This window comes from Salvia miltiorrhiza, chromosome 7, assembly GCF_028751815.1.
Source record: "Salvia miltiorrhiza cultivar Shanhuang (shh) chromosome 7, IMPLAD_Smil_shh, whole genome shotgun sequence".
Classification (NCBI taxonomy): domain Eukaryota; kingdom Viridiplantae; phylum Streptophyta; class Magnoliopsida; order Lamiales; family Lamiaceae; genus Salvia; species Salvia miltiorrhiza.
In genome coordinates, this window is record NC_080393.1 from 18533850 (window position 1) to 18678028 (window position 144179).

Below are 144179 nucleotides of genomic sequence, written 5' to 3' on the forward strand. Positions count from 1 at the left end.
ATATACTCCCTCCGTCCCATAATAAGTGGCCACATTCTTTTCGGCACGGAGATTAAGAAATGGAGTGTTATGTTTTAATTGAATGGGGCCCATCAAAATTATTGAGTTAATTAAAATAGTAATTTCTTCCTGTTTTCACTCTCTCCCTCCCTCGTTCTTCCTGCCGCCGCCACTGGACGGCCGAGCCGTCGCCGGAGGCCGGCGGCTCTGCCTCCCCTCTCTCCTTTCACCTTGGACCTCTTCCTCCCTCATCTCTCGTTCCCCGTCGACCTCTCTCCCTCTCCCTTATCTCTCGCCTCTCCTCGCCGCGCCAAGCCGCGGCCGCGCCCCCTTCTCTGGCGACCCCTGCCGCCACCTATTCATGCCCGGCGTCGCCCTCACCTCCCTTCTCTCTCCTGGCCGACAGCAGCACCACCACCACCGCCAACAACAACCAGATCTTGCCCCCAACCACCACCACCAGAAATCAAAACCTCGTCTCACTCCCAATCTGCCAACAACCACCACCACCGTCTCCAACAACCACCACCGCCGCCAACAATCACCACCACCACCACCGCCACTCAAAAACCAGAAATCAAAACCAGATCTTGCCCCCAAACCAGATCTGAAAGAGAATAGAGGGAGAGAGGGAGGACGACGACCTCAAATCGGCACACAGGGAGAGAGGGAGGACGACGACCTCAAATCGGCGCAGGCGAGCTCTAGCCCCCAAATCGGTGCACGACCTCACGCATTTGGGCGGCGAGCTTCGAATCCCCCAAATCGCCCAAGGATGCAACGGTGAGAGGGAGGGAGAAAGGCGGCGACGGGATCTGTAACGAGAGAGAGAGAGGGAGAGAGGCGGCGACGGCGATATGGGCGAAAGGCGGCGACGGCCGGAGAGGCGGCGGCGGCGGCGATGGGGGTGGCATCCCGCCGGAGAAGAAGATAGAGGGGCTGTTGCTCTCTCTATATGTGTGTATAGGGTGTGGAGTATATGTTTATTTTAAACATAATTTAGGGTTTAGTTAGTAACTTAATTAATGATCTTAATTAAGTTAAATTATTTCCATTTTTAGAAAGCAGCCACTTATAGTGGGACAGACGAAAAAGGAAATGTTGCCAGTTATTATGGGACGGAGGGAGTATATGATTGACCATAACACGAGTTTTAATAAAAAAAATTATTTAAAATATTGATAGTGAAAAAATGGTTCTACATACATCGAGGGTATTGTTGAGTAGATTATGATTAAATAGTGTAATTTAGAACGGTAAAATTTTAAAAATAATGGGTAATGTCCAAAAATAAAGTATACTTCAATTTATGGAAACGTACCAAAAAAAATATGAATAAATATGGGGGATGGGGAGAGTATTTATTTTATTCTATAAACTTACGTTACATATCATCTTTGCAAGTGGTTCTTTTTTACTTAACACTTTAAAATATTTTTAAAAAAAAATTTGTGTCCAGACAAAATTAGGGGTGGATCGGTACGGTATACCGAAAAATTTTCGTCATACCGTATACCATACCGTAAATTGCGGTATGAGAATTTTCATACCGTTGCCGTACTGTACTTTTCGGTATACCGAAGATCGGCATACCGAAAATTTCGGTATGAGAATTTTCATACCGTTGTCGTACCGATAGTGCGGTATACCATACCGAAGTCGGTATACCATACCTTACGGTATTACCGAAATTATTGTTATATCGTTTCATGCCTAAATTGCCAAACCATTAAGATATACCGTATATTTGTACATATTGAAATTTCATTAAACAAATACAAATAACTTTCTAACAATTAAACTCCACATCTTCAACAAAGCAAAAAAATAATTTACCACTAATATATATATATATATATATATATATATATATAGGAAGAGGTTCTAATAAAAACCTCTGTTAAAATGAGAACAAGGAACCTAATCTTGACCTTTTAAATATTAGATCAAATGGTTAGGATTTAGTCAACAAAAGAAACTGTGCATCTATTATATTTTACTGTGCAATTAAAAAATATGCAATTTATGCAATTGAATCCAACAATGCAAAATACTGAAGCAAATCGAAATTGTGCATCTATGCAATTGAAACTGTGCATCTATGCAATCGAAATTGTGCATCTGTAGTTTAATCTCAGTCATCTATTTTATTTAAATCAATGGTTTTAAATTGGTTCCTAGTTTTCATCTTAAGAGGGGTTTTTATATTAACCCTACCCTATATATATATATATATACATATATATATAATTGATTCCGACGGCATACAGATTTTTTCGGTATATACCGGTGGTATATACCTAAACAACGGTATATACCGATTTTTCGGCATATACCGCGATATCGGTATATATCGGTATACCGCGGTATGAGGAAAATGATACCGTTGTCGTACCGAAAATCTTCAGTACGGTACAATACCGTACCGAAATTTTCGGTATACCGAAATTTCGGTATTTTCAGTATTTTTTCGGTACGGTAAGTGCGGTATACCGATTTTTCGGTATTTTGCTCCACCCCTAGACAAAATGAATCATCATCAATAAAATTAAGCGAGTACTTATTACTATTTCGATTTAAAAATTGTCCGTTTGGTAAGAAAAAACGAAATTTGAATATTTTGTTTTCCGATAAATAGATAGTTAATTGAGTAAAATGATAGTCAAAATGTCAAATCTGTGCAGGGACAGGCAGTCAACATCTTAACCAACACACTACCACCCATCATATCATTTTTCCTTTCAATCTTCACGAATCATTGTGATGTAAATTCAATATTATGATTCCCCCTCACTGCTATTCAATCCATCTTCTTTCAACTTCCAATAACAAGGCTTAATCGCATAAATGTAAATGTTTAGTTTGTTGTTAGAGAAGGAAATTATAATTTCACTTTTCAAAAATGTCTTAATATTTACTTGTATAATTTAATATTCAATAAATTGATACGTACAGTTCAGCTTCAAATTAAACAGAAACGAAGCATCTCTTGAATCCGGAAAACAATTTTTTAATATTTTCCAGCAGATTTATGAGATTACGATCCGCTGCCATGACAAAATTATGAACATCTATAATTATTTGATTTTTATTTTCTCTTATTTTAAAGATCGTGCGAGAATAAATTTGAATTTATAACCGTCACACCACTAGTAAACCAACGCATGCACCCACCAATTTTGCATTGATCATGCATACCAAAAAAAGAGCCAAATCCAAACTTAGAAACTAAATCAATTTATTCAACACTACTATGCCAATATCGATAGTATGGGATATTTTTTCAAAAGCCGCGCATAATTTAGTTTGGATGTAAACTGTAATTCTCCTAAAAAAAAGGTAAACAAGTAATATTAAGATATGTTAAAAGAGTGGTGAAAATGGTGTGATTCCACAGTAACAGAGCAAACAAAATCATCCCCACCACCATGACCAAATGCTCTCCATCACATCAATTTCTTCACCTCCACAGCATCACTTCGTCAAGCCGTAAAACTCGCGACCCGGAGGGGAAGGCGGAGCTCAGTGGTTGCTCCCACGGCAAACCTATGCACGCCCTCGTGCTGTGGAAGCCGTGGGAACAACCAAAAGCTCCTTTGTCTCGACCTGCTTCAGAAACTATTCAACTGAGTCAGCATAGAGACGAGCTCATCGGTTGAGGGGCGATCAGCAGGCAAGTCCGATAGGCACACAACCGCGATTCTGACAGCCATCAGCATCTCCTCCTCTTCCACTTCCTCTCCTAGAATGCTCTTGTCTAGCGCCTCCCGGCCCTCGCCGGCTTGCTGCAGCTGCCGCAGCCACTGCCCTAAGCTTCCCCCGCTCGTTGCTTCGCCAAACAACGGGTCCAGCGGGTCCCTACCGGTTAATAGAACACCTAATATGACCCCAAAGCTGAACACATCACTTTTATCCGTATACCTAGAATTAGTGCCAAATAAGTTATACATCTCCACAAATAAAGGTAGCATACATGAAGCAATGGATTAGTCTTGGCTCTTGGTCTCGTTGAGTTTCTAGATTCTACCAAAGTGAATATCAACTTTATATGATGATCAACACAAAATATACTTTGATTTTATGCTTTACACAGCTTTTGCATAAAGCTTAAAGCACTTTCAGTTGTCTGCAGATTCTAAAACTTTTTCACACGAGCAAAGGAGATAAGTATACTTCATTGTTTGGATGCATAACGTAATCATCAACTAAGCACAACAGATGATTGATCAAACATGTGATTTTGAATGAATTTATACTAGTAGAAAGTGCAGGGCAAGCAAGTATTACCTACAATTCTGAAAACACTCGGGTGCGTTGTAGCCGGATGCTGCTCGTCTGAAATGAGGAAGGATGGCCGCCAATCCACAATCGGCCAACCTAGGGTCGAAGTGTGAGTTCAAGATGACATTGGAAGGCTTCAAGTTGTAGTGCAACCTTCTGGGATCACAGGTGAAATGCAGATAATACAAGCCTTTAACTATACCAACAGCAACCCGAAGTCGAGACTCCCACTTGAGCTCCAACTGATTCTCCCTCACTCTCCTCATTGCATCTTCAAGGCTCCCAGTTGGGGCAAAATCGTACACCAACGAGTATCCACTAGATTCACACACATAAGCCCTTAAACTCATCAAATTCCTATGCCTCAAGCTAGCAAGAACCACCAGCTCCTTCTGCATCTTCTTCTTCAACGCCTTGCCCCGAGCCCCGGCCCCACAATCGGGCTCCAGCCTCTTGACTGCCACTACAAGGCCGTTGTCGAGCACAGCCTTGTAGTATTTCCCGGTGGGGCTCGAGCTCAGTAGCTCCGAGCTATTCGAGAGGGCTGATCTAAGAGTCCTAACAGATATTCTAGGAGAAAACAGCACAGGCCCTTTCAGAATTGGAGCTCTATTCACATATTTCACAAAGTGCCTAAACAGCAAAGCTAAGAGAAGGGCACAAATTAATCCTGTCACAATCCCTAATGCTATGCTCAAGAAAATCCTCCTCAGCCTACTCCTGAGGCTGGACGGCCCCAGCGCCGGCGGAGCCTCGCCGGAGAAGTTCTTGCTCAGCCTATCTACGCATTCAGCAGAAACTATATTCACACAAAAAGCTACCAACACAACCATCTCCAATGCCTTGCTTGCACCAACTTCCTCCATAGAAACACAGTTATGAGCTAAAAGATGAAAGCAAAACCTCTCATGAAATAAAGAATCCCAGATAACCATGAGCTCCCACCATGTCTCAAACACAATATTCCACTAAAATAGAGAGATAGTATATATTTGAAGGGGTAGAGAGAGAAATGGAAAAGCAAACCACATTTCCCCAATAAAAGGTGAAGAAAGTCACATCATTGAAGAAGGCCACCAATTCTCAGCAGTTTCTGGAGGAATCTTGGAGCCCCAGATGGCAAAAGACTGAAACTTTTGCACCAAATTGCGAAATGGGATAAAATCATAGCTGTTGAGAGGGAAAATCTTGAGAATGAAGGAGGAGGGGAATCATTACATCACAGATTCCATCCTTTTTGCACCCACCTTGAGCTCTATCTTGTCTGTTTTCTACCTTCAAATTCAAACTGAGGGGAAGTCGAGTCGAGTGTGTTAAAACTGCGAAAAAGAAAACCCATATTTCAAGTAAATATCCTCAAAGAACCAAAGCGCTAACAAACAAACAACATTTCAAACCAAACCAACCACATTCATACAGGGATTGTTTCTAAATACCTGATGTTGGGCCTCTTTTTTGCCAACTACAAGCAAAAGATTATACTACATTTAATGACACCCACACGAAAACGGGGAGAAAATTACTCTGTTTTGCTGTGCCTTGGCCTCTTGACGCTTCCTAAACCTTAACCATAACCACTTTACACTTTTTGAAATTTGAATTTTTCACATAACCATTATTTATAATAAAATTTGTATAAAGTGTTACCATAAAAGTTATTCTTCTCATATGAACAAGATACTAGTATTTTTGTGTTTAGCTTGCATGAGATGCATATTGAATTCAAAACAGAGGTGCGAACTGCATATCTGATTAATTAGTGTAGAAACCATCGTCGTATTACTTTAGTTCAATTGTATTTTTGTATGCATATTTATTTATATTTATATACGATGAGAATCAATTATTGTTTCTAAGAGTATCAAAGATTACTTCAACCGACATATAGTGCGGTTTTTTGGCCACACCAGAAATTTGAGTTTTCAAATTATAATTCCGGAAAAGTTTAGGTTTTAAATTATTACCAAAAAAGAAGATGGCTTAAAAGTGTAAAAATTATGGGTTACCATTGATACAATTGTGATTAAGCTTCATTAATATGCAAAATAAGCAAAATTGTACCAAATAAAACAAGTGTATCATAGACTTTATATGTTAGTATTAGTAAAATTTGAGTTTATCCGTTCAATCATTACACGAAAATGCAAATAATGTTGGCATCATTTAAGCAAACAAGAAAATTTATGGATAATGTCATTTGTATTCAATTGTTCCACTAAAATAGTAAAAGTAACTTTGTCTATATATTTGCCTACAATTTTAAAATAAAGAAATGCATTTGGCCTAATGTATAACATTGAATCCCCTTCTAAAGGAAAAGGGGAATGTTAAAACTATTATTATTCGATGCAAATTTTCGTCAAGTATATAGTAGTACAACTTTTTGAACCATGATTCTTTTAGAAAATTACTACCAACTGCATGCATAAATGTCAAAATTGTTATTTTAAGCTTTCATCAAAAAAATTATTCTTTGAACAACGAACTTGGAGGTTGATATAAAACCTAACCAAAATTGATGAATAAATAAATAGACAGTAATTACACTTTCTATATTTTTTAGTTAGAACCACCACTTGCTTTTGCAACAAATGATAATATAATTTTTTTATTAATTAAAGTCGAGCTCTCCATTTTATGAACTCGTTTCAGGATAAATAATTATTGGAATAAACGATTAAATATTTATAGGTAGTGGATGATGTAAAAATATATAGGAATTAGGAATTAATTTGAAGTATTGGTATGTTGACCTATGAATGTTAGAAAAGATTGTAATATATAAAAAGCAGTACCATATAGAAGTACTAGTGTATATGTATATGTATATATATATATATATATATATATATATATATATATATATTATTATTTTGGTTGGCTTTCCAATCTTGTTTTCACAAGGAGATCGCGTTTTAAAATATTTTGAAAATTAAAATGACTTCAAGTACAATAACCTTATCTCCATATATTACTTACTTACCAACATAAAATAAAAATACAAACAACCTCTAATTTATATAAGTATATTTACAGGCCTTGAAAAGTAAGGTTATAAATTCACCATTGTCTAAGGCCCAAGAAAATAATTATCTACATATAATTAGTGGTAAGTAATCACTAAACACCACTTGATTTCCACATTATATAATTCTACATTGATTTTTTGCCTAATAAAAGGGACCACAACATTAATATTTCATCTGTACTTAAAAATATTTAAAGATTTTTATTTTTATAATTAGATAAATATAATTTTTAAAATTCATGTTACGATGAACTTCAATTCAAGATATTTGACCTAATACGTTAACCATTTTATTATTAGACCAACACATATATATATACATACATTTAAAAAAATTCTTCAAATATTACATGAATGACCAAAGATTAATTTATAGTGTTATTGGACAAAAATGTCAATATTTATAACTTCTACTCCCTCCGTCCACGAAAAAGTGCCCCATTTGGGTGCTGGCACGGGTTTTAAGAAAGCTGAAAAAGGTGGTGTAAAGGTGGTGTAAAAGACTAAAAGGGTAGTGTTAATGTATTGTGGTTACTTTTACTAATCTTGCACTAACTAAATAAATGAACTTGAAATGCAGAAAATAAATAAATACATAAAAAAATGGAAAATAAATAAATTGGAAATAAAATTTTCAGAAAATAAATAAATTGAAAATTCGAAAATAAATAAATAAATAAACTGAAAATTGAGAAAATAAATAAATAAATAAGTAAATAAACTGGAAAATAAATAAACTGAAAATTCAAAAATAAATAAATAACTAAACTTGAAATTCAGAAAATAAATAAATAAAATGGAAATAAATAAATAAATAAATAAACTGGAAATAAATTAACTGAAAATTCAGAAAATAAATAAATAAATAAATGGAAAATAAATAAACTGGAAATTCGAAAATAAATAAATAAATAATAAACTGAAAATTCAAAAAAAAATAAACTTGAAATTCAGAAAATAAATAAATAAATAAATTGAAAATTGAGAAAATAAATAAATAAACTGGAAATAAATAAATAAATAAGTAAATAAACTGGAAAATAAATAAACTGAAAATTCAAAAATAAATAAATAACTAAACTTGAAATTCAGAAAATAAATAAATAAAATGGAAATAAATAAATAAACTGGAAATAAATTAACTGAAAATTCAGAAAAAAAATAAATAAATAAATTGAAAATAAATAAACTGGAAATTCGAAAATAATTAAATAAATAAATAAACTGAAAATTCAAAAATAAATAAACTTGAAATTCAGAAAATAAATAAATAAATAAACTGAAAATTCAGAAAATAAATAAATAAATAAACTGGAAAATAAATAAACTGGAAATAAATAAATAAATAAATAAGTAAATAAACTGGAAAATAAATAAACTGGAAATAAATAAATAAATAAGTAAATAAACTGGAAATAAATAAACTGAAAATTCAAAATTAAATAAATAAATAAACTTGAAATTCAGAAAATAAATAAATAAATAAACTGAAAATTCAGAAAATAAATATATAAATAAAATGGAAAATAAATAAACTGGAAATAAATAAATAAATAAATAAACTGAAAATTCAAAAAATAAATAAATAAACTGTAAATAAATAAATAAATAAATAAACTGGAAATAAATAAACTTGAAATTCAGAAAATAAATAAATAAATAAACTGAAATTTAAGAAAATAAATAAATAAACTGAAAATTAAGAAAATAAATAAATAAATGGGATTAATTGTGTGGGTTAATTGCATAGATTAAATAAAAGTGTGGATTTATTAATGACATAAGTTGTAAATAAATTGAAAAGTAAAGGGTATGAATGTACAAAAAGGTAAACAGAGCACTTTTTCGTGGACAAAAAAAAAGGGGTAAGTAGGACACTTTTTCGTGGACAGAGGGAGTACTAATTAAAAATGTTCATTTTTACATAAAAAAAACTTGATCATATGCTCAAAGTGAAGAGTCGAAATTGTCCTTGGATATTGATGGGTTTGCATCATTTTTTTGTGTGAAGTCTTACACTTTTCTGACATAATTATAAATGCATAAGAAAAATTTAAGAAAAAATCGGAAAAGTAGGTTGTCGACCGAGCGGCAACCTCCTTTTTCGGTCGACAAGCTATTTGTCGAACGGACGACAACCTGCTTTTCCGACGGCAGAATATTTTTATCTTGCAAGTACATTGATTGAGACATTAATGGTAATTTAGTTATTTTGAATATAAACACAATAGCTTTATAAAGTTGGACATTTTTCATTACAACTTAATAAAAGTGGGCATTTTAAATTTTCACTCTAATTTATATTCCCTCCGTCGACCAAAAGTATAGCACTTTCGGTGGACACAAGTTTTAATAAACTTCTTAATGATTTTTCCTATAAAAAAATTGATGATGATTTTTATATAATTTATACTCCCTCTGTACACCAATCGTATAACACTTTTCGGTGGGCACATGTTTTAATAAAAATGATGATGATTTTTATATAGTCGAAAGTGTTAATAGACAACCCCACATCCTTAAGTTCGAAAGTAAAAATGCCCTAAGTTATAAAACAAAGCATTTTATCCCCTAATTATGTGAAGTACGTATTTTACCCTTTGATGTTAATGGGTTTGCTTGATTTTTTATGAAAGTCTAATACATTTGACCGATTTGACAGCCATCAATTATAAAAGTCAACGATTTGACAGCTATCAGTCAAGATTACATATGACTGGTGGGTGGCTAGATAATGTGTCCGCCTGGTGAAATTATGTGTCCGCAGTGATCTAGCCACCCACCGATCATATGTATTCTTGACTGATAGTTGTCAAATCATTGACTTTTATGACTGATAGCTGTCAAATCGATCAAATGTATAAGACTTTCACAAAAGATCAAGCAAACTCATCAAATCAAATGATATTTAAAGAATATGGCATAGAATACTTATGTTTAAAAAATAGGGCATTTTTACTATAGAACTTAAGGAATAGAGCATTTTAAATTTTCACTATAATGGAAAAAAGGTTCCACCAATTTATGAGATATATGATTGAGATTGAATTTGAAGTTTTTTTTTTTATAAATTAATAATATTAAATAAAGAAATTTATATACCGCCTCACATGGAACTCGAACCCAAGACCTTTGATCTTAGGCATTAATGCATTACCGTTTGACCAGCACACGCACATTGAGGTGATTTTTTTGTAAATAAGAAGTATTTGTAAGAATAAAATTTAAGAAAAAAATGTGGGATCATGTTCTATAAAAATGTCATATTTTTTATGGATGCCAAAAATGACAAAATTATTTCGTGGACAAAGAGAATATCTAAAAATACTTGAAATATTTATTTAAAAATACTATTCTTTTCTTTTTCTTCAAGAATCTTATCCGTTCTAAAAAGAAATTGTTAAATGTTTGTGATTCGTTTTAGAATAAGGAGTATTTTGATTTTGATTTGCATTGATAATTGATAGGTTGAGATGAGATGAGATGTTTCCCGCGCAGAGGAGAATGGGTCCCACCCAGGAACACGTAGGCAAAATGAAAAGATAGATTAGCTGCTCTGTCACTGGCCGAAAGCATAACATCATCGAACCTTGTGCTCCATCTCTGCCGCCCATTTCCTGCACATCCATTCTCCGCCGTTGATCTCCTTACACGGGAATTTATGCACATATCACTTTTCTCAATATTATATTAAATTAAAACAAAGATACGAGAATTGGTGAAGCGTGTTAGGCTGGACCTCTCCTCATTTTCTCGAATAATTTGCTTTTCCTCTGCCAATTAATTATTATTATTATTATTTTACCCACGCAATCATTTTCTTTCTTATCACTTCTCTTCTTTATCAACATATTCGTACCATTTCAATGATAATGTTTTTCTTGGGTTCGAACCACATATAATATTAAATTAAAATGTTTCATTAAACGTTTTTTCTCGCATATTCTTTCATTAATATATCATCAAATAACCATTTGCATGCCCATTTCTCTTTTTTTCATCTATTTTTTTTAAAAATACTGTATTCATTTTCTCGCTATTAAAATCTTCAAGACCCTCCTTGGTTTCATTCTTCTCTTTATTTAATTATCGTCTCCGTTCCTCCATTATATCACCCCCAAATACAAATAAAAGAAAATAATAATAATAAAAAAATAGGGAGCATGAAAGTTGCACGCATCACCTAATACAAATAGTAAAAACAAGAGAGATTGAAAAGGCAAAACTCGTGTTCAAATTCATGGCAAAGTACTCAACAAAAAGCTCACCATCCTAAACTAGCATGTACAACACACACCAACACACCAAAATCCCCCTCAACCAATCCACCATTAAAATTGAAATTAAAATAAAATAATAACACAATCAACATTATATATTACACCAGTCTCATTACACCTAAATCTCTTCCACCCCTTCTTACCATCACCACCATTAACCATAATGGCAACATCAAGATCAATGTACAAGCATACGCCACGTAGCAGAAACCCGGGATTCACCAATGGCGTTCTCCATCGGAGAGCAAGCGATGATACATAATTACAGTAGACTTACTCCCAACGCCCCCAATCACCGCCTTTCCTGCTTCTGTCTTTACAGATCTCTTGCTTATTTCCTTGATTGAACTCCTCATCCATGTGATTCCGACAGTATTGCCAGGACCTCATTGTCATCAAAACTAGATTCTACCGCTAGCTGAAGTGCGGATTTTCCTTGGTCGTCAACAGCTCGTGGATCAGCTCCTCTGAAGGGAACAGAGTAGTGTGATGAGATCATACAAGTAGTATGGTGTCAATGAAAAAACAATCTATCTATATGCAAAAACTTATGTGAATCCATCCTAATTAAATCTAATCCCAATTAGGGTTAGTTGATTCCGATAAGGATTTTTAAATAGGCAGATGCACCGTGCATCCGGATGTACAAGAGTGTTATCTGTCATGGCAATTAACATATGAGATTATTTACCACACTCATTTATTACCTCGTTAGGAGAAGCTTCGCTAACGCAGCTTTGCCTTTAATGATACACCGATGAAGGGGTGTGTGTGACCGGGAATCAGTAGCATTTATGTTTGCACCATATTGCAAAAGAAGCTCTATCATTCCTATATCTGAAGTTTCACAAGCGAGGTGAAGCAAGGAGCACCCGTCGAGATCCTCAATACAACTGTTGTCTTCGCTTTTACATGCCGGGTTTATGGAGCTTGGAAACGTGTCGTGCAACACCTCAGCTTCCAAGCAATCGGAGTAGGGATCATTGGCAGTCTGCTCTTGCAACAGCATCACTTTGGCAAGGGTGAGTGACGAGCTACTAGCTCCTTGCCCGTAAATAGCATTTATATCTAGTTCTGAGTTGACAATGAGCCCGTAGACGGCTTTCTTGTCGTTGGCACGGACAGCATCCCACATCTGCTGTGCTAGAGGCTGATGGTCCATGGGCTTCCGGACAAAAATTTTATCCGCATACTGTGCCAGTGGAAACAGCATATGTATAAGATGAAAATAAACGAGATGCCCAATGACAAGAATGAGAGGATGATAAGAAATTACCTTGGCATGAATAAATTTCTCCTTCGTAGAAATTGAATCTGCAGGACTGGGCTTGCTGAAGTAAAGCATTTGTGGCTTATTAGTCCGGTACAACCTTCAGAAGAAAGGGGTCAATAAGCGACGTACAGAAAATTTACACCAAAACCAGCTAGTGCGAGCACACAGCTTATTGTGTCAAAATGAGCTTTACCCTGTGGGACCAAGATCAACTTGGAAGACACCCTTCGACTGCAGTAATTCCTCCCATACTGAATTTGCGAAGGTGTTTCCCAGAGACTGAAATAGATTTAAAACAGATGGCTCCCAGACCTTAACATCAAGAGTTAGTGACCTAACCTGCAAGAATGGACTTGCATGTTAACTTCAAGATTTGAATTCCCGATACTATTGTCCAGCAAGTATAGGATAGTGGTGTGCCACCCAGCCATAAAGATTGGATAAGGTCTCGTTAGAAAAAGTTGCCTATACCTTAGATATGTGCACACCAAGATTACGGTGAACGCCAGAGCATTCTATGCATACAAGAACGCCCAGATTCAAGGATGCCCAATCAGGTTCAGAAGCACCGCAATCAGCACATTTGTCATTACCGCAAACTTTCCGCAGTACATCGATTGGCTTCTCGGTTTTTACACCAGTTCTTTGCTGTTGTGAGTTTCTCACAGGACGGTCTATCTGTAATGAGTTAAATCTCTCTGATGTGTACTCTTCAATTGCTCCATGATCAAAGTCGGCGCTTTCAAATGAACTACTCTCACTGGTGGACCGATGATGACCGCTTCCCATTGGACTAGCAGGTAAACACTGAATAAACAGGAAACTGTCAGAAATTAAAAAATTACAGATGATTAGTGTATAACAACTCAGGAAAGTTACCCTATCAGGAGTCTGAGAACTCAACAATGACGCTATCACCCCTGTGATTTTCTCAATCCAATCCATTTGATCCAGGGCACTCTCTGCCTGCACTGACAAGCAAAAGAAATCATTTATATAGATACCAAAATCAAATATTGAAATAATAACATACTTGAGAAGTAAAGAGGCATACAAACTATAAAACTATAGGAAAAACAGACCTGCAGCGTGTAGTTCTTTGTTGGGGATATTATACGGAAGCAGAATCTTAAATCTGATTGGTCGGCATCAACTTTTATAGTTGAAGTCAACAAGTTGACTGTATGATGAGCAACAGATTTCTCATCATGTACCCCACCATGATAATGAGAAGACAACCAGCGACTTAGCAATCCAGAACCCAATTCAGAACTATTCCTTTGATTAGAAAGTTGAGTGCCTGAGCCCTGCAGTCAATGACATCTCGTGGAATTAAGAGGACTGCATTTCTGGAGAAAAATACCATCTCCTCTTTATAAAAGTGTACGGTTCAAGTATCCACTCACAGAAGGTTTGCTGCTTCTTTTACGATAATAGTACAGCATTCCTCGGCTATCAAGGACAAAGAACCTTCTTTTCCAATCACCCCTAAGGTTCGAGGATCGCTTTGAAAGGTAACCCTGTCTAATTGTTTGGACCTGAATGAAATTCCAAGCTTCAGCGAGGCATACAAATAAGAAAATGGGTAGAAAACAATAAGCTAGAGAAAGAAAATTGACTGGTCATTTTATCGTCAAAGCTCTTTAACCTTTCCTCTTGCAGCAGATTGCATGACAGCCTCTATCATCTTATGCGAACTCCTCCCAATGGCTTGGATTCCATCTCCATTTGGAGATCCTTTAGAACCATTTGATGACCACCGGCTCTCTCTATCAATCTGTCTTTTATATTCTTGCATCCTCTCATTAAGAGCTGCTTGCTCATAGTTGGATCTCTCTTTTGATTGTTTCGCATAAGTTGAGACCTGCACCAAATATTAATAATCTATATAATATACCTTTGAGTCATAATATTATAGAACTCATAGTGTGTCCAAAATGCTAATGAGCTAATTAGCACAAAAACAGAATGTTGCTGCATATTATTATCAAAGCTTTATAAAATGAAGAGTCAGGAATCACAAATAATCATCATACTCATATACTCAACTAGTTAAACAACCAAAAGAAAGCAAAAGTAAGACAAACCTGGTTAATATATGGTTCCATCTGATGCAACAGCTCATATCCCTACACAAACCAATAAATAAAGGAGTTGGAAAGGACAGAAACACTAGATTAAGCAATTCGATCACTTCACTATTAAGTTCTACCTGTTTGAAATAGCGGAGATGAGAAGCCATTGTTTCACTAACTGCTTCTAAGAATTCAAACCTTTTCTTTGCTTCAACATTAGAAAGAGCAGTAACCTGGACGCAGAATTCAAATTAAGCATGTGGAGAAATTTGTGCAACAGAGCCGTAATTCGACTTTGAAATAATCAAAAGATACTCCCTCCGTCCCCAAAATAAGTTCCTCTTTGGGGACGGCACGGGTTTTAAGGAAAAATGGTAAAGTGTATTGATAGTGGAGAAAAATATGTTATAATTAGTATTGGGAGTGATGAAAAGGTGAAAAAGTGTTATAATTAGTATTGAGAGTGGTGAAAAAGTGAAAAGTAAGAATAAATAAAGTATTATTAGTGGTGGGGTAGTTGTCCAAAAATGGAAAGAAAGAAAGAGGAACTTATTTGGGGGACGTCCCAAAAAGGAAAAAGAGGAACTTATTTCAGGGACGGAGGGAGTATATAGTAAGTAGAAAATCACTAACCAGACTAAATCGCGCCTGCTCAAAAGTTGACCGAGCATGATGGAGCTCCTGGATACATCCAAGAGACAATGTCATAACATGCGTATAAGGGAATTATATGGACTTTATGATTTAGCTTCATGACGACAAGTTTGATGCTTTACCTCCTCCAGAACAGTTGCCACATCACTTCTTGTACCTTTTCGTAATGACAAAAACTTCTCACGAGCCTGTAGAACTATAATAGATTTACTAACAAAACTTAACCCAAGTTGACAAAGAAGTCAATCATAATGAACACCCCACTCATATTATGAACTTATTAAAGTCTCTTGGCCCAGCGGATTGGCTAATTTGATGCTAAAAAGGAGAATCAAATCCCATTTAGTCCACTCACGGAAAAAAAATATTGCTACATGAGGTTTCTTAGAGACAAAACTGACAACCCTGATGAACTGCTAGCAATGGTTATGGTGTTTTTATGGTGTTTTAGCAATTGATTTAGTTTTACTCATCCCAAGCTCATAACAATGACTCTATCTGGCACATTGTGAAAATTTTCAAGGACCTTCATGGCTGGACTTCAGGAGGAAGGTCTGAAATGTGTAGACAAATTACAAGTTTACTACTGCTATGTTCCCTCGCTGTTATATTGCAGCAATCCTAATGTTCAAATTTCAAACTACTCAATTCCAACTCTTCAACCCAACAAGGTGCCTGGACAGAAGGTTCTGGACGCTACATGCAAAAGCAAGAATAGAGAATCAGTATGGAACATTACCTGGTCATAGAGAAGACTAGCCTTGTCAAAGCGCTTGCGTGCCTCCTGCGTGCTAAAATCCATTAGTGAAATGATAAAAAACAATAGACAGCAGAACATATGGATAAAGATGACTAACAAACATTTGCAGGGGAGACATGTCAATTACAGAGTGAGATATGAGTGGAACAAATAATGGAGGTAGCTCAATAAGATAATAATAAAATAAGTCTGGACCCCAAACATGGATTGGATGCCTAGAATACTGAATCTAAGATGTGGAAGGCAGTTGGGAGATTTTGGGCCTAATGAAGAATACTAGAACTCAGTCAACTAACATTCCATCAAGGGATAGGCTAATTAGAAAGAAAGATGTTTAAGTGAATCACACGGATAAAAAAATCTCTGAGGCGACAAATAACATGCCAACAAATTTTGATGTACTGATTAGCAATTAAGACAGCCTTTATGCCCTACAAGGAAATATTAAATTTTGTAGTTTTCTGTCAATTTTGCACCAGAAGACGACTTTGAATTTAAACAAGTCAAAACGCAAAGGGTTACCTTGACATCATGCAAATCTAAATTTACGAACTGCAGCAGTCGATCATTTAGCAAGTGTTCAACCTGTACAAGCAACACGCTAACAGTTAAATACATGTTTGCATGATAACTTGTCAAACATCTTAGTTTCACAATCAAATACAATATCGTTGTTAAGGAAATATTTTTAAAAGTTGATACAAAGATGTATGTCAAAGTTACAGCTGAAGTACAGCATAATTTCCCAAACGAGTTTCAAGAGACTGATACCTCACTTTTTCCCTCACCGGCCTCAGCTGTAAACAAAGTCTAGATACAGACCAAATTCATAAGTGCATACCTGAGATCTAAGAACTTCTTTGTATGTCCCAATTTCCCTCAAAGCAATAGTGAATTTTGTCATAACAGGACCTACAAGTACAAGAATTTTAAAATAATAGTATTAATTTTAATCAATTTACTGATAGAAGCTCAGTGCCATAAATAAATTAAATACGAGATTTTATCAATAAGAGAACCAAAAAATACTGCAGAACAAGATCAAACAAAATCGAAAAGCACTTGGTCCGTAAAGATCAAGAAAAGATATGATACGCCAAGAACCATAAGACAGTATACTCTTTAGGTAAATAGCATGTGGTACGATGTTGAGTCATCTATATGAATATATTAACATCCGCATCAACAGTCAGTGTCATAAATATCACTAGACAAACCAAAAGGGATACGAAACTGTCAGACTCAACCATTATGCACCACAGTAAACTCAAGATCCCAAAGTCCTTTAATATCAACTATCAAGGTGGGGTTCTTTCCAACAGTTTTCTGCAGATGTCTAAGTTCTAAACCACGGAGTACAACTATTGTACCTACTTCTAGTGCTTTAAAAAAAGTTTAAGGAAAAATAGGGAGCGATCATTCATTTAGAGAAAAGTTACAGGTCTAGATACCATCTAATTAGATCAGCTAAACAAATATTAGAATGACTAAGCTTTTCAAGATCGTGCAGTTAGAAAAAAAGGTAACTCTCATACGTGTGCATTCCAATGGATTGATATTTGACTCTTGTGAATCCATATATGTTAGTCAGCGCAGAGGACAAGAGAAACAAATTTTCATGGCTGTTCATGAACATAAATACATATGCATGACATGTAACTAGATTGCAAAAGGTGAATACTTAGAACATTCATATATACCTCCAAAGGCAACACTAATAGGGTCATTATGGCCTCCACCAAAAGTTTCCAGTGCACTAGCAAAAGCTATGTCTCCATCATATCCCTCACCGAGTCCTTCACTGCAAGCAGAAAAAGATACATAAAACTTTAGACTCCACATTATCAAATAGAAAAATAGAGAAGAACAGGTTTGTGTAGTTTTCTAGCAACAGAAGGAATATATCAATGGTGCAGTTCAGTAGAACTTTGGAGCACCTTGCTCCAAATTAATAAGCTAGCTCTTATTTTTTAAAAAGAAGATTTACTACTACATCGAGTGGAATGGCTGTCCTGCACTAAGAAAGACTACAGATGACTTGTATGTTTTCAACTAATGGCAACAAAAAAATTGTGGGAAATAATGGAGAATCTTCCGGAACAAGAGGGCATAGCCTGATAATAAAAGCTAACTATTTTTTGTTCATATCGTAGATGATATCTGAGCAGAACCTACATTGTCTGTGGTTATTCTATGGAGTGAATTAAACCATTTCACTACAACTAATTTATATCAGCACAAATTAGGCAATGTCTTATAACAGATTGGCTTGAGCTTTAGGCACCACTTACATTGATGCATACCACAAAAATAAGACGAGAAAAAATATTCATTTATAGTCCATACCTAACTTTGAGTCAAAACCAAATAGTGCTAACACATAGTGTACCATAGAAACCATGAAATGTTGTGTGTGTGGGGGGGGGGGGGGGGGAACATCATGACCACAGAAAATGAAGCATAACAATATTGGTCTAACGTGTATCTTCGACATCCTTTGCAGAACTTCAAACATCTTTCCCCCAAGGAGTCAGCACTTTCCTCCAAGGTCTGTATCTGTTCACCGAGAAAGCAGAGTTACAGAACTACCATTGAAATCAAATTAATACAACTGTGGATGAACATGTCTGAGAAGTAAGTCCAACTCATAAATTTATAACAGAATGATCTCAAATCTACTGAAACACATAAGTTCTCAGAGACTAGCAAAATCTTAAACTAGGATCGTCTTTGCTTTCTTAGAAATGTGTATACCAGAAAAATATTTCTAGTATAATCTTTCAATGTGAAGAGTTAAAAGTAGTTCAAATTCTAATGGAAGTCCCATTATTTCATTCAACATCAGGGACAACGTGACTCTTGGCATCATCACAAAAAAACACTCTTCAAGAACACAATTTGTTGGGCATCAAGAATGATAAGGGAAACAATAAAACATCACAGTTCCAGGACTTCCTTCCTTTCCCCAGAAGGAGGACGAATAGAAATCGAAGCCCAAAAGGCGAAGGACGAAAGGAAAGGAGTACATGATTTGATGCTTGTATAATTGGACAAGTTTTACCAATGTTCGAGAAAATTGTGTGTCTTTTTTACTGTCACTTTATGATGTCATGCACTGAGGGGAAAAATAAATCCCCAAAAAAATCCCAACATATCTTCAATTTTTGAGTCATGAGCTAAACCTAAACTTTTACACCGAAAATTCTGTTAAATTCAGAGGACCAGAGCTTGCAAAGATTGGATTAATCAGTTCAAAGTTAATAAACAATCACAAACAACTAGAATCACACAGCTCAATGGGACAGTGGTCTATTATCAGAAAAGCAGGAAATCCAGGGCAAATGAACCATGATTTCAGTGTTGAGCAGCCAGAACAAGAGGAAAACAACTAAACCAATCATCATCAAGCAAAAAAGAAAAAAAGGTTTAGTAACAGTCTCAGAAAATACTAACTCAATCCGGTTAAGTTGCAGCAAATAGATAAAAGAAAATTATAAAATGGGTTTGAAAAGAAAAGAAAAAAAAAACACCAACCTGCTTACGGAACATAGGAGAGTCATCAAGCTTAGCAAAATGCATGTTTGCAGACCCAATTCTTCTGCTATTTCTCACCTTCTTTGGTTCTAGATAAAAAATAATTTCACCAGACTTCCATTGACTGTTAACAACAGGATCTTTGCCTCTCCTTAAGCTTAAAGCATCACTACAATAACTATCATTTCTGCCGATCCCAGAACTTCACTGATCCAACTCTACCTCCAAATCTCAGCTCTAAGAAAATAAAAGAGGAAATGGGTTTATTCTAAATTTACTTTTCCTTGAAAAACAAAATGCGGGTATTTTTTCTTTCCCAATTTAACACTTTTCCATTGGAGACTAAAAAATTAAAATTATGTTGGTACAAAACCCTAGAAGAGGAAGAGAGGAGCAAGGGAGGAACCCAAACCCTAGGGGAAAGGAAAGTGAAGAAGAGTGAGAGTGGAGACCAAGTGAGATAGAGAGATTATCTGTGTCTGTTAATGGAGAAATCTTGGGAATTGATGAATGTTTTGTTGAAGAATCAAGAAAAGGTGTCAATTTTATGGGGTGGCCTTTTTCTCAAGTATAATAATTAGTTGGGTTAATTTCAATTTTCCTGCAGTAGTATTTGATTTTGGAGGATGGTATTCTTAGTATAGGAGTATTTTTTGTATGGTTATAAATTAGGAGTAAAGTTTAGAAAGTGGGGAGCTGAAAATTGTTGTTTTCTGAGATAAAAAAGACAGTGTGTGTTTTAAGAAAGAGAAACAAAGGACAATGCTCACATACTTTTGATATCATATAGGCCCTGGGGTATGCACTCAGACAGCTTCTGAAAATTTTACATTTTTTCTTTTTTTCTTTTTTTTACTATAATTATTTATTTATTTACATCTGTTTGTAAATATTCAATCTTTTTGGAGGAGTATTTCATTTCTTCTCTTTCTATATAAAAAGTAGTAATATTCGGATTTCAGTCTCGAGCATATCAAGAATTTCTCTCTCGCAGTCTTGCCTTATGTTTTTGGTGGTGGCCCACTATTCATTTTATTAAATGTTCCATGATGAGAAATTATATTCGGTATATTCAATATTTAATACTTTTTCCTAAATTTAAAGTAATTTGACGAATGTAAAAGAGTAGAGCTTTCGCTTTTAAGGTATAGTTTCCTGAATTTCTTTAGCAAATTTTTAAAGTTTTATATGACTAATTAATTAGGGGTGGCAATTGATTGGGCTTCTTGTGGATATCTGTCTTTATCACAAAGCCTTACAAAATGAGTTTGAGTCAATATTAAATGGATTTGAAATGAATTTGAGTGAGTAATTAACATTTACTACTATTATATAGTTTTGAAATGAGTATGATTGCTAAAATTACATTTTAATAGGTAGAGTATATAATTTCTAAACGAATTTAAATTAAAAAAATACTACTTATTAGGTGGGACCTGACCCATTATCATCCCAATAACTAATTCTAATAAAAAGATATGAATCTTAGGAGCTTCTATAAATCATTCGTCTGAATCATGAGAAATGAAAGGTCCATTAATTTATATAATATTGTTTTTTGTTTGGATTTTTGCAATCGTTTGGTTGTAGTTATTTCTCTTGCAATGTTAAGGTTGTGGTGGAATGAGACATTAATGTTAGGGTAACAACACTCATTCTTATTGTCTTTGATGACAAAGTCATTGTCTTTCATTAATATGTGACTTTAATCTGACTCTTTCTTCACATTATTGGATCGCAAGAGCCAACATTTATCTCCACCACACTTAACAAAAACAACAAATCTATTTTCCCTCATTTAGTCTCATTGTAGGTATTATTAAGCAGTAAAAAAATAATTATTTTTTTACTCCTTCTCTTCGACTTATTTGGTTAAGTAATTATTGTCGTAAAAAAATAATTATTGATATGAAAAAAATGTAATGTTTTAAAATTATTACTCTCTCTATCCCATAAAAACATATATAGTTTTTCTTTTTTGCTCGTCCCATAAAAACATGCATAACCCATTTATAGTAATAATTCTCTCACTAAACATCAGAATCAATATCAAAATCAATGTGAGACCATTTCTCCACTCAAACTAAACATTACATGATATTTTAAAACATGTGATGTCTCATACTATACATATTTTTATGGGACGAAGGGAGTACATTTTTTCACTATAAGACCTTTCTCTTTTAGTTATTTGGTTAAGTAATTATTTTCGTAAGAAAAAGTAACCATTGATATGAAGAAGTGTAATACTATCTCCGTCCATAAAAAATAGTCATAATAAGAGACAACACATGTTTTAATAAAACTAGTTATTATATTGTGAATAGAGAATAGGTCTCCCATAAAGAATAGTATTTATAATGATAATTAATTGTATTGTGAGTGGATAATAGAGTCCACCATGTGATTGATAGCTTACAAAAATAGAAATGATTTAATTTTTGTGGACATCCCAAAATGACAAAAAAATTGACTCTTTTTTTTGTGGACGGAGGGAGTATTTTTTAAAAAGTGAAAATAAATTAAAAAAATTTAAAAATTTAAAAAAATGCTAGAAAAAGAAAAAACAGAAAAAAAATTAAAGAAAACGCTGAAAGAAAATGAAAATATGGAAAAGAAAAAAATAGAAAAAAAATATATAGAAAAATAGAAAAACACAAAAAAAAAAAAATCTGAAAAGAAAAAGTTACAAGATGATGCTTTTAGTGGGTTCCAAACCTTGGTCATATGTAAGTTCAAAGTACTAATGCAGTAATGCTTAAACATCGTACAGTTTGCATAATAGTCTCCTTTTTGAATTGAATCGCCACGTCATCACCACGTCACACACACACACACTCCACTCTCTCTCTCTCACACCCCACTCTCTCTCTCCTTCCACACGTCAGCTCCCCCCTCCCCCCAGCCACCCCGGTCGGACCCTCCTCCTCCCCACACCACCGCCGTCGAGCCCCCAACCGTAAACCCTCCCTCCCGCCGTCGAGCCCCCAGCCGCAAACCCTCACTCTCTCTCACCTTCCCCAAACACCTTACACCACCTCCCAAACTCATATGGCGCCTCCCCTCAGATCCAGACGGCGGAGGGCACTCGGCGGTGGGAGATCCCCTCAAATCCAGAGCTAGGGTTTTTGTCTCGCCAAGCTGCCACTGCAGCGCCGTCGCCTCCTCTCTGGTCAAGGGCGTGTCATCATTGCACGAACACCAGAAAACTCAGATCGAATTTTCCCCGCGAATGAGAAGTCCCGTCCCCGCCTCCTTTCCTGCCCCGCCGAATCGCGCCACCACTGAACGAATTCACGCCACCATCAAACGACGGGCCTCTGCCACCATGGTGAAAATCGAGGGTGAACCTTAACCCGCGGCGCCTCGACTCCAAAAATCGGAGGAGACGTCAAAGGGCGGCGCTGTTGCTGCTCTTCGAGCTTTGGTAGAGAGAGAGAGAGAGAGAGAACATAGAGACAAGGGTGACGACGGCGGGAGGGAGGGTTTACGGTTGAGGGCTCGACGGCGGTGGTGTGGGGAGGAGGAGGGTCCGACCGGGGTGGCTGGGGGGAGGGGGGAGCTGACGTGTGGAAGGAGAGAGAGAGTGGGGTGTGAGAGAGAGAGAGTGGAGTGTGTGTGTGTGTGTGACGTGGTGATGACGTGGAGATTCCGGCTGCCACGTCAATATCCCGGTCGCCGGAATTCAAAATTGTGTCAAAATTGAACAACTTCTTAAATTGGTGTATTAAAATGTAAAATCCTAACTTCGCGTCAAATATGGATTTTCGACAAAGTTTGTGTATTTAGGTGCAATTTTCCCTTGAATTTATTTAGGAAAATAATTACTCTATTCGTCCATGATATGGTTTCCAATTTGTAGATGACACGGATCTTAAGAAAATAATGAATAATAGTAGTTGATAATAATAGTATTATTGTGTTCCTAAAAAAAATATAGTATTATTGTGAGTGGAGTTTGAGTTTCACTATCATTGTGAGTGGAGTTTGTGGACCTTACAAAGATAAATGAAAGTGAAAATGATATCATGGATAAATCACAATGGCAAAAGAGAAAATGATATCATAAACCGAGAAAGTATTATATATTGTTGATCTGCACCCAGTCTACAAGACTCATCTCATCCACAAACTCAATCTCACCTAAATTTTTGCCATAAAATAATAAGAGATGGAATGCGTATCATATTCCTCTTGTAAAAATGTATGATATTCTTCTTGTAAAAATGAAAGATATGGGCTTGTATGGCAAACCCTCATCCCCAATTTAAAAAGGAAATTTGTTTTAGAATAAATTATACTCTTATATACTCTAACGAATCATATAGCTTAAATAAATATATAATCTTGAAATAATAGAATATCGATGTTTTATTAGTGTGTTGGATAGATAACTGATGATGAATTCCCTAAAAAGGTAGAATGGGTGCAGTGCAGAGACACCCCAATGAGTTGGAGTGAGAAAGGCTTCACTTGCATCATGTATGATACATGCTATGTGTGGTACAATACAAATTATGTAAGTGATGATTTTTATTTACTATTACAAAAATATGTAATTGCAGGATTAAGGATCAAATTATTATTTTTTAAATTAATTGCAGGATTAAGGATCAAATTAATTAGTAGTTAATTAGATTAGTGGACAAGCACTGGAGGCAGAGGAAGCATATCTAGCTTTACAAATATATTGTGCAGTTTTGTCAAAGAGATTGGAGGGGGTGGCATTTTCACTTTTATTACATTATAGTATTGTATCATTTTTATTATAAAATATTAATGAAGCAAGAATTCTCAAATCTCAGATCAAATGAAAAAGTGAAAACAATGGTGGTGAAGATGGCTACTTTAACGCAGCAACTATGGCCTAGCCTTGTTTACTTTTTGACTACTTGCAATTTCCTTTTTTTGCCTTTTTCATATATTCTCATATTTAATTTACTAATTTATTTTGCGGTAAAAAATACATCTCTTCGTAATCGTATAGATTCCATTCGATCTCATTACTAAAATTTCAAGTTGTAATCTGTGTTTTGCTTCACTAGTTCAAATTGTAGTATATGAGAATTTTTCTCAACAAACTAATTGGAACTACGATCAAGATTTGAAAAAAACTTGAATTGCAAACAATCCATGACACACAACATAAAAAAAAATTGCGTGGTTTGACAATTGTGCTTATGTCCACGAAAATCACCAAGATCTTTATTTATTTTTATTTTTTATTCGGTAAATAAAAACTTTCAATCACACACGAGGGGTGCAACCCAAAAAAAAAATACAAAGTTCAACGATTATAAAAATAAAACTCACAATTCAAGGCAACAAGACGGATTACACATCCAATCACTCAAACTAAAACAAGCGATGCCAGGACATAAATTTGACATACAAAAGCAAAACCTCACTTTGATCATTTCGACGAGGTCCTCACAACAACTCGACAAATTCTTGAAAATCACCTCATTTCTATGGTTCCATAAGTTCCAAACAACACAAATTCACAGAGAGTTCCACCATTCTATAGAGCTCTTCCTCCTAGCATTTCCCAAATATTGTTGAAAGTGGCATAATGGGCTATCGTATCCAACGTAATTAATTCCAAACTAGTTGTAGCAACTACTCCAGACGCTATAAGTCTATAAGAAAACGAGCAAGAGAAAAAAAATGCTCAACAGATCCACGTTGTAACAAACAGAAAAGGCACATGTCCTCATCAAGCTCGCGTAGCACTCTTCTTTTTGAAAGATTTTGACGAGTCGGTACTCTGTTTTGCAAAAGTTTCCACCCGAAAGATGTTGCTTTACTTGGAGCTAGTTTACACCAGATATTCTTCAAACTTTCATGCGCCAAAATTCCTTGATTTATTTTTTGCTCAATCTTCTTGTAAGCCTATTTCGATGAGTGAAATCCTGAGCTCTCTGCCAACCACTTCCATCCGTCCACCAAGATCTTTATTTATTGAACTACTTTTACACACCATATAACAAAGAATTGAAGGTTATCTGAAAAATGAACTCTAAAGCTACCATATTTACATATTCACATTTTGTCATTTTCTCTATATTCAATCGTATCTCTCTCGTGTCAAAAAAAGTCCTTAATTTCTAACTACGCTAACACTTCTATTTATACAAAAAAATGTAACCAATTCCCAACGGTCATATTCACAACGCACATTGTTGCACTAGTTATACGCGTAAGTTAAATGTCCCATCGGTTTTCCCAAGATTGTTTCGTCTTAACAGTAATCAAGATGGGTCGATCTCGAGCATGAGAGAGTGGAGGGACGGAGAGTGGGTGTGGAGGCTTCAATGGAACAGGGAACTGATGGATAGGGAGAAAGTTCAGGAGCAGCGGATACTTAACCTCATCAGCCAAGTCCGAATTTCAGAAACAAAACCAGATAAATGGATTTGGAAAGCCTCAAAAGACAAAGCCTTTTCGGTTAAGACAGCATACAAGATCATTAGTACCGACGGCAGAATTGTTCTCAACAGGAGAAAGGAGAGTGAATTTTATTCCTTATGGAAAGCCCCAACTCCACCCAAAGTGATTACAACATCGTGGAAAGTTTTCAAAGGCAAAATGGCTACATGTGATAATCTCTTGAAACGAAAGGTGGCTATTCAACAATAGGAGGCTCTCTGCGTTTTCTGTAAGTCGACGATTGAGACGGTAGATCATATTTTCTTTGGCTGTCAAAAGACCTTGGAGCTGTGGAATGCGACGCTATCATGGATTGGCAAACAAACGGCAATGCATTGCAAGGTGATTGAACATTTTAATGCTTTTATTAACCTTGGAAACAAGAAAGATAAACGGTTTTTGATTGGTGTTTGGTCGGGACTGATTTGGTGTATTTGGAAGATGAGAAACGAATGCAAATTTCAGCAAGGAGTCTGGAATGTTAAAAGAACTGAAGCGGAACTTAAATCGAGATTGTGGAGCTGTATGACGATTTACAATGTGCAGAAAGTAACTGAGGACTTCAGGAGATGGTTCGAAGCTGCGCTGTGAGGAAGTCCGGATGGTTCCTTTTGTGAAGTGCTCGGTGGTTTGTGACGTTTCTGTTTTTTCGGTTCTTTTTGTTTTCTCCTCTCTCTGTTTCCCCATCTTTGGTACCGCTGGTACCGTTCTTCAATGAAATTTTCACTCTTTTCTGCTAAAAAAAAAAGATCCCTAGTTATGTCTCATCTGTCAGATTCCTATTACTTGACAATTCCACTTAACTTCAGCCGACTCTCCTATTAAACATCAAATGTCATATCCACTATTCATCATACGACACTTCTAATTAACATCTCACAACAGTTTTATTCAAACATCAACAGACACTTTTGCTCAGCATGAGCTTCATCAAAATTCAAAATTAAGTCTTTCGCAACTATCACATTTGATAAAATATTTATGAACTTACACATTTGTACATAGCTTTTTGAGAGAGAAAAAATGAGAATTATATTAAATCACGCTAAACAATATTTGTGAGTCAGGACGGGAAGTCCGACTTCCAGATCATAACATCATCAGATCAAGCGGCGAAATTCGCCAAACAATGGGCAGCCCAATTGGCCTCTCTACGAGCGTGACAAAACTCTAAAACGATAACATCTTTAGCGTGCATAAACGTAGCATAAAGTTCATCGCAAAGGGAATCCATTCCCCACCGTTGGTCTTCAACAACATGCACCGCTAACAAGGAATCTGTAAATACCACAATCGGACCCAAATCCTGCACTAAACAAAAGCCAATCTCCAAAAGCATAAGGAGTTATCCTATCAAAGTGGTCTCTGTGCGTCCAATACGCCGCACAACAACAGCGACGATGGAACCTGCATGATCTCTGACAATAAACCCGGCACCAACAACAGCTCCATCGTCATGTATAGAAACATCAACATCGAGCCGGAGGATGCCAAGGCGTGGAAGTCATTGTGATATCATTTAATACAATTATATTTCATTTTTTTTTTTGCATATAATATCATTTGATGATACTGAAACACGATAAGTAGCATGAAGTATAAAAAAGCCTCCTATTCGTAAAACTATAACTTCTATGATTTAAATTAAATTTCACGAAATTTAACCTAATTTTTTTTCTTTTTTTTTGGCTTGGGGGAGTTGGGGAGCGGGAGCAGTGGGGTTTGAACCCGGAACCTCGCTATTCACACATAGGAGGTCGCACCGCTTGGTGTCCCTTTGGGACACCTAACTTTTTTTTTTTTTTTTTTGAGACGAAAACGAAATCTTATATTAAATCACGGTGAACAATATCTGTGAGCCAGGAAGGGAAATCTTGCTTCCAGATCATTACACCATCCGACCAAGCAGCAAAATTTGCTAAACAATGCGCGGCTCTGTTCGCCTCACGACGAACATGCCTAAAATCTAAAACAATACGTTGATGAGCCGTCAAAAAAGCTTCAAAAAGCTCATCAGTCAAAGAATCCATTCCTTTGTAATCTTCATGCACTACGTGAACCGCCAACAAAGAATCTGAATAAACCAACAACGGACCAATATCGCTCTCCAAACAGAAGCCGATACCCAACAACATAGCGTGTAACTCTCCTAAAAGAATCGTCGCCGTTCGACCCACTCGATGTGCAGCAGCAGCGACCACTTCACCACGCCAATTTCGGACCAGAAAACCCACCCCAGCTGTACTAGAAGTTTCATGAAACGAGAAATCAACATCGAGGCGGTAAACCCCTTGTCGAGGCGCAATCCATCTCCTTTCTCCTTCCCTCGGAAGCAACCTATGAAGACCATGAATTTTCATCTTTGCACCTTGAAAAGCATCAAGAAACAGCTCACCATTTGAGAGATTCACCAAAGAGGCCAAATTTGACTTTGCATGCTTAAAGTCACACAACCATTTCCACGCCACCCACAACCCCATGCAAAAAAGTTCAAAACTTTCCAAACTTGTTTTCTCCAAAACCAATCTACAAATCTGCTCCAAAGAGAAACCACGACAGTCCTTAAGAAAGACCCACCACACCGAGCTCTTCCACGCCTTAACTACCCGGTCACAGAAAATAAGGCAGTGTTCAGACGTTCCCCAATCTTTATCACACCAGAAGCAAATGCCGTTGACAGGGAGATGATGTCGAGCTAAGTTAGCTTGAGTCGCAATCAAGTTCTTTACAGCGCGCCACATAAAAATTCTGACTTTAGGAGGTATATTAGCTCCCCAGATAACACTCCACCATTTCTTAGAATCGTCCGTCGTGGTATGAGGGTTCTGCATATAATAGCCAGTGGTACATAAATACCCCGACTTCACCGAGAAGCAACCCTTCTCATCAAAGATCCAGAACCAATCGTCCACCTCACCCAATCTATCCAACTTAATAGAAGAGATGGCCTGCACCTCGTAAGGAAGAAAAGATTCAGCCAGCTTCGGCAGATTCCACTCCCCATTCTCGATAAAGTCCTTAACCACAGCATTCTCCCTGTCAGCCTCCCTACAAACTGCAAAACCTCGTCCTTCTCCCGGCATCCACGGGTCCTTAAAAGCTCGGATCTTAGCGCCGTTTCCCACACGCCATTTCAGTCCTTCTCTCAGCAAATCGCGACCCCAAATAATCGAACGCCAAGAGTAAGAAGCATTAGGAGAAGCTTTAGCATTAATGAAATCCCCATCCTTAAAATATCTAGCCCTCAACACCCTCGCTACAAGAGAATTTGGGAATTTTAGCAATCTCCACGCTTGTTTAGCAAGAAGCGCCTTATTAAAGGCGTTCAATTTCCGAAACCCCAATCCACCTTTCGATTTTTGGATGCACAGCTTATCCCAGGACGCCCAATGCATGCTCTTTCCCGTCGCTGTATCGCCCCACCAAAAATTTGCACAAGCCCTCTCAATATCCTCACAAATAGCCATCGGAATTTTAAAACAGCTCATCGAATAAGTCGGAATAGCTTGGATAATGGACTTAATCAAGACTTCTTTACCACCAGCAGAAAAAAACTTATTTTTCCACGAATTAAACTTCTTACAAACTCTCTCCCTCAAGTAATCAAACTGCACCCGCTTCTGTCTAATAATAAACGTAGGGAGACCAAGATATAAAGAGTGACCTGCTGTTTCCTTAATACCCAGAGTACTGATAACATCATCAACCTCCTGTCTTGAAGTACCTGGGCTGAAAGAAATAGCAGACTTCTCAAAGTTCACCTGCTGACCCGAAGCATTCGAGTAAGAATCAATAATATCCTTCACACAACGCACCCCCCGAGCCGACGTTTTGAAGAAGAGCAGACTGTCATCTGCAAAAAACAAATGAGAGACCACCGGGCTGCCTCTCGAGATACGAATCCCCTCAAAAAGCTTTCTACTTTCATAATAATGTAGAGCCACCGACAAGCCCTGAGCACAAATCACAAAAAGAAACGGGGATAACGGACAGCCTTGCCTTAGTCCTCGGGAAGGAAAGAGAGACCCATAAACCTTTCTATTAATACAGAAAGAAAATTCCACAGAAGACACACAATCCATAATAACCTCCACCATACGCAAAGGGAAGCCAAGGCGGATAAGCATGGCCCGAAGAAAAGGCCACTCCACCCTATCATATGCCTTTCTCATATCCAGCTTAGCAGCAGCAAAACCCTTCTTACCTTGTTTCTGATTTCGCAGCCAATGCATACATTCATATCCCACAAGGATATTGTCAGAAATCATCCTTCCCGGCACAAACGCACTTTGAGAGTCACTAATTACCCTTCCCATAACACTTCGGATACGGTTAACCAACGCCTTAGTCACAATCTTGTACAGTGTGTTACACAAACTAATCGGGCGAAAATCTCCCACATGTTTAGGGGCTTTAATCTTTGGAATAAGAACTATGATAGTTTTATTCCAATCTTTCACTCCATTACTCCCATTCAAAACTTGGAGGACTTCTCGCGTAATAGCATCTCCAAACTCACCCCAATACTTTTGAAAAAAGATGGGGGGGAAACCGTCTGGTCCCGGGGCCTTATGCGGATGCATCTGGAAAACAGCACGCCGCACTTCCTCCTTCGAAAAAGGTTCCTCCAGCCAGCTAACATCACTGCTCTCAAAACGTTGTGAAACAAGATCTGTGATTTTATCAATATTGCTAACCTGAGGAGCTTCAGTCTTAAAAAGGTTCTCAAAAAACCGTTGCACAATAGCCGCTTTATCCCGATCATCTTTCTTAAGAACCCCATAATGATCAAAAAGAGCATCTATGGAATTCTTTTTCTTTCTTTCTGAAGCAACAGAGTGAAAGTATTTAGTGTTCCTGTCTCCGAAACTCAACCAATTCGACCTCGACCTCTGTTTCCAATGTAATTCCTCTGCCTCCAATGCGCATTCAATCTCAGCATCAATCTTTCTCAACTCAGCCTCATTACTTTTATCTGAAGCCGCCTTTAAAAGTCGCACCCTCTTCTTTCTAAGGTCTTCAATCTTCTTAGTAGGATCATTAAAGTCTGAATTTTTCCACTTTGATAAATAAGACTGACAATGTTCTAGCCGTTTATGAATAGGCAACCCACCACACAGTCGCCACTCCATAAGAAGGTCCGCTGAAAAGTTTTCCGCCACCATCCACTTTTGCTCAAAGTAAAAACGTTTATAGCCACCAGCCGCAGAACCTGCTTTCTCCACAAACAGAATGAGTTTCACAGCTCGATGATCCGAACCATAGTAATCAAGCACTTGAGCACCCGAGTTCCCAAAGTGATGACTGCCTGGCTCATTAATGAAGAACCTATCAAGACACTCAAAAATCGCTGCATCCCCTTCCTTTTTGTTATACCACGTAAATTCACTATCATTTTTAACATCCTTCAGACCGCATGCATAAGTCGCATCCCTGAAATTATCCATACAAGCCCATGATTTGCGCTTACCGCCTCTTTTCTCATGCTGGAATAAGATCTCATTAAAATCCCCGCCTATAATCCACGGCAAAGAGTTAAAAGATTCTCCCAGCCGTTTCAAAAGCTCCCAAGAATGATGCCGTTTAGCTGCTTCTGGATTTCCATAAAAACCAGTAAAACGCCAGACCGAACCATCATTATTCACTCGGCAATCAATGTGGCCCGAGGAATAACTAGAAATAACCACATCTAACGGATGTCTCCAAAATAACATCAATCCTCCACTTGCTCCTCGAGGATCGACAACAAAGTGCCCCTCATAACCTAAAATAAATTTCCAACGATCACACTTTCCCGCAAAAGTCTTCGTTTCTGAAATAAAAAGAAGACTAGGCCTAACACCGGTCACCAACCGGCGTAGCTCATGGAATGCTCGAGGATTGCCCAGACCCCGAGCATTCCATACGACGCAATTCATAATGCTCGGCGGGGCTGCGCCGCAGCCTCCGCCGTTGAAGATATCTCAAGATCCTCATTTAAACGGGCTAACTTTTTCTTAGGAGCTCCCACCTCCGTTTCAGCTGGAGAGCTCCCCTCTTTACGCTTATACCTCCGAGACTGTCCAGAACCATCTTGTTTCAGCCTTTCCAAAACAACCCTCTCACTCTCTTCCTCCAGTCCCTCCTTATCCGCCCTCTCACCCTCCGAGCCCATCACCACTTCCTGAACCCCCAAACCTCTGCCACCCCTCCCTCCTCGACCTCGTCCAGCTCCTGTACGCCCTCCAAAAGACACTACCCGCGCCCTTCTCTTCCAACTAGGGACCCGTTGCTTCACCTTTTTAACACCCTCAGATCCCTCACTCACACCCAGCTTCTCTTTCTCTTTCAAAACCCTCTCCCTATCCACCTCATCTCCCGTCTCCGTCCGCTCCACCACCATGTCCTCCTCCACAACCCCCTCCCCATCCCCTTCCAAAACCTTAGAAACACCAGGAGAAAAAAAGCTATTCTTCTCGTGGATATACTCTGGAGCAGTATTGAGCCCTGTAATACCAAGGGCTGGTGTTACAGATTCTGGCTCCCTATCCTCAGTAGAAGACCTAGAATGCCCTGAAATATCACTTGCAGCGTATCCACCCCCACCCTTCTTCCTAACTTCAAAGCCCTTTGGCGCCATAATCCACGTTCCATAATTAATAGAACCCGCCGCCTTCACTGGATCTTCGCAAAATCTCGTGATATGACCCAATCTTCCACACTTAAAGCAAAAATTTGGTAACTTCTCATACTGAAGGATAATAATAGCCTCCTCTATTTCTCCATCTGGCTTGAGTCTAACACACTTAAGTAAAGGTTTAGAAATAGGCCAGGAAACCCGAACACGTGCAAATCTACCCACACATGATCCGCCGTTTCTCATATCAATATCCATAACAGTGCCAACTTGTTGTCCAATACTTTTAATAACCTCCGAGTGCATGCACGCCAAGGGGAGATTATGGCACTGAATCCAACCTGTAAAATTCTTAAACTTGACGTCCGAGGGTTTTTGAAAACCCTCAATCTCCGAAAACAATAATAGATCTTGGAAAAAATGCCACGGCCCTCCACGTAGGGCTTGAAGTTTATCCCCCGTTGATCGAAACGTAACCAGAAAAATATTTGCCCCCACAACTTCAACATCAATGCGATATTTCGGTTGTAAAATATTCGGTAACTGAGCGAGAAGAAGTTCTCGGTTCACTTGGCGGCTAGCGAAGACCTTGCCAGCCAAACACAGCTTCGAGTTCTCCCGTAGAGTCTCGGTTAAAACCGGATTTAACTCTACCGAGGCACCATCCACATCCCCTGACAACTTCAACTGATCAACCAATCTCTGTAACTCATCTGGATCCATCGAACCAAACCAACAACAATCCCTAGCAAGAGGGAAGAACACGCCACGAGGCGACGGCTATTCTCACAAACCCTAGAAAAACCCTAGGAGCTTTGGAGAAAAAATAATAGAAAAAAAAAAACCCAATCTACTATAGCCGCCTAATTCACACTAACTTTTTCAACCGCCAAATATAAAACTTGATTATCAACCAACCAAATATAGTTAGAGGAATATATTCGACTTGAATTGATTTAATTAACTCTAAAACAGCAACAATCAAAATGGGAATATCTATCAAAAATCAATAAAATAGCGCAAGTCAGTCTATAAAAACAATTGAGCGGGCACCGGGCTTTAAATTAAGAGTAGCGCTATTTGGACAAAATTTGTCCGGACAAAAATAAGGTTAAATTTTTTAAAAATTAATTTATTTTTAAATTTGGATTCAAATTCAGAAGGATTTAGAAGAATTTAGTTAGTTTTATTGTTTTCTCCATATTGTAGTTTTTTCGTAATTTTTTTAACAATTTTTTTTTATTTTTTGTTATTTTATTTGTAGTTTGTGTACTTTAAAAATAATAATAATTAAAAAGGTTATTAAAAAATTACAAAAAAATTACAATATAAAGAAAAAAATAAACCTAGCTAAATTCTATTTTATTTTGAATCATTTTATTTTATAAAGTATTTTATCATATTTTGTCCCAACAAATTTTGTCCAAATAGCATTATTGTTAAATTAATTCACAAATCTGTGCGTGTACTTGTATGCACGCACATGTAAATAAATTGCACCAACTTTGTTTTTTATCCCTTCTTTTTTTTGGGGTTTTTCTGCCTTCCCAATCTTATACTCTTTTAATGTGAGTTGGAAAAAAACAAAAAATAAAATTATTATTCGGATAACGAGGAAGATACTTCTCAGTATTCCTTTCCTGAAATAAATAAAATAAAGAATTACTATTGTATAAAAACTTAAATCACACGCACACGCTACACCCACCCAAATTTGTAGATGCACAGTGAATGAATAAATAGTTTTTCTTTTTCCAAATAAGGGCGGGTTTGGTGCGAAAAGACAAAAAAGGACTTGATAAAAAGAAGGAAATCGAGCTTAGCATGCCATCTCCCCATCAATTTTCAAGGATTTTGCGCCAATAATTTTTTAGATTATTCTTTTCACACAATACTAACTCGAAAAAGGACAAGTTAAATTTCAAAAGGTCCCCTTAATTCTATTTGAAAAAAAAAAACATAATAAATTTCTCGAATTTCCAAAAAAGCATTGACACAAAAGTCGTACTCATTATACACCCTACTATTGCATTCGGCCCCACGCCTTAATATTTTGGTTTGAATACTAAAGAAGTATTTATGATCTTATTCATACTATTAAGGCCAATAATGTCATTTGCCAACTTAATCCGAAAATATAATTCAATAATTTTATGGATAATATATGTTGAAATTGGCGAAATGATGATGACCTAGGAGATTGCAAAACAAGGAACAATCCGCCACGTGAGATGCATCCATTGCCAACGGGGAAACCCAAATAAAAACAATAATGAAAAAGGAAAAATTAAATAAGAAATTGAGAGAGAGAAAAGAAAAGACTTGCAAAGTGAGGTGGGGGCCAAAAAAAGAGGTGTCTCATTTAATTAAAAATTAAGGAGGTACAGAAAAAGAATATGGAATTCTGAAATTAAAAATAAATAAAAGAAAAGAAAAATAGAAAGAAAAAGCAAAAAGAGAGACAGATGGGGACACTTCACAACTACGAGACACCGAAGCCCAGACAATTCCATGCTTTTCCAATTCCCTTTTTATATTTGTTTACCTTATAATATGATAATTTTGTAACAAAAAATTCTATCTAGATATTAGTGTTATATCTTTTCACCAAGTTTTCATACATTACTTTTTTTTTTTTTTGATAAGGAAAGAGTTTTCATACATTACTACATGATTTCATGCTATATATTCGCAAGTAAGTCTTAAATAATACTCCCTCCGTCCCACCATTTTAGTCCCTTATTCCATTTTGAGATGTCCCAAAAAGATAGTCCACTTTTCTAATTAATACTATATAAAAATATTGTTTTTACTAAATTAACCTTATTTAATGCTTCACTTAAATGTGAAAAGGATGTGTGAAAATAATAAATAAGGGTATAAAAGATAAAAATAAAAAAATTAAATGCATTTTCTTAATATGTGTGAAAAATGGGAGGGGACTAAAATGGTGGGACGGAGGGAGTATAATTTATGTTGCTCAGAGATAAAGAAGAGATAATTATGTTTTAGGTACAACGACAATTGATGTAAATAATGAATAATATGAGGATATTTGTTATATATTGACTTTTCATTTTAGAAATAACCAATTGAAATGAGGCGTCCGAATAAGGTAACATGGCCTACTGAATTGAGACGTCCAAATAAGGTAACATGACCTATTGAATTGGGACGGAGGGAGTATTAAATCAAGAGTGAAAAATTAAAATGCCGACATCCACTAAATCTATATGAAAAATGACTAATTTTATAAAGGGCGAAGGTGCAGATTGGTCCCTGAACTCGACCCTCCTAGAGCGTTGAGCCCCCATATTCGGTCAAGGCGCGTTGACCTCCCTGAACTCCCGAGAAAAAGGTGCAACTAAACCCACGAGTTTAACTGCAGTTTAACGCAGTTAAACGTTTATTTTTATTTTTATTTTATGGTCATCTTCTCCGGCTAGAGCACCGCCGCCGCCGCTCGCCTCCCCCCCATCCATCTCTCGCGTTTCCGGCAACGGATCTGTTCTCTCCCTCATCCCTTTCTCGCATTTCCAGCAACGAATATGTCCTCCCTTTCTCTCTCGCATCTCCGACAGCGCCGGACGGCCAAGGATGGAGCGCCGCCGCCGCTCGCCTCCCCTCATCCCTCTCTCGTGTTTTCGGCAACATATATGTTCTCTATCTCTCTCTCTCTCGCATCTCCGACAGCGGACGATCAAGGATGGAGCGCCGCCACCGCCGCTCGCCTCATTCCTCTCTCGCGTTTCCGACAGCGGACGGCCAAGGAGGAGCCGCCGCTGCAGATCTGCTCCGGTTACACCTTGCATTTGGTTGGGGTGGGGCACTCGTCGTAGAAGAAGTGGCGCCGGCAAGATTTCCCCTTACGACAGATGAATGTCGCTGAAAAATTGAAGGAATCCAGCCGGAGAAGATGACAAAAAAAATCGTTTAACGGCGTTAAACTCGTGGGTTTAGTTGCACCTTTTTCTCGAGAGTTCAACGCGCCTTGACCGAGTATGGGGGGGCTCAACGCTCTGGGGGGTCGAGTTCAGGGACCAATCTGCACCTTTACCTTTTTATAAATATATGTATTTTATGTTTAAATGTCGACATCCACTAAATCTATATGAAAATTATTATTATATTTGGGAGACAACATCTTACACATTCTTGACACGTTTTGAAAAAAAATAACGATTGGACAACTATCAGTTAAAATTTATCTAATCGGGTGACCAAATAAGTTAGTTGGGTGGCTAGATGATCCATATGAAAATTATTACTCACACCGTCCCACTGTATCTGAGACTCTTTCTATTTTGGGCGTCCCACTCTTACACATTCTTGACACGTTTTGAAAAAAAGAATGATTGAACAACTATCAGTTAAAAATCATCTAATCCATTACTAGATTATCTAACCGCCCGGGTAACCAAATAATTTAGTTGGGTGGCTGGATGATCTAGTCTCCAACTACATGGCCAAATGATATAGTCGACAACTACATCATGTAATCACCCGACCAAATGATCTGGTCGCCCAGACATCTAGATGATCTAGTTACCAGCTAGAAGAACTTTTGACTGATAATTGTTAAATTGTTTTCTTTTTCAATTTTTTCGTACACATTTCTGACTCAATTATACTTGTGTATTGTGTCAAAAATGCGTAAGACTTTTTCATAAAAAAAACAAAGTATCACTATCTAAGGACAATTAAGTACGTTCACTTAATTTGGGCATACAATGTCTATATTTATATAAAAAAATGACATTTTTCATATACAACTTAATCATTAGAGTTTTTTTTTGTTTTTTTATTGACACTAAAATAAGTAAATCCTATGTGCCTAAGGGCATGGCTGGTACGCAGGAATAGAATGGTGATTCATGCGCCCATTGCTAATCCTATGACTGGTACGGTTTTTGTAATGGGAATCGTCATTCCCGATGGAATGCCTATTCACATGGATATGAGATTACTCTATATTAAAAGTTTATTTTTTTTAATTTAATAATAATAATAATAATAGTAAAATAATTTAATATTATTAATATAATAAATAATAATAATTTTAAAATAATAAAATAATTTTAATAATAATATAATATAATATAATATAATATAATAAATAATAATAATAATAATAATAATAAATAAATAATACTCCCTCCGTCCATCAAAAATGGGACACTTTAGCTGGGCACGGAATTTAATAAAATTGGTGATGATTTTGATGTAGTGGATAAATGGTCCACTACTATATGAGATGTGTGGTTGAAATCCTTTGAGTGTTTATAAGGTTAAAAGATTAAAGTGGATGATGGGGACCATTTCTTTAAAAGGAAAGTGGTACACTCTTTGCGGACGCCCGATATAGTAATTGTGCCCCACTTTTGGCGGATGGAGGGAGTAATAGTAAAAATAATAAAAATAAATAAATAATATTAATAGTAATAATAATAATAAATAATATCAAAATAATTTAATATTATTAATATAATAAATAATAATAATTGTAAAAATAATAAAACAATTTTAATAATAACAATAAATAAATAGTATTGGTAAAATTATAAAATAATTTTATAATAGTAAAAAATAAATTAATTAATAGTAAAATAATAAATGATAATAATAGTAAAACAATGATAATAAATAATAAAAAATTAATAATAATAAAATAATAATAATTATAATAATAATAATAATAATAATAATAATAAATTATTATTATTATTATTACTACTTTCATTTATTGTTATTATTATTATTATTATTATTATTATTATTATTGTGTTAATTTTATTTCACTCCTATCAATTCATTTCTTGTAAATACCAACCATAGGAATCCTATATTTCATTCCATTCCATTCCCTTTTAATTTTATTCCTACATACCAGCCATCACCTAAAAATTTAGAGAGTTGGCAAAAGTATTAGGCTAATGTCACTTTTTAGCCTAACATATTCATGTTTTTTATGTTCGTCTCTTAACGTACGAGTCATTAATATTGGGATCCTAATGAGTTTATATTAATATCCCGAGTCCATGACGATAGGATTTGTGCCCATCTAGCTTACATGACAGCCAAAAATCCACGTGCGCTGAAAAAATGGTAATCGAAATTACATAATTGATATTTTTAAAAGGGTAAATACCACTAAATGGCCCAATGTATAGTCATTTTTATTTATATGCTATATTTTGTTTTTATTTTATTTTTTCAACATATTTGATCGAAATAAACTTAATTACACATTTAATTATTAAAAGAATTTCATTCTAATAACAACGAAGTGGTCTCCGGCCGCCGCCTGCTTTATGCCACCATTTCCCACGTCTCTCCATCTCAATTACTGTGAGTGCTTCAACTCCAACCTCTTTTTCGTAATCAAAACATAATCGCCGTTACAACCTCAAAGTCCAAAACCTCATCGTTGATCTTCATCGTCGCTACAAGAACACAAATGCTTGGATCAAGCATCAAATCGATTAACTTAACTCATTAGGCTAAAAAGTGATGGTATAAATTCTAGAATTAACTCATAAATTTATTTTGAAAATTTTACTTGATTTTAAAGATAAAATTGCATCATACATTTGTTGACTCCAAGTCGATAAAACAATTTTGTCACCCCTAATCCCTTCAAAAATCCCACTTTGTAGTAAAAAAAATTGTGGCAGAGTAATGTCCAAAAGTGAAAAATGTATATATTTTTGTAGGACATGTTGACATATGAGAGTCAATATCCAAATTGAAGCCATTGGAATGACAAGTCCGCCAATTATTGTGAATTAGACAGAATAGAAGGTATGGATGACTAGATTCTAACAATGATGAACACCATTTAGGTGGCATTAATTCAGCCACATATATGCATCAACAACGATTCATTGAAGCAGAAGAGAATCAATATTGCGTTTTCCTTCTGGCCCCTTCGTGTACCACCACGAAACGTACTCCCCATACATCACTGGGCAATATTTACGAGGCTCCAGAGCTGGAGATACCGTCTTCGTTTTCCCCGGGTCGTGAAACGTCGCAACAGAAAGTCTTGCTCTCTTCCCATTAGTGATAGCCCGATGCACGCAACTCATATACTCTCCGTTTGTTATCACCTGAAAGTAAAGACGTCGTCACCAATAGTTTTTGTTCAAGTTCCTTTGCAGGTCTGTAAATATAGTAAGCATCATTGACAATCAAACAAATTAAACCCTAAATTCACAAGCATTCATCTTAAATTTTACTAAATCAATTAAACATTTGATTGCATTTCCCAGAATAGGCTCCTTCAGTATCAAACATTTGAAAATGCGTACGAAACTGATTCATATGAACGCAAACATCTCAAACTGCCTAATCGCCTAGGGCAGGTATCTTGAGACAGAATGTTATAGAGGAATCATAAATCTTCATGAGAACTGCATACTTGCATTTGCTATGAATATGAGATATAAAGATCCAAATTATCCAAGATTGTTGGCATTGAGTAAGCTATTATATAAATTATCCAAGATTGTTGGCATCGAGTAAGCTATTATATATCCAAGATTGAACGGTTTATATTTTATCATATACTAGAAACAATTTCAAGTTCACCAATTCATCCTCATAATCACTTATCATAGAATCTTGCATAAAATCCGCAGAATATCAGGATAAACAAAAATGGTACCTCAGTTTGGTCGGCCAAAATCACGAGTATGGCATCACATAATGGATTTACCAACACCCATTTTCCATCCTTGAAGACCTCAAGCCCCCCCACATCATCTTGGATGAGAAGTGTGATGCCACCCATATCAGAATGTGATTGCAAACCGAGAGTAAGCTCAGGCTGCGGGCAAGGAGGGTAATAGCTCGCAGTGATGTTCTGATAAAATTCACCAATAGCATCTTTGATGCAAGAAGACGGCAGTCCTAAGCTCTCGGAGATCAAGCACAGTAACTTTTCAGCAAGGGCATTCATTTGATCACTATAATCTGCTATAACTTTTCTGCCAAACAACTTCTTTCAGTTAATTACTCGACCATCAACATAATGAACCTATGCAACTCAAAGTAATAAAAAGGCACAATTACTAGTAAACACCGTAAAAGAGGAGCATTCACCGGTAATTGGGAGAAAAGTGGGGCCACTTAGATGGATTCCGGCGTGATAGAGGCAAAGTGTGATGATCATAATAATCTCTCCAATCTAAAACTGTATCATTAGATGCTACCAGCATCCGGCTTCCATACCCCTCCGAAGCAGGGGAATTGGGGTCACACGCGTAACTTAGCTTCTGATCCATTGAGCAGTCCTCAAAGAAGGAGCGGCTCAATCTCCTAATATCTTCCAACAATTCAACGGGAACACCATGGTTGATCACATGGAACGCTCCCCAATCTCTGCAGGCGCGCCCCAGTTGCTCATGAACCGAGTTGCCATCACTAAGGTCAATAACAGGCGGGGATGGCTCATCAATATCATTTCTATATCCAACAACACGTTGAGTTCTACTCTCGAGTGGCTGCACATATTCAGGCGGCACTGCCTTTTCACCAACCAAGGACTGCACTCTGATTTGAGTACCCACAACTTCCATAACTGTCTTAATTATATATTAAGACAAAATCAATCTCACATTCAATATAAACACATTTTTCTCAAAACTCAATAATTCAATTCTCAATCAATCAATCAATCAGCCTAATTTTTTCATGTAATTCATAACAATTAAGTAGGAATAACAGAGTGCTTGCTAGTATTTCAACCAAGAGGAGGAAGACGAGATAACTAACTTAAAGTAATCAGCCTAAAACATGAGAAAATCGATTAGTAGAAAACAATGGCAAAAAACAGTATAAATTGGACAAAAATCGAACATAGAAAAGGGATTGAAATCCAATACGACAGGAAGATGCAGAAAAAGGCATTGCCATCATACTGAAAATTCCAGAAAGACGCGAACTTTGTAGAGCCCAGTTGAAAATTCAAGAATCACGCCGAATACAAAACCATTACAGATATTCTACTATAATCAGAGCATATATCCAAAGATTATACCATGAGAAAAGGTCCAACAAAAATAGTATTTTGGATGCTATATTGAAATGCGAACCTAATTACTGTTCCAATAGGTGGTGAGATTTGGAGACAAGACGATACAATGAAGCAAGGGGAAACCGAAATCAGCGAAAATGCGACCTTCTCAAACAGCGTTTTCTCATAAATAGAAAAAGATCAAAGAAGTCGTTCGTCTCTCTCAGTCAGAGCACCATTTAAATAAAGATTTAATTGCATATAATATCACAACTTTTGGTCCAAATTCATTTTGCCCACGAGTTTTAAAAAATTCAATTTTTATTATAACTTTTGACTTTTGTTCAATTTTTCCACAATTTTTTTCCCTTCAAATCGAACCTTTGACTTTTGTTCAACTTTCCCACAATTTTTTCCCTCCAAATCGAATATGATGTGGCGCTGATGTGACTCTTTGGTACGAGCCATACTTATATGACTTATCACTGTTTGGATTTGATTCAAATTTGGCATTCAAATTTGGCAATCGGTGAGTTCGAATATGCACCTATCAGCCATGACAACCAATCAGCGACTTCGACGATTCCACCCGCCTTTCGCTGCAGTGGCGAATCCACCGCTTCCTGTTGCAGTGATCAATCTACCGGCTCCAGCAATCGGCGGAGCGCTGCCTACCAATGGGTTGAGAAGTCGAACGCAATCGGCGCTCACCCGTTGCGGCTGAGAAGTCAAACGAATCAAATGGCGGAAGACGATTGCGGGGAAGAAGAAGATCAATTACTGGGAAGAGAAGATGAATTACGGGAATGAGAAGATGAAATTACATGCTTCGTATAGATTAGGAATTTTAGACCATTATTTAGGGCTTTTTTATGTTAATTTAATATTATATATGTAATTGTAAATTTTTATATATTTCACATCAATGTTACGTGTAAATTTAAATCCATATCAGTGCCATATCAATTTTATGATGACCAGCAATTAAAAATCGTGAGAAAATTGAACAAATATAAAAAATTGTGATAAAAATTGGACATTTTAAAACTCGTGGGCAAAATGGATTTCAGCCAAAGATTGTGATATTACATACAATCAACCCGTAAAATAAATATAGGCCATTTCCTAAACTATTTGACTTGTATCATATTCTAAACTTTTAATAATATTAATAAAATAACTGAATTATTAATATTGCATTAAAAATATCCTCATCATCATAATTGTGCAATATCATCATCATCATCATCATCACAACCAATCCCTCCAAATAGAATATTCTCTAAAGTATCTCATTCATACCTATATATCTATGTACACAGTATTTATTTCAAATTTGCAAGTTGAATTTTTTTTTTAGATTCTACGTATAGTAAATTTGGATGTAGCTTCAATTTAAGTACTGTGCAATTCAATTGTTTGATTGCGTATTTATTCAAATTATTGAAATAATTTATTTATTAAGATACATTTAAAATTAAACTAAGTCAAATTATTGACCAAAATTTGAGTATAATTCTTGTATTTATAGGCAATTAACCCGTTATTTTATTTGAAATAGTCTATAATTTGTAATATTCGGCTTTTTATTGCTATTGATATCTAATTATTGTAATACATCATATTAATAAATTCAAATAAATTCGAGTAATTAAAGATTACTGTTATACATGTTTGAGACTATTAGGAGTAATAAAATAATATTTTAATTGTGTTTAGGAGGAGTACATATACACAAATTTTACATGAATTTAGGTGGTTGACACGTAATAATCTCATTGTTTTAATTCATTGAAAGAAGGGGGTATTTCATTATCAGCAAGTCTGTAATGCATGTCTTAGTTATCGCAAACAAGGATTATACGGTGAGAAGAAGAGAGTGCAATTGGTAACTTGCCAAAATTTATTACAATAATCCTATAAAACAGTGTGCATCTAAAATCAATCAGCTCTAACCCTAAAATGAGAAAAAGGGCATTATTGATTGGTAGTTGAAGGAGCATAAGTAACAAAATCTTGAAGAAAAACAAATCTGTACAGCAACTAAGAGGCTACAATTTGTCTGCAATCCTTCCAAGTGCATCAGCGAGTTTGTTAAGGACTGTTATGAAGCTATTAACATGGCCGTTTCGCTGCTCGCGATCCAACTGAAGATGAGTGTTCTGAGCTTGTAGTTGCGAGTTCAACAATCGCCCGTTTTTCTCCAAAGCTTCAATCAGCTCATGTTGAAGCTCACTCTCTCCATCACTTGCACATCGCTTTCTTTTCCTTCCTCCTTCCGACCCACTTGCTTTCTCTGCAAATCAACCACAACCCTTATCAACCTATAATCAATCTATGATCAACATCTCCCACAAACTTTACAACAAGATTGCCATTATATACCACAGCCATTCCCAACTTCAAAGAAATTTCAATTTGATATAGATTTCAAAATATATATCCACCTTAATATATCAGTTCAGAAGATCCAACACAGTTCCTTACTCAATAAATCACTTTTTTGGGATATTGCTTCTTAATAAAGTCATAGTATACAGAGAGGCATGATCAAATAAAATCAAAAAGCCCTTCTAGCAAAACGAAATATTCATAGGAATGAGTTACAATTGAGAAAAGCTTCCACAGTTGAGCACAACCAAATAAGGAGATAGTAATTTCTGCATGCGAGGATAAAGTACCTTGAGCAGGGGATTCTTGAGGAAATGATCCACACTGCTTCTCTGCAACTTAAGAAAACAGATACTAACATCAACCACTGTCAAATAAATAAATCAATATTTGATTTGTAATGCCACTTAGTTTAAGAATGCTGCTGATTAAGGCTAACTGTGATATAGCTAGCTCCACAAAACATTAGGATGGCTCCTAGATAGATTGACTAAATTTTTCAAAAAAACTCCCCACTCCTTTCTCATATACGGACTACTGAAGTAGTAAATCCTTGTAGTAGAAAAACTGCCAAAATAAAATAGAAATGAGCTCCATTATAAGGATCAGATTATTAATAATACAAAATTGCTTGCTATATCTGATATATGTGCATAGAGCATACAAAGATCCTTGCATGTTTTGACATTTAACTTAACCATCATACAAAAAACCACTCTCACATATTTGTCTCTTTATCATTAGACATGTCTGCAGACTGCAGTAACAATCACACACCACGTATCAGAATCACCCAACAAAACTTTTTTTTTTTTTTTCCCAACAATTTCAAATATTCCTTTAGGTCAGCCTAAAAATTATTGTTTCTTTCCATTTTTTTGCACAAATACATTCAAGCATGAGAGCCAACGTTTAAATCTCATCATAATATATCATCACATGTTTCGATCACAATAATCATTGATATAGGTGGAAAAAAAGACGATCTTGGCATGATGAATTACCTGAAATCGGCGTGGGAGCGGGGATATCCTTCACCGGAGTTTCCCTGCTCTGTTCGGAGGTCCGTGGCGGCGCCGCCTCCTGACCCGATTGCTCGAAATCCGAGAAGAGCCCATCATCGACGGCAGCGCTGCGCCCACTGTCAAACAACGCCTCCGGCTCCTCATCGACGGGCTCCGCCGCGGGCCCAGGCGCCAAAGCCAAACGCAGGCCTTCGACGTCCTCGCCGGCGGTGGCGCCGCCGTCGAGAATATCATAAACCTCCCTATCAAAAAAGCCAGGCAATTTCCTCTCTCTCCTCAAATCATTCCTCATGACCCAATAAGACTCCGTTTCCTCCTTAATCCTCGACTCCCACTCCTTTATCTTCTTAAAATCCCCGGCCAAATTGCTCCATCTCTTCCGGCACTGGACCGGGCCCCGGTTCACCCCGTGCCTCTTGCAGTATGAAGAAATCGACGCCCACTTGGGCTCTATCTGACCCGACCCGAAGGCCGAGCCGGATGCGCGGCCCCTTCTCACCCGGTTTTCCGCCACTCTTTTCCCCTGAATGAGCACCAGGATCTCTTGCCTCGTCCACCGCGGGAGCCGCACCGTTTTGCCCCCTTCGTCGCCGCCATCGCCGGAGGGCTGACGGCCGTCTGCTCCGCCGTCAACGGCCACCGTACCTAAACTCAACTGCTCTAGCGCCATCTCAAAGCTCACGTGACTTGCGCTTTATAAACTTTTGTAGTTTCAAAGTCACGTGAGAAATGGGAGTGGTTTAGGGAAACGGCGTTTAATGTTTAACGGCGTTTCTCCTCGAGGAGGAGAGATTTCTCTCTCGTATTCTGTTTTTGATTTTCTTTTTTTAATTTTGTTTGGGTGTGGACTAAGAGAGAGAGAAAGGAGGCCCTTAAACAAGAGAATTATGATAGTTTAATTGGGGTTTGATTTTGAATTAGTGATGAGGGTCGAGATTAGAGGCTTATCTTTACTTTAATGTTTGGGGTAATGAATGGTACGAAATTGAATAATTATTGTGATAATGAGGTTACTTTCTCACAAGTTGAGGATATATAATTTTAGGGAATTGACAAAATCATATCTTGTCTTTACTATTTCAGAGTCACTTTCCTTCCGTCGAATTTCTAACCATACGCGTTTTACTTGGAGCTTTGGAACTTTATCTTTCTACTTATTGTTATGCTTTTTACTTGCTAAAACTTTTTTCCTCTTTTATATTTAATCAATTAATTCACATATCATATCACACTTCCTTAAACTCCATCTCTACTTCTTCAGAATATATACACGCTTAATCTTTTTTTTTTTGGTCAGAAAAAACACTTTTATAGAGGAAAAAGTCTGGTACGAAAGGTACCAAAACAGTATATATTTTTGCCTTAAAACAGTATAAATTTTTGCCTGATTTTATTTTTTCACACTAATTTTCAATTTCTTCTTAAATACACAATTTTACATTTATTATATTTTTCATGCCAAATCAAATATGGAATCACCCAAGTACTTTGGTGGATTAGTCTTGATAAAAAAAAATAATGGTAATCTCTTGTTTACCTTGATGGATTGAAAATTTGGGATATCACAAGGACATTTGATTATTTTTATCATTTGAGCTATTTTTGCTTGATTCGTATCACGTTGAAAGGATGTGATTGGAAAAATCTTATTATTGATGATAAAAACACTCAATCATGCATTTTATCAATCATTCAAAATAAATGTCTCCTTAGAATACATGTACATAGTTTAAAACAATTAGGGGACATTTACTTTACATGATTAATAACATGTGAGATTGAATATTTTTATCTTTAAAAGTAGGATTTCTTTAATCTCATTATTTCAATAGGATAGAAATCAAGTTAAACTAATTTAAATGATAAAAAATAATCAAAGTCTTGAGATATTTTAAAATTTCAATCCATTAAAATAAATAAAAAATTAACCTTGTTATTTCTATCTATCAAGTCTAATAATCTAAAGTAACATAACACAATATAATGCTAAACGATGTTGTTTTTACCTTTAAAATTTGAAGCGATGTGTTGTGATGAATTAAGTGTAAAATTATGGTTGATATTTTATCACTTTATTCTTATATTACATCATTGCGAAATACACACTTGTATTTACAAGTAGTCAGGCAATGCCACATGGCCCACATCCATTATTTTGACAATTTAGTTAAATTAGGAGAAAAAATATAAGAAATTGTGTATAAAACAAAAAAAGTGGATAAAAATAATAAAGTGCAGCTCGGTGCTTTCATTCCAAATATGAGAAGTTGAGGCCGGGTTTGATTCACCCTTGAAGTGAAATAAAAAGATTTTTAAAAACTGGACAAAAATATAATTCAAATACAATCCATAAGCGAGAGAGGGTGTCTTCGTCATATGATTCATATCCTCCCTCAAAATAATCAGCATTTTTTCTTGTTATGCTTTTATACCCGACGACCTCTCATATAATTTATCTTACATTCTTATTTAATTTTTTGGTAAAAGTATGACTTTCAAGCAACTTTTGTTACTACTTATCTCAATCAAAATTTTGTAAACAAACATTCATAGGCCAAGAAGGATAAGGATTTGATAAAGTTGGTAATTGAGAGTGAATAGGGCAAGCACAAACGATGGGGGCTTATCCTAACTGAGTTTAAGGGATGTGTTCTCTTTGGTTGTAAATTTATCATGGAAAAATGAAGGATAAATAAAATTTCACTCTTTAAATTCTTCATTTCTTTTCCAACATTTCCTACTTGATTTACCCTTTAAATCCTCCTTTTCTTTTCCCACATTTCCTATTTGACCCTTATTCATTCCTCATTTACCCTTTAAAGTGTAAATGAGGAATGAGTAAGGGTCAAATAGGAAATGTGGGAAAAGAAAAGGAGGATTTAAAGGGTAAAATTTTGTTTATCATTCATTTTCCCAAAATAAATTTACAACAAAAGAGAATGCACCATGAATAAAAATTAACACCACTTTTTGCAGCTTTCAAATCTTAAAGAATCATTAGCCACATAATCTTTTTACTTAATGCCAATCGATGGTCCCCCACTAAAGAAAGGGCCACTTTTGGTTGTTTGAAGTCTTGAGCAAAGGGCATTTACATTACATCCATGGCTTGATTAGACCACAATTGCCCCTTATTCAATTACTTTCTGAAAACCCATTTTCTTTTCGGGGACGTTCACATTATGGTCAATATTTAATATTTTATCTCGTTTTTTTTTAATCATATTAAATATATACCATTATTTTCAAGTAGTGTAAGATTAAGATTTTAAAAAATAGTAGTAGTAATGGGGGCATTAAGAGGAATTCCCTGTTTTGTGTTTATTTTATAGGGGGAGGGGGTGAACTTATCTCACAAGTTTGTCTATATTAAGGGTAGGGGTTAGTAAAATGTCACATTCTTAGTTGTGATAATGTGGGGACCGAACTCTACCAAATGGGATTGCCCACTTTTATGGATCATCTCATTAATTAGGAGTAATACTGTTACTTTAATGCCAACTCATCTAAACTTTTATTAGGGATACCAAAATATTTGGAATTCAAATAATCTATATTCTATTGAGTCATATCAAAATATTGAATTGGGTTCCTTTATTTATTTATTTATTTATTTATTATTTATTATTATTATTATTATTATTATTATTATATAAGTATATAATTTTGATTTGGCGAATTTTTTAGATTTCTGGTTTAATTTACACTCTATTTCTGTTTCCCCCCCCCCCCCCCCTCAAAATTCCAATTGTTCGCTTCGCTTTGACATTTTCAAAATCTAACAAAATTGAAATTCGGGTTGTATGCAATATTAATTTTATTAGATAATTTGATTATAATTTAAAATTAAAATCATAAGTTTGTGTTTTTTGAATTTTCGGTTCAATTTTAATCATAATATTTCGAATATTTCAAAAATTCAGCTCAATTCATTTTTTTAGTTACAAAATTAATTCGATTTGATTTTAGCAAACACCCAAATCGAAATCCCTACCTTTTCTCCCCTCCTAACTACTTATAGTTCCCTTGTTGTTTTTATTTTTCAAATACTCAAATGCATATTAAATCATCATTTGTTTCTCAATTTATTTTAACCTTTCCACATTGTCCAATTAATAGTATTAAAATTATAAGAAAAATTGAAAGTTTATCGCAATATGAATTTTAGATACCTAAAACCCGAGTGGAGTCATCACAAATTTTCTGTGGAAATTATATGTGTAAAAGCGATTCTTTCAATTAATACACTTTAAGCTCAATCTTTTTATTTATGCAAAATCTCCTGCTTCAAAACAGTGTCGGTTTGAACTTACATTTTCATTTTGACGCACATATTTTCACGTCAATCTACTTCATATTCATGATTATTCTGCTCAGCTATCACGGACCTTTTTATGCATGGATAGATTTGAAGCACCACTTCCTCCATTTTATTACAAATGTTCCATCTTTTATAATAAAATGTTCTATTCTTTTTTAGCAATATAGTATTATTTCTCTATATTTAATATTTAAATAATTTCTATCAATTCATTTTATCTACTTTCTGTACATATTTGTAATGGGACACAGGGACGGATTCAGAATGTTTTGACTGTGGGAGCATAAATATATTATAAGAGTGTATTTATTTTGGTTTAAAAATTTGCATTGAAAATTAGTAGATAAAAAAAGATGAAAAAATATTATCTATTTTTTAATTTTTTTTATCATATACTAGAAATGAAAAGATGAGAAAATGTTGAAAAATATTTTCATACCACCACACAAATATAATATTATCCAACATTTGAGAAAAAATGAGTGAAAATAAGCTGTCTGAAAAAATATTTCACCCTAACTGGAGAATTTTTCTTATCATAATAAACATGTGAAAATGATGAAAAAAATGTGAAAATATGTATTTTTTTTCTCTTTTTCCGTCAAAGTAAACGCAACCTAAATACAAAATATGTTTAAGAATTTACTACATAATAATTCAAGTTTATTGAGGACTTTAAATTTAAAAGTTTTCTTATTTATTATATAATTTAATTAAATAAATATAAATATAATATATTTACTAAAAAAATATTTAAAATAAAGTCAATTTGAAAGGAAGAGAAAATAAAATAAAGCCTACCAAAGTAGGCGCATGTATAGCTCTCAAAAAAAGTAGGCACGCATAATCAGAGCAAAATATTGCTCATTGCTACTGGGTTTCGAACACAAGACATGTCAATTGAAAAACAGCGCCTAAACCAAATGAGTTAGGAGCTCAATTAATAAATATATATATATATACTAAAACAATATTTAAAATTTGTGGGGGCACGTGCCCCCAGAGTGGGGTACGTGCGGATGGGACGGAGGGAGTATAATTTAGTGTAGGTATTAATTGGTAAAAATCAATAGTTGGATGTATAATCTATTAATATTAATATATGAAAATATAGTTTTTTAAATAATTTTCTTCATTAATTTGATGCCATTTTTATAATTACAATATCAATTGAGGGCAATTGTTTTAGAAGTTAAAGAGATAGAAAATATTCCATCCGTCCAGCGAAATTTGATCACTTTCTTTTCGACAAGGGTTTCAAAGAGCTACTAGTATTTAGTGTGTTAAGTATGATAAGTGAAATGATGAATAAAAAGAAAAACTCTTTTGGCATATAAAGAAAGTGATCAAATTTAGCGAGACAATTCAAAAATGAATATTAATCAAACTTCACGGGACAAAGGGAGTAGAATAGAAAATGAATCCTACATTTTAGCATCCTACAGAGGGAATATTAATCAAACTTCACGGGACAATATAGTAGAGTAGAGAGAGAAAATAGAATAGAAGAGAGAGGAGAGAGAAAAAGGATTAGAGATTTTTATAAGAAATTTTAAATAATAATATCTTATTTATTTTAAATTATTTTGTATTAATTTTATACCTCCTCCGTCCACAAAAAGTAGTTTTTTTTTGCCATTTTGGGGTGTCCACAAAAATTAATCCATTTCTATTTTTGGAATGTTTGTCTCACATAGTGGGCTTCTTTTCTCCACTCACAATACAATTAATTATCATTATTAATATTATTTTTTAAGTGGGGTCATTCTTCCACTTACAATACTTTAACAATTTTCATTAAAATTCGTGCTATTCTCATTTAGAACTATTTTTAGTGGACGAAATGAGTACTATGTAAATAAGATTTTATAGAAAGAAAGCAAAGAAAAAACCTAAAAGCCTAGCACAGAACGTTGACTAAGGATCGAGCCAATCAAAACTTCTTCAGAGAAAACTCAATTGAAAAAATTTCAAAAGACAAAAAAAAGTATTCGTCTATTAAAAAATCAAACCAAAACAAGAAAGAAAAACTATCCAGTCAAAAACAATGGGACCTGACAAGTACGGACCTAAATTCTAACGCACCAACCGTTTGTAAAAGATCCATCGAGCCACCCCAACCAAAACTCACAATAACACCAAACAAAAGATAGAAGAGCCCATGTGCCTGTGTTGGTCAAGCGCTAAAGGGTTAATGTCTAATGTTAAAGGTCTTGGATTCGAATTCCCTGGGACGCGGTCTTTAAATTTTTATTATTTAATACTGTTAATTTATAAAAAAAAAAAAAAAAAAACTCAACTAAAAACCACGTAAAAAAGAGGCGAACCATCGAAATGAAAGATGCCATTTTCGGGAAAAAAGAGCCAGTGATGTACAAAGACACACTCGAGCACGTATGCAAGCAAAAACTAACGAAGATGAAGAGAACTCCAAAGCAAAACATTGATTAATTTTATATTAAATTAAAGATTTTATAGTGATTTTTAATTTAAAATACATAAGAAATATTTTTTATAAATAAAAAATATATGCAATATAAATATCTTATATATGAAATAAGACTATCTTTCAAACAAACAATGATACTTAAAGCTAGCTTCGTGGTATACCTTGAAGTCATCCAATAACGACACATAAAGCTACCTTCATGATATATCTCATCAAAGTCACCCAATAGTGATACTTAAAGGCTTAAAGCTACCTTCGTGGTATGCCTCGAAATCATCAGTGACACTTAAAACTAGCTTCTTGGGATTACCTCGAAGTCACACAACGGTGACACTTAAAGCAATATTCATGGTATGCCTTGAAATTAACTAAGGGGAGAATTTCAAAGGGATTTTTTTAGGGCTAACCTGAAAATAATGTCTTCGCCTGAATATAGGAAAATTTTCTTATTATTTGATTTTCAACTTCATTACTTTGTTTATGAAAATTAATATAATAAGACTTCTTTTTTCAAAAGTTTGTGAAATGTATGTTGATTCAATATTAGAAAGATATACTCATCATTTCACTTCTTTGTATTTTTAATCCAATACATAACATAAAATATTTAGATGAAAAAAAATTAAAATTGATAATTATTTAATAAAAATGTTGCATCTTATATCTTTAAGAGTTGCATATTAGTCGTTGTATAAGTCGATGTTGAAATGTCATTTAATTATTACATGCATTTAATTTGTTTATTACAAATATAATATTATAAAGAGAAATATATTAGTTAATTTTTTAAAATAAATTTTCGAGATCGGCTAGCCCGAAACCCAAACGTTTAGAGTTAGAGTTGAAAATTTTTAACCCCACTCGAAATTTTTTCAATCCGATTAGCCCTCACCTGAACAACCCGATAACTCGATAGAGCAAGCTCGAAACCCGATCAATTAACCCGATTGACATGTTTGATAGCCATGTGTGAAAGTGGTATGATCAATAAAATCAATATAAATAATATAGGAAATTTGAGATTAATTGTCTATTCAGATGTTTGGTAAGGAAGATAAAATTCTTAAATAATTAATACTGAGATTAATTGTCTATTCAGATGTTTGGTAAGGAAGATAAAATTCTTAAATAATTAATACTTGTGTTTGGTAGAAAGAATATAACTATAGATTAAATATGTAAATTACAATTTTAATCTTATATAAATTTAAATAAAAAAATTAGACCACGGGAAATTAACTTGTGTAATTGTTGTCTAATTCTCGGGCAAGACCACCAAATTCTGAAGAAAAACATTAGTTGATGACTTTCTCCATAAAATATCTTAAATATTGGGGTTTGCTAAATCAAATTAAACACCAAATCATAGAGTGAAAACAGTAGAAATTAAATGAAGCCCAATTTAAGCTCCTTCATTTGGTTGGACTATGTTTGGGAATTCGGACTGCCCATTTACTACAGTTTATAATCCAATATAACATGCGTCATGGCCTATGGAAGCTGTAATTTCAGCGCTTAACTGAACACGTTATATCTTAATTTAAGTTGTACTTTTTCTAATGCAAATTTGAGTTAGTATAGTATTCTATGCTAAACTAAAAAGATTATTTAGTTATTCAGTTCATTGACATCTAGCTGTACGACTGATTCAAATGAATTCAGGTCTTTTTATGTTAATAGTCAGCATGAAGCAGCGCTAATAATAATAATACATATTTAGGCCTCATCTCCCTAAAAAAATAATATTCTCTCTTTCTCAATAATGAAGACACACTTCTTTTGAGCACGAGAATTAAAGAGAGTTAGATTAGATAGTAAACTGTTGTGGCTACATTGTTTAGCATATTTAATTAAATGTGTTTAGTGGACCATTTTGTTTTGTGATTATTTTTAACTTTTAAATTTAAATTAACTAAATTTCAAAAATTTCATTTAATTATATATTAATTAACTCAATTTCTATCCAATTAATCGGCTGCAAGGATCAAATTAACTCAAACTAACCAGGCTGCAAGGATCAAATTAACTAAATTTAAATTAATTCAATTTTTAGCATTGATTCCCTCTAATTTCAATCCAATTAACCAGCTGCAAGCCTGCAAGGATCAACAAGGAGCTTAATATAAACCCTAAAAACCGGATTTTCTTGAAATATATAGAGGTCTGGAGGAGCGAGTGAGGTGGAGGTATCGGTGGTTGTAACAACGGCGACGCTGTTACAATCCTAAAATGTTATGATAATTATAGTTATTAAATGAATTTAAAATTATTCGATAATAAAAATTAGCATTACACATTATTATGTAACATTACACGCCATAATAAATAAATAAATAAATAAATATTTTTATACACAAACACAAATAAAAAGTTGAAAAATTTTAATGAAGAGAGAAAAAAACATATTTTAAAAAATGGTTAATTGCATGAAAATACACGAACTTTAGTCGCAATTTCATTTTGCACATGACTTTTGAAACTTACATTTTTAATCATGAACTTTGCATTTGTTCCAAATTTTCCTTAAAATTGAGCTCCGGCAGCCGGAAAGATGACGTGTCTTCAAACATGCCACGCGTATGTGACACGTCATTAATTCAAACGATGTGGCACAAAACGACGTTGTTTTAATATCGCGTTTATCAATCCCCAAATCGAAAACCCTAGTTCCCTCAATCTCAGCCATTAGCGGCGGCGCTCTCCGCCGTCAAAGGAGGAGAAAAGGGGAATCGACGACGTGAACTGTGCGTCTAGACGTGTGATTTTAATTTCGAAGAGAAGTATCGCCGATTTTGATTCCGGAAATTAGAGGAGAAAATGGGGGATTGGCTGCGTGAAACCTTGTCGAAAATTAGAAGGAATAGGTAACTGCTCTGAATTTTGGGAGTGAGAGGAGTATCGTCATTCTGAATCCAAGCTCTGGCGCTGATGTTGTAGTGGTTTCCGGTTGATTTTTGGACGGTCTTAGCATTAAAATCAGTAATTGAAGCAGCAACAACTGTCTTAGCATTAAAATCCAGCCTCTTTGCTGCTGCCGCGGCCGGCGACGACTTCTGATTTTTTCAGAGCTCGTTGTAATGATGTCAAGGCGGCGTGAGCCGTTTCCAGCAATTGTGGGGTAGATGCGGTTGCGGTTTGAGAAGAGAAAAACTTCCGGCTGTTTAAATGGCGTCGTTTTAGAAAACGACGTCGTTTCCATGTCTGCAAACTTCCGGCTGTTTAAATGGCACATGCTCGGCTGCCACATAGGCGCCACATCAGCCTCTCCGGTGCCGAAGCTCAATTTTAAGGAAAATTTGGAACGAATGTAAAGTTCATGATTTAAAATGTCAGTTTCAAAAGTCATGTGCAAAATGATATTGCGACTAAAGTTCGTGAATCAAATTTGATGATTTTTAGAAAATAATTAAAATATATAAAATAAAAGAAAAAAATTACGAAAAAAAATTGTTGGGAGAAGAGTGAGAAAAAGAGAGGGAAAAAATGGAGAAAAAAATCTCCTATTTTATATTATATAGATTACCTTATTGCCCTAAACTAATCTGGGGTCTAAATTACAATATCAAAATAAGACTAAATTTGTCCATTCAATTTTTTTGATCTAAAGGCTTATATTAGCTTCTATTTTATATTTTAAGAAGCAGACAAAGAGTGGCTCCGATTAAAACTTCTAAGATGCATCTTGTTAGTATGAGTAGCACATATCAAATCATTTAAGCTCTCCTCAGATATGCAGTCTCATACCTTCATATTCTTGAAATCCCTCTCGTTCGGGTGTGTTCTGGTTCATTCTTGCATCCCTTCGCTTGGAAGTCTTAATCAAAGCCGCTCTTGTTTGTGCCTCTTTTGCATCAGCGATCACTTCGTCCTCAGGCGTCACACACCCAATTGAGCTCTGAATCGCTGATGGTCCAATAATGAATAAATCCCGCAAAACATTCAAATAAATAGATAATTCTTTCATTATCATAAAATGTATTTAATATGTAATTTTCATCTGTTCTCAACAAAATGTACTTCCTTCGTCCGTCAAGAGTGTAACATTTTTGGTGGACACTAGTTTTAAGAAAATACTTGGTAGATGTGTGTTAAGGAGAATCGAGTGGTTGTAGTTGAATTGAGCGTGAGGCTATAAATATATGGAGTATAGTGAGAATGTGAGAACCATGTCCCCAAAAAAAAGTGTTACACACTTTGTGAACTTCAATCGAATAATTGTGTTACACTCTGGTGGACGGAGGGAGTATTTAGTTTATTTTTGATAAATTTTTTATTCATAATAAATGGGATTCCTTACTCCATTTATAACATATTTAGTTACTTTATTAAAATTCGTATCAATTAAAAATATACTCCCTCTGTCCTATAAAAATATGCATAGTTTTTATTTTTCGCCTGTCCCATAAAAACATACATTACTCTATTTATAGTAATGATTCTTCCACTAAACATCACAATCAATGTGAGACTATTTCTTCATTCACATTATATTTTACAAGATCTTTTAAAATTCGTATTGTCACATAATATGCATATTTTTGTAGGACGGATGTAGTATATTTTATGAGCTCTTATGAAATACTTCATCCGTCCACGAAATGAGTACCCATATTTTCTTTTTTGTCCGTCCACAAAATGAGTACCCATTTCCTTTTTTGACAAGTGTACCACACACATCTTTTTAATTAATACATTCAAAAAGTGGGACCCTTAAATTATTCACACTATACTCCATATATTTCTTAAAACCGATGCCGTCCACAAATGGATACTCATTTCGTGGACGGATGGAGTAATAACTAATGAATAAATTCCACAAAACCCTCATGTTATAAACAAACACATGCTGACACCCTTAAAAATGTTTTAAACTTTATACTTGAAATGGAAAAGCGTTCGATTGGTCGTTAGATTCCCTAAAATTTCGCAAACTACTAAGTTCTAATCATCTTTACAAAAGAAATATTACTACGTCGCATCAATCGAATCATAACACTATTGTCTCTTGTTCACGACTGTATCTAAAATATTTATACCACAGAAAATTAAATTGATCGTAACCAGATTGTAGTTTATAATGATCGATACCTATATTGAATTACAACATCACAATTTAATTAGTGTAATTTGAAGGGAAAATAGAGTCTTATAGCCCCATTATATGTTAATTCGAATTTTACTTAATACATTATGCAAGCTTCATAATTGATTTACTGACAGTTTTAGACCATTAGCTATTCCTACTTCGAATTCATGCATGATATTTTCACCTGTATAATGAAATTACGATATTTCACGTCATTAACACGACATTGCGTTTTACTAAAAAAAAGCGTCATTTTGATGATACGCAATATCTCAATTTTCCATGTTATTTAATTTTTACAAGTGAAAATACCATATGGTAAAATTCAGTTGCCGAGTGCCGACTTGACAATTTAACGCCGAAAATCATGAAAGGGCTAAAATTACTACTCCTTCCTTCCCACGAAGCATGACACAGTTTTCTTTTTGGTCTGTCACACGAAGCATGACACGTTTCTAAAAATAGTAAAAAATTTACCCTTTATTCACATTTTCATTTTTTCACCTACCACACTTAACACACAAAATATTAATTTCTTAATTCCCGTGTCGAAAAGAAGTGTGTCATGCTTCATGGGACGGAGGGAGTACTAATCTATTTATGAGACCTGAAAATGTAGTACTAATTAAAATTCGAGCTAAAACTACCACTTAATGAATTTATGGAATTAAATAAGTGTATTTTTCCCTATTTCTTAACATATTCATTTTTTTTCCTTTTTAAAATAAATTAGAATTACAAAATGTATTTAAATATAATAAAAAAAGTAACTCGCAAGCAGACGAGACCTCTACACCATACAAAAGTGAAAAAATAACTACAAACAGGCGGAATCACTTTTCATACAAAGTGGGAACACTATCCACACAAAAGTGATAAAACTAAAATGAACGCAAACGGGATTGAATCCAAAAACTCTCACAAAGAAAAGTCTTTGACTACCTCAACTTTGTCATTTAAGCTTTTCGATCAAGTTTCTCTAATATATGCCGTTGTTCGCCAAATTAAACAATACCGTAAAAAACCAATATCTTAAAGCCACGAGACTAAATTCGGCAAATCTTACAAGAGATGGTTGTTATGTTTCCTATAATTTACAAACTTTTTCTCTTGAGATGCGATATATGTTCATATCATTAATTTGCCAATAAAAAGTTAAATGTTTCGATACTCAAGAGATTATATAAACTAGATCATATCTAAAGAAATTGAAAGACAACTTACACTTAGATGGAGATCTCAATATGACTTTGCCCGATCAAAAAAAAAAAAAAAAAGATGGAGATCTCAATAAGCAGGTGTTTAGCGATGCTTATTTTAGATGGTTTATAAGCTCTTTCAATAACTTGTAAAATATTTTCAGAGCTTAATTATAATATATAATATACCTCTACAACTTATAAATTGTGAAAGTGTTTAAATAATGTATTGAGCTTATAAGTTAGAGTGATGAGTCAGATGACTATGAGTTAGAGACAAAAGATTGAAGGATACATGAAACTGGAAGGGCAAATGTTGAAAATAACAAATTATAATGTGATTTTTTTCGTAAATTGATGCTGCTTATAAGGTCATGAAAAATAAAAAGGAGCCGCACGAAGACTTTTTGTGATTTATAAGTTGTTGGAGCTTTTAAACTTATAAACTCTTTTGGTTTTTTATTTTATTTTATTTTATTTTTTTTATCAAACACTTCTCAAAAGCTTATAAGCTCCCAAATAACTCATAAACACCTTATAAATAACTTAGAATTTGTTTTGTTAGTTCTAGACCTCTAAAACACTTCACACTCGAGCACTCAAGTTTGTGGTGAAAATAAAGAAGTAAAAGAAGAAGATGAACACAAGATTTTTACGTGGTTCGATTATATGACCTACATCCACGAAAGATCAATTGAGATCACTATCAAGAACCAAGAAGCAATATAGAATTACAAGCATGGGCGGAGCTACACTATGAGGTGGTGGGGCAATTGCCCCCCCTCCCCCCCTCAAAAAAAATTTAGCATACTTACTATATTAATATATATGTATAATTTATTTATTTTTTTAAAGTTTGCCCCACCAAAATTTTGAGAAAAAAGGGGCAAAATGTGGAGATTGAAAAAAAGTTGACTTTGATAAACTACATTCTTTTTCTTTTGTCTAACGTGGAGATCAAAAAGAAAATAAAGAAATTAAATTTGCACAATTTCAGAAGTCTTGCAATGGAGATGGTGAAGACAAAAAGATATGTTGTGTATTCATTGGTGTATAAGTTTATTAAACTGACACTTGTTTTACCTGTGACAACTACAACTGTGGAAATAGTTTTTTCTGCTATTTAGATTGTCAAAGTCAACTTCGAAATCGAATGGGTGATCGTTTGATGAATGATTGTTTAATTAGTTACTTATACTGGGAAAGAAATTTTTGAGACAGTTGATAATGATTTGATATTACGTCGCTTTCAGAATATGAGTGATCATAGAGAATTATTTTTATCAAAGTTATTTTAAATTTTCTTATCATGTTTTGCCCCCCTTGTCTTTAGGGGCCTGGCTCCGCCCCTGATTACAAGAGGTAGAGATCACAACTCACAAGCCTAACTTTAAGGCAACTGTTTCAAACCTCACTCGACTCTTTTCTACAATGAACTCTGCAAACTTCTAAACTGAATTGAGAGGATTGCAGGGAGTATTTATACAAGAAATTTAACCAAGAAATGAGTCCGTAAATCCTATTAACTCCTTGTTTTGCACTTAAGACCTCCAGCTGCTGCATATTTGCACTAAGACGCTTCAAGTTTTCATGCATTCATACAGTCACCCTTAACATTTTTTAAGGAGCTTATCATTTAGCCAGACATCCTCGAAGAAGAGCTTTGTGGTATCTCAACTTTTTAACACATTACAAATGTTTAGATATTATATTTTGGCTACATTTGTGTTATAACACATGCTTCATCCGTCTCACAAAAACATGAACAATTTTTCATTTTGAGGCGTCTCACAAAAACATGAATATTTCTATTTTTATACATGATTCACTTATTTTTTATCCATTCTTTTCATATTTATTCACAAAATTATCATGGCCCACCATTACTTTTCATCAATTAACTTATTACCCTCGTAACATTTTATGAAATGAGATCCATTTTTCACTCACAATAACTCTCAACTAACATTTCTTAAAACCTGTGTCACTCCTAATTGTTCATGTTTTTGTGAGACGGGGGGAGTATTAATATTATGTAATCCCTCCATTCATGAAAATTGTAGTATGATTTGGAGGCACGAATTTTAATAAATATTGATAGATGTGTCTAAAAAAAATAAGCTTATTAAAATTTATGTGTTAAATAATTAAATTTTTTATAAATATCGAATGGAATGAAGTTTAAAATATAATAGGTCATTTGTAAAATAAATTTTATAATTTTGTTGAACAAGTAAAAGTAATAATAATACTATAATTTTCATAGATAAAGGTGGTAAACATGTACTGTACACAACTTGGTTTGAAAGATAAAGGAGGTAAACATGTTTCAAAAAAAAATGTACACAACCTGGTGGATGTCCACTCAATTTGATTATACACTGATATATACCATTCATTTTTGTATAAAAAACAAATGGAGAGGCTAAGCTATACAAGAAATATATGTGTACTTCCGAAAATGACGGAAATGATGAGTAAGAATATATATAGGATTATAGGAGGCACGTGTAAGATAAAAGCATGGTCTAATGAAATTATGCATATGATGAGATATTGTTTTTCTTTTTAAGAATAATATTATATTATTATTATATTTATATGATAAAAGAGAATCTTGCGCATAAGCATACTATATCTATACGGCCGCGCATCAGATACAAATACCTACTACACATCCTATCATTGCACCCACATGCTTTGCTCCAATCATTCTCCATCTTTTACTCTTTTCACTTTTTATTTTATTTTTGAGACGCTGTAAGAATAATACTACTAGTAGCTTATCATTTTAATACTAGCAATTTAAAATTACTGCTTTTATATATAATTATTAACTGGGCTTTGGTTATAAATGATGTACATATTTGTCATTTTCAAACAGTTCCCCCAATATAAGTAATTAATGTTAAGTGTCGGTAATTGACATTTGACGGTAATGTTGCATGCCATTCTGCCAATTCTGATCCCTCTCTGCCAAACAATGTTTATCAACAGGGGTTTTCGTTAATTATAATTAATTCAACATTTCTCAATATCTAAAGTAATTTAATTACGGACTAGTTTAACACAAGCATTGCAGAAGTTTTCTATTTAAAAATTTATTTATGAACCAATTGTAAAGTTTTATGTTTTATCTGAACATATCATTTCAACAAATAATTAGTGTCTTCACCATTACAACTCTTCGACTTTAAAATTAAAAGTTCCAACAAATTTGAGATCAGATCCTGGATATTTCTCTTTTACTTTTTAAATTATAATATAGTAATTTTGGTTGCAACTGTATTCATAGGTTAATTACTTTATGTTGATAGAAAGCATTACTTAAATACTTTTGCTTTTTGAACAAATAAAAGGCATTGTTTTATAAATTTTGCCTCCAAGGAAAAGCAACTTAAATTTTAATTTGGTTCCTCTTTTTGTCGCTACTCTCTTTTTTGGGAAATTATGCCAAAAGGCCACTAATTATCAGTCAGAAAGTCGTCAACATGTTCAATTACTTCAAATGTGCATCAATTTATAATTTACCAACAACGAACTATCGAGGGATTTCGAGGTGTTTAGTTAAATTGTAGAGTACAACTTTAAAAATTATGTTTTTTAATTTGGTCTTTATAAGATTTTGATGTGGTCCATTGATTAGTTAACTACATTTAATATTTATTTATTTTATTTTTTTATCATTTTTTGGGGGGCATTTTAAATTGACAATCTTAAATGCAAAAGCGGAAAAGAAAAGAAGAACTTGGGAAAGAAGGAACTCAGCTCATGGTTGATTGAATTTAGTTAGCGAACAACTAAAAAAATTTATAAGGAGGTCTCCAATGACGTCATCTTTTACATAATGCAGATGCAATACGGTTGAGTTTTTGTATTTTTCCTTCGCACTTCTTAAAGTTACAAATTGATTCTTATCCTCCATTTCAATAATTCAATGCACAAACTTAGAATGAAAATCATATGCGTACATTTTTTTTCGTGAACACTCAGGATGATTTTTTTGTATCTGTTAAAAAAAATTATGTATTTTTTTTTTGGGTCAAGAAAAAGAGATTAGATAAAAGAATGGTACCAGTGGTACCCAAAAGTGATTACATCAGTTTGGTAAGAAGGTCATTTGAGCTCCAAGAAGAGAAACTCAAACCCTTCTCCACAATACCAAACTCATTATTCCAACTCCAAATCCTAACTTTAATTTCCAAGATCACACTATTGGTTGTCCACAATCTACATTCGAAGCGACTATCATTCCTCTGTTTCCACAACACCCAAAAAAAATTATGTGTTAAATAACGATGAAACATTTAAATCCCAAAAATATTATAAGGCGTAATTGTTACTTTCCACACTGGGTAAATTTCTCTTCCTGTGCCATAGCCAGCAACATATAGTGTAGTTCCCATATTTATCTTATTTCAGCTATTCATAGTCGCACGATTCGCACCAATCTCACAAAATTTATAAGATAAAATGATTTTTTTAAGCATGAAGTTTTGAAGAGGTAAAGTAAGGACCCAAATATAAAATAAATGAAAATTCATGAGTTTTAAATTCTATAATCGAGAACTCAAAACCCAATTAAAATTTACAACAGAAAAAAAATATGTATACGGATCCAACACAGTTACACAAATTATTGCCAGAAAATACATATACTTTGTCAATTTTCTGGTTTATATCATGACTTTATAATTTGGCCAGAAAATACATCAATTTTCAATTTAATTGCAATTATAACATGACTTTATAGTCTGGCCAGAAAATACACCAAATTTCAATTTATTCTCAATTATAACATGACCTTATTTAGATTATTTTTCATCATAGATGTATTAATATTTATTGTATTTATATTAAATTTGTATGCATAAAATATTTTTAATTGATTGATTAATTTTTATAAAAATTAAGTTAGATGATTAATTATTTCATAATAATAATTTCATAATATATATATATATATATGTATATATATGTATGTATTTTTAAGCCATCAATATAATATCTTGTTTATATATATATATATATTTGATTTTAATATTCTATTAATATATTATATATATAATAAGTATTTATTTATTTAAATTGTGAAATTATAAAATATTAGGATCAATTAAAAAAATTACGTACATATATAATAGAAACTATGTTAAAAAGTACTCCCTCCGTCCGCCAAAAGTATTCCACTTTGGCCGGGCACGGAGTTTAATAAAATGTGTGATGATGTTGATGTAGTGGAGAAAGGGTCCCACCACTTTATGAGATGTGTGGTTGAGATTGAATTTGTGGTGGGTTTTTTTGTAAATAAAGAGTGTTTGTAAGGATAAAATATAAAGGTGGATGGTGGGACCATGGCTTAAAAAGGAAAGTGGAATACTTTTTGCGGACGCCAAATATATTAATTGTGGAATACTTTTGGCGGACGGAGGGAGTAAATAATATTATATATTATTTACATATAGATGTATATTTATCAAATATATATGTATTTATATATAGTATATTGTTAGATGAAAAAAAATTAAAAATATTTAATGTATTAAACTTGATATTATTATACTAAATTAATTACAAGGTCATGTTATAATTGAGAATAAATTGAAACTTGGTGTATTTTTTGGCCAAACTATAAAGTCATGTTATAATTGCTATTAAATTGAAAATTGATGTATTTTCTGGCCAAATTATAAGGTCATGATATAAACCAGAAAATTGACAAAGTATATGTATTTTCTGGCAATAACCCCAATAACTAAAATTGAAGATATACTTAAGTAGTGCGACACAAAAATAGATGTGTTAATATTTTATTTGAGATGGAAATATATTCTTTATAATATAAATTTGATAATTACACATCAAAATTAAGCAAGCCTAGCTCAAATAATAAAGTTGAGCACCAAAAGATTCTTTTTCAAGAGATCATTCGTTCAAATCTCATCGAAGCGTGCGGAATGTGGATTATATTTTATTTGATTTATTGGATTATACTTGTTTAATTATTTATTTATAATAGCATGATCATCACTCATGAATCATGATATAATATGTATATGTATCTCCAGAAAAAAAAAAAAAAAAAAGAAGAAGAAGATAACTACACATCAAAATTTCCCTTCGTTTTATTGGACCCATCCCTATCTATTTTGTCGTGCTCTTGTTCCATTGGTTGATCCGTTCGAGCTGCCGCTTCTCTCTCTCTCTCTCTAGGTGGTGGTGTAATACAGGAAGAGTGATGTACGAGTAAATTAGCATCGTTTTTGCTGAATAAAATCCAAAATTGATCTCCAAACTCCAAATAAAACACTTATTAATCAATTAATACATATTAGTATTTATTTAGTTTTAACAGTTGTCGAAAAATAGTATTTCTGAACGTACAGTTTGGCGTATGTAAAAGTGAGATCTTGATGATCTACATACATACGATTTCTTCTGGGAAGATGAACATGTGACTTTAACCTAATGAGTACTCTAAATTGTACAATTTCTTACTACAGGATTTTGGTTGTTGGCCTATTCTTTCAATTTTTTTTATTATTTTTATTTTACTTATAGATTTTTTTTTTCTATAGTAGCAAAAGCAATGTGCAAATTATACAAGTACAAAGTCTGGTAGAAATTGATAAGCAATCAATACTAAGAATTTATTAATAACTTTTGGTGATAGTCTAAAGACTCTAAACTCCTTTGAATTAGGGCATCTAACCCATAAGAAGTTGAACAAAAAATCAACAAGAAATGTTAGTAAAATAGAGATTAAATTGTGGTTTGCGGATTGGTAAAACAGATCTAGCCAATCACATAAAAACCTCAAATCCATAAGAATATGTCAGAGCACAAGAAAATATATACTATATAATTAGTAAATCCGCCACCAATGAGTATAAAAATGAATTTAAAAAAAGGCACAAGAATCTGAATTATGAGTTGAAAAAGTAATTCCGAGTTCAAACTGAAAATGGTCCTCCCTCCCTCTGTGCCTTTTGAATCCAAAGCTGAATTCAGTATCAAAAGGTTCAATGTCAATTATAATAGTGATTATTTAAACTTCAAAGAGCAATATAGCTGCTGCGACATTTTCTCGCTAAACAGATCATACCAAACGTTATTAAATATCTGGAATAATACTAATTTATTATGGGAAGATGACGAAATAGCTAGGACCCAAACCTAGCTATTAATTAGCACTAAATTGGATCATGTTTTTTAATGATTAAATTAAGCACCTCAGTACTTCCGCCTAAATTGATCTGTTCTTGGGAAATACTAACATATAGGCAAAATTCAGTGTGTTAAAGGAGGGCTTAATTTTTTGTTAGCCAATGTAAAATAGTACATAAAAATATCAAGGGTCCAATAATTTGAACCAATTTTCAGACTCAAACGAGCTCAATTATAATACAACTACTGGTTGTAATAATATTTCTATTGAATGGTTCCGCTAGGCTCCTGGTTTCGGTTCGATCTGGCTCCATTGAATTTTGTCTCTTTTTCGTGCCCTGTGTTATCAGCCACTCGTGCACCTCTTTGGCCCTGGTCGTTTTATTTTATTTTTTCGTTTTGACTTGTAATAGACGAATATTCTTTTTTCTTCGTCGGTGTTTTTTGTTTTAGGTTTTCGCCGGAAATGTTTTGCTGAGGCTAAGCCCTTAGTTAGCATTTTTGTACTATCAATTGATTGTTAGGTTGAAATTTTAATTCAGCAATAGTATTTATTTCACATGAAGCAAGATAATGTAGTTCATACAGCTAGCTAGGCTGAGAGCTGAATACATATTCTAATATTATGTATTTATTTACACATTGCAGTTTTATTAAGGTAGCTTTAATACAAAAATATACTTAGTATTTTTTTAGGAAAAATATACGAGACAAATGATTGAACATTTGACGAACTTTATTTTGTTGCCAATTTCCAGCAGGCAGCCCATGTTTGATACAACTCAATGTCAGTGTTTAATCTTAAAAAAATAAATGTTGGACAACAACACTTCCTATATACCTCAAACACACACACACTGCAAAATTGATGTATGGATTGAGAGATATCGCAATCTTTTCATTCGCATACTAAACTAAATTCATAATTAAACATTATCTTTTGAAAGGAGAAGTCATAATCAAACAAAATCAATACAAACTTCACTGCTGCCGAGTTTTTGTTGGTGGGAATCTTCACCTAATTATGTGTGGGTCATTGATCTAACATGTTTTGTCAGTTGGATTTTACTCCATCTCGATTTAATCATTGTAGCTTCTAATTTAATTGATACTTGTAACTTCTCAACACAATTGTTTTTTTTTTGTATTTTCGAAATTTTATCGTTCATAACTTGCACGTGCGATTAACTAACTTGAAAAGGTTGGTTAATTTGGGAATAATAACATGATTCTTGAGAAACTGTGGGGCATAAGATCATTTGAATGATTCTTTTAGTACAATATATATTATTATATCGCAAGTACAAATTACAAATATTACATGCTAGTATGCTCTGAGTACTTCTTGTGATATAGACTCATCAGCTCTGGTCATCCCACTAAAACATACTACTATTGTTATATTTATTTATTTATTTATTTTGGTGTGAAGTATGTAGATAGAAAGTATTAATAACACGCGTTATAACCATTCAAAGAGCATGTTGGGGGTGTTAGTTATGAGAACCTCCGATTAAATGTTATATGCTACAAGAAATTGAGTTTTCGCCCACATACGTAAATGTGGTTAAAGGTATGGTTATGTGTAGGTATATGTGTTTACCCACACATAACGTAAATATCAACATGTGTCACAATAAAAGTGTAGAGAAAGGTTTTTACCCACATATATATTTATGTGTGGATAAATCTAATAATATTGTCGACACATATATATGTCACTAAAAGTGTCTCTTATGTGTAGATAAATATATTTTTTGTCATAATATAATGCTGATGTGGAAATTATGTAGATGATGACATGGCATTCGATATTGACACGTCACAATTTATATGTGTAGGTAATTGATATAATATATGTGTGGGTATAAATTTTAATAAAAAATTAATATTTAAATATTAGGAAAAAAATATTATTTGTTTGTGATTATAAATATCAATTTAATTGTGTATAAAATATATTTTATGCAAAAAAAATATTTATTTTTTCTAATTTTATTTCACAATCAGGTATGTGATATCAAAATTGAAATATAAATACAAAAAACACATGACAATGCATCTAACACAATTATATCATAGAAATTTTATCAAATAATATTACATAAAATCAAAATAATATGACAATTACAAACATTCCAAAATATTTAAATAACTAAGGTGCCAAAAATCTATTATGTGTCTTGAAGATAAACCAAGTGCTTCAAGATCTTCACCCTCCAATCTTTTGTGGTTTAGCTTCACATCTTCATCGACTTGTCGTATTGCAGTATGATCTGCATCTCTTAAAAGTCAATACCATTAGGAACGTAGACATTAGATAAGTAAAAATAAAGACTCTCAAATGTGATTAAAAACAAGAACTAAAATGTCCACGAAAACATAAGAGTTATAACTACAAGAACTAAAATGTTCATCGACTTGTCGTATTGCAGTTTCACGGAGGAATTAACCAAATCATGCCAATATATGAGTCCTTAATTGGTACTATGTTGATTAAAGAGGGTAGAGAACTATTAATTTTGCTTTTACTTACAACATGAAATTATATGCTGCCACAAGCATAATTCAGTGTAGCACAATCCACAACTAAAACATCAACATGATTCTCATTCAATGATCGACCAGATTTTTGCAATTCCCACACATATTATAGCAAAAATCAGCAAGATAAGTAATTATTCCCCCCAAAAGTAGGGGAACAATTAAGATCGTAAAACCAACACTCAAAATATTGAACATTATAAAATCACCAAGCATTAGGTTAAAGATGAATTAAATTTGTGGATTTTGAATTTAGAGAAGACAAAACAAAACAAACAAAAGGTGTCACCGTAGTAAATCTTGAGATAGTTATAGTTGAATCCATCAGGAATTTCATTGCTTGGCCTGTGTGCTCTTTCCACTCTGTTGATTACCATGTCTGCCCTCGTATTCTCAACTTCTTCTCTGACCATTTCCGAACAATTCAGTGTTTCCTACCTATAATTACTGGAGTTAAGGAAAGTGGGGAATAATCGGAGAGGAGTAGTGGGGATTGTAATGGATGAGAGGAATTGGTAATTTAAACTCCACTAAGATTGTGGATAAACTGCCAAGTTTCTTAGATAGGTTTTTAGAGGTTTGGTAAATGGCGGTAAAACGAAAATAATTTTGCGAAATGATTGTTTTGCCTATGCTTAGTATATTTCTTTTTTATACTTTTTTTACTAAATTTTTAATTCTAGTCACAGAAGATGAACTAGTTGGAGATTAACTTAAAAGCTAGTGCGGATATATATGCTTATATAAATGTACGAATTAATCCACTATTCAATCTTTTTGAATTCGATCAATCTTGTTGGAATATCAATATTATAATTAGATTGTATTGATATAGACATAGAATATGTTATACAAGTTTTAAATTGAATTTATGTTAAAAAAAGTTTTAAATTGAATTTTTTTAATTTGTAAAAAAACTATAAAAATTCATTACCCACACATATATAATTGATAATTATGTGTGGTTAAAACTTTTTATTAGTTTGCCACGTCGGCACAACAAATTTAAAAATAAACTTCTTTAAATAAACAAAATTAAAAAAATTACCGTCAAAATGTCACTAATTTTTTTTGCTACACATTTTAAATGTCAATAACTAATTGAAATTTTCAAATTGATTTACCTACACATTTTTTAAAATATGTATTGTTGATTATGTGTGGGTAAAACTTTAATTAAGATTTATAAAAATAATTAATCAAGACCAAACTATAAGTGTGGATAAATATATTTTCTCACGTTTATTATATGTCAAGAATTAATAATTATAAAATTTCATTAGCCACACATAAATAACTTAAAATTATGTGTGGTTAATAACTTCTATTAGTTTGCCACGTTGGCACAACAAAATCCAAAATAAAATTTGTTACATAAGTAAAATTTAAAAATTCACCGTTAAAATAATAAATGTCACAAAAATGTTTTTGCTACACATTTTAAATGTCGATAACTAATTAAAATCTTTTAATTGATTTACCCACACATTTTCAAATTATGTGTGGCTAAACTACCGCACATTATTATGCGTGGGTAATTATGTGTGGGTAAAACTCCAATTTCCTGTAAGCATCAGGATATGAACAAAGTAGAAAAGTACATTGCAAAAGTTTATGTACATATATACATGGTTGGAATTTAGCGACAAAACTATTTTTCACGAGAATAACAAATAAGTTAATATAAATCTACGAATAAGCTGATTGTAATGCACGAATAGTCATAATCAATTAACGTGTTGAAATTTTCGCCCCTCCAGGTAAATATCACTCATATAATTTGAATATCTGACTGAAATACCTGTCTACCCAAATACACATAGAATATCGCGGATAACATAGATGATATATACTTAGTGAGATACCGTGACACAACAGATAACAAAACCAAAATCAACAGATACGAACACACTATATGGTAACCCAATTCGGTGATAGAACACCTACGTCTGAAGGGCCTCGCCCAGGGAAAACGATTCACTATGAGAGATTAAATTACAGCAGGACTTACACAAGACTCAATTTTCTATGCCTCTATAATTTCCCAAAACTTCAACACTAGTAAAACGTTGAAAGCTAGATAACACTAACTTTCTAAGTGTGAACCCTGGCGAACACACTTACTACCTTACAACACAAACTTCAACTCACAAAAGAGATAAATTGAATAACTACTTTGCTACCCAACAAGATTAAACGCAAAGTAAGAAATTACCAGAACGTACAATCCAAGTTATGATGTTCTTCACAATTAATAAAACGTGTTGCACTCACCAACTGCTCGAATAAATACACAAGTGACCGAACCCTTTTTCAAAGAGAAACTTGACTTATATAGATGTGAGAATCAAGACTCATCCCTTGATTAAACTCTTCCAAGATAGTTGATAAGTCTATCCAATCATAATAAGAGTGTCCAGCACGAAATAATCTCTTTAAACCAATCGAGATTATCCATAAAACCTTGAACTTATCTGCATTCCAAGAATATTCTGATCCCATCTGGGTAACTCCTCTGGTATCTCGGATGGTATCAACAACCAAAACTATATAAATGACAATTATAGAATAGAGTATCCTACTCTAACACTGACTTTCCAAATTCAATTTCATTTCTCACCACATTTGACCATTCTCGTTGAATCTACATTAACTTAATTACGACTATTCGTGTTATATTAGCTTATTCGTTATTCTCATTTATCACAAAAAATAGAATTCTCACTAGATCCCACCCTATATATAATGTAGTTTTCATAATAATGTAAGTGTTGGTTTGGAGAAGTAAAATATTGGTATATAAGGGAGGAACTCACCACTTAAATTTTTTTCGGTGCTTGTTTGCTTACTAGTGACAAGACTGATCAACTAACTTTCACGTGATTTGATCAATACACTATGTATCCATATATTCAATTACCTTTTTTAAGAATTACAAGAGATATCTATTATATAATCAAATAAGTTACCCGCACGTAGGCGGAACCTCTACACCACACAAATGTGGAAAAATAATCGCACGCAAGTGGATTGAACCCAAGACCTCTCACTAAGGAGAGTCTTTAGGTGCCTCAGCTTTACCACTTAAGTTAGGCCTCATTGGCAACTTGATCAACACACTATGAGTGAGCTGACTTTGTTCAAATAATTGTTTTATCTAAGAATGTATCATTTAGCTAGCATGTTGACAACAAACTGCTTATCAGTAGAACCATAAACTGATTTTGATGAGGAATGTGGTGGTTACGCTACTTGCGCTACTTAGAAAATCTTTGATTATGTTTGTTTCAATACATGTAATTAATCAATCAAGTGTTGGTCAACTGATAGAAAAGTATGCCAATGATCATGAGTTAGCTGACATTGACATGTTTAGTGTTTAGTGTGTTGACTTAAAGTAAAGGCACATGAAGTTTAACGTGGTTCGGAGAACCCCTTCCCTCCCCCCACCCCCACGTCCAATAATCTAATAATCAGGTGGATTCACTTAATCTTATGATTTCTTATTTTATAGCTGGAATTAAGACGATCAATTCTGTAACCTCAAACTGATGTGATCTACGAGTTAATTGGACGTGATGGGGAGGGATTCTTACTTCACTTTCAAACAGCTAACACTTGATGATTACTTGCTTCTACTTCTAACAACTACTCATAACTTTCTAGGTAGGGGTGTGCTTGAAGGATAATTGGTTCTAACTAACAAATGGTTACAACTAATAACATATCTAAAACATTTAGTTTGCTCGATTCTAAAGCTTGGATATGTAGTGATATTCATTTAGAATCTGGAGAGAAACAAAGGTTGAAACTCGTGTATTGATATCTAGTATAAGAGAGTAGGTATTGTAGCTTATGATAACTAGTATCATAACTACAAGATGCACTTTGAACTGAGATTCGTTTGCGCGTTTGGTTTCCATATGGTTACTTTGTTGCTTTCGAGAGTATGGGAGATTTAGCTTTTTGAATGATTGGAAGTTTATGTCTGCAGTAATTTAGGTAACCTTCTTAGGATATGTATAGGAGAGCTGATGAATAGTGTTGTTGGATGGTTGGAGGAGCCCATTCAAAATCTGATCTTACGCGACGTTGAATTTCTTCACGTTTGAATTCTTGATATGTTGCTTTCAGCCCTGTAGAGTCGTACGCTTGTTGTCTACAACATATGTACTTGTTCTTAATGAACTCTTTCTCTAATGCACTGGATACATCCATATTATTCGATTATATTTTATCGAAAAACTTTATTATCTGATATAACTACAAAATATACTTCAACATATGTACTTGTTTTTAATAAACTCTCTCTTCAGTGCACTGTATACATCCATATCATTCGATTATAATTTATCAAAAATTTTATTATTTATAAATATAACTACAAATATACTCAAAGCAAAGATTGTGCATATGTCATGGCTATGATGGTTGCCAAACATTACTTTTTATTTTAAAAAAAGGTATTAATAATGATTTCTTATTTTTCTCCTGTGATAATTTGGACCATAATCCAATGAATAATGGAAAGTGTTTTATCAAGTGAATCACGTTTCGCAGTCAGGTCTTTAAATTTGGTTTAACATCGTTCTATAGTTATACACATGTTGGTGAAAATAAATAAACACAATCAATAAAAATTAGCTGTTTCTAATAGAAGTATATATGACATATATTGTCCTATTATTCATTGGAAACATGCAAAATTCGTTCTGGAGCTATAACAGCATGCATGTGAAACAAAAGAAAAGTACGAACCTAACTTTTTTATACAAAAATTTCAATTCTAATGTAGAACTCAATTCTCATGGAATCTAATAAATACTCCATCCCTCCTTGTAAAATGTATTCACTTTTAAATGGCATGAATTTTAATAAAATGATTGAATGTGTTGTTAATGAAGTAAGGGTCTCACTTTATTGTGAATAGAAAACTTACCAAAAATAGATCGAATACATTTTATGAGGACGGATGGAGTATATAATAAAAAAGAACACATTTTAATTAAATTAACTTAAAAAATAAGGAATAATATCTCAATATACTAGTACAATTCTTAAATCACAAATTCTCTTGTACAATCAGAAGTATAAAACATCTGAATGTGCAAGACTGTATATATATAATACAATATTGAGTTTAATTATTAGTTTAATTATTGATTATTAATCTCGGACCCGTGAAGATTTTAGTGGAGGCCATTTGGACCCAACACAACCCAGGTAACACAAGCGAGCCCATCAATTCCAAAGAGGGCTTGGGAAAAGAAAAACGCATTGGGCCTCAAGGAGAAAGGCCCGACCCGGGCAAGGAAAATAAAACAACAGAATCCCACTCAGAGAAGGGCCCAAGAGCATCATTTTCGTCCCTAAATTCAGAAGCAACAGGATTTCACTCCCAAGAGCTCCTGAATCGAAAAATCCCAAAACATAAGAAGAAGTCAGGGGTTGAGAGCACCATCAAATTGGGTCTCAATAGATTTCTACAAAAAAGATTCAAGAGAGATGCTGCAAAAACCCAACTCAGAAGACCGATTGAAGGAGAACGCCAGGCCGCCAGAACCAACCAAAGGGAAGGGAGTGGAGCCCAGAAGCAAAACCCAGAGATCAACGAACCAGACCCAATTTCTCCAAACCCGGAGAGCAACTTACGAGAGCTAGATGAAGGACTCAAAATCTAGGAATTTGGGAAGGAAATCGGGCTTCTCAGTAACCATGGAGACATCAAAATGGCGAAGCAACTGGTGGGCCGAGAAGAAAAGGAAGGGACCGAGGAGTTGAAGAAAAAGTGTGATCAATGAAAGTTATATCATATAACATTCGTGGGCTTGGGAGCAAAATAAAGAAGAGAGAGGTTAGGGAACTCATTCAGAGGAAGGGAATTGATTTTTGCCTTATTCAAGAAACAAAGATGGAAAGCCTTGGTGAAATCGATTTAAAGACCATTTGGAGGATGGAAAACTGTGGGTATGCCTATCGAAAAGCCGAAGGAAGGCCAGGAGGGATTTTATCGATGTGGAACCCTTCAAGTTTCTCTAGCTCCAACCATTGGGAGGTGCCGGGTGCGCTGATAGTGAACGTAAGGTGAAATCCAGGTAACTTTGAATGTTGTTTTATAAACATTTATGCACCTCAATCCTTGGTCGAAAGAGAGACTCTTTGGAATACTATTGGCTTGGTTGTTGAACAAAATCGAGATTCATGTGTATACACCGGAGGGGATTTTAATTTGGTTAGACCTACAGCTGAGAGAGTTGGCAGGGGCACCCAATTTTCAGAGAGGGATATTCAGAATTTCGATTGTTTCATCAGAGCCAACGATTTGAAGGAAGTCCGCCTACAAGGAAGGAAATTTACATGGTATCAACCACATGGTCAGTGCAAGACAAAATTGGATCGTTTTATTGTTAATAACAAATGGATTATGCAGTGGCCACACACAAAAGCAAGAGGCATGCAAAGATCAGTTTCAGATCACTGCCCAATTCTATTGGAAACAAGGACAGTGTATTAGGGTCCGAAATCGTTCAGGTTCATCAACGCCTGGACAAGCCACCCTGATTTTGAGAAAATGGTACGAGATCCTGGAATCGAGGCGGCCTCACGGGTTGGAGGAGCTTCGGTTTTAAGAAAAAATTAAAAAGGTTGAAGGAAGATCTCAAGAAATGGAATAGGTCTAATTTTGGATCAATCGAAGAGAACATCGGAAAGCTTAAAGATTATCTTAGTGGCTGGGACGCCGTTGACGACACCATGGGGTTGGAAGATGAAGACATTCTCAAGAGGAACGAAGCCGTGGCAAGCTTGTTCCTCCAACTAAAAAACAGAGACTGCCTTCTTTCTCTAAAAGCAAGAGACCGATGGTTAAAAGATGGGGACGTCAACAACAGCTATTTTCACAAGGTCATCAAGGGAAGGCGACTAAAAAACAAAATTTCAGGTCTTAATGCGAGGGACAGATGGATAGACGAACCAGCTGAGGTCAAGTAAGAGATCCGAGCCCACTTTGAAAATTAGTTTCGAAAGACAGAAGGGGTCAGACCGTACATCTCGGAGGATTACGTGAATAAGAAAATCTCGGACGAAATGAGAGTAAAGCTCGAGCAAACATTCACCGAAGAAGAAGTGAAAGCGACTGTTTGGAATTGTAACGGAAGGAAAAGCCCTGGGCCGGACGGTTTCAACTTTCTTTTTTATGAAGAAATGTTGGGATGTTATCAAAGATGATCTGCTGGAAGTCATGAAGGAGTTTCACCTACACGGAAAACTGGTCAGAGGGTGTAACCCTTCCTTTATTGTACTTATTCCGAAGAAAAATGCAACTTCGAATATGAAGGATTTTCGACCATTCTCCCTTATAAACTGTCTTTATAAAGTGATTGCAAAGGTACTTGCCTCTAGATTGAAACAAGTGATGCACTTAATTATTTCGGATTGCCAAAGCGTGTTCGTTGAAGGGAGATGTATCTTAGATAGGGTCATTACGCTGAATGAGATCATCGATGAGGCTGAAAAGAGGAAGAAGAGCCTACTCTTATTTAAAGTGGATTTCGCCAAGGCTTATGATACCGTGGATTGGGAGTTTCTGGATAAAATGCTTGAGCAAATGAACTTTGGCCACAAATGGAGGAGATGGATTTCAGAGTGCTTAAGTTCGGCCACTGCTAACGTTTTGGTTAACGAAAGCCCTTCGGGCGAATTCCTTTTCGGGAAAGGTCTCAGACAAGGAGATCCTCTATCACCCTTCATGTTTCTTATAGTAGCGGAAGGACTTAATCTGATGACCGAAAGAGCTATCCAAAAAAGGTTATTAGAACCGGTGGAATGTGGCAATGACGGCCTTAGGATCTCTCACCTACAATATGCTGATGACACGGTTTTCGTGGCTTCAGGGAAAGGAGATAACGCGTGGGCTCTAAAGAGCATACTCAAAATCTTTGAAATACTCTCAAGATTGAAGGTGAACTTTGACAAAAGTAGTATCTTTGGGATAGGCATCCCGAGTCCTGTGAGAGACCACATGGTAGCCACGCTCAACTGCCAAGTCGGCGAATTCCCCACCAAATATTTAGGAATTATGATTGGATCATGTTTGTCTCGGGTGGATGATTGGAATTATATGGTGGAAAAGATCAAGAGGAAAATCAGTTGTTGGCAAAATCGAAAAATTTCCTTCGCCGGGAGAATCACGTTGCTCCGCTCGGTACTTTTCTCAATTCCGATCTACCAACTTTCCTTCTCTTCTTTGCCTAAGAGTGTGTTACACCAATGTCGATCTGTGATGAACAATTTTCTATGGGGAGTGGGGGAGAGGCTACAAAAAAGATTTAATGGGTTAAATGAGATCTTCTCTGTGATAATGTTAGAGAGGGAGGACTATGCTTAAAAGACCTGGAGAGCTTCAATAAAGCTCTTGTGGCGAAGTGGATTTGAAGGTTTTTGAAGGAGGGAGACGCTCTTTGGGTTCGCGTGGTAAAAGCACGTCTGGGGGAAATACAATGGGGCGGGGAGGGCTTTAGTTTCGAAAGAAATAGGGAAGGAAAATCGGGATGGTGTAATAAGGTGGCGGGAATGAGTCGGGGGGAGGGGGGCGGAAAGTGGTTGAGGGAGAATCTGGAGCTGCAAATTGGGGAGGGAGAATCAATATCCTTTTGGCACCACTATTGGTCAGGAAACCAAAGGCTGAGGGATCGATTCACAAGCGTATTTCGTCTTAGCAACAATCAAACTGGGGTTATTAAGGAGATGGGCCACTGGGTGGAGGGAGTCTGGGAATGGAAGTTAGAATGGATTAGTGAGCTAAAGGGGAGAGACGTGCCTTTTTCTCTAACCTACTTGCAATCATCAACTGTTTCAAAGTTTGTGCAGGACTGAGAGCTGGATGGAAATGGAAACTCACCCCAAACGGCCTTTTCTCCGTCAAATCAGCCCATAAAGCCATCAGGATGAACACAAGTATGAACGCCATCCGAAGGAAAGAGCTAGAATACGAAAAGATTTGAAAAGCACCAGTGCCATACAAAGCCAAGACAACCGCTTGAAGGATCCTAAAAGGGAGAATGGCAACCTGTGAAAATCTCGTTAAAAGACAAGTCATCAATCTTTCGCCGGAAGCAAACTGCATCCTTTGTGACGCTTAAATAGAAAATCTGGAACATCTTCTCTTCTCTTGCCCCAAAATAGGTGAGATTTGGAATGAGGTTCTTGTGTGGATCGGGAAAAAGACTATTTTACATCGCAGCACAAAAACACATCTTCTTGCGTTCACAAGCCTTGGGAGTAAGACGGACAAACAATTTCTCACAGGTGCTTGGATTTGTATTGTTTGGTGCATTTGGAAAGAAAGAAACAACTGCAAGTTCAACCAAGGGTCGTGATGCAGACAAAAGCTTATTACAGAAATTAAGACGAGGCTGTGGAGTTGGAAGTCGGCTTACAAGATGTCGTCGCTAGCTTTGGACTTCAGAACCTGGATGACGAAAGTAGGGATCTTGAGTTGAAGTTCTGAAATGTTTTGCTGTTGTTAACATCTCCTCTCTTTGGTTTGCCGATGTTTTGTTGTTACTGTTTTGGTACCTTTGGTACCATGTTCTCTAATAAAATTGATTCATTTGCCTGATCAAAAAAAAAAAAAAAGTTTAGCGTCTAGTAAACCTCGTACATTGTATCCATAAGGTCATGGATTCGAGTCCCACTAGCACGTTGCACTTTCTCATCTCTCCCTTCGATTCGGTTCGTCCGGATCGTTTGCCCATTCGGTTCGGTACGTTCGGACCGATTTTTTTTTTAATATATATGTATATTTTTGTTCTTACCCTTTTCGGCCCTATTCAAAAGTGTTATTTGAGTGCATTAAAAATTTTATTTGTAATATATTAATTATTTATATATTAAATGTTCCCTCCATCCACCAAAAGTGTAATACTTTTGGTGAACACAAATTTTAAGAAAATGGTTGGTAGGTGTGTGTTAAGTAGAAATGAGTGGTTATGGTTGAATTGAGAGTGCAGCCATATGGAAATGAGTGGTTGTAGTTAAAAGAAAAAAGTGAGGTCATGTCCCAAAAAACAAGTATTACGCTCTTTGTGGACGACCAATCGGGTAATTGTGTTACACTCTTGGTGGACCGAGGAAGTATCATTTACAAATATCATTTTATGTTATTAAAAGTGTTATTTGTGTATCATTTACGAAATATCATTTCTCGGTCCATTTGAAAGTATCATTTGCATGCATTAAAGTATCATTCTCTATTATTAAAAATGTCATTTGTAATATATTCTTTATTTTTACATAAAATACCATTTGATTTAATAAAACATATCACTTATGAAGTATCATTTGCAAAAATTAAAAGTATCATTTGTAATGCATTGTTTGCGAAGTATCATTTCTTGGTTTATTCAAAAGTTTCATTTGCATGCACAAAAGTATAATTTTCTACTATTAAAAGTGTCATTTGTAATATATTATTATTTTTATAAAAAGTATCATTTACGAAATAGCATTTACATACATTAAAATTGTCATTTTCTGTTATTAAAAGTGTCATTCGTAATGTATCATTTGCTTTTATGAAAATAAATGACACATTACAATTACAAATGACATTTTTAATGAATTTAAATGACACTTTTAATACATGCAAATTATATGTTCGAATGGGCCAAGAGGAGTCAGGGTAAAAATAAATAAATAAATTATATATAAAAAAATCAGTTCGAGCAAACCATACTGCAGTGTGGTAATGGGAAAAATGCATACCCTTCATTACAAGTATAGTAATAGAGCATGTGAATGGTCTATATACAGATGATAATTTGTATGGGTGATAGTCAATCAGTAGACTAGTACACTACAAAAGTCCATGTCATTAAAATGAGAGCTAAAAAATTATGGTTTATTAGTGTTTTCTTAATTAATTTATTTAGTCGGCACTATACATTTTCTGTAACAAATAGAGTCATGAGTTTTACCATGCAAACATTAACATAGCATGGATTTATTAGGTTTTCAATATCATAATTCAAGTGCGCATTATGCTTGTCCTATTTTGGGGATATTAACCGGCAAAAGACAAAGGTTAAATTAAAATAATATAATATATTAGATCAATAACTTATACTAATAGTTATACATAAGATAACAATGGGACAAACAATCATAGGGAAACAGTTTTGTAGATATTCATTCTTACAAAACTGATCAAAGATTATTATAATTCACTTATAAACTGTTTCAATAAAACATTAAAAAATGTTATTCGTTGACATAACATGTATCAATCCAGTTCCCGCGCGTGGATATTTTTTACATTACAAAATACTACTAGAAATGTGGCTAATTATATTTATTGGCAATGCGATGCCTAATGGCTTTTGTTTTCCACATTTCTTCATTTCGACCAGACCCGATATTAATAGGTTGTCCCACTTATGTTTCCATGTAAATTTTTGTAATCTCGCAGGTAGGGTGTTTCGCTAAGCTTATTTTAAAGAACTTATAAGTTCTTGGAGCTTATAAGATATTTCAAGAGCTGATAAGATGTAGTAATTTTTAAGAGCTTATAAGTTGTCAAAGTGTTTGGATAATTGAGCTTATAAGCTAGAGAGAGAATTTTTTGCTAGAGAGAGAATTTTTTTGGAGAGAGAAAATCGAAGAAAAATGAACTTAAATGATATATGATGAAAATAATAAATTATAGTTGAAAAATAATTGTAAAATGATTGTTGCATATGAGATTATAAAAAAATAAATTGGGGTAGAGGAACTTATTTTTTTGGGAGCTTATAAGCTCTTGAAACTTATTTTTAGAGCTTATAAGCTGTTTATGAGCTTATTTTGCCAAACACTTTGAAAGAGCTTATAAGTTGTTTTGAGGAGCTTATAAGCTCAGCCAAACACCCTCTATCAATTCCTTACTTTGTGAAGAATATTTGTCACCATTTTCAGAATTTTTATTATATTTTTGATGTCTCACCACGTATTCCATAATCAATTTCTTCTAATTTTAATTGTTTTTCTTCAATTTTAGATATTTATAAATTATTTTAGTTTTAAAATTTTTAATTAGAACTCACTAATTAATTTAATTGAGAATTATAACTATTTTTATATTTATTTTTCAGTTTTTAATTAAATACAATTATTAGGATTCATTAACCCATAATTAGGGTATGTAAATATTTAAATTATTATTTTTATAATATTTTCTTTTAAAAAGTAGCAAACAGTATTAAGTCACAGTGAAACATACAAAATTATGGGACGAATGATCTTAACTCCTTTGTCACAGTTCTATTTTTAAATATATAGGAGTACATATATCATATCATGCATGTTGATCTGAACTCATTTGTCATGGTTCTATTTTTTAAAATATACCTATCTATCATGTTGTATATGTGTGATTTATCATAGTGTGGGACCGTCGTACGATTGATTACATATAGTAGCTTATTTAATTGACATTAATAATGATTCACTATATTTATATATTTTGAAATAGTGAGGTGCAAACAAAATAGTAATTGGAGGGGAGTACAATTATGATGAAAGAGAAACAATAAAAGATGGCTGATATGTTGGAAAATGTGAGGTTTTGTTTGATGTTACTTCAGTGTCTTGGAACCTCAATGGTAAAAAGATAAAATCAAAAGAATGTATATATATTAGAAAGATATCTATATATATAGTTATAAATGCCATGCAACATTAGTTATCATCTCCATTGGGGCTCATAGAAGTGATCCTCACTTTAGAGTCCCTTAGAGCATCTCCAATGCTTGTTGCTTAGAAGGGTGTCTTAGGAGTGGGCCTCATCTAAGACACACCCCTCTCCAATGCATTGTGTTTTAGATGGGTGCTTAAATTCCCATTTCCACAAAATTTATATTTCTACACTTTTATTTTTAAAATTCAAATTTTATTAAAATTCAAATTTTATTAAAATTAAATTTCTACATTACAATAATTTAAAGACATAATTTAAATACATTAAAAAAAATAAAAATTATAATAATTTTCTAGGGCTCAATCGGACCAAAACGAGACCAAATGTGCTCCTTCAAGTCCAAAGTGAGGCGAGCATGCATCTCCGCGTCTCGCATGGATGCTTGTCGTGCAACAAATGCACGAAAATTCGGCGGAGCACCGGTACGAGGTTGAGATGCGGCGCTACTCGATGCTTCGTCGGCGTCTTCTTCCCACTGTGTTGCTTGCTCGCCTTCGTCTTCGATGATCATGTTGTGCAAAATGATGCACGTGAACATGATGTCGCTCATCGCCTCCTTGCTCCAAAGACGCGCTGGGCCTTTGACGATTGCCCAACGAGCTTGAAGGACGCCGAAGGCTCGTTCAATATCCGTGCGAGCCACTTCCTGCATCACTTTGAATCTCTTCCCCTTCGGATCCGTCGGATGTGTAGGACTCTTCATGAATACAGGTCAATTAGGATAGATGCCGTCAGTCAAGTAGTACCCACTTGTATAGTAGGCGTTGTTGACTTCATATGTGACCGGCACGCCCATTCCTTGCAGCCGATCGTTGAACAACATCGAGTTGTTGAGCACGTTGATGTCGTTGTTCGAACCAGGAGTCCCAAAAAAAGCATGCCAGATCCATAGATCTTGCGAGGCGACGGCTTCGAGGATGATGGTCGGTTCCCCCTGATCGCCGCGAGTGTATGCGCCTTGCCATGCCGTTGGACAATTCTTCCACGCCCAATGCATGCAATCAAGGTTCCCTAGCATTCCCGGGAAGCCGTGCTTCGCTTCGTGCATTGCTAGAAGCCGTTGGCAGTCAGCGGAAGTCGGCCTCCTCAAGTACTCCGCGCCGAAGAGTTGAATAATGGCTCGACTGAATCTGCGCAAGCACTCCAACGCTGTGGACTCTGCAATCCAGAGATACTCGTCGTATTGGTCCGCTGCCCCACCGTTAGCTAGCATACGAACAGCGACAGTGCATTTTTGCAATGGCGTGAAGCCGGGCCTCCCAAGTGCATCCCTGCGTTGTTGAAAGTATGGATCGGAGGCGACGGCATTAACGATGCGCAAAAACAACGCATGACGCATCCGAAAACGGCGGCGGAAGATGTTGTCGGGGTAGATTGGATTTTCATCAAAGTAATCCGCGTGCAAACGTACAGCGCCGGCTTCACGGTCCCGACGAATGAAAGCCTTCTTCCGCGCGCTTCGTCGCCGACGACGAGGTTGCTCTTCTGGATCACCAATATCTTGAACAATTTGGTTAAATTGTTGTACAAGATTGGAAAATTCTTCAGCACGTCGCTCGTCCTCGTGGCTTGATGAGGAGGAAGACATTTTTTGTAGATGATTTTTTGATGTGGAGATGATTTTTTGAAGTGGAGATGTGAAATGAATGAAGAAGAGTTGTGATATATATAGATAAAAGGGAAAAAATAAATAAATAAAAAGATGAATTCGGCCGTTTGTTGCTTCCAACGGTCATTTTTTTTAAAAAAAATATTACAAACGGTCAAAATTTTCAAAAAACCGTCGAATTAATTTTTTTTTTCATAGGCGCGTCCGCCGGATGCGCCATAACCTTCTTCCTCTCGCCCCGGTTCTTCGCCTCACCACGCCTTCGCACCAGGCCAGGTCTCCAGTGCGGCGGCGTCTTCTTCACCCCAGCTCGAGGCTCCCTTCGCCCTCCGCGCTGTGGATGCTCTTATTTGCCATGGGGGTTTATAATGAGTTTTATAAATTTTATTTTCATTTGATTTAAAATAATGTATTTTAAAATTAAAATAAATACTTTCTTTGTTTATGAAAAGATGTCTTAAGGGAGGGTAGCACGAGTTTTAAGAAAACTTGTTTTATTTACTCCCTCCGTCCCACTATAAGTGAGACATTTTTATTGGACATGGAAATTAAGAAATGTGTATTTTGTGTGTAGGTGAAAAAATGTTTAAAGGGTAAAACTTTTACCCAAAAAATAAAGAGTCTCACTTATGGTGGATTACCCAAATTAGAAAGAGTCCCACTTATAGTAGTCTCACTTATAGTGGGACAAATGGAGTATTTAGTTAGTGGAAAAAAGGATCCAATAACTACGAAAAGTGAAAAAAGTTAATTAAATTAGTGAGTGAAGAAAGATGACCACAAATTAGTGAGTGGAAAAAGAGACTCGCAAATTATTGCTAAAAATAGATTAGAACATTTTTTTGCGGACTGATCAAAATGATAAATTAGTACATCTTTTCAATGACAAAGGGAGTATTAAATTTTAAAATTAAAAATTTCATTAAAATTAAATTTGAAGATTACAATAATTAAAATAAATAAAAAATTAAATATGAAAAATTTAAAATTACAATTAGAACTATTTGAAAACGTAAATCAGTCTACTCCAAATATAATGGATGTGAATACATGAATTATAACTAAATTTTGGTTTTTAACCAACACTATTTTTTTGGCCAATTATTTAAGCAAAATAAATGGTTATATCAGTTCAAATCAGCTTGAACAATATTTAGAAGTCAGGATAAAAAATTTGACTTCCAAGTTATTATATTTTGAACACCATTTTTTTTTATCAATTACTCACTCTGGCCCACTCTAATAAGATCATTTTTTTTTTGCACGGAGATTAAGAAACTTATTTTTTTAAAGGAAAGTAGTGTGGTTCGCACCAGCTAAGTATATTTTTTTTACTCAAAATGAAAAATAAGTCTATTCTAATAGGACGTCTCAAAAAGAAAAACGAGCTTATTAGAGTGGGACAGAGAGAATAATACATAAATTTTAACTTTTCAGAATTTGACCCAATTAAAATTCTAGCAGCATGTAATCCTATGTGGACATCGTGATTTTATTACGTGGATATCAAAACATTTTCTCCCTTTCTTCTTTGTCAAGGCCAACTTATTTAAATTATGTCACGTAATAAAATTTAGGGTTATTAACCTGTAAATACACGAACTTTTTATATTTTCTTAAATTTAACATGACTTTTATTTTTAGCCCACAAATGCACGAACTTAACATTTTTTCTGATTTTTGACATCGACATGAAAAAACTCTATTTATTATGGAGATGGAGGCCAGAATACATGACGTGAACTACAAAATATGCTCTTGAATAGAGTAATTTGATTCATTATTTGGATTAGAGAGTGAATGACATGATATACCAACCTTCACGTTAATAGTATTTTAGAATTTTTTCTTGTAGATGTCAAAAATCAGAAAAAATGTTAAGTTCGTGTCTTTGTGGGCTAAAAATAAAAGTCATGTTAAATTTCAGAAAATATAAAAAGTTCGTGTATTTACAGGCTAATAACCCTAAAATTTAGTGTGCACGTATGATTAAATGTGACCATAATTTTATTTAGGGTAGAATTATAAGAAAATCAAAATTTATGTATTGATTGACAAAAAAATAACGTTAATTTAAACGGAAACTTGAGTAAACTTAGTGTATTTATTGACAATTAACCGAAAACCTAATTCCCAAATATATAATTTAAAACTATTTCAGTAAAGTGGAACTTCACCGGACTGAACTTATTAGCTCAAAACGGTTGGGAAAAATAAGCTTTTAAACAGCTTATAAGCTCTCCAAAAATAAGTTCTTCAGTCCCAACTTTTTTTTTTAAATTCTTCTACCCCAACTTATTTTTTCATAATCTTAGAGCACCCACAGTGGGGACTCGATAGGGGGGACTCGAGTCACCCCAAGACCGGGTCACCCACTGCAGCCACAAGGGACTCGAGGGAGGCCTGATAGATCAGGCTTGCCCCGATAGCCGTTTTTGAACGCGCGTGCATAACACGCGTCCCTAATTAAAAAATAAAATTAAATTTTGAATTTTAAAGGCCAAAGTAGCCGTTCACCCCATTTTCCTTTTCTTTTTTATGCCCAACGGCTTCATAGCGGTTTGTCCCACTTTTCCTTTAGTTTTTTTTTTTCCTTCTATAAATACATCCATTCATTTCTTCATTCACACACACACACAAATAATTCTCTCTTTCAATCTTCCTCCATTTCTTCTTCAATCTTCCTATTTTTTTTCTTCAAAAAATGGAATGGTTCGATGATAATTCGTCGTCTTCCTCTGACGAGGTAGCACATACGATCATCAATGAGATCCAGGAGCATAAACAATTGCTTGCTCAAATGTACTCCCAACCGGCGCCGGAACGTGTTGTTCATCACTGACAATAAGTCCACCGTGATCGTAGGACTGTCCATTTTCGTCTTATGCAAGACTACTTCAACAACAATCCAACGTACGGGCCTCATTTTTTCGACGTCGTTTTCAGATGCAGAAGGAGTTGTTCTTGCGCATCGTCGAGGCTGTTCAAGGTGAAGATACTTATTTTCAGATGAGTCATGATGCACGAGGTCGGAACTCTCTCACGCCTTTGCAGAAATACACGGCGGCTATCCGCCAATTAGCCACCGGCGTCAGTGAGGATACTTTCGACGAGTATCTCAAGGTCGCCGACACGACAGGGCGTCTATGCCTCAAGAGATTATGCAAGACAGTCATTCGGGCTTTCAAAGCCGAGTATCTTCGACGTCCTACGCAGGCGGACATCCAACGCCTTCTTCAGATGCACAAGGAGCGACACGGATTTTTTGGGATGCTTGGGAGTCTTGATTGTATGCATTGGGCGTGAAAGAATTGCCCAAAGGCGTGGCACGGCGCATATACACGTGGTGATCAAGGGGAGCCCACCTTGATCTTGGAGGCCGTTGCATCCCACGATCTGTGGATTTAGCATGCCTTATTCGGTGTCGTTGGTTTGAACATGTTCTGAACCAGTCGCCTCTCTTCTCCGACGTGTTAGATGGAACGGCGGCACCGGTGGTCTTTGAGGCCAACCGGCGCTACTACCAGATGGGCTACTATTTGTGCGACGACATATATCCGGAGTGGCGATGCTTCGTCAAGAGTCCGTCGATGGCGACCAATCCAAAGGAGGCGAGGTTCAAGAAGATGCAAGAATCGGCACGGAAGGATGTCGAACGTGCCTTTGGAGTGCTTCAAGCTCGATGGGGAATCCTTCGAAGTCCGGCGCGGGGTTGGTACGTCGATAATCTCAAGGAAATCATGATGTGATGCATCATTCTCTACAACATGCTTGTTGAGAACGAAGGTGAAAGAGCTGTCCATTGGAGAGATGACGACGCAGGACATGGGGCGTCTAGCAGTGACTCGTCCGAGAGTGCTCGAGCAACACTGATTTGCTTCAAGGAATACGTGCAAAGAGATGCAATTTTTTGAGATAGACAGATACATGCTCAGCTCCAACGTGATTTGATCGAGCACGTTTGGGCACGTTTCGAACCTCTAGCGTCGGAATAGTTATTTTAGGATATGTCTTTAAATTTTTTAGATTTATGTAATTTTTAGGATTTTAAAATTAATGCAATTTAAATTCGAAATAAATTGTGTTATTTAAATTTGTGCAATTAAATTTAAATAAAAAATACAAAAATCAAAACTAAAAAAATCAGGTCAGTTATCATGTTATCCCACTGCAACCTCCTTGACCTAATGTGGTCCCCCCTCTATCAGGTCAGCTATCAGGTCACCCCCACTGTGGATGCTCTTATATGTAACAATTATTTTATAAATATTATTCAACTATGATTTGTTACTTTTATCATATACCCTATTAAGTTTATCTCTCTTCGATTTTCTCTCTCTAATAAATATTTTGACAACTTATAACTCTTAAGAAACTACACTTTATAAACTTTTCAAACATTTTATAAGCTTCAAAAAACTTATAAACTCTTTAAAATAAGTTTAGCCATGCACTCTCTTAATTAAAGATATACATCACGGAACCAAATTAGTATTTTTCTGGCCGAGGAGATGACGAAAACCCTAGCTTTCACCGTTTCCACACAACCCTAGTTTCTGCGCCGCCTCCCTTTCGCCGACGATGGATTCTGGCGGCCCTCTCCAGGTTCTTGATAGGGGTGGGCTCAATCTGCCACCGGTCTCTTCCAATTTCGATGGCAACAAAAGCTCTCCCGGCTCCGGGGGAGCGAATTCTCATAATACGAAATCGACGTCAACCGCAACTAATTCTTCTGGGATGATGGTGGAACACCAGAGAGTCCCTACTAAGCCGTCTGGTGATCTTGAGAATCAGATTCGTAACATGGAAAACCAAGGGTTGATGGGGCAGAAGCCCTTGACGAGCGATGCACGTCCCGATGATCTGCATGATACCAACGTGACTAAGTTGCCGAAGCCCTCTTATGCTGATAAGGTTGCTCCAAGGCCTGCGCGCAAGCCGGACATCCCTCTCCACAGATTTCATGCCCTGAAAGCGATCAAACATGGGGAGTCGGCGTCGATCGCTATCCCTCGTGATCTTTACATGCAACAGGTCTCCAACTTCAAATTTTCTCTTATTGGAAGGCACCTTCTTAATAAAGGAGAGAAACCTCGAACTTCTCTGGAGCTTAAGGCTGAATTGCAAGGAATCTGGAGGCCGAAAGATCCGTGGACCCTTATGCCTATGGGTAAGGGTTTCTATACTATCAAATTTCAGACGAACGAAGATAAAATTCTGGCCATGGAGAGATCGGGCTGGGAACTTGCTTCGGGGCAGTTGCTGATTCGTGAGTGGGTGCGGAATTTCAATCCCTATAAAGCGTCGTCTTCGTTTGCTCAGATTTGGGTCCGAATTTACTACTTACCGGTTGAGTATTGGCATCCAGAAATTATTGCGGGTATCGCTGGGATTCTGGGGCAGCCCCTCCGAACTGATGCGGCTTCTTTAAGCGGTGAGGTTGGTCATTTTGTGCGTGTGCTGGTTGAGATGGATTTAACGCAACATATCCCTGAAACTTTAATTGTGGACGGTGGTGATTGCTCCTTTTCGGTGGAGTTCAGTTTTGAAAACTTTCCGTTGTTTTGTCCTCGTTGCAAAATGGTGGGACATTCTGCTGATAAATGTCGTAAAGTGTTGAAGGGGAATTCTGGTAATAAAGCTACAAATAAACTGGTAGAGAATAAGGAACAGAAGCTTCCTGATAAGAAGAAAACTCTTGCTAATAAGGATTGGCAAATTGTTAATAGTCGACGGTCTCAAAACTCGTTTCAGGTGTTAGATGATGAACAACCGGAACATTTGCCTGGTCCGGATCTGTTGGACAAGTTTACTCGGCCAGAGTCGGAGAACAAGCCGCAAAATGCTACGTTTCGCAATGACCCTGAGACTGCTTTGACTTTAGAGGCTTTCAGGGAAGGTGTGGTGGAGGATGTGGATTCGGAGGATGAGGAATTTGCTCATGGGTCTGCTGGCAATGTGATTGCTGATGGGGGCGAAAGGCAACAGCAGCAGAGCAGTCCAGCACGCCAAGTGTTTGGGGAAAGTCCGAAGGCTGCTAGACAGTCACCATTAGACTCGAGTATGCTGCGTTCTTCCGTGGCTGAGCAGAGGCAGATTGGTGAGCTTCATTCCGCGATTAAACACCAGCATGAGCAAGATCCAACGCTGAACATGAAGGCTGAACATGCACACCAGGTGCTTGATGGAAGTTCGAAGGCTGATTCTGGGCAGTTTGGTTCGCCGGTGGTTAATGGGCAGCATTCGTCGGGAGATGTGAGCATCGAGCAGAATCAGCGGGCCCATCCGGGGGGACAGCAAGACTCCGCTGGAGTGCAGACGTCGTTGGGTTCTGGTGAAGCGCAGATGATTAAGCCTATGACAGCGGAGGCTAATGCTAAAAATGTGGTGGCCTTGGATAACCAAATAAAAATTGATCGTTTGCAAAAAAATTTGGGGCAGACTAGTACCGAAACCACGGGGAAACGGGGTCGTGGGAGGCCTCCGAAGCATGAGCAGGTTCAGGTGGTGCGCAATCACAACATTTCTCTAAAACAACAGGAAGAAAGTATCAAGCAGCGGCTTAGGAAGTCGGCGGATTCGGGGCACAAGCCAAACCCTTATGTGGTTGATCGCAGCAATCGCGAGAGTCTGCGGGTGATGGATTCTGTTGCTAATAAACGTTGGGCAGACGAAGTGGAGCTGGCTGAGCACCAGTCCACGCATTCTTCCACGTTTTGATGAATATTCTCGTTTGGAACGTCCGGGGTCTTACGGACGAGTCTAAGCGTTTGATGAAGGAGTATTGTCATTCCTTTGCCCCTATTGTGCTGGGTATTATTGAGCCGAAATCTAAATTTCGAAAAATCCAGCAGAATTTTTGGTTATCTTTGAACATGGTTCCTTGTCATCAGAATTGCAGGCTGCCTCGTCGTTCTAATATTTGGTTTCTGACACATCCTTCGGTCCAGACTAGTGTTGTCTTCTCCTCTTCTCAGGCTGTTGTGGTGGATTGTTATTGGCAGAACCGTAATTTCCGCGTTGCTGTTATTCATGGTTCGAATGATGTTAGGGAGCGTCGTATTTTGTGGGCTGATTTACTCTCGGTTATTAGCAGAAATACTGTGTTTATTGGGGATTTTAATGCGGTGAAAGGAGCTAATGAGAGGATTAGTTCGGTTCTCCCGTGCAGACGCGCTTGTCAGGATTTCTGTGAGTTCATTGAAGCTTCTGGTTTTGGCGAGCCCACCACTTCTGGCCTGCGCTTCACTTGGTCGGGTCGTCGTTTTTTGCCTAGGCATGTGGAATCAGTGCTTGATAGAGCGCTGATCTCTGATGGGTTCGCGGATATGTGGGACTCCATTAATTCTCACGCTCTTCCTAGAATTTCTTCGGATCACTCTCCGTTGGTGTTACAATGTAAGCTTGCCATGCCTACTGGTAAGCGTCATTTCAAGTTTCTCAATATGTGGGTTCTTCACCCGGATTTCCAAAGCATGGTCGCTACGTCGTGGAATGATCATGTTGACGCTCACTGCCCTATTTTTCGGGTTATGTTTAAATCGCGCCGTCTTCGTGGGGTGATTCGCTCTTGGAATAAGACGGTTTTTGGTAATGTCGATACTGCCATTTAGGAGAATCAGCAGGATCTTTTAGATATCCAAGCTCATATTGCTGAATCAGGATATACGGACGATTTATTTGATGAGGAGGTGTCGGCTCAGGCTAAGATTAATGTGTTCCTTTCTAGGAAAAATAGTATGCTTCAGCAGAAGAGTCGTATGAATTGGCTTGTTGATGGGGACAGGAATACGACTTTTTTTCACAATATGATTAAGTTTCGAAACCGGGGTTTTTCGATTGGCCACTTGAAAATTGATGGGGTAGTTGTGCATGATCCGGATGTTATCAAGACGCATGTTACGGATTTTTTCTCGTCCCTGTTTACAGAGGATAGACAGACTTCGGTGGATCTTACTGAGTTGGAGGCGAATATTGATCCCTGGGTTTCAGAGTTGCAGAACCGCCATCTCACGAGTATTCCCCTTGTGGATGAGATCTCTGCTTCGGTGTTCAGTATGGATGCTAACAGTTCTCCGGGTCCGGATGGATTCTCTGGGCGCTTCTTTCAGAGCTGCTGGTCTACGATTAAAGTGGATATCGTTAATGCGGTTAGGGCTTTCTTTTTGCATTCTTATCTCCCGGCGGGTTGCAATGCGAGCACTTTGATTTTGATTCCTAAAAAAGATGTTGTGGAGACTGTGGCTGATCTTCGACCTATCATCTTGTCCAATTTCTTTTTCAAAATTATTTCTAAGATTTTGGCAACTCGTCTCAGTTTGGTGGCTGCGGAGGGGGTCTCTCAGAACTAGTTCGGTTTCATCAAAGGAAGATCTATTCATGATTGTATTGTGTTGGGTTCTGAGGGTTTTAATTGTATGAATAGATCGGGCCGTGGTTCGAACATTGCTTGCAAGGTGGATATTCGCAAAGCTTTTGATACGATGAGTTGGGGGTTTATTCTGCAGGTTCTTCGTGCTAATAACTTCCATGAGAATTTTATTAGGTGGATTTCCATTATCTTTTCTTCGGCTAGAATTTCTATTCTTTATAATGGGAATCTTAGCGGTTACTTTGCTTGCTCTCGGGGTGTTCGTCAAGGGGATCCTCTATCCCCCATTCTGTTTGGCATTGCAGAAGATGTTCTCAGTCATCTTTTCATCAATTGTGTGAATTCTCGTCATCTCCAGCCGATGAGCTTCAGTAGGACGTGTAACTTCCCTACTCACTTGCTTTATGCGGATGATATCCTTATTTTCTGTAAAGCTTCTCATAAGAATGCGCGTAAAATCAAGGAGATTCTTGATTATTATGGGAGCTTGTCTGGTCAAGTTTGCAGCGTCGAGAAGTCTCATGTCTTCTTTGGTTCGGGGGTTGCTGCTGCCATGCGTCGTAATATTACCCGGGAACTTGGGTTTGCTGTGGGATGCCTTCCCGTTACTTATCTTGGCGTCCCAATCTTTGCGGGGCGCTCTCGTGCTTCTTATTTTACCAGCATTTATGATAGAATTATTTAGAAGTTCTCTCGCTGGAAAGGGTTGCAGCTCTCTATCACTGGAAGGCTCTGTCTGATTCGATCGGTTATTCAGAGTTCTGTTATTCATTCGATGATGGTTTATCGGTGGCCAAAATCTCTTCTCCACAGCTTAGATAAAAAGTGCCGGAATTTCTTATGGACTGGCAGGATTGATCAGCGGCCTTCCTGCCCTGTTGGTTGGTCTCGGGTTTGTGCTATTCGCCAGGAAGGTGGCTTGGGGATAAGAGATTTCAGTCTCATGAATAAGAGTTTTATGATGAAGCTGGCTTGGAAGTGCATTAAAGGGACTGACTTCGCGTTTTCCATTCTTCGCACGAGGTACCTGACTAGTTTTGGGCATGCGAAGTCTTCGCTGGTTTCTTCGCCGGTCTGGACTAGTATTCGTGAGAACGTGAGTGAGCTGGTGGAGAATTCTTATTCCTTTATTGGGGATGGCTCCTCTACTTATTTCTGGCTTGATGACTGGCTTGGTTATAAGTTGGTGGATAAGCTTCAGGTTCCGCACTTCATGCATGATTTTCTCCATCAATCGGTGGCTGATTATTATTTTGAGGGAGCTTGGCATTTCTCTGAGGATTTCTTTATTCAGTTTCCTGACACGGTCTGTGATATTTTATTACTGCCTATTGGGGAGAGTGAGGACTTGAAATTCTGGAAACATTCTGTTACAGGTGATGTTACGGCGGCTCTTGCCTATTCTCGTATCTGCCATAGCTTTCCCAAAGTCCGTTGGGGAGATTGGATTTGGGAGAATTATATTCCTGTGAGACGCTTGATTGTTTGTTGGCGAATAATTCAAAACCGCTTGCCGACCCTGGACGTTCTCATTCGCCAGGGTACCTTGGGACCCAATCGGTGTTCTTTATGTGGTGCTGCGGAGGAGACTCTATCCCATTTGTTTTGGGAGTGCTCGGTGGTGCGTCCGATCTGGATGGATTTTCTTGGTTGGTTTCATCAAGGTGATTTTAAGCATTGCCTGGATATTCATAGCTTCCTGGTTTTGGCTTGGAATGCTAAGTTCAGTTCTCAGGTGAACTCTTTTTGGAAGTTGGGTGTTTTGTCGCTTCTTTGGCGTATCTGGAAGGGGAGGAACCGAGTTGTTTTCAATGACGAGAGTTTCGATCCCAGGGCTGTGATGAGCTTCGTTAAAGTGGCGTTTAAGGAGCTCGATGCGTCTTCGTTTAAAATCGGTTCGGTTTCGAATTCTTGGCAGGATTATTTGATCACCCGTAGCCTTGGTGTTGTTTCTCGTGCGTCTCCGCCTCCGTTAATGATTGAGGTGTATTGGTGGCCTCCTGTTGGCCAGTGGATCAAGGTCAATACTGATGGTTCGGCTGCGGGTTCGCCAGGTGCTATTGCAGCTGGTACGGTTTTTCGGGATAAGTTTGGATGGGTCCGTGGTTGCTTTCACTTGAAATGTGGTCGTGGTTATGCGTTTGAGGCTGAATTATATGCGGTTATTACTGCGATTACGATTGCTCATGCTCGAGGTTGGATGTTTCTTTGGATTGAGGCGGATTCGATGTATGTGGTAAATCTGTTAAGCTCTCGTGCCCGGGATGTTCCTTGGAGATTTGTGGCGTCTTGGAACCGCACGCTGAATCTTCTTATGGATATGCAGATCATGGTTTCTCATATTTACCGGGAAGGTAATGCTGCAGCTGATATTATGGCTAATCTTGATAGGTCGGAAGGTTGGTGGCCTCATGCGATTGATGATGTCAAGAAGGCTGTTGCTTTGGATATGGCCACTCACAGTTTTGTTCGTATTCGTGGTTGATGGCTGTGGGGGTTGGTTGTGGCTGGCTGTTGGGATGGTTCTAGGTGCTGTGATAGGACGTTTCCTGGCCTTTTTACAGTTGCTGGGTGTGCTCGGCACTGGGGTTCGGGGAGTCGGGTCCTGTTGGTTGCTCCGCGATGGCGTTTGGCTGTCGGCGTTGAGAGTTTGGAGATGTGGTTGTCTCTGCGCGTTCCGCTTGTTATCTTTGGCCTTTTTCTGCTCGTTCTTTCTGGCTAGTTGCGGTGTTTCTTTCAGCTCGTTTTTTATTTTGTGGCTTGTCGGTGTTTGTGCTTGTTTTGGGGTTGCTGAGCCGGATTGCCTAGGGACAATGGTTCGGCCGGAGTTTCTGAGGCAGTCCTTCCCGCTCTTCAACTCCTCTGGGTCGTTTGTTTCTGTTTTTTAGACGAGTACTCTTTTTCCTCCTTAGAGGTTTTCCCTTGCGGGTTTTCTCTATGGAGGTTTTAACGAGGCTCGGTCCTTAGTCTGCTCTCTTTTGTGCTTTCAAGGGTTCCTTTTAGGCTGTCTTTTCTCTTTCTCTTTTTAATATAACCTTATTTAATTAATTAAAGATATACATCACGTTCTTATAATCTTTAGATTTCCAACAATAACATGGATTTTCAAGCATTTTCTTTAATCTTATACTAAGTACTATAATATTCAACAATGCGCGTCCAACCCAATGTGTTTGGCGTTTGTTGGTTATTTACAGCTTGCAATTGATTGATACGTAAGTACATAATAAAAATTTAATTGGACTATACTATATTAAAAGGGGAGTTTTCAATTTAAAATCAATTTTAAATTAATTTCAAAATTGAGTGATAATTTTGTTGTTATAATAAAATTGAAGGTTTATATTTAAGCTATATATTTTTCTTCTTATTTTCATTTTCTTTAACTTCTTATTTGTTGTTACATTTCTTTCCAAAATTGTAAAATTCGATTAATTATAAAATATTTAATATGTATATCAAATTAAAGATCAAGATAAGAGCTTTAATATGATATATTTTATGAAAATATTTAATTTAAAATGAAAAAATTAAATTTGTTTAAATATTAAAGTTTTATAAATTTCTCTCTCCTCTCTCATCTTTTTGAATAAATATATTTTTAATTCTTTTTAATTAGTATTTTATTTTTAATTTTTCTAACTTTTTTTTTGTTTTTCATAATTAAGATCAAATTTTATAATTGGAATTCTTTTATATTTTCAATATCCAATTCAAATATATTCAATTAAATTTAATTTTTATTATATTTATAAGTATAATAATTGAATTAGTATTAATTTTATATAAATATGAAAATAAAAAATATTTTTCCGTGCATTGCACGGGATGCAAGTGCTAGTATAGGATGTATGGACCAATTAACATCATCAACTTCATTCATCTAACAAACCCAACTCCAATTTATGTTTGTTTAATTTGGACTAACTTCCCTGCTAAACACATACTTATTACGTTTTATGGATATGGTGACAGTAAAATCTTATTGGCGAACTAAATGGAAATTTTATTTGTTTATCCATCTCTATCTGTTTGTATATTTATGTATCAAAGAAAACTCTTAATTAGCAAACCGTGAAAGCAATATATACTTACAACAATAATGATTTTGAGACACCTAAGTGTCTAGACACCTAGGTGTTAACCGGGTTTTTTTTGTGATTTTTTAATTGAACCGGTTTTTTGTTAATTGATGATTTTACTAAAGTATCCAACCTAATTTTACTCTATTTTTTTTCGGTTGTTTTCCAGCTTTTTCGTTTTTAACTGTTTCCTTAATTATAGGTTTTGTTGTTACCTTATTTATCTATTATTTATTTTCAAAAATTTTATAAATCATATAATAATTCGAATTTATGAGTTTTAATTGCAGATTTTTTTTATTTATTTGTTTCAAGATTTTATTATTTAGTTTTCGAAATTAATATTTATTTGTTTCAAATTTTTAGTATTATTTATTTTTCGGATTTGTTTTTTTGCAATTGATATTTTTTCGAAATTAATATTTATTATTATTTTTCGAAAATTATGTTATTTTTATTTATTTTCACTAATTTAGAGATTATCCTAAAATAATCCTAGATTTGATTCCACTAATTTAGAGATTTTAATTTCTTCAAATAATAATCTCAGATTTGATTCCACTAATTTAGGGATTCTCCTAAAATAATCCTAGATTTGTTTTCATTTATATATTTTTTTTCGAATATTAAAAAAAAACATTTCGAAAATGATTTAAAAAACAAAGAACCAAAATAACAAGAAAAAGGTGTTTCATTTATAAATTTTTTTCGAATATTTAAAAAAAAAATCGTTTTCATTTATATAATTTTTTCGAATATTTAAAAAAATTCGTTTTCATTTGTATAATTTTTTCGAATATTTAAAAAAAATCGAAAATGATTTAAAAAACAAAGAACCAAAATAACAAGAAAAAGGTGTTTCATTTATAAATTTGTTTCAATTTTTTTTTTAAATCGTTTTCATTTATATAATTTTTTCGAATTAAAAAAAAATAGAAATAACAAGAAAAAGGGTGCTTGGGGGATTTGAACCTGAGACCTCAATAATATGTGAGTGATACTTTGCCACCTTCTCCGATAGTGGCAACCGCATTACTCAACCGTCAGAAATAATAATAAACTAAATCATACAAAGGGGCATTGTTCGAAAGAATAAATAACATATAATTTACTAAACGTGATATAATAATTATAAACTGAATCATACAAAGGTTATATTTGTCTTTTACTATTTACTTAATTAAACCTAGATGATTAGTTAGTCGTGTGTTAATAATTCCTTTATTATTTACAAGTATTAATCGTACTTAATTATTAGTGGAGAAAAATTAAAAAATCACCATTTTTGAAAAAAATAAATAATAGATTTTCAAGAAAAATAATACATATGGAAAACAATCTACAATTATTTTTAAGAGAATCCTAAAATAAATGTAAAAAAATGAATAAAATATAGTCAAAAAATATAAATAATATAAAATTTGGAACATATAATATGTGTGGAAACAAATTTAATTGTTTTGTAGGAGAATCCTCATATTAAAGGAAAAAAAAAAAAAAAATACTCCCTCCGTCTCACAAAAACATGAACATTTTGTTATTTTGGGGTGTCTCACAAAAACATGAACATTTTCATTTTTATACATTATTTCCTTATTTTTTATCCCTCCTTTTCATACTTATTCACAAAAAAACCATCATGGCCCACCACTACTTTTCCTCAATTAACTTATTACTCTCAAAACACTTTATAAAGTAGGACCCATTTTCCATTCACAATAATATTTAACTAACATTTCTTAAGACCCGTGCCATTTCCATTTGTTCATGTTTTTGTGAGACGGAAGGAGTAATACAATTTTCGAAAAAATAAAATAAAATAACAGAAAGAATTAAAATCGAATATAATACTAAAAAACGGATAAGATCATTTTGGAAAGGATATTCTAATGGAAACAAATCAAAAAGATTAAAACAATTTTCGGAAGAAAAAAAAATTGGCTGAAAATAGAACCCTCAACAATCGAACAAATTTAAAAGAAAACATAGTCAATTCATAAATTTTCGAAAAAAATAAAATAAAATTCGAAAAACAAATGATATAAATTAAAAAAAAATATTTTCGAAAACTTTTTTATTTTCTGAACAATAAAAAATAATATATGCAAAAATAATTACTATAGGATTATGTTTACAACAATTCATAATTTCATCGAAAAAAATAAATCTCAGAAATAAATAAATAAATAAATAATAATTTGAAAAAAATAATAAAATTTTCATTTTTCAGAAAAAAACAATTTTCGAATAAACAAAAAAATAGGGAAAAAAACTAAAATACTAAATAAATAGGATAAGATTTGAAGTAGTTGAGGAATTTAAAAAATGATATTTTAATATAAAAATAACAAAATTCGAAAAAAAACAATTAAAATAATATATATTTTTCAAGAAAAAAAATTTGGCAAAAAAAACGGCAAACAATACTGAAAAAAACAAAAATACAAAAACAAATTAGAGTAGATTATAAATATTTGAGAAATATAAGGAAAGAATATTTTAGTAAAACCATAAATTAGCGAAAAACCGGTTCAATCAAAAATCCACATAAAAACCGGTTAAAACCTAGGTGTCTAGACACCTTGGTGTCTAAAAATCACTACTCTACTTACAAATGACATACCAAGTTAGTAACGCAAGTTTCATTTTTTTTTCCGCATAATTAGCAAACAATAGATCTGCTGCAAATTTGAAATTTTTTGTACCAACAAAAAAAGAGAGAGTAACCTTATCCTCTATTTCTAACTCATGTTTTTATTTTGTAAAATAGACTCAGGAACCTAACACATGTTAAAAAAATATTTTGTGTTTTAATAATTTGGATGGGGATTCGTGTAAACTATGTTTAACTATATTTTAGTACAAGTCGTCATGTAAATATTTTTAATATGTGATCCGAAAATAATGGAATTTGGCATTTTTTTATTTACGTGTATGTGACTGGAGTGGTGATCAAAGTAATCTTAACAAGAAACAGCAGTGAGGTCCCGGGTTCAAATCTCACTGCTCCCTCTCCCCAACTCCCCCAAGTCAAAAAAAAAAAAAGTAATCTTTTTTTTTTTTTTTTGATTTGGGGGAGTTGGGGAGGGGGAGCAGTGGAGTTTGAACCCGGGACCTCACTGTTCACACACAGGAGGTCGCACCGCTTGGTGTCCCCTAGGGGACAAAAAAAAAATAATCTTAACAACCGATATTTTTGTCATACAAGTTTGATAGAATTTGTAAACATTCAATAAGTTTGCATACACAATTTTCTTTTATCTTTTACTAAAATTTATTAATGAGTTTATTACTTTCCTTTTGTCCACATGATGGAATATATTATCATATACAGATTAAAAATGGAATATTATTGTAGTTCTAACTTCTAAGACAAATTAACCCTTAACATTAAAAAATAAATTAGTATAATGCACAAGTGAAGTATCATAATGACTAATAGCATAATAAAAATTGTAACACTAATCGCCGCATAGTGGTGAGCTCATAAAAATAATAAATATCCCATCCACCCTAAATATACGATCCATTATTCTATTTTGTAGCGTAAATGGCATATAGTTATAGTATTTTAAACATTTGCAAATGCAATTTTTGAGCTTTTAAAATTAAACACGCTAAATTCAAAAAAATAAATTAATTAAACACGCTATATGAAATTACTATTCATCCAAATGTGATTAAATGGAGTAGTAGTACTATAATTTTTCTATGTAATTTAATGTACTTAGTTTATTGTGAGAATTAGTTGAGATGGCGGTAAGTAGAAAAGTAGCGAAGAAATAATTAATGGTGTTTTGGCAGGTAATTATGAGATTAGAATAATATTGACATCTGCTGTATGCACTGCCAAAAGCGTCAAAGAAGATAATTATGTAAATCCAGTAGCATCTCGACACGTTGCATTAGCTTTTGGCCTTCGAATCAAAAACCTGCTCCATCACAATTCTTGCATTTCCCACTTTTTGAGTTTTTTCTCCTTTTTATTTTTTTTTTATTTTACTTTTAATCTACCTCCTTTCTATTTTTAGCACTATGTATTTATGTAACTGCGACTGTAAAAATACTGCACTGATATAGATTGTTGTGAGTTATCTAGAAGGGAGGGAGATATAACATTGAAATTGTACGAAAATGATGATGTAATAAAAATGGGGTCCCAAACTTTTGATGAAGTAATAAGTTCAAAATTAAAAATTTGATCGACCTTGGTCCACTAGCTGCAACCATTTAAAAAAATGTATCCCCACATAAGTAATTATCATAGGCGTTACGATGAAATTATATGCAAATAAGCAAAAAATAATTGGATGCCTTTTATTGCCATCAACAGTTTTTGTTATACCGAATTGTGATATATATAAAACAAAAAATATACCAGAGTGTTTCAAAATTTAATCATTTTTCAAAAAGATGCTCTAATGTTTATACCCTAATTTGCAACTCAACTTTTTTTTTTCTTCTTTTTTTTTCGAGACGTGCAACTCAACTTTTAAACAATGTAATAAAAATAATATCTCAAGTTAAATTTGTTGGACTCTGAAAGTCGACGTATTACGCGGAAGAGTATGTGGTTTCCTAACTCTAAACATTTTTAATCCTATTTAACCACATTGAAAGCTCTTAGCCTCTTACTCTTTTTCAATCTCTAAAAAATTGATTTTGGGGATAATTTTGTTACATTGTTTATATCTATAACTTTGGGTCAATTTTGATTTTGCACGCAAAGTTTTAAAGATATAAATAAATGGAGTACATTAATTTAGATATTCTTGTGAATTTTCCACAATTTAAATTTTTGTCCAAATTCAATTTATCGTTTTAATTAGTATAAAATAAGTTTTAAAAAATCAAAATTTAATTTAAATTCCACATCTCTCTCTCTCTCCTGATTTCACCCTTGTCTCTCTTTGTTCTCCCTCTCTTCTGCACAAGCTTCCGATTCAGTGGACTGGCAGTGGTCGTCGATGATGAGGAATTTCGGCGGCTGGCCACCCCAGCTGCAGCTGCAGCTTCACCTGTCGATGTAGACTACAACCATTGAATAAATTGTAGTAAGTTCTTACGACTGTGAATTGGCTCTAAGAAAATAAAAGTTGTTACTGTGAATCTCTTATTAAGCTGCAACTTGAGAGAGAGAGAGAGAAAGGGAGCAACGTAGACAAGGGCAACAGCGAACGACGGTGGAAATTTGCCGGAGAAGAAAACGGAGAACTTCAAATCAAAGTTGTCTGCAATTTCTCGGAGAGAGAGAGAGAAATGGGAGTGGTGATGTTAATTAATTGAAAAAAATTTCTCTGCATTATCTTAGAAACAGCACAGATTTGAAGGCCCACTCGACCTGCCCGTCCCACCTAATCAGCATAGCAGCCCAGGCCCTTTTTCGTCCTTTCATCATATAGATAAAACCGGAATCCAACTAACAAACACCCAGCGTGTTTCTTACCCGATCGCACTTGACTTGACGCCGTTACTTCCTTAACGCCAACCGCCCCAGCTCCCAAAATATATTTATATGCAAAAACTCCAATTAACAATTACTCCTACGACATTTTGGGTGCCACAATTTTCCACAAATCCTTGTCTCTAACTGTTAGATGATATCCATTTATTATACGAAAACACAATTTGTGACAAAATTGTAATTAAAGAATTAATTCAAATAGTATTTATAAAACTCAACAAATCTAATATATTTTTCTCTCCTATCTCCTCTCTTTCATCATACGCACTCTTCAATTTTCTGTACTCTCTCTCTCATATTCTCTTTTTCATATTTTGATGATTTTTTAAAAAATCAAATTTTATTTATAAAAAATATCTGTATATATATGTTAAATTAAATATAAATGCAAGATCATTGATTTGGTATCAAATAATTATTCAACTCTTTTATTAGTATTCTAATAAATTCTAATAATATAATTTATTTTCCTACTTATTAATCGAAGCTTTTCTAATAAGATGACATAGGTAATGAGCTAATTTAGAAAAAATAATTTTATGCATGATTAGCTCATGTTTTAAAAATATATATTGTGATGTGAAAACTCTTTTTTTATTATTTCTTTATTTTTTTAAATTTGAATGATGTGTTTATTCTATAATTTTAGGGAAGAAAATAAAGTTTTCCATCAAATAGATGGAAAATTAAAAACGATACTTTTCAAAATTATAAAATAAAATTAAGGATCTTTACTGAGTAATTGATGTACATTATTTTATTTTCTAAGAAAAAATAATTTACATTTACTTATATTCTAACTATATTTAATATTTATTTTTTATTTATTTGATACATCATTTAATTTATTTATTTTTGATAAATTAACATGATTAAATAAAGAAATATAAAGGCCGCGCCACAGGGGCTCGAACCCAAGACCTTCGGTTTTAGACATTAACCCCTAATCGCTTAGCCGATACACACACTACATCGTTTAATTTTGATACAAAATTATGTCCGTCGTGCATTGCACGGGCGAATGTACTAGTTCATATTAGAATTCAAATGTAATTATAAGTTGATAAAATTGTTAACATATTATTAAATGTTGGCTTAAATTTAAATATAGGTATAATTTCGATCGTAATTCTTACACAAATTTTTATTTGTTTATAAGTTATAGTATTAATGTATTGTACATAGCCTATGTTTTATGTTGAATATTTGATGGAGTTCAGGACAAATTATCAAAAATTTCGTTCCATTATGCATTTATACTACTTACTAATCTAATACATAATAAATTTAAGATTAATTTAATTTCGTGATTACAAGGTGCATGATTACATTTTTGTACTAACTGCGACTAAATTAAGTCACGATTACATTTTTGTACTAATTGAATTTGAGTAGTACTATTCGGACAAAATTTGTCCGGACAAAAGTAAGGTTAAAATTTTTTTAAAATCAATTTATTTATAAATGTTGATTCAAGTTTAAAAGGATTTAGTTAGTTTTATTGTTTTCTCCATATTGTAGTGTTTTGGTAATTTTCTAACAATTTTTTAATTTTTTTGTTATTTTATTTGTAGTTTGTGTATTTTAAAAATAATAATAATTAAAAAGGATTATTAAAAAATTACAAAAAAATTACAATAAAACTAGCTAAATTTTATTTTATTTTAAATCAAAATTTTTAAATAAATTTATTTTATAAAGTATTTCATCATATTTTGTCCGTACAAATTTTATCCAAATAGCATTATTGAATTTGATTTCATGTTCTTGACATATCACAATTAATACAATTAATTGTTTGCACATCACGACAAATAAAATTTAAAACTTCATTACTTCACACGAAACATATTAAGGCATTAATGATTTACAAAATCTAAGTACTTTTTTGACATTATCCACCCTAACAATCAATACGACTAGCTAATACAATTAAATCAATACGACTAATACAATTACATATTTACATAATACTAGCATTTGCATATGTGTGATGCATATAAACATTTATATTATAAAATAATAATATTCGAATATATATATATATATATATATATATATATTTGTGTTTTTTTATTTATATATAAAAATATATGAAAATTCATATATATTTTAATAATCCTTTTATTCAATTCATATTATTAAAATAGTTAATATCTTAAACTAAATTTTGATTAACTTCAATCTAGATATCACTATAATATACTATGCAATATATATCTTGTTATATATATATATATTAATCAATTTAATTTTAAAATATCCATAAATTATTTTAAATGAGATTGCATGTCAAAAAGAAGCTCGGGCTTGGAACTCACAGATCTAAAAAATCATTGTAAACCCTATCTAGTTAGAGTTGAGTTATATGAACTAAAGAACTACTACAAAGAATTCAGATTTTAAGACGAATAGCCAGATCTGAAGACAAAAGTCAAAATTAAAGGAGAACGTTTAGCATACTCAAAAGCTGATCAGATTTAATTAGTGTTGAAAGACAAAAGCGTGTGTATTTTAAACTGTATTTTTACTATCATTTGGACTACAAAATTAGGCTAAATTGGCTTTAGTATTGTATCTAAACAATAAGTTATAAATAGGGCTCCTAAAATCAAATTTAAGCAAGTCATTCCATAATAATAAAAAAAACAAAATAAGGAAATGCTATATATCTTCCTCTACAAGTTTTTTTCACATTCAATTTATTAGTTCTTAGCTGGACCTTTTCCCATTTTTCAAAATTTTGTTGTTGAGCCTAAAACTCAAATCAACAACTACTTGATGAAATAATAAAATTATTATATAATCAAAAGTAAATACAAAATTAATATCTATGATTAATATTTCAAATAAAAAGGATAAAGAAAATAACAAAGCATACATATAAATATTCACAACTTTATATATATATATATATATATATATATATATATAATTTATTTTATGGTTAAGGTGCAAATTAGCCCCTGAAGTATAAGCCCCTATAGCGTATTGCTCCCCTTACTCACTGTGTGTGTAAATAGGCCCATGTCTTTTTTTTTTTTTTAATTCAAATCCCTTCCTCCGGCGAGGCCAGCTCCCTTCCTCCAGCGTCCGGTACCCCTCGAGAACGGCTAAGCAGCAGAACCGGTCGTCGAAGCCGCGCTACCAGAATCCGGCTGTCAAAGCGCGACACCAGGAGCAGCAGCTACTCTGACTCCCAAACCAACAACAACATCCAATCCAACCTCTCTCTCCTCACCCCCCCTCCCCTCCATCTGCCTTCGTTTTCTCATTTGGATTTGCAGCGGACTGGTTTGGAGATTCTTGCTCACCAGTTCTTGAATCTTGAGAGGGCAGATTGGATCTTAGTCCCAGTCCCCCATTGGCGTCATTTGCCTCTCCGACGCCCTCCTCCGCCGCATCCTCTCCCTCCCCACCCCACGCCCATTCCACGCCCTAATCTTCTTCGATATGCACCAGCTCCACTCCAAGCCCGAACTCTCATTCCCCACAATCAAATCCGAATTCGCCCTTGTTTCCGCCTCTTTCCAATCTAATAACCCTAATTTTAAATCCAAACTTTTCTTCTTCGAAATCGAATTCCAAGAATCCCAATCCTCCTTTGCCCTTTCGGCGTCAACTCTCCCCCTCCCACATCCGCCTCATCCCGTCGTCTGCATCCGACGCCAAGACGGATTCCGTTCAAATGGACGCCGCCGATTACTCGAGACAGGCCGACTCCATGGTCGAATTCATCGAATCCAGAGCTAAGCTCACCTTCGACCCCATTTTTTAAATTAAAATAATTTCTATTAGAATTAAAAAAAAAAAAAGTTTGACTAATGGACACGGACGACGTCAGGTCAGAAGGGTTTAAATGTATAATTTTTCGGACTATAGGGACCTATTTGCACACACAGTGAGTAAGGGGAGCAATACGTTATAGAGGCCTTCAGGGGCTAATCTGCATCTCAACCCTTTATTTTACAACTTTAAATGATAGTTCATATCAACCCCCTTTTTGCATATAATATAGTTCTCCATAAAATTAAAGTTATTGTCGTGCTTTTTAATTTAAAATACATTTTCATTAATGAAACAACATGATTTTGTAAAAAAAATAAAATAAAATAAAAAACAAAAAAGGAAAAGAAAATAGAGGAAAAGTAGCATACAAATAAAATTTTCATTTTATTTTAATCATAAAATTATGAATTTATTTTAAATTGATTTGAACTTGACGTGTAATGAAAGATATATAATAGATGATAAATTAATTATTCACTCTATTAAGACAATGTATGATAACGTTATAAATTTGATTAATTACTCGAATAACTAACTTTTTTTTAGAGAAATAACTAACTATTAACTATTAATGGAATCGGGCAGAGCAATGAACGATGGAGTTGCAATCTGGGATGGGTTTTGTTTGAACAATGATTGGTAAAAGTGGCCGGTGTAACAAGTGTGCGTCATACAGGATAATTCGCATAATATGTTTGATCCGAACAGTGAGACATTAATAAAAAAATTAGGGGAAGAAGAAAAAGGATGAAAATGAAATAGTCTAATTATATTTCTTTCTATTTTTCTTCTTCGTTTCTTGCAATTTCCATCGCTCTTCAAATTCTCCATAAAAACCGATCTCTAGTTTCTTCTCTCTCTCTAACCTTTTCCCCTTTTTTTTCTCTGTGTCACAGTTGAATTTCTCCTTAAATTCTGTGTCATAATTTTCTGTGCTCGAGAGCGCGCGGAGGAGATCAGGATCTCCGCCGTGCCTCGCCGGAACGTGACGTCATCTCCGGTCGGAAGCGCGGCAGTTGAGAGACAAAGCAAGCAGGAAAACGCCGATTGGGTCTGACACAGACAGAGGGAGAATTCACATGTATATTTTATACAGAAATTATTCAAACAAGAGAGAGAAAGAGAGAGCATAGATGATACATGTGGTTAACGTGCAATGTAGGGAAAACAGCAAGGAAAAAATGAAGAGAGAGAAAGGCATCGAAGAAGCTTTGGAGGAGGTTATTTGCACGGCACAGATACCTAGATCTCTTCTTCAATCTCCCTTACCCTTGCCTTTTGCCGCAATTTATTCCGTTTTCTTGTCATTCTTAAATTCTGAGATGATTCTCCCTTTGTTTTCTCTCCCTCAATCGCTCTAGCCTGCTAAAAAAATCCTTCTCTTGTCCCTTCTGCTCGTTTCCGTGTTTATCTTTTTCTGTTGTTTCAGTATTATCTTGTTTTGGTTCTGAGTTCTGAGATATGATGCTGTAATCTTACAGGTGACTTTTGTTGATTTTTTTCCTTGACTTTTTGAAAATTTGAGCTGGCTTTTGTTTGATCTAAAGAGGATTTTGGTATTTTTAAACCAAAGATTGTAATTTTTTGTTGTCCGAGGTTCTGTACTGTGTGATCCGGTGTTGAATTTTGGTTTAATTTATCTGAATTTTGACGGGCGAGGGGGTTGTTTCTCTGTCTCCGTCCCTCTCGTTCTCTGGTGATTTTAAGTTTGAATTTTTGCAGACTTTTGCTTTTCTTCGATCCGCTCAATTCGAGTTGCTGTCGGGTGAAAATATTCTTGTGAAAAAATTGAGTTGCTGTTTGGTAAAAATTAATTACCTTTATAGTAGCGAGATCTTAAATGCAGCTGTTATCATGTGAATTTTGTTGAATTGTAGGTGGCCTGGCACTATTTTTTTGGTAACCTATTAATCAAACTGAAAATATCAAATGAATCAGCTCTACTTTTAACTTAAAATTTTATTAGTCTCGTCTTTGCTTGTCAGGCAGTTGTTCATGCGTCTGCTTTTCCTTGTTCTTTTTGTCCCTCGTATGTTAACATTTTTCCAATTGTCCGTGCAGGTTCTGTCTGAAGCTGTATCTTCTTAACTTCCACATAGAATTGACGTTTTTGTGATTGGTGGGAGGGGTGATTTTTCCGAAAGGGTCAACCAAGCTATCTGAAATGATGAACTCTCGGGGTTTTTCTCCTTCATCCTTCTTCTCAGAGGAGGTCTGCTTGTCCGATGAGGTATTGTTTACACATACTACGTCATGCCTTTCAAGGTCTATATTCTGGTGGTACAATTTGCGTTGCTCTTACCTTGTCTTCACACAAACGTCGTACATGGTTTTGCTTGCTACGTGAGTGATTAGACATTATTTCTTGCTTCTTTATTTTGCAGAAACAGGTTGGTGTAAAGAAGATGGACCAAATGAGTGGCTATGGCGGTGAGTGTTCATGATAATTTTAGATTGTTGGTTGCTTTTCTAAACCTACCGGCACAGCTTGATATAATAAAGTTATATGAAGGTTCATGTTTCACGCAAGATTTCCGGTCCGGTAGGACCGCTACTGATATTCTCATCTTATAAAGTGGACAATGAAAAAGAAGAAAATAACTTGGCGGAAAATGGGATACAGATAACTTATGTTCTTACCGAGATAATGTATAGAACAATCCACTATGTATGTTAAAAACACATTTTTCTTTTTGCCCAGAAGATCTCTTTAGCTGGTCTATGGTACTTGATCTTTCATTTTACATCATGACCTCAATTTGTTCTATAAAACCCGAATTTCTGGTATTCCTGGTATCTTTTGGTAACTGTATTTGTTGGAAACAATCAGCTTTTTACAATATTCACTACTACTGTTCCATTTTATTATACATTAGACATACTTTTTTATGTTATCATTGCTATTAGACTAGATTATACAGCTTATGCACTATGATGACTTAGATTCTGTAGTGACTTATGAGGTTAGTTGATGTCTGATGGAGATAAGACTCGCCAGCTATGGTTCCCTTGACTGCTGTAGCTATCCCTACCTGGTGGCAGACATTTTTTATTAGTGAAATCTCCTTGCTAGTAGATTGGTATTGCATTTTTCTAATGAAATGAAAGTATGCATGTGGTTAAATCAGTGTTTCACTGACCTAGAAGGTTAAGTTTATTTTCTTCAATGAGTCTGAGATGGCTATGTAATTCAAAGACATACATGGTTGTGCGATATCCACTGAATTTCTGTTCAAGGTATGCATGTTTGCGTGAGTTAGGAGTCTTAATTGAAATGAATTAAGTTATTGAGAAAATGAAACTGAATATATAACTGCATGAGCATAGATGGGTGCAAAATTGTCTTGTTATTTTGTTCCTCACGGTTACAGATTTGTCTCTGCTACAGTTCATATCAATTCTGTTCTCATTCTTTGATTCCCTTGAAAAGTGCTTTTTTGGTGATTTCCTTTCAATCAATGCACATGACCTATGCTTTTGCAGTGGGGATGAAAAGTCACGTGTATTATAAGTAACTGTAATATTCTGAAACTGGGTTGTTATGTACAAATTATTACGTTTATCTTGATGTTATTGTTTGTATTTTATAGCAACAGTTCTTGGTGAGGCCTTCTGTAACTTGTGTTGTACTCTTTTCAGCTTTTAAACTAGATGGGACGCCAAGAACTGAAGGTGTTGCTTCATCACCTCATGAAAATAGAATCCCATTGGAATCACATGCGGGAAATGGTTTTGCTCTTCCTGACTATTATCTCAGTCGTGGTCGAAATGCTAACCTTTCGTTGGGAAAGCATCTTATTGGAGCAGATAGAGCAGTCAGCCGCTCCTTGCCGAGCGCTGTTGATCATGATCTGGGTTCTAGAACTAATTCGAACATACAGCCTGTGCCATATTGTTTTGATGGAGATAAAATAAACCTTATGGGTGCTCAGTACGAAAATGGCCTTTTTTCAAGTTCAATGTCAGATTTATTTAGTAGAAACTGTATGTACTCCCCTTTTCTCATAGTCTGTTAATTCATAAGTTGTCTGTTCAATATCCGAACTCCTGCCAAATTAATGATATGAACCATGAATCTGTTACTATCCTGCAGTAAAATTGTCATCTAACAACGGTCCATATGGTCACTCCTTCGCTGCTGCTGCTGCGGCCTCCCATTATGAGGAGGATGAAGTTTTTGAATCGCTGGAAGAACTTGAGGCTCAAACTATTGGTAATCTTCTACCGGATGATGATGACTTGCTTTCTGGTGTGACTGACGGGTTTGGCAGTGTTATAAGATCTAATAATGTGGAAGATGTGGAAGATCTAGACCTGTTTAGCAGTGTCGGTGGACTGGAACTTGGAGAAGATAGTTTCTTGCAAAGAAATCCCGATCTTTCTGATTTAAATTCTAACAATCAGCTGGGGATATCTCTGGGATCCAATGGTGGGGAACACCCTTTTGGTGAGCACCCTTCTAGGACGCTCTTTGTCAGAAATATAAATAGCAATGTTGAAGACTCTGAATTGAGAACACTTTTTGAGGTAAGCAGTATCACCTTTCAGTGTTTTGAATTGTTTTTCAAGAATTTTCTGGTTGATTTCTTACTGGTGAATTCTCTTTGTCAAACTTTAATTGCAGCAATATGGAGACATCCGCACCCTGTATACAGCATGCAAGCATAGGGGGTTTGTTATGATCTCATATTATGATATAAGAGCAGCCTGCAATGCAATGAAAGCTCTCCAGAATAAGCCATTGAGGCGTCGTAAACTTGATATACATTTCTCAATTCCTAAGGTGGTTTTCTGCAAATGTGCCTTGTCCAACCCCCCTTTGGTCCTGTTGTTTTTCCCGTCGCTTATGTAAAATTCAAATAGATATTTGCTGATGTGTTGTCTTGCTAATCATTGGTTCCAGGAGAATCCATCAGAAAAGGATGTAAACCAGGGCACCCTTGTGATTTTCAACCTTGATTCTTCTGTTTCAAATGATGAAATCCGTGAAATATTTGGTGTTTATGGTGAAATAAAGGAGGTGAAGCTTAAATGCAGCTTAGTTGAATAATATCTAGTTCACATTCATATTGAGCAATAATTATTTTTTCGCTTGCAGATTCGTGATGCTCCAGGCATGTCTTCTCATAAATTTGTAGAGTTTTATGATGTCAGAGCTGCAGAATCTGCACTTCGTGCGTTGAACCGGAGTGACATTGCTGGAAAGCAGATTAAGCTTGAAAGAGGTCGACTTGGTGGCTCGCAAAGGTGCATTACTTCAAATCTCAATTATTTATCTCCACTTTCACATCCATAATCTTCATGTCTTCCTAGATGAGTTTCCTTTGTGAAACCAGTCTTACAAGCAGTTACTTAAATTTTAATCAATTTTTTAATGCATTTTTAGTTTGCCAAGCCAATTGGCTGGATTCAATGGCAAATGTTTCTTTCTGTTGAATCTAACAGCTTAATATGTCCCATGTATAGATTCATGCAGCCTTTCTCTTCAGAACTGGAGCAGGAAGAATCTGGTTTCCTGTTGCAGCATAGCCCTTCAAATAACCTATCAACTGGATTTTCTGGTAATTTTATTTCTCAATTTTGGATGGCTGCTGTGCTTTGAATCCACTAACAATACATGACTTGGTCATAATTTTAATAGCAGGATCACTTTCGCTTGGGGGTACATTGTCTGGTACAGATAATGGAATTCATGGCCCTCTTTCGACAAATGGTGGTCATATTGGTCCTCTCCTGGATAATGTGCTGCAACATGGCGTATCATCTAGTGTACCTAACAGCTTACCATCTCTAGTAAGAGTTGAATCTGGAAATCAATCCAGCATTGCTGAATCTGGCCACCTACGGAACCACCCGAAATTTGAGCTCCAGAGCCAACCAAATCTTCATCCGCATTCTCTTCCTGAATATCATGATGGTTTAGCAAATGGGCCTCTCTTTGGTTCTCCAAGTAATATAGCTGCGAATGTTAATTCCCGACCTCCAGAATTAATTGATGGCCAGTTCCGTAGAATTAGCCCTAATGGACAGTCAATCGAGTTAAATGAAGGTAACAATGACCATGTTTTGGTTTCCTTTTTCTTTTATAGGCATCTTTCTAATTCATTTTGCTAATTGTTGACTGGGTAGAAAATCGATATCTTCTACCTAGGTGACCCATCTTTAGAAATGCATATGTTGTACCTGATTTTACTCATTAGGTAATGCCTTTGTAACTTGAGGAAGATAGAACAAATGAAATTGATCAGTACTCTTACAATAATAAGTCCAAATAGAGATTTGTTTATTAAATGTGATGGGCCACCTAGTTCTTTTAAGATGATAAATCTTTCTATAACTTGCAAGCTGTCACATCATCTGATCTGCTGTGAACCCTTTCTGTTCAGTTTTTGGTTCCTCTGGAAACGGGAGCTGCCCTCCTCCTGGGCGTCACTATATGTGGAGTAATTCCCATCATCCACAACAACCTCAGGCTGTTTTATGGCCTAACTCACCATCATTCGTCAATGGTATTGGTGCTTCTCATCCTTCGCAGATGCATGCCGTACCAAGAGCACCATCTCATATGATGAATCCACTTCTACCTCTAAATAGCCATCATGTGGGATCAGCACCTTCTGTCAATCCTTCTCTCTGGGACAGGAGGAATGCCTATGCTGGGGAGTCGCCTGATGCTGCTTCTGTATTTCACCCTGGTTCACTTGGGAACATGAGAATTTCTGGTAATTCCCCACATCCATTGGAATTTGTCCCCCATAACATCTTTCCCCGCCCTGCTGGAAATTGTATGGACGTGCAAATGCCTTCCAAAAATATTGGATTGCATCCCCATCATCAGAGGTGCATGATTTTCCCTGCAAGAGGCCAAATGCTTCCTATGATGAGTTCATTTGATTCTCCTAATGAACGAACTAGAACCCGTAGAAATGATTGCAATTCAAGTCAACCTGACAACAAAAAACAGTTCGAGCTTGATCTAGAGAGAATTGCACGTGGAGAAGATAAGCGGACTACACTAATGATAAAGAACATCCCTAACAAGTAAGTAGTAGTCCAGTAATTTCTGGAGTTACTTATTCTTATACTGGCTGTAACTCATATGAATGGTGCCTTGATTCTTACTGTGGCAAATAGGCTATATACATCATGGAAAATAGTCAATGCATGTTACATATGTACTTAAATTTTTGTCATGATCGTCGTTGTTGGGATTCGTAGTTATTATCTTAGTCGTTTGTGTTTTTCTTCTGAACACCTAATTTTGCTAGGTACACGTCAAAGATGCTTCTGGCTGCAATTGATGAACGTCACAGAGGAACTTATGATTTCATTTACTTACCTATCGATTTTAAGGCAAGTTTGATTTCAATTTGTAACTTGCTTTCCTTTTTCTGAACGACATTGTTTTGACCTTTCATGTTTCTTTTTCTTGCAGAACAAATGCAATGTAGGATATGCATTTATAAACATGACTGATCCGGCACTTATAGTTCATTTTTATCAGGTATACCCGAGATTCCTCATATACTAGACTTGCTAGTATTAAATTGACCGCACTATTTTAGTGAGTTCTTTTCGGTTTTGTCTTCAGACTTTCAATGGAAAGAAATGGGAGAAGTTTAATAGTGAAAAAGTGGCATCTTTGGCATATGCTCGGATCCAGGGGAAGGCCGCCCTCATTGCACACTTCCAGAATTCAAGCTTGATGAATGAAGACAAAAGATGCCGTCCTATACTTTTTCATACAGATGGTCCGAATGCAGGAGATCAGGTATGATATGTATATCTGATTGGATGAATCGGAATGTTTTTTATACAGATATAGTAGCCATGTGAAACCTCAACATATTCACGACTTATACTACGCCGTTTTTTGCACGTATTGCATTTTTTTTCCCATTGAATTGTGTTATTTCAGTCGAGGGATATAAGATTTCATTATGAAAGGGTGCCATAATATGAAAATGTATACCGTTGCGTATTTCCAATGCAGGTTCCTTTCCCCATGGGTCCCAACATTCGACCGAGGCCTGGCAAGACTCGAACCAGCGCCTCCGAGGACAACAATCAAGAAATCCCTTCAAATCCCTTCAACGGAGAGGATTATTCTAACGGAGACTCTTCTTCTGGTTCGGGCAAAGAGTCAGACTGAGTTTTGTGAGACAACTAACCTCGTAGAAACTGAACAACACGGGCTAGTGATTGTACCTGAAATTTTGTTATTGTACATTAAAGTGTGGTATGGTTGAGAAGAAGAGCAGAGGGGTAGTAACTGGGGACTGAGAGAAAGCATTGTTGTGGTGTAGAAATTGACAATTTGCCTGACCAAAAAGCATTGGAGTATTCATTATGGTGCGGTTACTAAAGCAAAGGAGCAACATCGTGGAGCTTCGAAATTTTGGACGTCGACGTTTTGAGAAGTTTGGTTGTGTTGTATGTGTGTATAGAGAGAGAGCAAGCAAAATATGCTGTATGGAGGCCATTCCCTTTTTTCCCTCTTGGCACTTTTTGTTTGGCCCCGCTTTCATCTTCTCTTGTTTTTTGGGCAATTTGCTAAGAGAAGTCAGTAACAAACTGCTACAAAAAAATTTTGTTGTCATTCATCTGGATTGCATCATTTCCTTTTTTACTATGTGTAACTTTCACTTCTTGATTCCCCCCCCCCCCCCCCCCCCCCACTTCATTTGTTCCATTTTCCCACTGCACTTCGTTATGCTTTTCTCCTGCATTTTTTTTAGTGGAACATATTCTTTTTGGTTTTTTTCTGCTTCATATTTTGTTCTATTGCATTTCATGTTGCTGCTGAGTAGATGCCATCTATCTGAGGTACATTTTCATATTCTTTAAAATGAAAGAATATACTCGATACTCACTTGCTTTTGTTACTCATCAACATCGTGTTAAATGCTGCGCTATTTTTTGGAAATACGACAATCCCTACGAAACCAGTGACCTCGAAATAGTTACTCAATGCGAGCCATAGAAGCAGAGAACCATCAACAAAGTATTAAAAATAAAATATGCGATGAAACGTGCCAAAGTTTACCACTTGATTAGTAGTAAGCAAAGCTGAAAGAGGTTTGGATTTCCAAGGTTTTCCTGTTTCATTAGATAGCCTAATATATCACCACTTTGCTTAACTCTAAAAAGTCATCATCAAGAAAACATCACCCCACTAAATCCACACAAGAAGCTTCCATTATTACCAGCCACCAATTTATTCGGTACTGGTAAAAACAAGTTATTTTGGGTACAGAATGTCATAATGACCGGGTCGGTACAGCAAGGTAATGAATGGTTTAAGTGCCACAATACCACCGGTATTAGCATCAGTGACCTCGTGCACAACGGGAGTGAAATCGTGATGGTTTACGCTCACGCTACCTTTATCATCATGACTGCGATCAAGATATACTATGCGGATTGGCACGCCCAGTGCATCTGACAGTGCAGTAATGTGAACATGATCACTCTCTTCGCCCATTGGCTCCACTGATGATTTGCAAAACTGCACCACAGGAGGAATATAAGCAACAGAATTGTGGCACTAACACTGATAAAAGATTAGCACACAAACTAGACAGTTTAGAGAGATGCACAAACACTAAAACAAGGTCCTTTGTGAAGCCTCTATGCAGCTATGTATAAGAATAATAATAAAAGTTTCTTCTACATTCTATAAGCACATCTAATGTCAGGCTGCTTGATCTGGAAGGAGGATGGGTCTCATGATCAAATAGGTTTAATGTTACAGGTGCTACAGTAAAGCTTGAACAAACAAATTATGAAGTTACACAGAACCAACCTGCTCCACTGAGGTATTAGTTAATCCTTGAATAAATGGTTCATAGAACTCCGAACGCTTCCTTATTTCACCAGATGTAATAAATCTAAAGAACATCACAACTAGCAAAGACAAATAATCAGTTTTTTTATAAAGGAAATGATAAGCAGCCAAATTATATATATACAGATATATACTTCTTGATACCATTGCAATGTTCCATAAGTGCAACTCACCATAGTCAGACACAGACTGATCTCTACTTCTCTGTAGAAGTTCCTCATGGCTGTGATCATAACAACAAATATTAGGCACTGGAGGAAAGTTCAAAGCGGGTTGTAACAGAAAAAAAGTCACAATTAAGAAATAAATCCTCTGAACCTTATGCAAGCTTCTTTCCCTGAAAGAACACTTTCAAGTTGCTCAAGGAACAGCTGAAAATAAGTAGATAGATTAAGGAAGTTAAGCTTCAGGATGTTAACCATTAAGTAAATAATCAGTTTTCCCCCAAAATTAAGATGTCCTAATTACTATTTCCAGAGTTTTGTCTATACATGTGAATTGTGTACCTGAGAGCAACACATTGGTTGTGCACTTAAGTAAACTTTTAAGAATTGCAAACAGAGCACGCAAATAAAGAAAGTTGAGCAAATTATTTTTAGCATTAACATACATCACTCTTTAAGATTTTTGTCCAATATAAAAGAGTAATTATTCAAATTACTCAATAAGTACCGCAAAAAAATCTTCAAAAGTAAATTCTGCATAGCCCAAGCTGAGAAGTGTCTTCCTGCATTGCTCCACATTTACTGCGATGCGATCAATTTCTGTACGATCTTGTGATTCCAGAATATGCTCCTAATTTGATGACTAAATGTTTCAGTAACTAAAATACAGACAGACTAAAGCACCAATTCCAAATGAACAGGGATAAGATTGTGTGAAAGTTGTAAGAACACATGCGACCAAACATACCAGGTAAGCAAACATGAAGCTACGAAAGAAGCAATTCCCATCTCCCCGTGTTCGCCTGATGGCAGCATACTGTTCGGTCAGAACCTGCAGAGTGGCAACAGTTACCAGCACTGAGGATAAGGAGAATGTAACAGAAAAATGCCTAACAATTAAGCGGACCTTAATTTTCTCCAACAAAATTGGGTTTCCTGACTTGTATTCATCTGCTAAAGATGAGAGAGGCTCCTGCAATTTCACTTCCAAAAGTTATTCACTATGAATTAACAAGAAGCTATAAGTGCAATTGTAATATTAGCACCTAACGTATGGTCTATAACAGCAAAGAAAATCAGCTTAGCATCTAAAATCAATAATATATTCCTCATAAGGAGATAATGATTTCAAAGTTCATAAGGAAGAAAAGCCAAGAAAGTGACAAACAGGAACGACTTCAAATCAAGTGACTTATAAAATGTTCCGGCAAAATTTAAATAATCAAATAGTTACACACACATCTATATTGGACAGACTAGAATGAAAATCAATTTCTAGGATTTCTAAAAGATATTCCTTACTCATTTAGTCTAGAATCCACCAAAACTTATCATATAACGATAAAGGCATTCATAATATTGTTCACATAAAAATATAACAAATAAGAAGCTTCACTCACCATTTATAGTCACTACCCCCACAACATATTACCCATTATATGAACTTATTTACCTATTCTACCACATATAGCCCACTACTTTTATCCCCATTATTCACTACACCACTGCCCCTAAGGTGGACCCTTTCTCCACTCACAATACACTCAACGACTTTTATTAAAACCCGTGCTACTCTCTCCTCAGACTATTTTTCCAGGAATGAGGGAGTATCATGCAGCAAGCGGACTACAGTATAAGAAAAGCAATGTAACCATATAATCATAGATATACAATATATAGCATATCTACAAAAATTATTGCTTCCAGGAATTAAGGGCTTTCTTGCCTTGTCACCAACAAATGGGATTTTCCCAGCTTCCTCTGCCTGTATGGCGGAATGCTGCTGCATAACCTCATCATCCCTATAATTTGCCCAGTCATTGGTCTCAGAGGTTGGCAATGATGTTACGGTCTCCGTTTCAGGTTCCACAGCTTGCCCATCCTGATTCTGCATCTTTAACGGTTGGCAAATTTACTTTCCTCAACAATTCAGATAGAAATACGGTAGCAGGCAGGTCTTGAGGTTTTATGACCAGAAAACAGCCTGTACCCCTGAAACGTAGATAGCATTGTCCAGTTTTATGAACTATCACAAGTTATGGGCCTTATGGCAAATGCAATTGTGAGAAATAGAGAAAAAAGTCACCAATCACAAGTATACATGATGAGAATAGTACAATGTGCTGACTAAGTGTAAGATATATAATTACTATAGACGGCCATCAGAGAAGTCAAATCTCCCATACCAGTCGATATGATACTCTTATGTGATCGTGCATACCCTCGCAAAGACTTCAGAAATGGAAAAAAAGATTGCAGAACAAAACCGACACATTATAAGAGGATGTAGGCATAGCATATGTGCTAAATTGAAAAGTAGGACTGTGCATCTCAGTTCTGAAAATAGAATGTCACTTGTCTGACAGCTTGACTGACCATTACCCCGCCAACTGCACTAAAATGGACTGAAGGCATATAACAGAGACTCAATCAAGGAAAAACCCTACACACCCTTAATTAGTAGTTCACCCTAAATGCACACATCACATGTTTCTTGACGCTACAATACGAAATTCACAAGAATTTATATCCCTTCATGCAACCTTTTGTTAAATTCTTGATAACCCATATCCCAATTCTCCCACGCTCAAGCGAATCATAGTAAATGTCAATGTCTCGGCCAAGAAAAACTAAAAAACTAAAAAAATAAAGGAAAAAACAACAGCGAATCTAAAAAGTAAAAGAGAAAGTTGAAAATGAAGTAGCTAGCAGATCAAGTGTAAACAGCATACGCACAAACACTGAACAATAAATTCTGTAGACAAAGACGGATTATAGTGAAGAATTTGAACAAATAAGAGTAGCCAAATTCATGTGTGTAAATAAATGAAGGAGGAATAGGGAGAGGGCGCACCGAATAGAAGAAGTGGATCTCCTTAGAAAGAGAAAGTTGATCTGCGTAGTTTCTCTCACTTCTTCAACTAAGAGTGATGGGCGAAAGAGGTAGGGAGGGGAGGGGGCCTGCTTCACTTTTCTTTTTTATTATTACTCTAGTTTTATCCAACCGTGCTTAATTATTATGGATAATTCTAGAGGTACCCCTCTTATTTTCGGTATTTATATTAATACCCCTACTGCATTTGAAATTCCAGTCCCTTTTTATCTTTCAAAGATAAAAAATAAAAAAATATTTATTATTAAAAAAATTATAAAAACTACCCATTTTGAATTTGAAATGACAATATCACTCTTACTTAATTTCTAAAATTTACTAAAATCACGAATTTTGCTCGACATGTTCAACTAATAGTACTCACTCCGTCCCACTCTAATAAACATGTTTTCTTTTTTGGGACGTCCCACTAGAATAGTCATGTTTCTATTTTTGGTAATGATTTTACACTACAAACAATGTATAATGTGACCTCACACACATTTCATATTTTTACACTCAAAAAACAAGTTTCTTAATCTCAGTACTGAAAAGAAACAAGACTATTCTACTAAGATGGAGGAAGTAGTATTTAAGAAATTATACGTACTAATGCATGTCGAGTATTAGTGGTAAATACACTAATCATTGACCATTGTGAATCGCGTATATCGAACATTATCATATTTGTGATAAATATATTAATTCTCAATTTCTGCGAGTCGAACAATAGAGGTAAATACACCAATGCTCGATATTTGTCAATTACAAGTTGAACATCAGTGATCGAGCATCAGTGCAAATTATACTAATGCTCTATACAAGGATAAAAATATTCTAAATGAGTATATTTATATGTTTTATAAAAAATGAGTATTGTTTAAGTTTTATCTTTCATAATGGATATATCATATCGCTCCTAATTTTTTTGTGGGCATGGGGATTAAATATTAATTCAAGTTTGCGAACCATGACTTTTATTTTTAGTAGATAGATTGAATAATACATTGACAAGCTCGTAAATGATACAGTAATCTTATACATGAAAATTATGTCATGTTAAGAATGAACCATAATTATTACCCTCACCATCATCACCTTCGCCATGAAGTCAATTTCAATATATGATAAATATATATATAGGGGCCGCTCTAATGAGATCCCCTAATTTTAGTGAGATCTAGGACACGATCTGATGCGTTTATTTTATCAATCCTATGGCTGATATTGTATCTGGAAGGTGATTTTTTTTAGCAGGGTTCAATCCTGGAGGGAGCAGAATATTTTAAATTTTGTTATTCATCAGTATATACTGCATTGTTCATCAGTATATACGGCCTTGTTCATCAGTATATATGTTTTATTCATTACGAATTTTTAAATTTTATTTTTCATCAGTATATACATCTTGTTCATTAGATATACGTTTTGTTCATTAGTATTATATGTCTTATTCATTGTACTCATGTTACACGAAAAATAAGGGGTCTCACTGGAGCGCGCCCCTATATATATATATATATATATATATATATATATATATATATATATATATATATATATATGGGTGGGCTACCATGAAAACAATCTTAAGTGTATAAAATATAGATAAAATCCATCCGTCTATTACACTTAAATCAATGGCCCAGATCTTAGATTTAGTAGACTGACGATTCTTGGTGGTTACACCTATAATTCGTAATGGTAATGGGAAGAAGGGTATAATTGACAGACTAAAAACTTGAAGATATGGAAAGATTTCTTTTAAATGATTTTCTCGCCCATAGATATGGAAAGATTTCTCCTCCATATCATAAATGATTTATGTGAGAATGAGTAAATTAATATTAACCAACAAATTGAAGATCGGATATTTCGAATTAGGAGAAGATTAAAAATTGGTATAACATTTACTCTTGTGAATTCTGAATTGTAAAGTATATTTCTTTGATATTACGAATTTTTAAGTTTGTGATTACGAATCTGATACATGTGTTAGGAATTAATTTGTTATATGAATCTAAATTAGTTTTGTTCTAATCTTACGAATTTTTAAGTTTGTATTAAAAACTGATTCATGGTGAATGGAATTAATTTGTTATATGAATCTGAAATAATTTTCGTTTCTAATATTACGAATTTTTAAGTTTGTGATTACGAATCTGATTCATGGTACTAGGAATTAATTTTTTATATGAATCTGAATTAGTTTTGTTCTAATCTTACGAATATTTAAGTATGCATTACCACATGATGATGCATAGTTTTGTGAATGTCAATTTTTGGATTACGATTTTTTTTTATGATACAAGAAAAAATTTAATTCTAGGTTAGATGTGTTTAATAGGTGGGGTAACGTGTTTAATGATTAATGAAAAAATGAAAAAAAAAGATTCGGTCACTAAAACAAGAAGATTTGACAAAAATAAATAGGAAGAAAATTACTAACTTGACCTCTACATCATTTTCGTATTTTATTTATTAAATTATTAAGCTAATTTCAAGCCATTAGATCAATCAAGATCTAATGGATAAGATTCATCCATATTTTATACACTTAAAAGTGTTTTTATTATAGTCATCCCCTATATATATATATATATAGGGGAGGGCTAAAATAAAAACACTTCTTAAAATATAAAATATAAATAATTTTCAGCCCTTAGATCATCAAGATCTACGGTTGATTCGTAACCTTGTTGGATGAATTCATGGTCCTGGGTTCGAATCCCAAATGTAGCAAAAATTTATTTTTCATAATTCGTAACCATATTGGATGAATTCGTAACCCTGTTGGATAAAATTCGTACATTAAAAAACGTTTATATTTATATTTTAAGAAGTGTTTTCACTGTAGCCCTCCCCTATATATATATATATATATATATATATATATATATATAGGGAAGGGCTAAAATAAGAGCATTTCTTAAGATATAAAATAAGAATCATTTTCAGCCCTTAGATCATCAAGATCTACGGTTGATTCATAATCCTGTTGGATGGATTTATGGTCCTGAGTTCGAATCCCGAAGGTAGCAAAAATTTATTTTTCACAATTCATACCTTTATACAGCGAATTCATACGTGTTCTATATAAAATTCATACATTAAAAATTGCTCCTAATCCTGTTGAAAGAAGCTACATCCAAGAATTTAACCCCAGATCAACCACGAGTTCATAAGAATTTACAGTAAAGTTCATCAAAATGTACTAAATTGTAAATTTCTTCTCACTTCTCAACACCTTTGAGCTTCTCAATTGAACCACTCCCTATATATATATATATATATATATATATATATATATATGAATTCAGAATTCGGGCAGAATTATTTGAGATAGAAGAGAAGTTTCGTAGTGAAATGGAATCGAAATGATTTAATTCGAAAAATAAAATCAAATCAAGCTGAAATTGCGGTCTAAGATGTTCGAGATTTATCAAGTAGTAATAATTGTCTTTTGTGTAATGGGCTTGCACCGATGGCCCATCAAACTCAAGTGAAAAGTCCGACCTCATCTTTAATTTTCATCTTTGGATGCAATTAGTTATAGTTTTTGCAGTGTTGATAGTCTGCTTACATGTATCATAATAATTTGTCTCAATCTACAATTAACATGGTTAGCTAAATAATCTCTCTTTCTTTTTACTATTCTTATATTTTATTTTATTTTATAGAAATTAATTAGTGGCGCTGATTTATTTATTTATTTATTTTTAGAATTTGTGGTGGTGTTGAAAATTAGTAAACCAGTATTACAAGAGCAGCCACGATAACATCTGTTACCACGATTATATATGCTATGCTCCTCAATAGCTGAATCTGCGGTTTTTTTTTTTTTTTGAAACTCAAGACGAACTCATATATTAAGGATAGTCCACCGATAGCAAATCACGGAGCCATCGGGGAAAGTCAGCAATCCAACAGACAGGTTGCTGACAAGAGCGCGCAAATTGCGCGAGATTATGAGCTACAGTATTCGCCTCCCTATACATATGGTTAACACTAATAAGCATGGACGAACGAGCTAAAACAAGAATGTCAAGTATGTCATCCGGCAAGAACCGACCCTCTTCCTCCGGGCACGCCATCACCCTCGCCGCCATCATAGAGTCCGTGAACAGCTCAATGGGATAGAAATCATATTCAATGCACCATGTAATGCCTGCCACAACCGCCATAATCTCCATCAAAAGGGCCGAAGAACTCACCCGAGTTGCCTTCGCCGCTGCAAGCTTCACCCTTCCCAAGTGATCTCTAACCACCACTCCCACGCCGTACTGCCGTAGATGAGGGTCATACAGCGCATCAACGTCACATCTCAGCCTTCCCGCTCGCGGCGGGTACCATTTCTTTCTTCCAAGCCGCATACCCATGAGATTCTCCACAAGCAAACGTGGGTTTGGCAGCACCAAAAGCTGCTAAGGCAGCGTGACATTCAGCAGCCGAGGGGAGCACCGTATCTTGGCCTTTCTCATGGCACACCTCGCAAACGAAGCACCATATCCGGTGCAAAACCATGCACCACAACGCATAATCATCATCATTAAAATGCCTCCTTATCAACTCCGCAATCTCCAACAGCGGAAGATCAGTAGTGCTTTTTAGGAAACACCAAAAATTCGATCTTTTCCAAATGTTACGTACCAACGGGCAAAATATGAGGCTGTGCTCCGTAGAATCCCACCTGCTAAAGCAATGCCTACAAATCCCATCCACCGGCACCTTATGTTGTCGCAAGTTCACGCCCGTCGGAATGATATTATTTAAAGCTCTCCAAATGAAAACCTTCACTTTTGGCGGAATAGTCGGACTCCAAACCAGCCGAGTCCATCGCTTCCGATCACCCTTGCTCTGCTGCAGATGTTGATCATAGTAACCCAAGCTCAAGAGATAAGCAGTCTTCACTGTAAAGATACCTCCCGTATCCCATTTCCAACTCACCGTATCAACCATCCCAACCTCACCAATCGGCGTTTGTAAAATAGCTTCCACTTCATGCGCCCAGAACATGCTCGACAAAAGTCCAGCGTTCCAGTTACCATCCACATCAATAAGTCTCGCCACTTTCAACTCGTTTCCTGCATTTCGCGCTCTACCACAGATCTTTCCAAATGATATGCCGTGCACCCAAGGATCTTGGAAAACCCTCACTCGTTCCCCGTCACCAACGCGCCATTGTAAGCCCTTCTCAAGAAGCGGTTTACTCCACATTAAGGACCTCCAAATAAAGGAGGCCTTACTCGTAAGTTGACTGCTCAAGAAGTCCCCATGCTTATAATATTTCGCCTGAAACACACGTGCAACAAGGGAGGTCGGTTTAACCAGCAATCGCCAAGCTTGCTTCGCCACCAGAGCCTGATTAAAAAGATGAAGATTACGAAAACCCATTCCACCCCACTCCTTGGGTTTACAGACCTCCTCCCATTTCTTCCAATGCACCCTCCGTTTGTCTTCTTTATCACCCCACCAAAACCCAAGCCGACAAGCGATTAATCTCATCACAAATTGAGTCCGGTAACTTGAAACATTGCATGGCATAAGTCGGAATTGCCTGGATAACAGCTTTAAGCATTACCTCTTTTCCACCACCCGAAAACTCACGCTGGTTCCAGCTGAGGAGTTTTTTCTGAACTTTCTCAACCAAGTAACTAAACTGAAGACGTTTCTGTCGCATGGAGAAGGCAGGAAGCCCCAAGTAACGTTGCAATCCTTCCCCTCATTGAATCCCCAGTACACTCTTTACATTATTCTCCTTCATCCTGGTCGTGTTTGGACTAAAAGTGATAGACGATTTTTCGAAATTAATCATTTGTCCCGAGACCCGTTCATAGCATTGAATAATCTTCATTTATGGCTTCCGCCTCATCCCCCTCAGCCCGGAAGAAGATCAAGCTATCATCCGCGAAGAAAAGGTGAGAAATACTCAGCTGGCGAGGTATAATAGGAACTCCCATAATCCGGCCCCTCCTCTCATAATCACAGAACATAGAAGAAAAACCCTGGGCACAAATGACAAACAGAAACGGGGATAAGAGGTCCCCTTGCCTTAATCCCCGAGTAGGCGTAATGGTGCCATAAACCCGTCGATTGAGCAGAAAAGAGAACGAGACTGAGCTCACACATCTCATAATAAGAGTGCACAAGTCTGTTGGGAAGCCAAGCCGTCTCATCACCGCCTCAAGATAGGCCCATTCCACCCGGTCATACGCTTTGCTCATGTCAAGCTTTAGCGCCGAGAACCCTTTACTTCCTTTTTTCCTCGCTCTTAGCCAGTGCTGGCATTCAAAGCTAATGAGGATATTATCCGTTATTTGTCTTCCCTTAATAAAAGCACTCTGTGCTTGATCAATCAACTCATCAAGGACTAATCGCAGCCGATTAACAATAACCTTTGAGACAATTTTGTAGGTAGTATTGCACATACTTATCGGCCTAAACTCCGACACTCTCTTTGGCCTATCCACCTTAGGTATCAGGGTGATGATGGTATCATTCCACTCTTTAAAATCAGCACCATCATTGAGAATAGCCAACACCGCATTAGTAACACACGTTCCCATAGCTGGCCAGAATCTCTGATAGAATCGGCCACAGAAACCATCGGGTCCCGGTGCCTTGGTCGGATGCATGTCAAAAACAAGCCCGTTGCACCTCATCCGCCTCATATCTCCGTGACAGCATATCAACTTTATCCTGCGACAGCCTCTCCCCGATCTTGGAACAAACAACATCAATATCCCTTGGAAGTGGCTCCGAACTAGTAAACAGCTGTTGGAAATGCTCAAGAATAAGTCGAGCCTTATCCTCTTCTTTCTCCCAAGTTACACCCATTTGATCTTCCAAATTCTTAATAGTATTGCGTTTTTTCCTCTTCAACGCCCTTACATGAAAAGCTCGAGTATTCCTGTCCCCATTGGCCAACCAGTTAACCCTCGCCCTTTGCTTCCAATGACACGCATCAATCTCACTTGCCTCCTCAATCTGGCGAGAAAGGCGCACAATATCCTCATCATGAGTTTTATCACCAGTATTCTGCATCAGCTTTATTCGTTTCTCCCGCATCTTTTTTAGATCTTTGCTCCTGCTATTAAACTTCTTCTTCGCCCAATCCTGTAAAAAAGTCTCGCACTTCTTTAGTGTAGCAGGAAGCTCGCCAAAACCTTTTACAGCCTCCCATTCACAGAGAAAGTCCGGAACGAAATCCTTTTCCAGAAACCACTTTTCTTCAAAATGAAAGCGACCCTCGCCACGGCATTCCATCTGCTGGTTTCCCTCCACAAGAATGCACACAATCGCTCTATGATCCGAGCCATAAAAATCATTGGTCTTAGCACTGGAGTGTGGAAAAATCTGCCCCCATTCACGATTACAAACAAACCGGTCCAGCCGCTCCATAATGGTACCATTCTCCTTTTTTGCTCGCCAAGTAGGGCTCTTATCCGCCCTAGCCAACTCATGTAACCCACAATAGAGGAGCGTATCAGAGAAACTCCCCATCTGTCCCGGAGGTCGCGTACGCCCTCCCACCTTCTCAGAAAGAGCCACAATCTCATTAAAATCTCCTCCAACTAGCCATGGCAAGTCTTGCGCCACTCCTTGATTACTTAGGCGTCGAAGAAGTTCCCAAGAAAACCTCCTTTGGTCCGTTTGTGGGTTCCCATAAAACCCCGTAAAACGGAACTGAGTGTCATCCAAATTAACCATGCAATCAATATGTCCCACCGAGTAAGAGAGAATGCGAACATCCAAAGGCTCTCTCCACATCAAGATGAGCCCTCTACTCTTTCCTTTAGCATCAACAACAAAAACACCTTCAAAACCCAACAAACTACGCCACAAACTGCATTTCGAACTCACTAATCTCGTCTCACTTAAAAAGACGAGTAGCGGAGAAGTCGCGGTGATAAGACACCGGAGTTCATGGAACGCACGAGGGCTTCCCAACCCCCGGGCATTCCAGCTTAGGCAACTCATTGTGCTCGGCGAGGCTGCGCTGCAGCCTCCGCCGTTGTCGCAAAATGTGTTGAGATAATGGTATCATTGTTGCGGGTTATCTTGCTTGCGGGAGGAGCCAGTTCCGCCTCACTACTAGCTCCTCCCTTCCTCTTCTGAGTGGAAACTTTCCCCCCACTCGACTGTAGGGCGTTGCTCTCATCTTCCTCATCCATACCCTCCTCCTCCTGATCTCTAATTCTCTCGGATCTGCTCCCTCTTCCCCCCGAGCCGCGGCCCCCTCGCCCTTTCTCTCCTCGGCCACCAAAGCCCACAACTCCTGCCCGAGCTCTCCTCTTCCAGCTTGGAGAGATCTGAGATTTTAAACCCTTGTTTCCTTTCTTCACCCCCTCACTGACATTCTCTCTAACACCCTCCACTCCCTTTCCTCCCAGTGCCTCACTCTTCCCATTATCCATCTCCTTTGGTCCCCTCATTCCCCACTTCCTCACCATGCACCCTCGCTCCCTCTCTAGTCTGGCCCTCTCCCTCACCAGTACCCGAGCCCACCTCCGACTCAACTCCCGCGTTCCCCTCCTCCAAAGTTCTAACTACAGCCGTAGGTTGATGTTCCGGGTTAGAGTCCTTCACTTTCGAGCCCTCATGGATATGTGGGTGTGTACTCGATCCACTCATCTCCGAGAGTAGTTTGGACTGATTGCGATTCTCCAAAGCTCGGTTGCCCATGCCTGCCGCTCATTTGCGTCGTGCTTCAGCAGGTTTTGGGGCCATGAGCCACGTCCCAAATTTCAGTTCACCTCCACGGGGTGTAGTTGGATCTTCACAGTAACGCAGCAGGTGCCCTATTTTCCCGCATCCAAAGCAGAAGTTTGGTAGTTTCTCGTATAGCAGCAGGATGAGAGCCCCAACCATCTCACCATCTGGTAACAATCTGACACACCTCTTAAGAGGTTTCTCGATCTCCCAACGAACCCTAACTCGTGCAAAGCGACCCATGCATAAACCTCCAGCGCCCATGTCAACTTCCTCCACAATCCCAATCTGTTCTCCTATACGTCGAATCACATCAGGATGCATACACGCCACAGGGAGATTATGGCATTGGACCCAACCCGAAAAGGTATCAAACTTCACATCTGTGGGGCTTTGGAAACCTTCCAGTTCTGAAAATAAAAGCAAGTCTTGGAAAAAATGCCAAGGGCCTCCGATTAGGGCGTGTTTCTTGTCTACCAAGGAAGCGAAAAACGCGACAAAGACATTCGCTCCCACAATCTCAACATCAACCCGTTGTTGGGATTGTAATATGCTCGGTAGATGATTAACCAACAATTCCCGATTAATTTGTCGGCAAGCAAAAACTTTTCCCACAAGGCAAAATTTGGTATTCTGCCTTAAGCTCTCCGTCAACGCCTGTGGAAGAGCAACCGTGCTCATATCTGCCTCTTCTAATAAGTTCAACTTATCAACCATGCGATGTACTTCGTCTGGATCCATGCTGTCGTCGTCTCACGGTGACCGGCTCTCCCAGAAAACGGGAAGAAAAGACGCCTCCAAGGGGCGGAAGTCTGTTCTCTCAAAAACCCTAGAGAAACCCTAGCGAATTTTCGGAGAAAAAGCTGATTATTAATTTATTCGTTGTAGTCTAGCTGAATCTGCGGTTTTTGATTTATTAATAAACAAAAACGAACAATAAAACCTTCTAAAATATCATATATTCTTAGCCATATCCTAAAAATTTCGCTTCCGACTATATATGAAGTTTCCAAGAGTAATATTTCATCTTGTTAAAGTATTAACTAAGAAAGTGATTAGTTTATTGCAAATTGATCGAAAATATATTCGTTGAAAATCTCAACCCCAAAATAAAAAGTAAAAGAAAGAACTGGAAACAAAAAAAAAGCCAAAGTAGGACCAGATCTACTTTCTATATGACAAATTCACCCTTAGTTAGCAAAGCGAATTAAGTTCGTAAATTTAAATTCCACTAGCCACTAGCTACACTTTGGTTAAATGTAAAATAAAATAAAATAGTAAAATGTGTATTTATTTAGGGGTTAATAGCGCCTAAATATATAAACTTCACATATTTTTTATTCCGCCCATAAATTATAAATCTTTGCCTCTAAATTCAAGAACTTCTATTTTTTTCTTGATATTGCACATGACGAACACTTCTGACTAATAAATACAGAAGTGAAAGTCGGAACTATCTGTATGACTTAAACAAAAGCCTTCCCAAACAACTTGGTTGAATTAGTAATAAAACGTTGTTATTTCATCATAAAACAGGTCCCAAATTTTTAGATTATCATTTAAGGCATTATTTTCGCAATTTAGAGCTTAGAGAGCAGTGAGTTCACGATTGAAGGCCGTAGTAAGTGATTCAGGACTATGGGTTCGACATTCAGATTGATTTAGAGGTTTGAGGCTGTAGGCTAGCACGATTAAGACTTTAGAGTTGTGGGTTCGAAGAAAAAATATGTATTTAGAGACATGATTTATAAATCATGTATTCAATGAAAGAATATGTGAAATTTCTTACCCCCTTCATTTTGTATAAGAGATATTTGAATGAGCTAAGTTTTGGTTGCTATCTATGAGCAGCTATCTAGTTTGTACCACGACTTTATTTGTATGGGCTGTGGCCACAAAAGTCAGCGACAATTTCTCATCAAATTTGGCTTCTCTCTACTATTCAAGTTTGACCTTTTCCCTCTCTTCTCCTCTCGAATCGGTGCATCTAATTTTATATTCCTATTATTTAACTTTTTCCAAAAATATTCCTTTCAGAAAAACTAATTCCAAAATATTTAATTAAGACTAGTTTGTCCTCTTTAATAAGCATGCAATCCAATTAGTAGTAATCGAGAATGCCTAATTGCCACAGTTAATTTTTCATGCATTTGGCTTACGTGTTATATGTTGACCAATTTGACTTGTCCAATTGGATAAATCAACGTTTTTGTCTGTATGGAAGATCATATATATACTTGAGTTTGTTGTGTCACACACACATATTAACTATATATTAATTTAAGTGGGGTATATTTAATTAGTGTAGGATCCATCTAAATGACATATATTTTGAAAGTACGATATATATGGTTGAGTAGTAAACATCGACTTGACATTTTAATAATATGAACATGCATGCATGTTTTGCACGTTTTCTCTTTCATTTTTGAAGACCAACTTTTATCAAGCATTGTTGTCCTTATTAATTTTTAACAAAATTGAAACTAAATATTTAGGCTAATAATTCTCTTTCGACATTGGCTCCATATTATAACATTCTTAAAATGTATATTATAGTAATAAAGAATCGATGATTGTTATTTAATGAATGGAAACGGCGAGCTTAAAATAATTGGAGATATAACAGTCACAAATCTAGACATATTAACAAACTTGCTAAATTTTGTGCTAGGTAAGTAAAAGTTATTAATTTAAATAATATATAAAAATAAATAACATATATATATATATATATATATATATATATATATATATCAAACTTTGTAAGAATAAACATTTTAATAGCAGTAATAGATGTCCATGAAATGAATTAAATCTTCAAAGTAAAATGAAAGACACATGCATTATGTGATAGTCTCATATTTGTTTATGCAAACAGAATATGTGATCACTATATTTATTGCTCAATAATGCATAAAATCAAACGTGAAAACTTTAAATTATTCTGTTTGTTATCAAACAAAGAATAGAGGGTATAAAAGTTTAGAATATATGAAATTTTATTGTTCAACAATATATAAAATATGGTTAATTACATATAAATTACTAAAACTTAAAAAAAAATTGATTTAGTACACCAACTTTAAAATTTGTATTAAAATTACTCAACTATAATTTTCTATCTCATTTTGCTATCTCGTCCTCATTTCGGCCAAACTTAGTGTTGAAACGTCTGTATGAAATTATGTTATCACGTCCATTTTGCTATCTTTGCAAACTGGCTTAATTTCAGTAATTGATAGATTTGGACACGTGGGATTTCAGACGACCACTTAGCACCAAATTTGGCCAGAAAATAGACGAGATAGCAAAAAGAGAAAGAATTAATAATTCAATAATTAAAATAGGGAGGGTTAAGTCCCAAATTCCCCCCGTTGTTGGCGTCCCTATCGGCTATAGGACCCTATAGTCAGGATCAGAGTTGTTTACTATCTCAACGTGGTAAAACGGGACCAAATATCCTCCCGCTACTTAACGGTGCTTAACGCTGTCTGAAATGATTTTTTTTATTTTTAATTAATGTGGGCCCCAAACTCGCCTTCTCTCTCTTTCAATTTCGGCAGAGGGCTTTTGCTATACCTGTTCAGTCCAGCTGGAGGAATGACGACGACGAGCTCTTGCTGACTCGCCATAATCTGAGTATAGCATCGACCTTGGCAGTGGGCGGTGACCCGCCGATTACTCAATAGTAGCGGCGACGAATTCTAGGCGCAGAAGAAACTGAGGTCAATTTGATTTTAGGAGAAAGAATTAGGGCTCGGTTCTCTGCCCATGGTGTCTGCGGCGGATTGAATTTCAGAAGTTAAAAAGGAGAAAAAGTGACCTCTACATTTACCAAGGTATGGTCCCGTCTGCGGCGAGTATAACTTCACCGCATTCGTAGAAAGCGAAGCAGCAAGCGAAGTCCAATCGTCTTTGAGAAATTCAATCCAAGCTACTCTCTTAGCAAATACAAACAATAGTTAGGAAATAGCAGGAAATTTGACAAGGAAGAAATTGAGGAGATAATCGTACTTGGCAACAATTTCGAAGACGTAATCGTCATCGAAGTTGGTTTGTTTGAATTTTTAGCCCTAATCTATTGAAATTGCTTGGATTAGGAGTTCGAGTTTTCTCTTCTATCTCCATTTCTTCTGCAATTTCCATGCCCTTTTTTTCGTTTTATGTTCTGTCTGCCTGGGTGATTTTTCGTTTTGGCGGAGATTGTTCTTTGTGAGAATTTTGAAACAAGAGAGAGAGAGAGAGAGAGAGAGAGATAGGCTTTTGCTGTGCATTAGAGGGAGAAAGATAGAACGGCAACAGAAAGAGGGAAACGACGATTCATGCCGTCGCCGGAATTGAAAGAGAAAGAATGCGAGCTGGGGCCCACTGATCACTATTTTATTAGCAACAAAACCGCAACTATAACGGTGTAGCAAGTCGAGTATCATATCCACGAGGACTGATAAACGAAAATACTTCAAGTAATCCCAATTCAGACTCTACAATATTCAGGCAAGCAGAACGATAATAAATGAATTAAAATTAAATTCAATAAAACAAAATAAAGCAAATAAGCAGTTGTAAATAAATCAAATACTATAAAAGATTCTGATCCTAGGGAATGTAATAATGTTAATCAAACACATGCACTTAGGGATGGCAACGGGTCGGATCTGGACCGGATCTCATCAATACCAGATCCGGATCCATTTTATTTTATCAGATCCATATCCGACGGATCTAAAAAATCCAGATCCAGATCCATCAGATCTGCGGGTCCACGGGTCTACATCCATGGATCTACTACTGTTAAGACAAATTCAAAACGAATGATTAAATCTGTCATAAATTTCGAATCGAGAACTAGAAGCATTTCATAAGCAATTCAGTCAAAAATCATAACCAAGTCATAAATTTCAAATCTAACAAATGGTTGAATTTGTCAAAAACCATAGACATAATCTGTCAAATCTGTCTAATCTAACAATGGTTGAATCTAACAAATCAAACAAATTAGGGGTAATTGCCCCTAAATACATAAACTTTCACATATTTCTGGAATTGCACATCATCTTCAGATTCTGCCCCACAATACATGAACTTTGAGATTCTTCTGTTTTTTTTCCCATGGCACCGGAAACCATATGCAGAGCTGACCTTATACAGCTGATATTATGCAGAGCTAACCTTATGCAGAGGTCAGCCACATCATCTCTCCATTTAGTGGTTTCTGGTGCCATGGGAAAAAACAGAAGAATCTCTAAGTTCATGTATTGTGGGGCAGAATCTAAAGATGGTGTGCAATTCCAGAAATATGTGAAAATTTATGTATTTAGGGGTAATTACCCCAACAAATTACATAATCGAAGTCATAAATGGCTGAATCTGTCAAATCTAACAAAATGATTGAATTTTGAACAAAATGGCTGAATCTACAATAAATTTCTAACCTTAGAGCATCATGTGGTAGACATCGACATCCGGCCGGTGATAGAGGTTCTGGACTCGCGGCCGACGGTGAAGGTTTTGTACTCGCGACCGACAGTGGAGGTTTTGGACTTGCGAAGGTGCAGCCTCTGGACTCGCGGCGGTGGAGGTTCTGGACTCGTGAACGGTGGCGGCGATTCAGGGCGCGAACCTCTGGCTACGATTCGGCGAGCTGGGCCGCTAAACCTTTGGCGGTGAACCTCTAGCGCGCTGAACCTTTGGTGCACGAACCTCTGGCGGGAAACCTCTGGCCGACGAGATGAAGAAGCTGACGGAGTCGGACAGATGAGACGGTGGCGGCAGACGGTGGAGATGGCTGGAATTGGAGATGGGATTTGGGAAGCCAAGCGGGAGGGAGACGTCGCACAATGTAGGAAATTTTAAGGTTTCTTAGTTCTAATTCTAAATGAATTTTTCAAGTAGTGTATTATTTATAATTTTTAATATATTAAATATTATTAGTAAAATAAATATTAAATATAAACAATATATATTAAATAAAACAGATCCACGGGTCGGATCTGGGTCGGATCCAGATCTGAAATTTTAAGATCCAGATCCAGATCCATTTTTAAAATTTAGATCCAGATTCGGATCCGGATCCGTCGGGTCCAAAAAATTGAGATTCAGACCCTGAAAAATGGATCTGGACCGAGTCCAAGATCCACTGCCATCCCTACATGCACTCGATCTATTGATTCAACTACCAATTTTAATCCAGCCCTGATAAAAGATCACAATACTATTCATAAGCTTCTCTAACAAACATTTATGAATGCAGATTAATAAATCCCTTATCGCATTCAAGACTCAGAAGAATAAATTAACTCCAACAACATACAAAGAATAGATTCCTATAGCTTCACCTATCGCATTCAAGACTCAAGGCTAACATTATATCATGCATTCCTGAATCGGCTGAACAATTATCACATTCAAGACTCAAACTGAACAGCTAGACATGTAAACTATTGATCGGGTAATTCACAAGAAAACAAACACCAGGAATCATGAATCACAAGCTAAAGGGCAAATTGATATCCATAAATCAAAAACACATATTCAATCAACTATGTACAAACCCTAGGTTCAGAAAAAGGAACTAGCCAGACATAGCAAAAAAAAATATAAACATAATTAAAAAGAAAGCAATTGTAAAAACTAAACTATATAAAACCCGGAATAAACCAAAGTGATAGCTTGAATCTTCAAATCTTGCAGAAATCCATTCCAAACTCTAAGAACTAGAAAGCAATGAAATTCTAAAGCCATGAAACTCAAAACTAAAGTTGGAAACCCTTAATAGGTCAACAAAAAGATATATTTATAGTCTCAAGGTAAAATACAACGCAAAACCCTAAAGGAAGCATAAAAAACGCATAAAACTTAGGGCAGCCGGACACGCAGCAGGCCAGTGCGGCGGTCACCGCCTCTAGTGTAAAAATCCTTCCTCCGGCGGCGGTCACCACGACGGGCGCTTGCTAGGTCGCCGCCTGCTTCCCAAAATCCTTCTTCGGGCGGCGGTCGCCGCCAAGGTCGTCGGCGATCCGCTGCCCCTTCATTTCTTCAACTTTTTGAGCTCTTCGAGCTCGTTTCCTCGATTCTCGCACCCGGAACACTTGTAACTCGACACTTGGATCTTCATTATCCATATTTAGCTTTCAAAACACTCAAACCTATAACAAAATAGCCAAAACCATACACAAACGTAATATCACAAAATAATATAAAACTTAAACCAAATGGTATCACAATCAAGCATAATCCTAGCACTTTAAGCACTAAAACACTCATAAAAACAATGCAAAATGAGTGTTTATCACCCACCTTAATTGAAAACAAGAAAATAATTATATTTCAAATGGTGCTAAGCACCGTTAAATGACGGGGGTGTATTTGGCCCGTTTTGCTATGTTGAGGTAGTAAATTGCTCTAATCTTGACTATAGGGTCCTATAGGCGATAGGGACGCCAAAGACGAAGAGGAATTTGGTACTTAACCCATATAAATATAAATTTTAAAATTGATGTGTAAAGTGAGAATTTTTAAGAGTCCAATAATATATATGCAACCGACCATTTACAATATTGTAAATATTATTTAATCTATAGATATATAAAAGGAGATCCATTTCTAGAAAGAGTAGTTTATATTTTCCTCACCAAAATCACCTTACAATTTATGAAATAACTCATTTTTAATATTTGTATTTATTTTTTTATTTTTTCTACTCGATATCATGCATATATCTTTTATTGTAATTTTTTATGTTTTCCAATAAAAGTATTAATTAAGTTTTTTTTATCTCTTAAATATGTTATAAGTGTTAGTTATACAAATATATAAAATGATCACATATGTTCGGTACATATGTATAAAATATTCAACAAACGTAAATAAAATTATTAAAATATTAATACTAATATTGATAAGATTTATGATTATACATAGACTTTTAACATATCTATTTATTCTTTCATGAACATTTATTGAGCAAATTGTGTATCATCTATAATTCCATCGTCAAATTGATTATAACATAATCATAATACTATAATTTATTGTATTAGTTAATTTTTTTCTGTTAAATATTTTATAGGTATTATATATATATATGATCACATTATGTAATAACATATTTTTGTCTAAATGATCACATATATTCAATAAATATAAATAAAATATTATGTAAATGTGAATAAAATTACTAGAATATTGATATTGATAAACTATATGAATATACATGGACTTACAACATATTTATTTATTTAGTTATTTTTTCTTCAACATTTAGTCATGAATATATTTATAGCTCTATTGCACAATGCTAGCTAGGGTTGACTAAGAACATGAGACTTCAAAGTATGAGTTTGATGAGTTGAAGGATTTTTCCATAGTTGCATGGTTTGTGAGATAATAATGGTTGCTCATATATCGATGCATTGCTTAAATCATTTGAAAATTCAAGAAGAGACATTGTTTCAAGTACTTAGTCGTCATATTCCAATAATATTCACAATAATATATTTTTAATTAATTCAAAGGCCAAGTAATAGTTGCTCCAACTCATATGTTATACAACCGAAAATTTTATACTCATATATTATTAATAAGTAATTAGATTGTTTAAATACAGATGTTAATTATTTTATAAATATTCTATAAAAATAGTATATATATATATATATATATATATGTTGTATAACGTAGGGGCACAAAACTAATGGCTCAGAAACAAAGCGCATTTTATTCTTGACGCATCCCTGATTGATCAACCCGTATACGCTACAAACTTCCAATCAAAGTCTGAGTTTAGGCATTTACAATTACAAATAATAGTCTCCAAGAATTATTCCTCATAGTTTGGCAGCTACACATCTATGCCATTGACACAAATAGTGTAATATATATTCATCATATCATATCATTACTCTTTTCATTAGTGTTTCAACCAAACAATTTCTTCAACAGGAAAAGCAAAGAACATTTATCTTCACATATATTTTTGTATGTGTTCATGAGAATTCACAACTGCTACTTTAATGATATACTTATATTTTAATTTGTGATGACGTAGGAAAACTTATTTCTAATACTCCATCTGTCCGCCAAAAGTAGACTACTTTGGTTGGGCACGGAATTTAATAAAATTGGTGATGATTTTGATGTAGTGGATAGATAATATGTTATTAAGGGATCAAACTTTCTATTAGATTTTGCTGCGGGGATCCCAAGTTTAATTTAATCGTACTATGCTTACTATATATATGATAATGAATTATAGTGTATTGATATGAATAATATGGTGTAAGTGGCTAGCAGTCATAGTCAAAGATATCGTTGTGATTCGTGCATGTGGAAAGATAGTAGCTAGGGAGAGAGAAACACCCCCTCCCCTCTAAAACCTATCTAAGATAGTATATGATTATTATTATTATTATCTGTAATAATAGGGATATAATGTCACATGCCAACACCTGACCAAATACGACTTTTCCTGTATACAGATCCATCGACCTTGTCTAATAATTTTGGATTTTGGCTCTTTCTCAGAGACCAACCATCGTGCAGTACTATGTGATTTCAAATCATGTTTTTCCCATTAATACAATCTTAATTAACTTTTTATACAATTCCTTAAATTCAAGCAAAATAATTAAATCGAGGATGATCTAAATTAACTTTGTATTTGGAATTTTGGACGACTAACAAATTGTAGGGTGAGACTAGTTAATTTGTATATATAAAATAAAATGAAAGGTATGTGGGGGTTAGTCTATGGGGACCTCAAGATATATATGGTGTGGGGTACGAGAACATGTGCAAGCTTATTGCAATTTGTTTGGTTTGATGATGACAAAATCACATGCAATGCAAGAGTCATGCCTCCTTAGTTTATTATATTTTTCTTTTACGAATAAATTAAAAACTTAAATCCTCATTCGGATTCAAATATTTCTAAATTGGGCTACTTTGAAATTCCAAAATCTGACCTGTTGGAAATTCTGAGTTCTGACTCCAGTTGAATTACATTATGGAAGCAGCCAGCTCGGTAGTTATTTTCATACACAAGTTTATGATAGTCAGGGCTTAAATATAAATATAAAGAAAAGATTCAATAGATTTTTCTTTTCCTTGTTTTGTTTGAAGCAAATTTTTTAATTCAAAAAGTATCATCCCTACGATATCGCAAGTCACAAAGAGAAGTTCTGAGTCTAAGCAAGTGCGTGTGCAGCGCAATTTGCCGATCTATAGGCATGAAACACTTCAATAAGCATTTTTTGTGTAGCAGCAAATAAGGAATCTGTGTAGATTTCGATAGATCGGATATCAGTCTCAACACAAAGAATAATTTCTTGGACGATCGCCATCACCTCAGCGATACAAGGAGCATTAATCATCTAATTATGTTTGATTTAATCGCTTCATAACCTGCGTATATTTATATTGTCATCAAATATGATGATATCGAATACTGCAATCATCATAAACTTCCTATCCAAAACAACTAATTAACCACAAAAATAATTGTGCTTAATTAATTAGGAAAATATATTTTAGTGAAATCAGTAATCATATTGAATACGCGCGCATAACTCGATTCTAATAAAATTCCTTATATATATAGTTCATTGTTTACTACCAAAAAATATTCTAGTAGTAACATAATTTTTGAAGTATTATAAGTAAGATTTATCAATGTCATTGACTAATATTGTGACATCTAGATACAGTGTAGCTATTATGCATGTCGCCGAAATAAAAGTAAATTACAAAGTTTGGTGACATTTGAAGGTGTAGTTAATTTTGTGGCATGTGAAAGTGTAATTATTTTTTATGATACTATATTTATAATTGTTTATTGGAAAAAATAATTTCATTAATAATTAAATTATTATAATAAAATATGTGTTCGTGCGTACTCTATGTGTAATAAAAATATTTTGTGATAGTATTAGATGTTGCAAATTTAGTTACATAGATAGTCACAAAATTTTTATATTTTTATATATAACAAAAATAAATAGATAAATATGTGTGAGTGTAACTAAACTTTGTTACACTTAAAAATGTAACAAATTTTATGACACATTTCTTAATGTCATTTAAATTATATCACTACTAAAATAAACTACTTTAGAGCACCTCCAAGGGGGGTGCGAGCGTTGATTCGAGCCGGCACGTGCACCCCCCCGGTTCGAAGCAGACGCTAAGGTTATAAAGTCGGGTGTGAGCGAGATTATATGGCTCATATTTTAGAAAAAAATGAAAAATTCGACTGCAGTTCAAATTAATTCGAAATTTAATTATTTTTTTACATGATCGTTGGCATAGCAACGGCTCTTAATTTTGAGCATTTTTCCTTTTTTTATGATTGATGTAGTCTCGATTTTAATTATTGTATTTTATTTTAAGCATTGTATTTTATTTTAATAATATAATGTGAAATTGAATAAAATGAAAATAGGAAAAATTAGAGCCATTTTAGAGCCTTTGCATTGGAGAGTGGAGGCTTCAAGGTGGTGACCACTTCATTAGAGCCTCTCTTAGAGCCAATGCATTGGAGATGCTCTTATCCATATTCTAAGGGCTTGTTTGGTACGAGTGAAGGGTATATAATATACATATGACACTCTAATATCTTGTTTGGTAAGAAGTAATACGAAACACACGATCTTTCATAAATTAAAAGTCCAAAATATTATATTGATTTGAGAGATATCTGTATACCACCTATGGATGTGGATGTGGATGTGGTACACGTAATACAAATCTTAATTATAATTATTACTATTAACTTTATACGATAATCTTAATACATCGTACCAAACGACATATTATATTTTATAAATATTTTAATATATTATACTAAACATGATATTAATATGACATATAGTAAAAGACATCTCAGTCAAAGTTATAGTAAAAGACATCTCATATTGTGTATCAAATGAGCCTTAAATATATGCAGGGAATTTTTTTAGCACGAATTTTAGTAAAAGTTATAGAGTGTATTATTAATGGAGAAAAAAACTCACATTGAGGGTATTGTTAAGTTGATTATGAATAAAAAGTTATAAAATTATTCACATTACCCAAAACTAGTAAATATAAATATTTAGAGAACATATAAAAAAAATCATAATTTGAAGGGAGCAGTCTGTTGGTAAGACGATTCTCCTTCAATCAATAGGTTGGGTTTCGAGTGTGAATGTGTTTTTTCTTTCGTAAGGTGAAATAATTTTTTTATTTTTTTTATAAAAAAGAGATTAATTTATTTGCAGCTTCGTATAAACGTACTCTTTCATGAGGTGAGAAGTCCACTTTAGATTCAAGCTTGAACTCAAGAGTCATATTTGAATTAATTAAGCGGAAAATCAGGGGCCGGTTGACGTGGAACATTCATGGTTGTACATTTCTTTTTGAAATACATTCATGATTGTACTTGATCTATTTAATAATCGTAATTAGTTTGCATCATGTACAAGGTAAAAAAAATATTTTTATATTTATATAAAATTAATTCAATTATTATATGTATAAATATTATAAAAAGTTAAATTTAAATAAAATAAAAAATAAAGAATAATTTGTAATAATAAAAATTGATATCATTAAAAAACAAAAAAATATACGTTAAAAAATGAAATTAATAATATAGTAAAAGAAAATTAAAAAATAGATTTATTCAAAAAAATATAAAAGAGTAGAGGAGATGTTTTAAAATTTTAATATTTGAATAAAATATAATTTTACATTTTAAATCAAATGTGTACATAAGTATCAAATTAAAGCTCTTATCGTGATATTTAATTGATATGCATATTAAATATTTTATAATTAATCGAAATTCACAGTTTTAGAAAAAAATAAAATAAAACAAAATTAAGAAGATAAAGATAAATGAAATAAAAGAATTTATAAATAAATCTTTAATTTTAGTATAACTATAAAATTATCACTCAATTTTAAAATCAATTTGAAATTGATTTCATACCGAAAATCCGAGTATGTACATAATACATTGAACAAGAATGTTCAAGATCGCTGAGGATTTTCATACATTGACCTCTTAATAGGTCTTTGACTTCAAACTCTATAATTGAAGCTAACCTAATTTAATTAACTATACTTGGACGTTTCTTCTCAACAACACACACGTTGACTAAATTAATGCAATTATTCAAGACTTTATTTGAACTTTTATTTTGTATCTTGTTTTTTCTTAATGAAAAAACGAGTATAATACTTACTTATTACGTTCTTATATTCTTTATATATGGAGTATTTAAAAAAAAATAAGAATACATCACTTTTTCATATATTGATTTCCAAATTTGACTAATCTCAAAAAAACTAATCCATACAATCAGCCTTGTAAATATTGTAAATAATATAGAACCAACATTTTCTTTTGTTTAACCTCAATTGTACAACACAAAATCTTGGGTACACCTGGATGTATCGTACAATCGGGTTGACCCGTACAATCGGAGTATTATTTATATGATCAGTTGGATCAGGATATGGGTTCAAATCAGAGTACGGGCCAAAATTTAATTAATGAAGGTATAACCCGATTGTACGATACACCCGGGTGTACCCAAGGCCACCTCATTGTACAAAAGCATCTATATAGGAATAATTACATACAGTGATTTTTGAATTGGCATCTTAAATCCAGTATTAACTTTTATTCCTGACTAAATTTTGTCTCATTAGATTTTAAATCATAACCACATGCAGCATGGCTTAATATTAACGAAGTTTTTAATAATAGAGCATTGATTTTTATCCAATTATAAACTAGGGTGTGTTCTCTTTAATTCATAAATTTATCATGAGAAAATGAAGAATAATAAAAAATTATTCTTTTAAATGCCTTTTTTTCTTTTTCCTCATCTATATATATAAAAGAGGAGTTTTTTGCCTCCAATTTTCTCTCTCTTCTTTCACTAATTTTTTTTGTTTAATTTTCTTTTTCTAAGCATCATCAAATTTAATACATGAAAAAAATACTTAATATACTACATCTTAAATTTAAGTTCATGAGAATATTTTTAATATGGTGTAAAAAAATCGTCAAAAATGAATTTAAAATGACAAAATTATGAAAAAATTAAAATTAAAAATATTTTATTTGTTCTCTCTTCCTTAACATTTTACAATTTTTTATTTATATCTGTGTATGAAAATATTAATTTATTTATTATGACACTTAATACTCTATAATGATAATAATGTGTAATGTCAATTTTCATTATCAAATAATTTAAATTTATTTAATAACTATAATTATCATTATACTTTATAAAAATTGAAAATATATTTTCAAATTCAAGATTTTACTCAGTAATTGATGTAGATTATTTTATTTTATTTTATTATTAAAATATATTTTTCATTTATTTATATTTTATTTTTATTTAATATTTTTTTATTATTTAAACATGTCATTTAATTTCGATGTTCATCGTGCATCGCACGAATGGACGTTCTAGTTTCTTATAAAAAGAGAATTTCATCATTTCTCATTAATTCTAATATTATCACATAAAAAATTGAGGGATAATATTTTCTCTCCTTGAAGTGAAAAGAATGAATCAATTCTTTTTTTGTAGGAAATAAAGGGAAAGAAAAATAATATTTAAAGGAATTTTTTTTATTATTCCTCATTTTTTTTCATAATAAATTTATTAATTAAAGGGATGACGTTGTACTGAATAGCAAAGTCCAGCCAAAGAATATTCATTTGAAGATGAAAACTAGTGGGTCCTCGTCGTCTTCTTCTTGTAAGAATGAGTAAAAATCTTATATTAGGTCGTCGTAATTAAAGATAATAGAGATAAAGAAATCCTTGTGTGATTGGCGATTGAACTCAACTCAAAAGATATAAGGATCCGCCGCCGAAGTATGATATCGATGGTGACGTAGGGTCATGGATAGAACTAACAATGATATGATATTTGGAGGAGTTGAATTTAATAGCGCTCTCGAGAATACGAGAACGAGAGGTTGAATTATTGAACGCGATCTACGCTAAGTATTCCGGCTCCAAATATGATTACTTAGGCTTATTTTGATAACTCATAATTAAGATTATCTAATCTAATGTCTAGCTTCGGATTGGATTTAAGGAAACAACAGCTAGGGTGTGTTTACTTTTATGAAAATATATTTTCACTCATTTTTCACTATTTTCAAATTTCTCCTGAACATGGTGAAATATTTTATCGGGCAGCTCATTTTCTCTCAAATATTGAATAATATTATTCAAGGGTAGGGATGTGAAAATTCATGTGAAAATTATTAATTTCCAAAGTTCGTATATTTTTTTTTTGTCATAACCCCGGCCCAAAATATTATCACACAAATACTCTATAATGTTATCATGAATTAGAGTGAAAATGAGGAAAAAGATGTTACCCGAATTTTTCTCATCGTATCCGAAGAAAATTACTTTTCCTACATAGCATGAAAAAATAACAAAAATACATTTTTTCACTATTTTTTGTATAAAGGTGTGTTTACTTTGATGGAACACAAATATTCTTGTGCAACCGGTTGCACCGTGCAACTGGTCGCCAGAATGACACTACTTTATTCGGGAAATGACACTTGAACATTTTTCATACTTGAAGATCTTCAAGTGTCATTTGTATGTTGAAGTAGTGTCATTCAGAAACCAATTGCACGGTGCAATCAGTTGCACAAGAGAATGCTTCTTGATGGAAAAGGAGGAAAAAGTATATTTTCATCTATTTTCCATCATTTTCACATGTTTACTATGATGGAAAATTTTCTCCGACATTCCCTTTTCACTCATTTTCTCTTCAATGTTAGATAATTTTATGCTAAAGTAGGGGTGTGAAAATATTTTTCAATATTTTTTCTCATTTTTTCATCTCTAGTAAACATATGATAAAAAATGAGAAAAAAATAATATTTTCTCTTTTTATATCCATTCTTTTGCCAATGAAAATTTTATAATGAAAGTAAAGGCATGTTAAAAGAAAGTAATTACAGCGAATTTTATACTCAACAAATAATATTGTGAATTCATCTTAAAAGTTTGATTAATTAATTTGCTATAAATGGCATTTCCTTAATTTACGAGTCTGATGATGTCAATCTCAGATGTGATTATAATGGAATGGATCTTTCTCGTGGCTTTAATTTAATCAAATAGTAAAAATATCTGAGAATAGTAGACAACATTTATATCGCGCGTTAATTTATGTCCTTTTTTTTATCAGCCTCATGTTAAAGTTGGTGGTTTTTACTTTAATCATTCATTTAACCCCAAATCTTTCATCACTCATCTTCTCAATTTATTTTCATAGCTAGCTCTTCTTAACTTCTACTTTATACTCCATTATAAAAGCTTATTAATTTATAGCAGAATTACAAGAAAATCAATATATAAGCATATTTTTAGCATAAGATTCAGATTAACGAGATCAAAACTGAAGATAGGTAGATTGAATTTGCAGTGTGAACATATAGAGATAGATACAAGAAATAGCTGCAGGCACCAGATGTGTAGCATGCATCTTTAAATCAAGACAAATGGCCAATCTTAGGTATCAGATCTGAAATCTTCCTACCTTAAAACTTTATCGCTTCATTTTCCTCATCAGATCAGATCCATCCTAACCTTGTGTATATCTCTTATGTCTTCTTCCTATATACCAATCAACTAATCTACAAATTACTTTTAGCCACCATTTCTATCATCAAATCTCTTCTTTTTCCTTTTCAAGATTTTTCTCTTCTTTTTTTTCTTTTCTTTTTCTGTTTTTCCTTAAAGTCAGTCACGCCAATATTCGCCATATACCAAATAATTAATATATATATAAAAGGAAGCCCATATGCTAATAAAAACCCTGCTTCCCAAACCTATTTCCTTCCCTTCATTTTGCATCTCACTCCCACAAGCAGACACCCTTTCATGTCGCAATCGCAAATTTCGCTCTTTAGTCTACAAAGTTGATCTTTGACAGCAACGTATGCATACAAGGAAATATACATGTATCTATTTAGATAAAAGAGTTGATATAATATAAATTTATGAAAAATTGTTAGCTAGATTTTGTTTTAGATTATATAGTAGCTCTACGAAACAAGCAGCTAGCGAGCTAGGAATCAATCAAGCAAGGTGGATCCAAGGCATGGAAAGAGGCCTCTTCCAATGGAAGCATCGGCGCAGGAAAGCGGCTTCTCCGGCGACGAAAGCGCCGTGAATATTTCAGGCCTTACTAGGATTTTGGGGGAAGACTCCGCCGCGCCGCCGCCGGAGAGTACTACTCATCAAGATCAAGGTAACCTAGCTTCCTCTTCTTAATTTCTTTTGCTCAAAACCCGAAAAATTGAGAGTAATTTATTTCTCACCTTGTTGTAATTAAATTACATCTGAATTTGCGGTTAATTATATAATGATTTTGACGGACGTAGTTGTCAAGTTAATTAAGAGGTGTGGAAAAAGGAGGGTTGGGATGTAGCCAAGTTCATTGTATGTTACTTTCCGTAAAGTAGTAGCTTACTCCTTTGGATACACATGGACTAAATCTATAATGTCTTGTTAAATTAGTGAAGTCACGTCTCTTGAATTATTGCTTTGAAATTCGATCTTCGAAAACCCTCTTCACCTACCACTATATATCCCATTTTACCAAAACCCAACCTAATTTTTGTTTGATTAACAAATGGAATGAAGGAAGCGTGAAGAAACACTATAGAGGAGTGAGGCAAAGGCCTTGGGGGAAATGGGCGGCGGAGATACGCGACCCGAAGAAGGCGGCGCGGGTTTGGCTGGGAACCTTCGACACAGCTGAGGATGCTGCACTTGCATACGATGATGCTGCGCTCAAGTTCAAGGGCGCCAAGGCCAAGCTCAATTTCCCCGAACGCGTTCAAGGCAAGACTGAGCTCCGTTACCTCAGCGAAGGCGGTGGCGGAGGCTCCTCCGCCGCCCCCGATCCTTTGATGCACAATACATTTCCTGGCCTTCAGCAGTATGCGCAGTTACTCTCCAGCAACGATGCTGAATTTCCTTATGCCACCTCCGCTCTTTACGCCAACAACCACCACCACTTAGGATATCATGACTCCTCCGCCGCTCACAGCTTGATGCCGCCGCCACCGCCGCCGCCGCAGCAGCAGCAGCAGCAGGATTTTCACTACGGCGGTGGGTATTCTACTTCGGATTTTATCAACTACTATGATCCGAATAACCCAAACGGATGATTAGTTTGAGTTCATTAATTAATTAATGATCAAAATTAATGTGTGTGGTCTATGTATTGGTGAGGATAAATTGCAAATGATTTTACGAGTTTTTAATTAGTAGTGTTGGATTTCCGCATAATGTGAATAAGAAAGAAGCCTTGGCTAATCAATTCATGTAATGACCGATTGCTTGTATGCATTTCATCG

The 144179-nt window shown here is 35.2% G+C and overlaps 10 protein-coding genes and 2 long non-coding RNA genes across 26 annotated transcripts in view; 4 read left to right on the forward strand and 8 right to left on the reverse strand.

The window, feature by feature from the left end:
- Window positions 1–3221: 3221 nt before the first annotated feature.
- On the reverse strand, window positions 3222–6071 carry LOC130993127 (inactive leucine-rich repeat receptor-like protein kinase CORYNE). 3 transcript variants are annotated; one of them, XM_057917890.1, is made up of 3 exons: window positions 5718–6071; window positions 4288–5600; window positions 3222–3921 (listed from the first exon to the last, which is right to left on the reverse strand). In XM_057917890.1, the coding sequence occupies exons 2-3, from the start codon at window positions 5214–5216 to the stop codon at window positions 3612–3614; spliced, it is 1239 nt and encodes a 412-aa protein (XP_057773873.1). In that variant the 5' UTR covers window positions 5217–5600; window positions 5718–6071; the 3' UTR covers window positions 3222–3611. The 3 variants fall into 3 exon arrangements, with proteins under 3 accessions (XP_057773873.1, XP_057773874.1, XP_057773875.1); XM_057917891.1 differs by having other exon boundaries at window positions 5805–6067; XM_057917892.1 differs by having other exon boundaries at window positions 3222–3877; window positions 4292–5600; window positions 5718–6007.
- Window positions 6072–11520: 5449 nt separating this feature from the next.
- Window positions 11521–20632, reverse strand: LOC130993126 (ADP-ribosylation factor GTPase-activating protein AGD3). Its single transcript, XM_057917889.1, has 19 exons — window positions 19886–20632; window positions 18831–18907; window positions 18052–18152; window positions 17193–17263; window positions 16874–16936; window positions 16331–16375; window positions 15714–15779; window positions 15571–15618; window positions 15075–15170; window positions 14950–14991; window positions 14511–14726; window positions 14269–14400; window positions 13945–14169; window positions 13742–13828; window positions 13334–13669; window positions 13056–13201; window positions 12866–12959; window positions 12297–12781; window positions 11521–12056 (listed from the first exon to the last, which is right to left on the reverse strand). Exons 1-19 carry the CDS (start codon window positions 19928–19930, stop codon window positions 11942–11944), a joined length of 2490 nt encoding a protein of 829 aa, XP_057773872.1. The 5' UTR covers window positions 19931–20632; the 3' UTR covers window positions 11521–11941.
- An 18977-nt stretch (window positions 20633–39609) lies between these two features.
- Window positions 39610–42216, reverse strand: LOC130993129 (jasmonate-induced oxygenase 4). 4 transcript variants are annotated; one of them, XM_057917895.1, is made up of 4 exons: window positions 42026–42216; window positions 41034–41511; window positions 40597–40918; window positions 39610–40039 (listed from the first exon to the last, which is right to left on the reverse strand). In XM_057917895.1, the coding sequence occupies exons 2-4, from the start codon at window positions 41507–41509 to the stop codon at window positions 39812–39814; spliced, it is 1026 nt and encodes a 341-aa protein (XP_057773878.1). In that variant the 5' UTR covers window positions 41510–41511; window positions 42026–42216; the 3' UTR covers window positions 39610–39811. The 4 variants fall into 4 exon arrangements, with proteins under 4 accessions (XP_057773878.1, XP_057773876.1, XP_057773877.1 ...); XM_057917893.1 differs by having other exon boundaries at window positions 41034–41515; window positions 41971–42107; XM_057917894.1 differs by having other exon boundaries at window positions 41852–42044.
- Window positions 42217–43831: 1615 nt separating this feature from the next.
- Window positions 43832–46396, reverse strand: LOC130993130 (trihelix transcription factor ASR3). Of its 2 annotated transcripts, none has more exons than XM_057917899.1 (3): window positions 45342–46396; window positions 44628–44669; window positions 43832–44242 (listed from the first exon to the last, which is right to left on the reverse strand). In XM_057917899.1, exons 1-3 carry the CDS (start codon window positions 46030–46032, stop codon window positions 43998–44000), a joined length of 978 nt encoding a protein of 325 aa, XP_057773882.1. In that variant the 5' UTR covers window positions 46033–46396; the 3' UTR covers window positions 43832–43997. The 2 variants fall into 2 exon arrangements, with proteins under 2 accessions (XP_057773882.1, XP_057773881.1); XM_057917898.1 differs by having other exon boundaries at window positions 44628–44675.
- Window positions 46397–67641: 21245 nt separating this feature from the next.
- LOC130993131 (uncharacterized) lies at window positions 67642–68736 on the reverse strand. Its single transcript, XR_009091584.1, has 2 exons — window positions 68418–68736; window positions 67642–67860 (listed from the first exon to the last, which is right to left on the reverse strand). It is a non-coding gene; the product is annotated as an uncharacterized LOC130993131 (long non-coding RNA).
- Window positions 68737–81573: 12837 nt separating this feature from the next.
- On the reverse strand, window positions 81574–82449 carry LOC130993924 (uncharacterized). Its single transcript, XM_057918961.1, has one exon. The coding sequence runs from the start codon at window positions 82447–82449 to the stop codon at window positions 81574–81576; it is 876 nt and encodes a 291-aa protein (XP_057774944.1).
- A 2967-nt stretch (window positions 82450–85416) lies between these two features.
- LOC130993926 (uncharacterized) lies at window positions 85417–86384 on the forward strand. Its single transcript, XM_057918962.1, has 2 exons — window positions 85417–85759; window positions 86257–86384. Exons 1-2 carry the CDS (start codon window positions 85417–85419, stop codon window positions 86382–86384), a joined length of 471 nt encoding a protein of 156 aa, XP_057774945.1.
- A 2961-nt stretch (window positions 86385–89345) lies between these two features.
- Window positions 89346–93729, forward strand: LOC130993927 (uncharacterized). The gene is made up of 5 exons (XM_057918963.1): window positions 89346–89999; window positions 90084–90620; window positions 90978–91445; window positions 91599–93308; window positions 93406–93729. The coding sequence occupies exons 1-5, from the start codon at window positions 89346–89348 to the stop codon at window positions 93727–93729; spliced, it is 3693 nt and encodes a 1230-aa protein (XP_057774946.1).
- Window positions 93730–99542: 5813 nt separating this feature from the next.
- LOC130993132 (uncharacterized) lies at window positions 99543–100491 on the reverse strand. Its single transcript, XR_009091585.1, has 2 exons — window positions 100027–100491; window positions 99543–99941 (listed from the first exon to the last, which is right to left on the reverse strand). It is a non-coding gene; the product is annotated as an uncharacterized LOC130993132 (long non-coding RNA).
- A 4287-nt stretch (window positions 100492–104778) lies between these two features.
- LOC130993133 (protein MEI2-like 4) lies at window positions 104779–112811 on the forward strand. 7 transcript variants are annotated; one of them, XM_057917900.1, is made up of 16 exons: window positions 104779–105257; window positions 105339–105657; window positions 106238–106406; window positions 106561–106606; window positions 107816–108160; window positions 108270–108703; window positions 108801–108959; window positions 109080–109196; window positions 109275–109423; window positions 109643–109737; window positions 109818–110225; window positions 110563–111217; window positions 111445–111529; window positions 111612–111680; window positions 111768–111947; window positions 112170–112811. In XM_057917900.1, the coding sequence occupies exons 3-16, from the start codon at window positions 106341–106343 to the stop codon at window positions 112326–112328; spliced, it is 2967 nt and encodes a 988-aa protein (XP_057773883.1). In that variant the 5' UTR covers window positions 104779–105257; window positions 105339–105657; window positions 106238–106340; the 3' UTR covers window positions 112329–112811. The 7 variants fall into 7 exon arrangements, with proteins under 7 accessions (XP_057773883.1, XP_057773887.1, XP_057773885.1 ...); XM_057917904.1 differs by having other exon boundaries at window positions 109821–110225; XM_057917902.1 differs by having other exon boundaries at window positions 105339–105396.
- Window positions 112812–113209: 398 nt separating this feature from the next.
- Window positions 113210–117212, reverse strand: LOC130993135 (OVARIAN TUMOR DOMAIN-containing deubiquitinating enzyme 1). 3 transcript variants are annotated; one of them, XM_057917908.1, is made up of 9 exons: window positions 117042–117212; window positions 115914–116179; window positions 115095–115160; window positions 114936–115019; window positions 114696–114818; window positions 114342–114394; window positions 114197–114246; window positions 113982–114082; window positions 113210–113684 (listed from the first exon to the last, which is right to left on the reverse strand). In XM_057917908.1, the coding sequence occupies exons 2-9, from the start codon at window positions 116079–116081 to the stop codon at window positions 113418–113420; spliced, it is 912 nt and encodes a 303-aa protein (XP_057773891.1). In that variant the 5' UTR covers window positions 116082–116179; window positions 117042–117212; the 3' UTR covers window positions 113210–113417. The 3 variants fall into 3 exon arrangements, with proteins under 3 accessions (XP_057773891.1, XP_057773892.1, XP_057773890.1); XM_057917909.1 differs by having other exon boundaries at window positions 116924–117042; XM_057917907.1 differs by lacking the exon at window positions 117042–117212 and adding an exon at window positions 116731–117034.
- Window positions 117213–142173: 24961 nt separating this feature from the next.
- LOC130993136 (ethylene-responsive transcription factor ERF113) overlaps window positions 142174–144179 on the forward strand; it is a 2037-nt gene continuing 31 nt past the window's right edge. The window contains exons 1-2 of the mRNA XM_057917911.1: window positions 142174–143065; window positions 143461–144179. The exon at window positions 143461–144179 is cut by the window's right edge and continues 31 nt beyond it. Coding sequence (XP_057773894.1) covers window positions 142936–143065; window positions 143461–143990 — 660 coding nt within the window. The 5' untranslated portion in view covers window positions 142174–142935 and the 3' untranslated portion in view covers window positions 143991–144179. The remainder of the gene's footprint in view (window positions 143066–143460) is intronic.

Excerpts from the sequence above, each read along its gene's own strand:
- LOC130993127 (XM_057917890.1), bottom strand. The coding sequence starts at position 5,216 with ATGGTTATCTGGGATTCTTTATTTCATGAGAGGTTTTGCTTTCATCTT. Across the intron at positions 3,922-4,287 it reads GAGTGTTTTCAGAATTGTAG|GTATACGGATAAAAGTGATG; the intron begins GTAATACTTGCT and ends CACTAATTCTAG.
- LOC130993126 (XM_057917889.1), bottom strand. The coding sequence starts at position 19,930 with ATGCATTTTGCTAAGCTTGATGACTCTCCTATGTTCCGTAAGCAG. Across the intron at positions 15,171-15,570 it reads AGCAGGCGCGATTTAGTCTG|GTTACTGCTCTTTCTAATGT; the intron begins GTTAGTGATTTT and ends TTCTGCGTCCAG. Across the intron at positions 13,202-13,333 it reads TTGGTGTGCACATATCTAAG|GTTAGGTCACTAACTCTTGA; the intron begins GTATAGGCAACT and ends CCATTCTTGCAG.
- LOC130993129 (XM_057917893.1), bottom strand. Across the intron at positions 40,919-41,033 it reads CACTTTTCTCCCAATTACCG|AAAAGTTATAGCAGATTATA; the intron begins GTGAATGCTCCT and ends GTTGTTTGGCAG. Across the intron at positions 40,040-40,596 it reads TTTTGGCCGACCAAACTGAG|GTGATAACAAACGGAGAGTA; the intron begins GTACCATTTTTG and ends CTTTACTTTCAG.
- LOC130993130 (XM_057917898.1), bottom strand. The coding sequence starts at position 46,032 with ATGGCGCTAGAGCAGTTGAGTTTAGGTACGGTGGCCGTTGACGGCGGA. Across the intron at positions 44,676-45,341 it reads CGCTCCCACGCCGATTTCAG|TTGCAGAGAAGCAGTGTGGA; the intron begins GTAATTCATCAT and ends TGTTTTCTTAAG. Across the intron at positions 44,243-44,627 it reads TCAAGAATCCCCTGCTCAAG|AGAAAGCAAGTGGGTCGGAA; the intron begins GTACTTTATCCT and ends GTTGATTTGCAG.
- LOC130993924 (XM_057918961.1), bottom strand. The coding sequence starts at position 82,449 with ATGTCTTCCTCCTCATCAAGCCACGAGGACGAGCGACGTGCTGAAGAA.
- LOC130993926 (XM_057918962.1), top strand. The coding sequence starts at position 85,417 with ATGCAGAAGGAGTTGTTCTTGCGCATCGTCGAGGCTGTTCAAGGTGAA. Across the intron at positions 85,760-86,256 it reads GATGCTTGGGAGTCTTGATT|GTGAAAGAGCTGTCCATTGG; the intron begins GTATGCATTGGG and ends TTGAGAACGAAG.
- LOC130993927 (XM_057918963.1), top strand. The coding sequence starts at position 89,346 with ATGGTTCCTTGTCATCAGAATTGCAGGCTGCCTCGTCGTTCTAATATT. Across the intron at positions 90,621-90,977 it reads AAGTGGATATCGTTAATGCG|GTTCTTCGTGCTAATAACTT; the intron begins GTTAGGGCTTTC and ends TTTATTCTGCAG. Across the intron at positions 91,446-91,598 it reads TTGCTGTGGGATGCCTTCCC|AGTTCTGTTATTCATTCGAT; the intron begins GTTACTTATCTT and ends TCGGTTATTCAG.
- LOC130993133 (XM_057917901.1), top strand. The coding sequence starts at position 106,341 with ATGATGAACTCTCGGGGTTTTTCTCCTTCATCCTTCTTCTCAGAGGAG. Across the intron at positions 106,607-107,815 it reads CCAAATGAGTGGCTATGGCG|CTTTTAAACTAGATGGGACG; the intron begins GTGAGTGTTCAT and ends TACTCTTTTCAG. Across the intron at positions 108,704-108,800 it reads AATTGAGAACACTTTTTGAG|CAATATGGAGACATCCGCAC; the intron begins GTAAGCAGTATC and ends CTTTAATTGCAG.
- LOC130993135 (XM_057917908.1), bottom strand. The coding sequence starts at position 116,081 with ATGCAGAATCAGGATGGGCAAGCTGTGGAACCTGAAACGGAGACCGTA. Across the intron at positions 114,083-114,196 it reads TCAGTCTGTGTCTGACTATG|TTGTGATGTTCTTTAGATTT; the intron begins GTGAGTTGCACT and ends TGTCTTTGCTAG. Across the intron at positions 113,685-113,981 it reads CTAATACCTCAGTGGAGCAG|TTTTGCAAATCATCAGTGGA; the intron begins GTTGGTTCTGTG and ends CCTGTGGTGCAG.